This window comes from Crassostrea angulata, chromosome 9, assembly GCF_025612915.1.
Source record: "Crassostrea angulata isolate pt1a10 chromosome 9, ASM2561291v2, whole genome shotgun sequence".
Lineage (NCBI taxonomy): Eukaryota > Metazoa > Mollusca > Bivalvia > Ostreida > Ostreidae > Magallana > Magallana angulata.
In genome coordinates this window covers 30,666,221-30,770,613 of record NC_069119.1, presented here as the reverse complement: position 1 = coordinate 30,770,613, position 104,393 = coordinate 30,666,221, and the positions used below count along the sequence as shown (strand labels likewise).

At 32.8% G+C, this 104,393-nt stretch overlaps 7 protein-coding genes and 2 pseudogenes across 11 annotated transcripts; all 9 read right to left on the bottom strand.

Moving 5' to 3' along the window:
- Positions 1-4,569: 4,569 nt before the first annotated feature.
- On the bottom strand, positions 4,570-8,241 carry LOC128162779 (E3 ubiquitin-protein ligase TRIM71-like). Its single transcript, XM_052826156.1, has 2 exons — positions 8,085-8,241; positions 4,570-6,437 (listed from the first exon to the last, which is right to left on the bottom strand). The coding sequence occupies exon 2, from the start codon at positions 6,435-6,437 to the stop codon at positions 4,719-4,721; it is 1,719 nt and encodes a 572-aa protein (XP_052682116.1). The 5' UTR covers positions 8,085-8,241; the 3' UTR covers positions 4,570-4,718.
- Positions 8,242-15,454: 7,213 nt separating this feature from the next.
- Positions 15,455-47,483, bottom strand: LOC128162778 (E3 ubiquitin-protein ligase TRIM71-like). 2 transcript variants are annotated; one of them, XM_052826155.1, is made up of 2 exons: positions 47,400-47,483; positions 15,455-19,658 (listed from the first exon to the last, which is right to left on the bottom strand). In XM_052826155.1, exon 2 carries the CDS (start codon positions 19,656-19,658, stop codon positions 17,937-17,939), a length of 1,722 nt encoding a protein of 573 aa, XP_052682115.1. In that variant the 5' UTR covers positions 47,400-47,483; the 3' UTR covers positions 15,455-17,936. The 2 variants fall into 2 exon arrangements, with proteins under 2 accessions (XP_052682115.1, XP_052682114.1); XM_052826154.1 differs by lacking the exon at positions 47,400-47,483 and adding an exon at positions 21,377-21,531.
- On the bottom strand, positions 30,488-34,122 carry LOC128162776 (E3 ubiquitin-protein ligase TRIM71-like; annotated as a pseudogene).
- Positions 43,278-45,873, bottom strand: LOC128162775 (uncharacterized). The gene is made up of 2 exons (XM_052826152.1): positions 45,847-45,873; positions 43,278-45,712 (listed from the first exon to the last, which is right to left on the bottom strand). The coding sequence occupies exons 1-2, from the start codon at positions 45,871-45,873 to the stop codon at positions 43,991-43,993; spliced, it is 1,749 nt and encodes a 582-aa protein (XP_052682112.1). The 3' UTR covers positions 43,278-43,990.
- A 6,885-nt stretch (positions 47,484-54,368) lies between the features above and the next one.
- On the bottom strand, positions 54,369-59,240 carry LOC128162777 (E3 ubiquitin-protein ligase TRIM71-like; annotated as a pseudogene).
- A 4,767-nt stretch (positions 59,241-64,007) lies between these two features.
- Positions 64,008-70,259, bottom strand: LOC128162770 (uncharacterized). Its single transcript, XM_052826148.1, has 2 exons — positions 70,136-70,259; positions 64,008-66,924 (listed from the first exon to the last, which is right to left on the bottom strand). The coding sequence occupies exon 2, from the start codon at positions 66,922-66,924 to the stop codon at positions 65,188-65,190; it is 1,737 nt and encodes a 578-aa protein (XP_052682108.1). The 5' UTR covers positions 70,136-70,259; the 3' UTR covers positions 64,008-65,187.
- A 6,620-nt stretch (positions 70,260-76,879) lies between these two features.
- Positions 76,880-79,566, bottom strand: LOC128162769 (tripartite motif-containing protein 2-like). The gene is made up of 2 exons (XM_052826147.1): positions 79,494-79,566; positions 76,880-79,121 (listed from the first exon to the last, which is right to left on the bottom strand). The coding sequence occupies exon 2, from the start codon at positions 79,119-79,121 to the stop codon at positions 77,385-77,387; it is 1,737 nt and encodes a 578-aa protein (XP_052682107.1). The 5' UTR covers positions 79,494-79,566; the 3' UTR covers positions 76,880-77,384.
- A 3,708-nt stretch (positions 79,567-83,274) lies between these two features.
- On the bottom strand, positions 83,275-86,658 carry LOC128162773 (uncharacterized). The gene is made up of 2 exons (XM_052826150.1): positions 86,596-86,658; positions 83,275-85,109 (listed from the first exon to the last, which is right to left on the bottom strand). The coding sequence occupies exon 2, from the start codon at positions 85,107-85,109 to the stop codon at positions 83,376-83,378; it is 1,734 nt and encodes a 577-aa protein (XP_052682110.1). The 5' UTR covers positions 86,596-86,658; the 3' UTR covers positions 83,275-83,375.
- A 1,113-nt stretch (positions 86,659-87,771) lies between these two features.
- LOC128162765 (rac GTPase-activating protein 1-like) lies at positions 87,772-102,545 on the bottom strand. Of its 4 annotated transcripts, XM_052826139.1 has the most exons (21): positions 102,390-102,545; positions 102,058-102,139; positions 101,619-101,821; positions 101,212-101,348; positions 100,736-100,768; positions 99,196-99,364; positions 98,853-99,009; positions 98,369-98,468; positions 97,955-98,054; positions 97,507-97,552; positions 97,071-97,168; positions 95,816-95,869; positions 95,332-95,396; positions 95,040-95,103; positions 94,678-94,789; positions 94,117-94,222; positions 93,335-93,467; positions 92,879-92,993; positions 92,529-92,616; positions 89,782-89,865; positions 87,772-88,942 (listed from the first exon to the last, which is right to left on the bottom strand). In XM_052826139.1, exons 1-20 carry the CDS (start codon positions 102,396-102,398, stop codon positions 89,793-89,795), a joined length of 1,944 nt encoding a protein of 647 aa, XP_052682099.1. In that variant the 5' UTR covers positions 102,399-102,545; the 3' UTR covers positions 87,772-88,942; positions 89,782-89,792. The 4 variants fall into 4 exon arrangements, with proteins under 4 accessions (XP_052682099.1, XP_052682100.1, XP_052682101.1 ...); XM_052826140.1 differs by lacking the exon at positions 89,782-89,865; XM_052826141.1 differs by lacking the exon at positions 100,736-100,768.
- Between the last annotated feature and the right edge of the window lie 1,848 nt (positions 102,546-104,393).

Sequence of the window (104,393 nt, the reverse complement as noted above, 5' to 3'; positions counted from 1 at the left end):
TATATGTAGAACAATAGTTTAATCTCAGATACAATGTTGTTAAATAATAAAGATTTTAATATATAAATATTCATTGCACTGCATCTCCTCTTTTAAAGTGATTGTGATTATGATTGATTGATTGATTTCCCCCTTTTTTTTGCAGTAGACATTTTTTCTTAAACTTACATATAAAACTTGACTCATCATAGAGCTCCCCCCATGCTAAAATTTTTTTCATTTTTGTCAATTTATACATAGAAAATCGACTTACCATGGATTTGCCCCTCCACTTAAAAAAAAATAATTAATGTTTAATTTCATTTTTAATTTACGCTTAAAATATTTGCTTATCATGTTAAAAGAACATGGTGTTGTCCCCCCCCCCCCGCATGTAATAAATGGAAGTGAAAATAAAGAAACCATTGAACTGCTAAAGAGCTGAAGGATTACAATTTTCATGATTTATTTTTCTTTTTGCTTGCAAAGATTTTTTGGATGAGGCTGCCATCCACCCACCCACCCCCTTTAAAAAAGGGCGCTGCTACGTATAACGTTACGTTTCAGGAAATTACCATAATTATAGTGAATAAAAAATTTGTGAGCATTCATCCAAATTAGTGCAATTTACAACTGTTTCCTGTATCTGAAGAAATGTCCTTATTCGTCAGCTGTTCTTTATCTTAGCCTTTGCAAGATTTTATTGGTCATTTCAGCAGATTTACAATAACTTCAATTAGAGTAATTTCCCCTTATCAGTGCTTATTGTGACGTCAAAGCTGACGTTGGTTAAGTGTCGTCTTACTCTTTAAAACTCCCCTGAGAAATAAAAGTATGCGAAGTATACTGTTTTATTCACTTAAAAAGCATGATGTTCTTAAAATTACACATCTTATAAGCTTTTCAAAGGTTTTACTTTGATTCTCGGGAGAACGTGATGTTGGAACGTGATGTTGGAAACCATTCGTACTATGAATTGTGGGTCAAAATTTACTGACTCCGAAAAAATATATCGGATCAATGTGTAAACGTTTGTGACGTCACACGATTATTTTTGATTGAAAGTGTACTGAGGTGAACTTTAGAGGTAACATTGACTGTATGTCGCTTACATCGTTATTGTTTTTACTGTCTAAATTTGTCTTGCTGATTCTCGTGAGAGTGTGAAGTGATAAAAATTGCCATGATTACAGGGAACTACTGGGACGATTAAAACGATGCATTACTGGTCCGATTTACTGACGCCAAAAAAATCCGTTGAATGAATGTGCAACTATAGTCCGAATTTTCTATTCACACACGCCTTGCCGGTAGAGCTCGCTTCGCGCCGGCGCTGCGCGCCGGCGAGCTGCGCTCGCTATAAAGTGCACGAATATTGATCAACTGTTTGTTTTGAGAATCTCTGAGTTTAATGTATGTGTATAAACAGCTTAACTCGGGTAATATTCATTTGAATCATCACCAAGAACCGAAAAATATATGCATGATTTATCCCCCCAAAACATTCAAAAAAATATCTTGAATTAATATCAAATTCACATGCGCAGACGCGATTCAGATATATCATTTGCCGTTTTACATCAAATTATGAATTCATCATAGATATGGTGATATTCCTGTTAAATTTATGAAGACAGTTACTAGTTTTGAAAGCAAAGTAAATTTTTTTTATCAAAGTTCTGTTTGAAGGGGAGATAATTTTAAATTATTAAAGAACTTGTTTGCTCTTAAAAGTCGATTGATTGTCCAAGAACGCTAAAATTGTGTGAACTATACTCAATTCATGATCCCCAGGGATAATGTGGGCCATAAATGAGGAAAGAAATATACATGTAGAGAGAAAATCTTTTAAATCTTCTCAAAAACCATTTGGTCAAAATGGCTAAATTTTGTGTGGAAACATCCTCAGGTAGTGTACGGAGTAGGATCGGACCACGGTGGGAGATCAACATCTACATCGAAATAAGTGAGTTATTTTAATAACTGTCTGATGTATACGAATAAAACATCTTTATATCTTTTGTTATGTTTTGACCTAAAATTTGACACTTATAGTGAAAGGACATATGCTCAGTTATAGTTATGTGAAGTTTGGTAGAAATCTGTGATCTGTATGTTTTCAAAGCATGGTATGGACCATTACCTTAAATTTCATTTTAAGTGTCTCATCAAAACACTGTAAAAGTTCTTAAATATAATATCCTATATCCCTTTATTACTTTTAATATGGATTAATTTCTGTCTAAGAGTACTGTTGTTTGTTTATCTTCTTTGGGATTGCTAACCCCTTACAAGGCCAAACATGCTATGTTTTTTTATAGAAGTAATGTAATTTTTTAATTTCAAACGTTTTCGGGCGGTTTTGTATGATTTTGTTGTTTGTAGTGCTTTACATGTATTTATGATATTGCATTTATATTTTCGTATATTGTAAGACCAAAGAATCGCCCAGGTGCGAAAGTCTAAACAATTTTCAAGAATAAGCATTATGCCAAAATGCCTGAATATTGATAAAACCATATGTGATAACATTTCAGTTTTTGTAAATAATTAAAATGTTTTCCTTTGGATCCACAATGTGGCACCACCCGACTCCTCAAGTTTTTTATTTTAACGAACTTTAATCTACACTATCTTTAAATAAAAGTTGCTTTCACTAAAGTTACATCTTTTCTAAGCAAATGGCTTTTTAGAAGATTTTTAAAGATCTCTCTACATATTCCTATTTTAAAATTTGCGCCCCCACCCCTCTTGCAACCCCATCCTACCCCCAGGGGTCATGATTTGGACTCATTTGAATTTCTCCTACTATGCTTCCGCACAGGTCTCAGCTTTTTGGTCCAACTGGTTTTTGAGAAAAATTCTGAATACTTTAATCTATATATTCCTATGTAAAAATTCGACCCCCATTGTGGCCAAACCCTACCACAGGGGGTCATAATTTTCACAACTTTGAATCTAAACTTCCTGAGGATGCTTCCATATAAGTTTCAGCTTTCCTAGCTGATTGGTTTCTGAGAAAAAGAGTTTAAATGATTTACTCTTTATATTCCTACGTAAAAATTTGATCCTCTATTGTGGCCACACCCTACCCCCGGGGGTCATGATTTTCACACTACCTGAGGATGCTTCCACATAAGTTTCAGTTATCATGGCTGATTGGTTTCTGAGAAGAAGATTTTTAAAGATTTACTATATATATTCATATGTAAATATTTGACTCCCCATTGTGGCCCACGCAACACCCGGGGGTCATGATTTTCTCAACTCTTAATCTACGTACACACTACCAGTGGATGTTTCTGAATATTCAGATTTTCTGAAAAGATTTTTTATGATTTACTCTATATATTCCTATGTAAAAATTTGACCACCATCGTGGCCCCACTCTAACCTAGGGGGTCACGATTTTCACAACCCTGAATCTATACTACCTGAGGATGCTTCCGAATAAGTTTCAGCTATCCTTTCTTATTGGTTTCTGAAAAGAAAATATTTAAAGAATAACACTATATATTCCTATGTAAAGATTTGACCCCCATTGTGGCCCCATCCTACCCACGGGGGTCGTGATTTTCACAACTTTAAATTCAAACATTCTGAGGATGCTTCCCCATAAGTTTCAGATTTCCTGGCCAAATGGTTCTTTAGAAAAAGATTTTTGAAAAATTGAGGAAAATTTTCAATTATTTTAATCATCTCCCCATGTAAAAGGGCGTGATCCTAATTTTTCATAACTTAAAATTCCCTTTGCCTAAGGTTGCTTTGTGCCAAGTTTTGTTCTGGAGAAGATGTTGAAAATGTGAAAAGTATACAGACAGGCAGACAGACAGACGGACGGATGGACGGACGACAGACAAAATGTGATCAGAAAAGCTCACTTGGGCTTTCAGCTCAGGTGAGCTAAAAAGGCCACAACATTAGTTATATTTACGACATATTTATCATTTTTATAATATAAACAAACATTAAATTCTTCTTACGCAGCCCGAATTAGTATACGGCATCATTTTCTAGATATATCGACTTTGTACCCTGCAATTAGTTTTTCTCCAAACTATTAAATCCAGAAAACTGGATTATTGCTTTAAAAAATGCTATAAAATCATTATCGTGAATGCAAAATTTAACATTATTAAGTCGGGTTGTTATGTGTCGGATGACCAATTAACTTTAATTTGTGAGTCTGAATACCTCTAAAACCGAGTTACAATGATTATTGTCCTGGTTCTATTTTTTGATATGTTTATATATATATATATATATATATATATATATATATATATATATATATATATATATATATATATATATATATATATATATATATATATATATATATATATATATATAATATTATTTTCTAATTTCCTCTAAACTTTCAATTAATGTTCGTTCATGCATGGAAAATAATCTTAAAATTGGAATAACCGATCAATATGGCAGTAAAGTATGGTTCTTGCCATTTTTGACATAGCACTACGGGATCTATACTCTATTGGAAAGCATTATTGGATGCTGCCAAAAACATATTCTTAATAAATCTATAGGTTTAGTTGGTTCCAAAATTGAAATGTAAGATATATGGATCATTCTATTTTAATGAATAATTGTTTACAACCAAACAAATCATATATTAAAATTATATGTAGATCTGATGGTAAATATCTTCACAGTAAAACCTCCTACAGTAGTTCATGTAAACAGTATCATCATGTTGTTAGTGTAACATTGCATTATCACTGTAGATACTTGTACACTGTCACGGTGTTGGTTTTCCATTGTCCAACATAAAGATTTTGCTCATCGTCCACACATACACTGCAGGGAGACAACACTCCTTGTTGTTTTGTGAGAAGTACACACAAGAACTGACCGTCATGTTCCAAAAGATCAACTGTGTTACTGTGAATATCACACACCAGTATGTGTCCAAGGCGATCAGTACACACTCCTCGGGGATAAGACACTGACCCCTGGCCTGTGTAGGAGAACCTGTGTTGTCCTGATTTATTCACCACCACTACAGCCTGTTTGATTGAATCGGATGTACAGATATCACCATTAATATTTTCTGTGATGTAGTGTGGATAACTATACAATTCCTGTCCTTTGTTGTCCCTCTCTATGTTCTGTATTTCTTTCCCTGTCTTGTACCTGGTGACTTTACCCTTTCCTTCCTTTATCATCCCCACCAGAATGTCCCCATTGATATGGGAGGAGTGTATGCTGAGTGGCGTCCAGTCTCCCGTTTTAATGAATTCAGTGATGGTTTTATCCGGTGTTATCCTATTGATGACTTTGTTGACTTTGTCTGCATAAATAACATCCCCTTCCTGTGTGACTGTTAGGTTCCCTACATATCTTCCACCACTGGTTTTTATCTTTTGTAGCTGATTGCCCTGTAGATCTGTTTGGACAATGTTACTACAATAATCACTGACCCAGAGTGAGCTTGATTTGCCTTGTGATATATGGTGTACTCTGTCAACACCTGGTACTGTGTACTCCCTAACCTTGGTGACAGAGGAAGACAGTCTCTGTTTCACGCCATATTTCTCTCTTCCCTGTAGCCTTGTAGGTTTCAAGTGTTTAGAAGCAGTCTCCATGGCTTTTACTTTTCTGGTTTCTGGTTTAGTCTTAGAAACTGTTACTTTGCCCAGTAGTTTGGCAACCATCTCCTTGCTGTATCGTCCAGCTGTAAATACTGGAGGGACTGGTTTGATGGTCTCTGGTATGGGTCGGATTTTAAAGTATTCAGAAAGTGGGAAAATGATGGCATTATTTTGAAACTGAGTAGAAGACAGGTATCCATAGAACTGATTAACAAGGTCTTTAAGGTAAGATATGTAATCTTCGTATGTTTTGTCTTGACTCTGAAGCATCTCCTTTAGTGACTCTTCCATTTTGTTGACTTGTTCTATATTATCTGATGTCACTTCGTCCACCAGTGTCTTGAGAGACTTGGCTTCATCCATCATTGATGATCTTATGCCATCCATGATTGTCTTTATTTTTGTGGCATCTATTTTTATTTCATTTTGCAAATCTTTTGCCATGGGGATGAAGTAAGCTCGAATATTTTGGATTTCTTGACGACATGCTGCAGAATTTTCTGTATATATGGTCTCCAAGTCGGTAAAGGAATGTCCATTGTGGACAGGCATTGTAGAACACTTGGAGCATAAAGGCACACTGCATTGGTCACAGAGAATGTCTAGATCCTTAGTGGGATGATCTCTGCATTTCTCTACTGGAAGATGATCTTTGCGGTGCCGGTAAGGGACCAATTCATGGTTCTTGGTTTCTGGACTCTTCTGATGTTCGTCCCTGCATTGTTCACACATAGGTTGGTGACAAGGATTGCAGTAAAACAGACAGTTCTTTTCACAGTCTTTGATGCCACAAACCAAATAGTGCTGAGCTGTGTCAGGTACTTGTGATTTCGAATATGCCATCTAAAAGTATCGATTTTTAATATGTTAAGTTCTAATGAATTATTTTACTCCTTTTGAAAATAAATCAGCTCATTTGACCTTAACTTCAATAAACAAGAGACCAACGGTCATTTGAATACCATAGCCTATAACAGACTTGTCGAGGATTCTCGTATATTTTCATGTATTAAGTTTTATTTTGAAGTATAAAAAAAATTAATATAATAGAGTGCATGACTAAATATTGAAAAGGTTAAGACTCTGATAGGAAATAATTTTTCCATACTTGTTAACTTTCAAGAAAGGTTTAACGTGTATATTTTTATAGACAAACTTAAGATGGCTAGTATTTATGTTCTATCACTTTCATTATAATATGTAACAATATGTTTTTATTTTATACATATTTTACACTCCACCCGACCCTATTATAAACATTCACACTATTTGAACATTTTGACCCCACCCTAAAGCCAAAATGTAGTAGGTTCCCTGGTCTACATAATAATGAATTCAGTTTTACTTATAGATGTTTGGGAGTACAAAATTTTTAAATATAGTGTGCAGTATGCTACATGACCATTTCAAACCCCTCCTTTAAACCAAAATCCATATCTGGGGGACATGAAATTTACAATTTTTGTAGAAAGATTCCTAGTGTACATGAGTTTAGTTTTTCTCACAATTTATGTTCTCCTTACCCAAAAGATGTATCATACTTAATTTTGAAAAGAATTGCTCATTTAATTTTTAAAAGATAAAAAGTGTTCAATTGTTAACACCTGACGCAAGACGATGGACAACAACTTACAAAAACTAATTGCAATAAGTCACCTGAGTGACTCACGGGGTCCTAAATATCTAATCAAATGTTCCAATTACGGAAATCATCCAAATCTTAATTTGTTTTAAGTATAATTTGGGACTAAATCCTAAATCATACTAAATATACTGAAAGCCTGGTTCTCAAGTGTGCTTCTGATTTAGGTATGCAAATAAGTGAAGAAATAAAATGGAATCAAACAGCAGTTATAAAGTGGTGTGCTTTCTCTACGTTACTGTACATGTTTATCCTCATTCGTATACGTAAAACTCTGTTCCAAGATTCGCCAGTCAGCACGACTTCAAGTTGTATGGTTATGCCGTAGCGTGTATGTAACCCATTGTTTCGAGAATTTGCAAATGGGTGAAAGTAAAATTATTCGCTAGATAACGCCGCAGCATCACATCTCCCAAGGATTTATGGGAACAGAGTGGACCAAAAAAAAACACTTTGATAGCAAAGTTAGTGATACCATTACGAATAAAATCTGTAACGTTTCACCAATGATACGTGTTTGTTGATTTTTCTCACCCGTGAGCAACACACGTGTGAGACGTGTGTCAAAATAACCTACTGTTGGGGCGCAAACTGGGTTTGCATAATTTTATAAAAAATGAAAATGACGTAAAAATGTCAATGATTCAATTGTGTATATAAATAAAAATGATAAGGGATATTATTGACCTATCAGTATGGTCGAAGCGTTTTAATATCTACCATAAAACGTATCAAGCTATACTAAATTAGCCCAGGTCCCGTTTGAATATAATGCTCAACTCATAATACTAAAAAAATGAATCCCTTTTCAATGCAAATTATCAAATTCATTTGTTGATTCTACTTACTGTTTAACCTGAATGAACCAATGCACAAGTTGAAATATCTCGCGAAGAGCAAATGGAAAGTCAAATTGGCTAATGGTATTCGGCACATTGTTTGTAAATACGATTTTTTTTAAATAGGGCACGGTGTTTCGCTCTGTCTGTATGAACCAAACTTCCCGTCGAGGCCTCATGTAGAAAGATTGGCTTCTGAGCAAATGAACTCTGGTGGAATATTGACGGTAGTTGATGCACATAGTGATAAAAATCCTAATTTTATTATCCTATTATCATTACGTTTGATTGTGATTTTTAGGCGGCACTTGTTGGCTAGATAAGAACCCATTTTCAATCTTAAAAAACAGCTATCAGAATCCTTAAGTATATGAGAAAAGAGGTAATCAATTAATGAGAGGTAGGCAAAGCTGATGTAGCATGAACTCTGGTGAGAGAATGGTGATATTTGTATCGAAAGAACCCATGTTGGAGTACAAGCAGGGTTTGCATAATAATACAAAATTAAAATATAAAATATCAATAATTCAATATTCAATCGTATAATTGTTAAAAATTATGTAAGTGATAAGGATTATTATTCGGTGGTTATTACGGTCGGGGCGCGGACAAATCAAATATCATAACGCTCATTTCTTAGCTTAATTCAATAAAATGGATGAAATGTTGTCCTTTGTTAGAAACGCTATAATTATTGGATTTTTTATATTATCTTAAGTTTCCAATTTTGAAAATAAAGCATTTCTTATCATACCATGAAGAACTAAATTAACTTTAATCATGCCGGGATGTTATCAATTGATTATCATTATATAATTCCGTTAACAACCTTTGGGTGTACAAACATTGATTTTAATCTTTACTGGGTGTTCGTTGATATTTTTTTTTAAAATCTGAACCAAAATCGTGAGGGTGTAAACTAACTATGGAGAAAAAAAAATTCTATGTAGTAACTCTTCCCCTGGGGACAAGGCTACTCTATTGCATTTTTTATGAGGGGAAAACTGCTCTACAATACCGGTATTAGCAATGAGCTGTATTCATTATTTAAACGTTTCCTATGAAATAATAACTATGAAATGTATTCTGTTTGTTCTGAACTGAAATACTTTGAATTCTGTTTGAAACAAGAATGCCTGTTGCTATTTCCTGTTCATAGATGTAGCAGTTGAGGGGATTTGCTGTAATCTTGTAGATTTCAGAATAAAAATGTAACATTTCTTGAACTGGCTTGTTTTTGCCCAGAACTGACTTAAAACAACCAATTTGCACGGAATATTTTTGTCTGTCTATGGATGTACATTAAAGTTTTAATTTCAGTAAAAATATATGTTTATCTTTTGATTAGACAAATTAAATTAAATTTATTTTACACTTATAGAACTTAAAAAAAACCATTAGAACTAACATAGAGATGTCTGTCACAATCATTTTCGCTAGCCAAGGGTTTTCGGTCCAAAGAGGTGATCAATTAATGAGAGGTATAGGCAAAGCTAATGGTTATACTGGTGTCAAACGGACGCAATATTCCTATAGGATATTTGAAATTTCCTATCGGAATAAAAAACTTCCTATAGGAATTTCAATTCCGATAGGATTTGATAAATTCCGATAGGAAATCTTAATTTCCTATCGGAAAACTACCTGACTAAAGCAAATTCCAACAGGAAATATTATTCTCCTATAGGAAATATAATTCCTATAGGATTTATAGAAAATCCTATAGGATTGTAGGATTGTAAATATTTCCTGTAGGAGAATTATCTCTCCTAATGGAATTATCTTTTTCCCATGGGATATTAATTTTTAAAGGTAAATATCTCACCTGTCAGGTAAAACACATACTCTTTAGATAATGGATATGGACTATCTTTTTGTACATGTATATATGGATTTTTCCGAAACTGCATCTTAAGCGGTTGGAAAAATGCCACCGTGAGCCACCGTGACACTAACATAATTATCCGGCACTGTTCATGTCTTAGCTTAAGGAAGTTGGCGCCTGAAATACTAGTAATGTCAATCAATCGTAAACATCTTGAACATCTTAGTTTTTTGTGACCTATGTCACATGCAATACTCTCAGAATGCTTGTTTATTTTGTAAGTCCAGTGCTAGTTTTCCTAAAATTGGTTACTTTTTTTTTAGGAAAAACGGACGTCTGGCATATTTCATCATTTTCAATAATTTTAGGAAGGGGCACACCCGTGTGAGAAGTGGAAACAAACAAAAACAAGCATGTAAACATATATAATTTCTTTTGTATATGTTTTGCTAGAACGTATATCTATCATTTAAAGCTAAGCTTTTAATGATTGAGCCCATTTAATGCCGCGTATAGGACTATCCTAAAAATATTTTTGTAATAGACTTTTTAAGTAAGCATATTTAATTGGCAGTAAATCTAAAATACTAAAGAACTTAAAACGATCTTCATTAATCATCAAAAGAAAAATTTAATTCCACTTGAATATAAAAAAGATTATGGGGCCGTAGATTTAAACATTTTTAAAATCAGTAAAAAAATATATATGTAGAGAGATCAGTGCTTCAGTTATAATTGATCATCAAAGATAGTTATTCTTTTAATGAGAATTAAGTCACAAATTATAATCCTTGAATAAATTATAAAGAGTGTTAGTGCGGTAGCTAATGTTAAAAAAACCGACATCCTAGTGGAATCCACGTGGGACAGCTACTGGGGTAGCGGTCTCAACCTCACCGGAACATCTCATACCGTGATGCAACACTGGCCGGGACAGAATAGGCTCGGACGCTTACTCGCTGGCATTGCATCCCACATGCAGCGCACGGAACCCACGTCTGACCCTAAGTCAGGACCAAGCAGCAGCTCAAGGACATCGACGAGGAAAAACAAGAAGAACTAAGCTATAGTAAGCTTTAGCAGTATGCTTCTTTTAACGTAATGGACAAGCTTAACTGTTTATCTGTTAACTGCAGAGGGTTAAATACTGCAGAAAAGCGTCTAAAATTTTATACCTGGATAAATGATAGTAATTTTGATATCATTTTTATGATATGATTCAAAGTAAAAAGATTATACAACATGCAGATGACTGTACTCTCCCTTTAAATGCGCAGCTTCATTGAAAAATTCCCTAGAGATAATACAAAGTTTTAGTAAAGTATCAGGTATAAAATTAAATATGTCTAAAACAGAATGTCTCTTAACAGGCCCCTGGAAAAATGCTTTACAAGAAATAGAAAATGTAAGAGTAAACAAGACATGTATAAAAACTCTTAGAATCTTTATAGGTCAACACAAAGAAATGTGTTACAATAAAAATTGGACAAAAATTGTTGACGATTTAGAAAAACTATTTGAGTCATGGAAAACAAGAAAATTAACAATATTTGGTAAAGTTTGTGTAATAAATAGTCTGGCAATAACAAAATTCTTATACACTGGGTCTATTTTAAACCTCCCAGATACAGAGTCTTTTATAGCGAGCGCAGCTCGCCGGCGCGCAGTGCCAGCGCGAAGCGAGCTCCACCGGCAAAGCGTGTGTGAATAGAAAATTCGGACTAGTTGCACATTCATTCAACGGATTTTTTTGGCGTCAGTAAATCGGACGAGTAATGCCTTGTTTTAATCGTCCAAGTAATTCCCTGTAAATATGGTTTCCCATTTCACACTCTCACGAGAACAAGATCAAAGACTATGTACATCATGCATTGTAAATAAAATAATTCCATTACGTAAGACTAACAGAGTTGTCGTTCCTTCGAGTGACGTCACAATGGATTTCTTGCACATTGATCCCACAGAATTTTTCGGCGTCAGTAAATTTCGACCCACAATGCAATTTATCAATGTCGGACGATCTCACTAGACTTGATTCCTTCTCGCGAGAATCAAAGTAAAACTTTTGAGAAACAAATAAATTGTGTAATTTCAAGAATATCATGCTTTTTAAGTAAACAAAACAGTATATTTCACTTAGGTTTTTTTCAGAGTTTTCTCAAAGAGACAGACGACACTTGACCGACGTGAACTTTGACGTCACAATAAGAGGAAATTACTCTAAGTAGTTATTGTAAATCTGCTGAAATATAAATACCAAAATCTTGCAAAGCTAACGAATGGGGACATCTTTTTTTTTTAAATAGGAAACAGTTGTAACTTGCTCTCAGTTGGATGAATGGTCACATTTATTTTATTCACTATATATTTACAGTAATTAATTTCCAGGAACGTTTTTTAAAAGGGGCGCGGCAGCATCATTTAAAAAATATTTACAAGCAAAATGTAAAAGAAATTCTCAAAATCAGGGAAATTCTAATCCGGGTGAGGAATGGTGAGTGCATAGTATGCATTTAGCTCTTTAACTGCTCAATGGTATCTTTATTTTCACATTTATTACATCCTCCCGGGGGGGGGGGGGGCAAAACCGTATTTCTTATATGATCAGCAAATTATTTTTATACGTAAATTATATTTTTTTTTAAACGGGGGGGGGGGGGGGGGCTCTATAAGTCAATTTTTTTATGTAAGTTTAAGAAAAATGTCTGCTGCAAGAAAAGAGGAAATAAACTGCAATAAACATTATGTTAAAATCTTTATTATTCAATAACATTATATCTGAGATAAATTCTATTTAAATAAATAAACAATCTTATAAATTATGAATAATGAAAATTTACAAGAAAAAATAGGCATGTTTATATTTCATTTTGCATTGAAATTCATTTACGTAATTACGTAACGTTGATACTTTTATTTTTATTGATTTATCCTAATTCATTATTTGATCACATGCTGCACTCGCCCCAACGGTCGCACCGTAATACATATTATAATTTTATTTGGAATAAAAAAGACAGGATCAAAAGAAATACCCAGATAGGTAAAATTCAAGATGGAGGCATAGGTTTTGTTGATATACTGATGAAACTTAAATCAATAAAAGTGTCCTGGATAAATCACATTTCCAGAAAAAAATTTCCTTATCAATTTTTGTAAACAGTCTGTGTAAAGAGATGTTTTTTGATTTTGATTATCTCTGTAAAACCAATGTAACATGTTTACATGATTATCAAATGATAGAACATTTTCCCCTGTTTTACAAAGAAATATTTGTCTTTTTTAACGAATGTAAAAAAATTAAATCAGACATGAGTCTAAACGCACTATCAAAAGAACCGCTATGGTGTAATAAAATTTTTGTGTTCAAAAACAAAGAGTGGTTAAAGAGTGGTATTAAGTACTTAAACGATATTGTAAACGAAAATGGTTTGAAACCTGCAGAGTGGTTTAGTGACCAACTTGTCTGTAAAAGAAATTGGTTATGTGAATATATAATTATAAAAACGATCTTTTCAAAATGTTTTCAAAAATATGATTTTTCAGATATTCAATATGAAAACATTGTATTCGGAAAAATGTCTTTTGAACTGTGTTTTAAAAACCATGTATACATCTGTGATATTGATTCAAGGCTAATTTATGACATTTTTCGTCAAAAACAATTTGTAGCACCATTACATCAATTTTACTATAAACATGTTTTTGAAATTTCCAAGGAATCATGGAAATCTATTTATAAACAAAAAATCTTAGCCATTAAAGACAAAAAAATATGTGACTTTAATTACAGACTACTAAACAATTTATTATGTAATAGAGAAATGATGAAAAGATGGAAAATTGTTGAAAATGATATGTTGTCTTTTGTAAAGATGAAAAGGAAAACAACGAGCATCTCATTCTGAGATGTAAGAATGTAAGTCAAAAATGGGACACTGTTCAAAAATGTTTAAATTTTGATGTATCATGGAAAACAGTAGTAATAGGTTTTTATTTTGAAAAGAATGAGAAAACACTTTTTCTTAACAGTTTGATTTCTTTGATTGCCTGTTAGATAATATAAGTATAATATGTATTGTAGAATTGAAAACAAAGAGGAAAAACCTCAAGAAATATGTAATCATATAAAATATGTACTAACTTTTTTCTCTGAGGTCTACAAATCGTTGTCACAAAAGAGTTTTGCAATCCTTTTAAAACGTATTAGAAGCAGTTTATAATTCATATAATAGGTAAATTGATATATAATTTATTTTTATTTTATATATATTTATATATCTTTTCTACATCTGTTTTGTTATACAAATAGGTGCCAACAGGTCCACATACCAGGTGTGGTCGCTGTTTTGGGGCATTAGAGTCTTGTAGTTAGTAGATTGTGGCCCTTCATGTTAGCATAGGCTGTACTAAAAGTGAAATATACATGTATGTTTGAACAATTCTGAAACCATTTTTCATTACTTTTTTGTCAATCATATTTTATGGGGTTTTTTCAAATACCTTTTTTTTTACTTATAAGACTTATGTCGAATACTCTGTATGAAAATGTGCATGTCTACTTATATTTAAAGATGCTATACATCTATGTTGAAAAATTATGTAGTAAGTACTTTTGCTATTGTTTTGAGAACAAATGTCAATTAAAAAAAAATAATAATAATCTAAATAAACACTAAAAATGATATCAAAATTTAAGATGTTTGGGTTTTTAGTACGAAGATTAAGGTTGAATACTGATTTTGTGGACCCCAAAACATTTACAAACATATTAACTCACATGTAATGGTATTTCTGGCAATGCCAAAAGCACATTCGTCCATTTCATAAAACTTATATACATGTAGCATTTAGGTTCCTGTGACTTTCTGGTAACGAAAATGATAAGTCGTTATACACGATCACTTTCTATGTGTTGAGGAAAAAATATCCTTTCTTTGGCGATAATGATTCCTTATTTTGCTGAGCTTATATCTTTTGAAAATCCAGACTCTGACATATTTTTCACACATGATGCCCATTGGTCAATTTAAAAACTACTTTAACATTTCACCCTTTTTTCTCCAATCCATAATTGCCTAGGATACAAAAATTGGGGTTCTAAGCGTAGAATAATTCATGTTTAGGTACAGGGTTCTCAGACTATAAATATCAATTAGCAAGATTTATTGACTTCAGGTTTTCGATTCCAGCAAGTCAGAAATTCCAGTGTTTGAAAGATACAGCGAATGTGAAATGTTAGTCGACTCTGACGTTTGCACTGTAGGTTTCCGATCTCAGAGGCTTCAGATATGCATATTGAGGTCACGCGTCTTATCAGCTCAATGTTGAAGCAATAGCTGTGAAACTGATGGGAGATGCTGAGAAAACTCTGCAGCGTTATTTCACAATCCATTTTTTGTTCAATTCTTTTGTGATTGTGTCAACTGTCCTTTAAAGCTGAAGTTTATAAAAATAAGTGGTCATTATCAGAAACAATTGGGTTGACAATTGTGAAAACATGTACAGGCTTTATGTGTCTCAGAAAAAGAGAAAATTTACAGTTTTTGGTCATTTTATTATTCCTTAAATCAATTACAACGTGTTACATAATAATTCTGCTGTCAAAAAAGAAAGATAGATACAGGTAGCTAGTGCTAATTGTGTTCCCGATATTGGAAATTTTTTCAACATGTTGTATTGACGTGAAAACATGTTCGAAGCATATGGAATATATTATCTATATTTACTAAAGGGAAAATTCAATAGATATAAAATTGGTCTATTTTGATTGTAACAAAAACATGCTTCTTCAATAACCTCATCTCTTGTGTTGCTTTAAAAATCTACAAAATACGAAATCTTTAGCAGATTTAAAAATTGTGATCAAACAGTTCACTTTAGGAAACCATGTCAAAAATGTCCCGAAGAAATGTTTTAAATTACTGTATACATGTTTATGATTTTAAAATTTATGCGATGAAAAATTCTATGAACTCGGATATTTAATAAATAAGAAAAAAAGTAATGATAGGATATCCGCACGTCAAAATGGCAAAATTTCAACACCGTTTTGCTGCTATTGCGCCTGGTAAGTAAAATAAATTGCTTATGGAGGATGTGCGGCTATGTACATTTGAGGATAAGAATGTAAACATTTCTTGAACTGGCTTGTTTCTGCCCGAAACTGGCCAAAAAAGTTGCCAAAAGAGATGAAAGCAATCGATATGAAGTACTCCATGTCATTTTGTTTGAAAAGTTTGCATACATGAAAAGGACAATGCCTTTTAAATCACTCAGAACGGCTGTCGACTTATTTTGAAGATTTAAAAATCTGAAAAAACTAGAAGGGGGTTCATCGGTGTCCTATCTACGTACAACCAATTGTTGAGAAAGTTTGAGTTTGGCTAATTTAGGTTGTAACTTGAAAAGTTGTAACTTGAGTAGAAGCATTTTTAGGTAGACAGTGTAGATTCAAACTTTTCAAATCAAGTTATATTCTCTTTTGCTTGACTTTTCCAATAATAAGTTACAAAATTGTGTATTAAAATAATAATCAAGACAAAAACCAAAGACATTTAAAACGGCAACAAGTTAGCGACATTTACGATACATTAATTTCTTACTCTTAGGCAGCCCAGATTTGAACATCATTTTCTAGGTATGTCTACTTTGGACTTAATTTTTCTCCGAAATAGAAGATCAAGAAAACAAAATTATATTCTTATATGTTACATAATCACCTTCTTAAATAGAAAAAATAAAATTATAATAAGTTGCTTATGTGTCTAATGACAAACTAACTTAAATTTAATTTAAGTCTCTAGAAGTTCACGGAAAACAGAAGCTAACGGTTAATTTACCTTTAGATTTTAACAGGAAACAGTTCATTTAAACAATAGACCTGCTCGAAAGATACAGGATTGATATAATTTAATTATTGAATTATTCACAGAAATTGGGTACAAACACAATACTTCATATGTGTAAAATTAAAAGTCCCACTATGTCCAATACGTGCTTTAGAACCAGAGAAAGTTACCCATATCTTTTTCTATTGTCAATGTATTTCTCAAATATGGTCATTAAAGGGACTTGGACACGATTTCAGATGAAAATTTTATTTTTGATGTTTATGTATAAAATAGGTTGCTTTTGTATTTTGAATGATTCACCAAAATTTGAATGTTAGAAGTCATGTTGTAAGCGAGATACAAAGGAAAGAAGTTGTTGTTATGTAAACAAAGCTCGAGTCTTATAAACTCGTTTACAAATGCTGTAAACTAAAGAAATTGCCATTTCTTTGTCAAAACAACTTGTGGAAACAAGATAGACTGATTCAATTGGTTCATGAATAGTTTCATTACAACAATCAACAACATTGGATTGAAACTTATACTAATACAACATATATGTGAACATCTACAGGACTCGAGCTTTGTTTACGAAACAGAGAATTCTAACTTCTGTAACTCGCTTGTAACTCGATATTTGACTTTCTAATTTTGTCAAAGCATTGAAAACATCTACAATAGCATTTCTAGACATAAAAATTGAAAAATAAATCTTGAAAATTTTGAGCTCAAATCGTGTCCAAGTCCCTTTAATGTCTGCTTTGATTTTTAGAAAGTCTGGTGAAAAAATACACTGCTATAAATTGATAATCATGTTAGTTAAGAGGCGTATTTTTGGCTAATCCAGAAAAAAGAGTTTAACATATTTCATCTGATGCTATTGTGAAATATTTACAAAATTATTATTCCTTACAAAAATTAATATTGGAGAATAGATTTTATAGTAGATAATGGTCAAAATAGGCATGCCTTTTTTATGCATAATTTCTAATAAATCTTAATCACATAATTTAGTGAATACTTTTTCAACTTGAATATGAGTTGTGTGGTGTGATTGAATGGTATGCATGTATATGCATTGAAAACAAAATATAAGAAATAGTTGATTTCTAAAGAAACCATGCCTTAAAATCTAAGCTAAATTGGATAGTAAAATATAGTTTGTAAACCAGTTTGATTTGTTGTGATTGTAACAATACATCGTCACTGTAGATACTTGTATACTGTCACGGTGTTGGTTTTCCAGTGTCCCACAAAAAGATTATTCTCGCCATCCACACACACATTACAGGGAGACCACGCTCCTTCTTGTTGTTTGAGAAGGAGACACAAAAACTGCCCGACCTGGTCCAAAAGATGAACTGTGTTACTGCAAATATCACACACCAGTATGTGACCCAGGCGATCAGTACACACTCCCCGGGGGTAAAACTCTGACCCCTGACCTGTGTAGGAGAACCTGTGTTGTCCTGATTTATTCACCACCACTACAGCCTGTTTGATTAAATCGGATGTACAGATATCACCATTAATGTTTTCTGTGATGTAGTGTGGATAACTATACAATTCCTGTCCTTTGTTGTCACTCTCTATGTTTTGTATTTCTTTCCCTGTCTTGTTGTATCTGGTGACTTTACCTTTTGCTTCCTTTATCATCCCCACCAGAATGTCCCCATTGATGTGGGAGGAGTGTATGCTGAGTGGCGTCCAGTCTCCCGTTTTAATGAATTCAGTGATGGTTTTATCCGGTGTTATCCTATTGATGACTTTGTTTTGTTTGTCTGCATAGATAAGATCGCCCTCCTGTGTGACTGTTAGGTTCCCTACATATCTTCCACCACTGGTTTTTATATTTTGTAGCTGATTGCCCTGTAGATCTGTGTGGACAATGTGACTACAATTATCACTGACCCAGAGTGAGCTTGATTTGCCTTGTGATATATGGTGTACACTGTCAACACCTGGTACTGTGTACTCCCTAACCTTGGTGACAGAGGAAGACAGTCTTTGTTTCACGCCATATTTCTCTCTTCCCTGTAGCCTTGTATGTTTCAAGTGTTTAGAAGCAGTCTCCATGGCTTTTACTTTTCTGTTTTCTGGTTTAGTCTTAGAAACTGTTATTTTGCCCAGTAGTTTGGCAACCATCTCCTTGCTGTATCGACCAGCTGTAAATACTGGAGGGACTGGTTTGGTGGTCTCTGGTATGGGTCGGATTTTAAAGTATTCAGAAAGTGGGAAAATGATGGCATTATTTTGAAACTGAGTAGAGGACAGGTATCCATAGAACTGATTAACAAGGTCTTTAAGGTAAGATATGTAATCTTCGTATGTTATGTCTTGACTCTGAAGCATCTCCTTTAGTGACTCTTCCATTTTGTTGACTTGTTCTATATTATCTGATGTAACTTCGTCCACCAGTGTTTTGAGAGACTTGGCTTCATCCATCATTGATGATCTTATGCCATCCATGATTGTCTTTATATTTGTGGCATCTAGTTTTATTTCATTTTGCAAATCTTTTGCCATGGGGATGAAGTAAGCTTGAATATTTTGGATTTCTTGACGACACGCTGCAGAATTTTCTGTATAAATGGTCTCCAAGTCGGTAAAGGAATGTCCCTTGTGGACAGTCATTGTAGAACACTTGGAGCATAAAGGCACACTGCATTGGTCACAGAGAATGTCTAGATCCTTAGTGGGATGATCTCTGCATTTCTCTACTGGAAGATGATCTTTGCGGTGCCGGTAAGGGACCAATTCATGGTTCTTGGTTTCTGGACTCTTCTGATGTTCGTCCCTGCATTGTTCACACATAGGTTGGTGACAAGGATTGCAGTAAAACAGACAGTTCTTTTCACAGTCTTTGATGCCACAAACCAAATAGTGCTGAGCTGTGTCAGGTACTTGTGATTTCGAATATGCCATCTAAAAGTATCGATTTTTAATATGTTAAGGTCTAATGAATTATTTTACTCCTTTTGAAAATAAATCAGCTCATTTGACCGTAACTTCAATAAACAAGAGGCCAACGGTCATTTGAATACCATAGCCTATAACAGACTTGTCGAGGATTCTCGTATATTTTCATGTATTAAATTAAGTTTAATTTTGAAGTATAAAAAAAACTTAAGATAATAGAGTGCATGACTAAATATTGAAAAGGTTAAGACTCTGATAGGAAATAATTTTTCCATACCTGTTAACTTTCAAGAAAGGTTTAACGTGTATATTTTTATAGACAAACTTAAGATGGCTAGTTTTTATGTTCTATCACTTTCATTATAATATGTAACAATATGTTTTTATTTTATACATATTTTACACTCCACCCGACCCTATTATAAACATTCACACTATTTGAACATTTTGACCCCACCCTAAAGCCAAAATGTCAACCCCGGGGGCATGAAATTAAAATTTTAGTAGAGGGTTCCCTGGTCTACATAATAATGAATTCAGTTTTACTTATAGATGTTTGGGAGTACAAAATTTTTAAATATAGTATGCAATATGCTATATGACCATTTTAAACCCCTCCTTTAAACCAAAATCCATATCTGGGGGACATGAAATTTACAATTTTTGTAGAAAGATTCCTATTGTACATGAATTTAGTTTTTCTTACAATTTATGTTCTCCTTACCCAAAAGATGTATCATACTTAATTTTGAAAAGAATTGCTCATTTAATCTTTAAAAGATAAAAAGTGTTCAATTGTTAACACATGACGCAAGACGACGGACAACAACTTACAAAAACCAATTGCAATAAGTCACCTGAGTGACTCACGGGGTCCTAAATATCTAATCAAATGTTCCAATTCCGGAAATCATCCAAATCTTAATTTTCTTTAAGTATAATTTGGGACTAAATCATACTAAATATACTGAAAGCCTGGTTCTCAAGATTGCTTCTGATTTAGGTATGCAAATATTCACTTTGAAAACAGTGAAGAAATAAAATGGAATCAAACAGCAGTTATAAAGTGGTTTGCTTTGTCTACGTTACTGTACATGTTTATCCTCATTCGTATATGATTGAAACGTAAAACTCTGTTCCAAGATTCTCCAGTCAGCACGACTTCAAGTTGTATGGTTATGCCGTGGCGTGTATGTAACCCATTGTTTCGTGAATTTGCAAATGGGTGAAAGTCAAATTATTCGCTAGATAGCGCCGCAGCATCACATCTGCCAAGGATTTATGGGAACAAAGTCGACCAAAAAACACTTTGATAGCAAAGTTAGTGATATCATTACGAATAAAATCTGTAACGTTTCACCAATGATACGTGTTTGGTGATTTTAGTCACCCGTGAGCAACACACGTGTGAGACGTGTGTCAAAATAACCTACTGTTGGGGCGCAAACTGGGTTTGCATAATTATATAAAAAATGAAAATGACGTAAAAATGTCAATGATTCAATAATGTATATAAATAAAAGTGATAAAGGATATTATTGACTTATCAGTATGGTCGAAGCGTTTTAAAATCTACCATAAAACGTATCAAGATATACTAAATTAGCCCAGGTCCCGTTTGAATATAATGCTCAACTCATAATACTAAAAAAAATGAATCCCTTTTCAATGCAAATTATCAATTTCAATGCAAATTATCAAATTGATTTGTTGATTCTACTTACTGTTTAACCTGAATGAACCAATGCACAAGTTGAAATATCTCGGGAAGAGCAAATGGAAAGTCAAATTGGCTAATGGTATTCGGCACATTGTTTGTAAATACGATTTTTTTTAAATAGGGCACGGTGTTTCGCTCTGTCTGTATGAACCAAACTTACCGTCGAGGCCTCATGTAGAAAGATTGGCATCTGAGCAAATGAACTCTGGTGGAATATTGACGGTAGTTGATGCACATAGTGATAAAAATCCTAATCTATTATCCTATTATCATTACGTTTGATTGTGATTTTTAGGCGGCACTTGTTGGCTAGAGAAGAACCCATTTTCAATCTTTAAAAAACATCTATCAGAATCCTTAAGTATATGAGAAAAGAGGTAATCAATTAATGAGAGGTAGGCAAAGCTGATGTAGCATGAACTCTGGTGAGAGAATGGTGATATTTGTATCGAAAGAACCCATGTTGGAGTACAAGCAGGGTTTGCATAATAATACGAAATTAAAATGATATAAAATATCAATAATTCAATATTCAATCGTATAATTGTTAAAAATTATGTAAGTGATAAGGATTATTATTCGGTGGTTATTACGGTCGGGGTGCGGACAAATCAAATATCATAACGCTCATTTCTTAGCTTAATTCAATAAAATGGATGAAATGTTGTCCTTTGTTAGAAACGCTATAATTATTGGATTTTTTATATTATCTTAAGTTTCCAATTTTGAATATAAAGCTTTTCTTATCATACCATGAAGAACTAAATTAACTTTAATCATGCCGGGATGTTATCAATTGATTATCATTATATAATTCCGTTAACAACCTTTGGGTGTACAAACATTGATTTTAATCTTTACTGGGTGTTCATTAATATTTTTTTTTAAATCTGAACTAAAATCGTGAGGGTGTAAACTAACTATGGAGAGAAAAAAACTTCTATATAGTAACTCTTCCCCTGGGGACAAGGCTACTCTATTGCATTTTTTATGAGGGGAAAACTGCTCTACAATACCGGTATTAGCAATGAGCTGTATTCATTATTTAAACGTTTCCTATGAAATAATAACTATGAAATGTATTCTGTTTGTTCTGAACTGAAATACTTTGAATTCTGTTTGAAACAAGAATGCCTGTTGCTATTTCCTGTTCATATATGTAGCAGTAGAGGGGATTTGCTGTAATCTTGTAGATTTGAGAATAAAAATGTAACATTTCTTGAACTGGCTTGTTTTTGCCCAGAACTGACTTAAAACAACCAATTTGCACGGAATATTTTTGTCTGTCTATGGATGTACATTAAAGTTTTAATTTCAGTAAAAATATATGTTTATCTTTTGATTAGACAAATTAAATTAAATTTATTTTACACTTATAGAACTTAAAAAAAAACCATTAGAACTAACATAGATATGTCTGTCACAATCATCTTCGCTAGCCAAGGGTTTTCGGTCCAAAGAGGTGATCAATTAATGAGAGGTATAGGCAAAGCTAATGGTTATGCTGGTGTCAAACGGACGCAATATTCCTATAGGATATTTGAAATTTCCTATCGGAATAAAAAACTTCCTATAGGAATTTCAATTCCGATAGGCTTTGATAAATTCCGATAGGAAATCTTAATTTCCTATCGGAAAACTACCTGACTAAAGCAAATTCCAACAGGAAATATCATTCTCCTATAGGAAATATAATTCCTATAGGATTTATAGAAAATCCTATAGGATTGTAGGATTGTCAATATTTCCTGTAGGAGAATTATTTCTCCTAATGGAATTATCTTTTTCCCATGGGATATTAATTTTTAAAGGTAAATATCTCACCTGTCAGGTAAAACACATACTCTTTAGATAATGCATATGGACTATCTTTTTGTACATGTATATATCGATTTTTCCGAAACTGCATCTTAAGCGGTTGGAAAAATGCCACCGTGAGCCACCGTGACACTAACATAATTATCCGGCACTGTTCGTGTCTTAGCTTAAGGAAGTTGGCGCCTGAAATACTAGTAATGTCAATCAATCGTAAACATCTTGAACATCTTAGTTTTTTGTGACCTATGTCACATGCAATACTCTCAGAATGCTTGTTTATTTTGTAAGTCCAGTGCTAGTTTTCCTAAAATTGGTTACTGTTTTTTTTTAGGAAAAACGGACGTCTGGCAAATTTCATCATTTTCAATAATTTTAGGAAGGGGCACACCCGTGTGAGAAGTGGAAACAAACAAAAACAAGCATGTAAACATATATAATTTCTTTTGTATATGTTTTGCTAGAACGTATATCTATCATTTAAAGCTAAGCTTTTAATGATTGAGCCCATTTAATGCCGCGTATAGGACTATCCTAAAAATATTTTTGTAATAGACTTTTTAAGTAAGCATATTTAATTGGCAGTAAATCTAAAATACTAAAGAACTTAAAACGATCTTCATTAATCATCAAAAGAAAAATTTAATTCCACTTGAATATAAAAAAGATTATGGGGCCGTAGATTTAAACATTTTTAAAATCAGTAAAAAAATATATATGTAGAGAGATCAGTGCTTCAGTTATAATTGATCATCAAAGATAGTTATTCTTTTAATGAGAATTAAGTCACAAATTATAATCCTTGAATAAATTATAAAGAGTGTTAGTGCGTTAGCTAATGTTAAAAAAAACCGACATCCTAGTGGAATCCACGTGGGACAGCTGTCTCAACCTCACCGGAACATCTCATACCGTGATGCAACACTGGCCGGGACAGAATAGGCTCGGACGATTACTCGCTGGCATTGCATCCCACATGCAGCGCACGGAACCCACGTCTGACCCTAACTCAGGACCAAGCAGCAGCTCAAGGACATCGACGAGGAAAAACAAGAAGAACTAAGCTATAGTAAGCTTTAGCAGTATGCTTCTTTTAACGTAATGGACAAGCTTAACTGTTTATCTGTTAACTGCAGAGGGTTAAATACTGCAGAAAAGCGTCTAAAATTTTATACCTGGATAAATGATAGTAATTTTGATATCATATTTATGATATGATTCAAAGTATAAAGATTATACAACATGCAGATGACTGTACTCTCCCTTTAAAAGACGAAGCTTCATTGAAAAATTCCCTAGAGATAATACAAAGTTTTAGTAAAGTATCAGGTATGAAATTAAATATGTCTAAAACAGAATGTCTCTTAACAGGCCCCTGGAAAAATGCTTTACAAGAAATAGAAAATGTAAGAGTAAACAAGACATGTATAAAAACTCTTGGAATCTTTATAGGTCAACACAAAGAAATGTGTTACAATAAAAATTGGACAAAAATTGTTGACGATTTAGAAAAACTATTTGAGTCATGGAAAACAAGAAAATTAACAATATTTGGTAAAGTTTGTGTAATAAATAGTCTGGCAATACCAAAATTCTTATACACTGGGTCTATTTTAAACCTCCCAGATACAGAGTCTTTTATAGCGAGCGCAGCTCGCCGGCGCGCAGTGCCAGCGCGGAGCGAGCTCTACCGGCAAAGCGTGTGTGAATGGAAAATTCGGACTAGTTGCACATTCATTCAACGGATTTTTTTGGCGTCAGTAAAACGGACGAGTAATGCCTTGTTTTAATCGTCCCAGTAATTCCCTGTAAATATGGTTTCCCATTTCACACTCTCACGAGAACAAGATAAAAGACTATGTACATCATGCATTGTAAATAAAATAATTCCATTACGTAAGACTAACAGAGTTGTCGTTCCTTCGAGTGACGTCACAATGGATTTCTTGCACATTGATCCCACAGAATTTTTCGGCGTCAGTAAATTTCGACCCACAATGCAATTTATCAATGTCGGACGATCTCACTAGACTTGATTCCTTCTCGCGAGAATCAAAGTAAAACTTTTGAGAAACAGATAAATTGTGTAATTTCAAGAATATCATGCTTTTTAAGTAAACAAAACAGTATATTTCACTTAGGTTTTTTTTTCAGAGTTTTCTCAAAGAGACAGACGACACTTGACCGACGTGAACTTTGACGTCACAATAAGAGGAAATTACTCTAAGTAGTTATTGTAAATCTGCTGAAATATAAATACCAAAATCTTGCAAAGCTAACGAATGGGGACATCTTTTTTTTTTAAATAGGAAACAGTTGTAACTTGCTCTCATTTGGATGAATGGTCACATTTATTTTATTCACTATATATTTACAGTAATTAATTTCCAGGAACGTTTTTTAAAAGGGGGCGCGGCAGCATCATTTAAAAAATATTTACAAGCAAAATGTAAAAAAAATTCTCAAAATCAGGGAAATTCTAATCCGGGTGAGGAACGGTGAGTGCGTAGTATGCATTTAGCTCTTTAACTGCTCAATGGTATCTTTATTTTCACATTTATTACATCCTCCCGGGGGGGGGGGTCCAAAACCGTATTTCTTATATGATCAGCAAATTTTTTTTTATACGTAAATTATATTTTTTTTTTAAACGGGGGGGGGGGGGGGCTCTATAAGTCAATTTTTTATATGTAAGTTTAAGAAAAATGTCTGCTGCAAGAAAAGAGGAAATAAACTGCAATAAACATTATGTTAAAATCTTTATTATTCAATAACATTGTATCTGAGATAAATTCTATTTAAATAAATAAACAATCTTATAAATTATGAATAATGAAAATTTACAAGAAAAAATAGGCATGTTTATATTTCATTAATTACGTTACGTTGATACTTTTATTTTTATTGATTTATCCTAATTCATTATTTGATCACATGCTGCGCTCGCCCCAACGGTCGCACCGTAAAACATATTATAATTTTATTTGGAATAAAAAAGACAGGATCAAAAGAAATACCCAGATAAGTAAAATGCAAGATGGAGGCATAGGCTTTGTTGATATACTGATGAAACTTAAATCAATAAAAGTCTCCTGGATAAATCACATTTCCAGAAAAAAAATTCCTTATCAATTTTTGTAGACAGTCTGTGTAAAGAGATGTTTTTTGATTTTGATTATCTCTGTTAAACCAATGTAACATGTTTACATGATTATCAAATGATAGAACATTTTCCCCTGTTTTACAAAGAAATATTTGTCTTTTTAACGAATGTAAAAAAATTAAATCAGACATGAGTCTAAACGCACTATTAAAAGAACCGCTATGGTGTAATAAAATTTGTGTGTTCAAAAACAAAGAGTGGTTAAAAAGTGGTATTAAGTACTTAAACGATATTGTAAACGAAAATGGTTTGAAACCTGCAGAATGGTTTAGTGACCAACTTGTCTGTAAAAGAAATTGGTTATGTGAATATATAATTATAAAAACGATCTTTTCAAAATGTTTTCAAAAATATGATTTTTCAGATATTCAATATGAAAACATTGTATTCGGAAAAATGTCTTTTGAACTGTGTTTTAAAAACCATGTATACATCTGTGATATTGATTCAAGGCTAATTTATGACATTTTTCGTCAAAAACAATTTGTAGCACCATTACATCAATTTTACTATAAAAATGTTTTTGAAATTTCCAAGGAATCATGGAAATCTATTTATGAACAAAAAATCTTAGCCATTAAAGACAAAAAAATATGTGACTTTAATTACAGACTACTAAACAATTTATTATGTAATAGAGAAATGATGAAAAGATGGAAAATTGTTGAAAATGATATGTTGTCTTTTGTAAAGATATAAAAGAAAACAACGAGCATCTCATTCTGAGATGTAAGAATGTAAGTCAAATATGGGACACTGTTCAAAAATGTTTAAATTTTGATGTATCAACAGTAGTAATAGGTTTTTTTTTTTGAAAAGAATGAGAAAACACTCTTTCTTAACAGTTTGATTTCTTTGATTGCCTGTAAGATAATATAAGTATAAAATGTATTGTAGAATTGAAAACAAAGAGGAAAAACCTCAAGAAATATGTAATCATATAAAATATGTACTAACTTTCTTCTCTGAGGTCTACAAATCGTTGTCACAAAAGAGTTTTGCAATCCTTTTAAAACATATTAGAAGCAGTTTATAATTCATATAATAGGTAAATTGATACATAATTTATTTTTATTTTATATATATTTATATATCTTTTCTACATCTGTTTTGTTATACAAATAGGTGCCAACAGGTCCACATACCAGGTGTGGTCGCTGTTTTGGGGCATTAGAGTCTTGAAGTTAGTAGATTGTGACCCTTCATGTTAGCATAGGCTGTACTAAACGTGAAATATACATGTATGTTTGAACAATTCTGAAACCATTTTTCATTACTTTTTTGTCAATCATATTTTATGGGTTTTTTTTTCAAATACTTTTTTTTTACTTATAAGACCTGTCGAATACTCTGTATGAAAATGTGCATGTCTACTTATATTTAAAGATCCTATACATCTATGTTGAAAAATTATGTAGTAAGTATTTTTGCTATTGTTTTGAGAACAAATGTCAATTAAAAAAATAATAATAATAATCTAAATAAACACTAAAAATGATATCAAAATTTAAGATGTTTGGGTTTTTAGTACGAAGATTAAGGTTGAATACTGATTTTGTGGACCCCAATACATTTACAAACATATTAAATCACATGTAATGGTATTTCTGGCAATGCCAAAAGCACATTCGTCCATTTCATAAAACTTATAGAGCATTTAGGATCCTGTGACTTTCTGGTAAAGAAAATGATAAGTCGTTATAAACGATCACTTTCTATGTGTTGAGGAAAAAAAATCCTTTCTTTGGCGACAATGATTCCTTATTTTGATGAGCTTATATCTTTTGAAAATCCAGACTCTGACATATTTTTCACACATGATGCCCATTGGTCAATTTAAAAACTACTTTAACATTTCACCCTTTTTTCTTCAATCCATAATTGCCTAGGATACAAAAATTGGGTTTCCAAGCTTAGAATAATTTTTGTTTAAGTACAGGGTTCTCAGACTTTAAATATCAATTAGCAAGATTTATTGACTTCAGGTTTTAGATTCCAGCAAGTCAGAAATTCCAGTGGTTGAAAGATACAGCGAATGTGAAATGTTAGTCGACTCTGACGTTTGCACCGAAAGTTTACGATCTCAGAGGCTTCAGATATGCATACTGAGGTCACGCGTCTTATCAGCTCAATGTTGCAGCAATAGCTGTGAAACTGAGAGGAGTTGCAGAGGAAATTTTACATTCACAATCCATTTTGTTGTTCAATTCTTTTGTGATTGTGTCAACTGTCCTTTAAAGCTGAAGTATATAAAAATGAGTGTTCATTATCAGAAACAATTGGGTTGACAATTGTGAAAACATGTACAGACTTTATGTGTCTTAGAAAAAGAGAAAATTAACAGTTTTTTGGTCATTTATTATTCCTTAAATCAATTACAACGTGTTACATAATAATTCTGCTGTCAGAAAGAAAGATAGATACATGTAGCTAGTGCTAATTGTGTTCCCGATATTGGAAATTTTTTCAACATTTTGTATTGACGTGTAAACATGTTCGAAGCATATGGAATATATTATCTATATTTAATAAAGGGAAAATTCAATAGATATAAAATTGGTCTATTTTGATGGTAACAAAAACATACTTCTTCAATAACCTCATCTCTTGTGTTACTTTAAAAATCTACAAAATACGAAATCTTTAGCAGAATTAAAAGTTTTAATGAAACAGTACAATTTTAGAAATGTCAAAAAATTTCCGAAGAAATGTTTTAAATTACTATATACATGTTTATGATTTTAAAAAACGTTATGCGATGAAAAATTCAATGAACTCGAATATTTAATAAAAAAGATAATAAGCAATAATAGAATAGGCGCGCACGTCAAAATGGCAAAATTTCAACACTATTTTGCTGCTATTGCGCCTGGTAAGTAAAATGAATTGCTTAAGGAGGATGTGTGGCCATGTACAGTTAAGGATAAGAATGTAAACATTTCTTGAACATTTCTTGAACTGGCTTGTTTCTGCCCGAAACTGGCCAAACATGTTGCCAAAAGATATAAAAGCAATCAATGTGAAGTCCTCCATATCATTTTGTTTGAAAAGTGTGCATACATGAAACAGACAATGCCTTTAAATCACTTATTTTGAGGATTTAAAAATCTGAAAAAATAAGAAGGGTGTTCATTGGGGTCCTATCTACGTACAACCAATTGTTGAGAAAGTTTGAATTTGGCTAATTTAAGTTGAAACTTGAAAAGTTAAAACTTAAGTAAAAGTATTTTTTAGATAGACAGTGTAGAATCAAACTTTTCAAATCAAGTTATGTTCTCTTTTGCTTGACTTTTCCAATAATAAGTTACAAAATTGTGTATTAAAATAATAATCAAGACAAAAACCAAAGACATTTAAAATGGCAACAAGTTAGCGACATTTACGATACATTAATTTCTTAGTCTTAGGCAGCCCAAATTTGAACATCATATTCTAGGTATATCTACTCTGGACTTAATTTTTCTCCAAAATAGAAGATCAAGAAAACAAGATTATTTTCTTAGATATGTTATATAATCACCTTCTTAAATAAAAAAAATAAAATTATAATAAGTTACTTATGTGTCTAATGACAAATTAACTTAAGTTTAATTTAAGTCTCTAGAAGTTCACGGAAAATAGACGCTAACGGTTAATTTACCTTTTAATTTTAACAGGAAACAGTTCATTTAAACAATATATCTGCTACAAAAGATACAGGATTGATATAATTTAATTATAGAATTATTTACAGAAATTGGGTACAAACACAATACTTCACATGTGTAAAATTAAAAGCCCCACTATGTTCAATACGTTCTTTAGAACCAGAGAAAGTTTCCCATATCTTTTTCTATTATCAATCTATTTCTCAAATATGGTCATTAATGTCTGCTTTGATTTTTAGAAAGTCTGGTGAAAAAATGCACTGCTATGAATTGATAATCATGTTAGTTAAGAGACATATTTTTGGCTAATCCAGAAAAAAGAGATTAACATATTTCATCTGATGCTATTGTGAAATATTTACAAATTTATTATTCCTTAGAAAAATTTATATTGGAGAATAGATTTTATAGTAGATAATGGTCAAAATAGGCATGCCTCTTTGATGCATAATTTCTAATAAAACTAAATCACATATGATTTAGGGAACACTTTTTCAACTTGTATATGAGTTGTGTGGTGTGATTGAATGGTATACATGCATATGCATTGAAAACAAAATTTAAGAAATAGTTGATACCTGAACAATCCATGCCTTAAAATCTAAGCTAAATTTAATAGTAAAATATAGTTTGTAAACCAGTTTGATTTGTTGTTATTGTAACAATACAACATCACTGTAGATACTTGTATACTGTCACGGTGTTGGTTTTCCAATGTCCCACAATAAGATTATTCTCGCTATCCACACACACACTACATGGAGACCATGCTATTTGTTGTTGCTTGAGAAGGAGACACAAAAACTGCCCGTCCTGGTCCAAAAGATGAACTGTGTTACTGCAAATATCACACACCAGTATGTGACCCAGGCGATCAGTACACACTCCCCGGGGGTAAAACTCTGACCCCTGACCTGTGTAGGAGAACCTGTGTTGTCCGGATTTATTCACCACCACTACAGCCTGTTTGATTAAATCTGATGTACAGATATCACCATTAATGTTTTCTGTGATGTAGTGTGGATAACTATACAGTTCCTGTCCTTTGTTGTCCCTCTCTATGTTTTGTATTTCTTTCCCTGTCTTGTTGTATCTGGTGACTTTACCTTTTCCTTCCTTAATCATCCCCAATAGGATGTCCCCGTTAGTGCGGGAGGAGTGAATGCTGAGTGGCGTCCAGTCTCCCGTTTTAATGAATTCGGTGATTGTAGTATTCAGTGTTATCCTGTTGATGACTTTGTTGTGTTTGTCTGTATAGATAAGATCACCGTCCTGTGTGACTGTTAGGTTCCCTACATATCTACCATCCTTAGTGTGTATCCTCTGTAGCTGATTACCTTTTTGATCTGTTTGGACAATGTTACTACTACAATAATCACTGACCCAGAGTGAACTTGATTTACCTAGTGATATATGGTCTACTCTGTCAACACCTAACACTCCATACTCCCTGACCTTGGTGACAGAGGACGACAGTCTTAGTTTTACGGCATATTTCTCACTCTCATGTTTCCCTGTAGATTTTACGTGTTTAGAAGTAGTCTCCATGGCTTTAAATTTTCTTTTTTCTGGTTTAGTTTTAGAAACTGTAATTCTGCCCATTAGTTTGACAACATCTTCTTTGTTGTGTTGACCAGCAATAAATACTGGAGGAACTGGTTTGATGGTCTCTGGTATGGGTCGGATTTTAAACTGTTCAGAAAGTGGGAAAATGATGGGATTATTTTTAAGTTGAGAAGAAGACAGGTAGCCATGGAACTGCTTTATTACGTCCTCAAGATAAGAAATGTAATCTTGGTATATTTTGTGTTGACTCTGAAGCATCTCCTTTAGTGACTCTTCCATTTTGTTGACTTGTTCTATATTATCTGACGTCACTTCGTCTACCAGTGTTTTGAAAGACGGCTTCATCTCTCATGAATAATCTGATGTCATCCATGATTGTCTTTATTTTTGTGGCCTCTAGTTTTATTTCATTTTGCAAATCTTTTGCTGTTGGGATGAAGTACATTTGAATATTTTGGATTCCCTGACGACATGCTTCAGATTGTTCTGTATAAATAATCTCCAAGTCGGTAAAGGCATGGCCCCTGTGGACAAGCATTGTAGAACATTTGGAGCATAGGGGGACATTGCATTCATCACAGAGAATGTCTAGATCCTTAGTGGGATGATCCCTGCACTTCTCTACAGGAAGTTGATCTTTGCTGTGTCGGTAGGGGACCACTTCATGATTCTTATTGTCTGGACTCTTCTGATGTTTGTCATTGCATGGTTTACACATTGGTTGGTGACAAGGATTGCAGTAAAACTGGGAGTTCCTCCCACAGTCTTTGATGCCACACACCAAATAGTGCTGAGCTTTTTCAGGTACTTGTAATTCCGAATATGCCATCTACAAGTAATGATTATAAATTGTGCATTTTGAATGAATTATTTTAGTCCCTTTTAAAACTAAATCAGCTTGATTGAGTTTAACTTCAATAAACAAGCGTCCAAAAGTCACAATTTGGCCCGCCCTTGAGTCAAAACCTTACCCCGGGGGACATGAAATTTACAACTTTGTTGGAAGAATTTCTTGTATAAAAAATTTTGAGTTTAGTTTTTCTTACAGATCTGTGCAAATAAGGATTTTTGATTTGGTAAAGGTTGGACAATCTTTGCTCTACCTTTAAGCCACTATGAATCAAGAGTCGTAAAATTTATAATTTATGTTCCCCTTAGCCTAAAGATGCATCATACCTAATTAAAAAAGAATTGGTCATGTAGTGTTAAAGAAGAAATAAAAAATTGTTCATTTGTTAACCCCTGGCACACGACGACAACGACGTACGAAAACCAATTGCAATAGGTCACCTGAGTGACTCAGTTTAACTAAAAATCTAATTAAATGTATTGATTACAGAAATCATCCATATCATTATTTTGTTTAAGTGAATGCTTGAGTCTAAATCATAATAAATGTACGGAAAGACTGGCTTTCTAGCTTGCTTCTGGATACACGAGTAATCTAATGTAAGGATTGATTTTTTAATGCAAATATTAACTATGGCAACCGATTAGAAATAAAATGGAATCAAACAGCAGTTATAAAATGTTTTGCTTTCTCTAGGTTACTGTACATGTTTATCTTATTCTGTTCTGAGATTCGCCAGTCAGCATGTTTTGAAGTTGTATGGTTATGCCGTTGCATGAATGTAACCCATTGTTTCGAAAATTTGCAAGGGGTGAAACTTAAATTATTCGCTGGATAGCGCCGCCGCATCACATCTGCCAAGGATTTATGGGGGAGCGGAGGGAACCAAAAAACTCTTTGGTGATACCACAACGAATCAAAATTGTAACGTATAGTTTGATAATTCAACCAATGACGCGTGTTTGTTAATTTTAGTCACGCATAAGAAACTTACGTGTGAGACGTGTGTAAAAATAACCTATTCTTGGGGCGCAAGCACAGTTTGCATAAATATACAAAAAATGACGTAAAATGTCAATGATTTAATATCTAATCGTATAAATGTTGAAAAGTAGGTAAATAAAAGTGATAAAGAATATTATGGGCTGATCATTATGGTCGGGGAGTTTTAAAATCTACCATAAAACATTTCAAGCTAAATTGAATATTGACAACGTCCCGTTTGAACATAATGCACACCCCATAATACTAAAAAGAATGAATCCCTTTTCAATGCAAATTATCAAAATTCATTTGTTGATTCTACTTACTGTTTAACCTGAATGAACCAATGCACAAGTTGATATATCTAGGGAAGAGCAAATGGAAAGTCAAATTGGCTAATGGTATTTGGCACATCGGCACTCTCACGCAACAGATTTTGTTTGTAAACACGATTTTATTAATATAGGGCACATTGTTCCATTCTGTCTGAATGAGTCGAACCAAACTTCCCGTCGAGGCCTCATGTAGAAAGATTAGTTTCTGAGCAAATGAACGCTGGCGAACATCGATGGTAGTTGATGCTCAAAGTGATAAAAACCGTAATACATTGTATTATTATTATCCTATAATCATTAAGTTTAATGGGGATTTCAATGCGGCACTTGATGGCAAGAACTCATTTTCACTTTTAAGGACAGACTAGACGTTCCTTAATTTCATGTAATTTTCCTCGATATTTTATTCTTTATTTATTAACATTTAAACCTGTTAATTATCATATATTTAGGGTACATTACTAGGCTCGTTTCGGAGTTAGAATATTTCAAATGTTCCGTAAAATAGCATGCAAAATGTATTTGAATGCTTATAAGTAAAGTCATTCTATATATTTTCAATTAAACACTTTATATTTAAATAAAATAAAAAAGAATCATATTGCATGAAAATATACTTATGAAATAACGCAGTGGAAAGCTTTACATTGTGGAGATAGGAAAATATAAAAAAAAAATGGATGATATGTTGCCATGGACCTTAATTTAAAAAAACACTATCAGAAACCTTTAATATATGAGAAAAGAGGTAATCAATAAATAAGAGGTATAGGCTAATGGTGATATTTGTATCAAATAGACGCAATTACATGTATATATATATATATATATATATATATATATATATATATATATATATATATATATATATATATATATATATATATATATATATATATATATATATATATATATATATATATATATATGATAAGCACAAACATTGCAATAACTCTCAAATTGACATATACCTGCCCATAGTGAATGATATTGATATACATAAAGCACAAGGAAATTCACTTTTTATTGGAGTTCCAACGCCGCCCCGACCGAGGCTTGAACATACGACATCTGAAACCCATTCTCTTAGCAGTGAGCGGCCACCGCGCTTTTTTTTTATCTTTTATTGATCAACTTTCAATTATCACAATCATCACATTAAATATCACAATCACAGTCTACACTTCATAATAATTCATAAGAAAATATTTTTAAAAATAAACAATAGTACATCTTCTGTTTCTTTTAAAAGTGGATTTTTCTCCAAAACCTTTTTTGAAAACATTTTTCTGCTGTCTTGTACCGACAACTATCATTACATGTAATGATAGTTGTAATAAATATAATGTCTGAGTAAATTTATGCAAAACCTTTTCAAATCCATTTTTTGATTATTTGCAACAAAATTTGTCTTCTTGTATAAATAGTAAATCTACATATTGATATGAAAAAATTCACATTTTTCATGACATTAGGAAAAGCCGTTATCAAAATTTCATCAATATCTAAAACATTGTATACACTATTCTCACAGTCCTTCAATAGCGATTCCAAATGATATATTATAAAATCTTTCTTAAATTCTTGCACTTCGTCACATTTTATAAACATATGAAATAAATCTTCGCATTCTGTTTTACATAGTGGACATTTGTTTGAATCTGTTTTACTGATCTTTAACAGTTTTTCATAAGTAAAAATACCATTATGAAAAATCTTAAAATCATGTTCTACAACATCTGAAGGTTTACCAACTCCTCTTAATATAATCCACCTGTTATCAAGTATAGACGCATTATCTATTTGCAATTTTCCTTTCCAGTATTCGTTTGATATTGGAGGGTTAAACAGCTTTTGTATTAACATTTTTTTAAAAATCTTTACTGTACATGAAGAAAACACATATTTGTTATTTTCTACACAAAACGAAAAATTTGGAAGCAAATTGAATGCTTCTATCACATGAACAACATTTTGAACAATATTTTTCCACTCTTCTGGTATAACTGATAATAATGTTGCATAATCATCTTTGATGTGTTTTACCTTAATTTCTGAATCATATTCATGTATCAGTTCTACTATACAAGACACGGGCAAAAATCCTGGTATTACTTCATATGAAATGTCTCTGATATGTGTAATACCTGCTTTTATAAAATATACCCACACTAATGTTTTGTTCTGATTAACAATTTTAGGACTGAAAAACAAGCAGTAATTAAATACATCGTTTCTATTTTCATTGTAATCAACATTATCTTTCACAGCATACCATGCACTTAACATTTCAACATAAAAAGAAGGAAGACATTGCAAATCCTTTTTGTTCAACTGTAGAAGAAATACTTTAATACTACCTTTCAAATCACAAATTTTTGATAAGAAATAGCTAAAAGTGTGTTTAAATACTAGTTCTTTTGTAGAACACAAATACCTGGCTAAAAACTTAAGTTGATACGACAGCAATTTCAAAGAAATATCATCAATTTTTAAACCACCATTTTTATGGCCGCCAACAATTGTTTTATATGACACTAAATGTGTACCATAATTCCATAAAAAAATCAATATATTCTTTTTGAATTGTACCTCCAGCCCAAAAATGGGATAGAAATCACAGACAAGGAATACCATAATTTGGACATCAACAATGTATTTATAACACTAGCTCTTCCATGTATTGTCAACTGTCTTTGTCTCCACAGATTAAGAATTTGTTTTATATTTTGTACTTTGTTTCTCCAATTTAAATTTTCACACTCTTCTTTGTTTCTACCATAAAAAACTCCAAGGATTTTCAGAACATTTGTTTCAGTGACATCAATTAATTTTCTTTCATCTTCCAATAATCTTTCTAAACCTATACACATAATTTCAGACTTCTGAACATTTATTTTTGCACCAGAGGCTCTTCCATACAATTCAAAAATCTTAAATATCTCAAAAATTGACCTTTTATCACAAACCGATAATGTTGTATCATCTGCATGATGAAAAACCAATGCAGTTTTATCAGACAAAGGAATATCTATACCTTTATATTTTATATCTTTATAACCATTACATTTAATTGCACAACTTAAAGGTTCTGAGCATAATACATACAATAAAGCAGATATTGGGCAACCTTGTCTTACCGGGTTTTTGATTGGAAAATATTTTGTAAGATGATCATTACTTTTAACACTGCTATAAATACCTGTATAAAATATTTTTACCCATTTTCTGAAATAATCTCCTAAACCAAATACTTTCAACACCTCTAACATATACTCATGACTGATTCTATCAAAAGCTTTTTCTTGATCAATTTTTACAATATAACCTTCCATTTCATCTACTTCAGTCATCTCTATAATATCTCTTATACTTACTAACGTGCTGCAATATCTTTTCCAAAATGCAACATGTCTGACTATCAGAAATTATGTTTGGTAAAACATGCTTCAGTCTATTTTACATAATTCCTGCAATGATTTTGTAATCAACGTTCAAGAGACTAATACGCTAACCACTCGGCCATCTAGGCAAGACAAAAATCGAAAGGAACCTAGCGCGCTGGCAGCGCACTACACAGTCGTTTGAGATTCCGGTGGAATACAGTTAAACGACAATTTGAGAGGATCAGAACGATACACATTGCAAAGATAAATACATATATAATAAGCACAAACATTGCAATAAATCTCAAACTGACATATACCTGCCCATAGTGAATGATATAGATATATATAAAGCACAAGGAAATTCACTTTTTATTGGAGCTCCACCGCCGCCCCGACCGAGGTTTGAACTCACGACCTCTGGAACCGATTCTCTTAGCAGTGAGCGGCCACCGCGCTAACCACTCGGCCATCTAGGCAAGACAAAAATCTAGCTTTCGACGACGAACGGCCAGCGCGCTAGGTTCCGTTCGTCATCGAAAGATTTTTGCCATCTTTTTAGTTATGATTTCAATACTGTATGAGGTTGAACACATATAGTGACTATAAAAGTAATATCCAAGTCAAAGTTTAAAAAACCTTGTTTTACTCATGGCTTCAAATAATAGTACATAATAAATACAACAGCCAACGTAAAGATTGTTACTGAATTTTGGAGTAATCAAATAAAAAAAAAATAATAGTAATGCCATCTTACCAAAAAATTTTAATGTCTCATTTAAAGGTAAAAAAAAAAGTACTGGTCACATCTCAAAAACTTGAGATATGACTTGAAATAAACTAAATTTAGGCAAACATTTGAATTAATTTTTTCTTGATTTCTATGAAATATATAGCTCTACATCGCGTTTCTAAACAATGGCATTAATAAGCAATTTCTATGAAACATAGAAATGATTAATGTTGAGAAACTCGATTTTGTTAAAAAAAATGAAAAAAGAAATTTTTGATTAACCGGTACCTCATGTAAGCTTAGATCTTCTTTGTTTTGATGCATCTCCCCACTAAGAATATATCTTTTACTTTTACGAACACTGGTTTGAATATAGAGACGACAGAAGCTGTGTCGAATTTAATTGGTCATCAATTAATAAATGTTTACATAATTAAATAATATCTAACATTGTTGACAGATCGAAGCAGAAAGCTGTAGCAAAATGTGATTTTTACGGATTTTTTTTCATCAGGGTTCACTTAATTAAGAGCTTATAGCATAAAAAGTAATCCATCAGCATGTCATTTATTTTACCAAATATTTTTTCTAAGATGTCATTGTATAGAATAAACACAAGGAATTAGGTTTGAGTCCATAAAAAGTTTTAAAATGACCAAATACGAACATGCATTGAATTTTTGTGTTCTATTTTTATACATCAGGCCCATAAGTTGTACTTACCTACGACAATTTTTGAAAAATATTGATAAGATATGGTTTTAATAAATGTTTTTTTACTCTATTTTGTAAGTCCAGTTATAATTTCCCTAATATTGGTAATTATTTTTAATGAAACACTGACATATCATGTAAGCATAAAATTTCTTTTGTATATGTATTGCTAGAACGTATATTTAACATTTAAATCTAAGCTTTTAATGATTTAGCCCATTTTTGTGCCGAGTATATGACCATTTTAAAAATATTTTTTGATAGTTTTTAATAATAAATGACAATAACAGTCCCCAGCCATCTCAAAAATCCATAACACGAAATACAAATTCAGCGCAGAGCAACGCGGACTTCCGAAAATATAGAGGTAGGACCAGGTTCCTAGGAGAAGTGAGCATCCTTTGCTGATCGGTGGCACGCGCCTTGTGCTCCTTGTCACAATTGGGCGCGTCATAATCGAGGTACGTGTCAAAATCGGGAAAATATCATAATAGGGAAAAACGAAACGATGATTTGGTTTGTTTGTATATATTAAGCATATTTAAATGGCAGTAAATCTGAAATACTAATGAACTAAAGATGATCTTCATGAATCATCAAAAGAAAAATTAAATTCCATTTGAATATAAAAAAAATTATGGAGTCATACATTTTTTAAAAGCAGTATAAAAACAAATTTTGAGACACCACTGATTCAGTCATAATTAATGGTCAAAGTTAGTTATTCTTTTAATAAGAATTTATCCACAAATTATAATCCTTGTATAAATTAAAAAGAGTGTTATTATATTCAGACAGATGATCAATGCAAAGAATGTTTCCCAGAACTCTTGATTGTTGCGTATAGTAAACTGAAAAAAAAACAAATATAATATAATTTAACACTCAAATATGACTTTAAAATTGAAGATTTAATGTTTAGGTTTTTAGTATTAGGATTAAAGTAGAATCCTGATTTTGTGGACCCTAATACATTTACAAACGTATTTACTCACATGTACTGGTAAAAATCTGACACTGCCAAAAGCACATTCGTCCATTTCAATAAACTTAATTCGCATTTAGAATCCTGTGACATTTCTGGTAAAGAAAATGCTAAGTCGTTATACATAATCACTTTCTTTGTGTTGACGAAAATCCTTTCTTTGGCAATAATGATTCAAAATATTGATAAGCAAATATCTTTTAGAAATCCAAACTCTGACACATAATTTTCCCACATGATGCCCATTGATCAATATAAAACTACTTAACAGTTCACCATTTTTAAACCAGTTCATAATTGCTTGGGGTACCAAAAAATGGGTTTCTAAGCTTAGAATGATTCATGTTCAGGTACAGGGTTCTCAGACTTTAAATATCAATTAGCAAGATTTATTAACTTTAGGTTTTAGATTCGACAAGTTAGAAACCCATGTGCTCTAAGGAAACAGCAAATGTGGAGTGTTAGTCGACCTTGACATTTGCACAAAAGGTTTCCGATCTCAGAAGCTTCAGAGATGCCTATTAAGGTCACATGCCTTATCAGCTTAATATTGCAGCAAAAGCCGTCAAACTGATAGGAGTAGCAAGAAAAATCAGCAGCAATTTTTCTTTTTACATTTACAATCCATCTTGTTGTTCAATCATTTTGTGATTGTGTCAACTGTCCTTTAAAGCAGCAGTATATAAAAATAAGTGTTTATTATTAAAAACAATTGGGTGACAATTGTGAAAACGTGTAGAAGCTTTATATGTCTTGGAAAAAGAGACAATTTGCAGCGTTTAGTAATATATTATTCCTTAATTCAATTACAATGTGTTACATAATGATTTTGCTGTCAGAAAAGATTTATTTTATGTGTATGTGTTCTGACATGGGAAATCTTCAATATTTTGTATCGAAGCATAAGGAACATGTTATCTATTGTTACTAAAGCAGAAATTCAATAAAAATAAATGTGTTGGTTGGGGTTCTAGGTTCTATTTTGATTGTAATCAACAGACATGCTTCTTTAATAACCTCATCTCTTTTGTTGCTTTAAAATTCTACATATACGAAGTTTTAAGCAGATTTGAAAGTTTTGATGAAAGATAACACAATTTTAAAAAATCATGTCTAAAAGTTTTCTGCTTCTATTTTTGAAAACATTTTTTAAATAACAGTATATATTATTTAAAACTTGATGTGACGAAAATGAAACAAATCGGTATAACATTGTGTCGGAGAGATGTCTAACATATTGTGTGATTTGTATATTTATTACCTTATTTAAAAGTGCACATGTTTGAAATTGAATAAACTCATACATGTATATTGAAAAATAGACCATTTGCAATTAAAGGTTTCACGAACGTCACCTAATGAAGAAAAATGTAAATACTTTTAACAGCTATGACAGTGCAAATTTAGAATAGAAATCTTTACAAAAAAATGTTAAAACAGTAATGATGAAATGTCATCAGCCCCGCAGTCACCAACATTTTGAGATTTTTCCACTTAGCTGTCAATTTGAATTTTCTTAAGTACAATGTATGAATTTAAGGTTGAACATCAGATTAGATTTGAGATTTGGAAATCAGATGATGAAAGTTGATTAAAGCTGAGCCTGATCTCCTTACTTTAGTAAGTGCACGAAAGCAGTATGTATTGATTTAGAATTATTTCCTTTACAAAGGAATCACCCATGTCAAACAGCCTGTTACATGTGTACATGTGCAATGTGTAAGGAGTCCTACATGTCATTTTGTTTGAAAAGTATGCATACAAGAACAGGACGATGCCTTTAAAATCACTTAAAACAGCTGTCGAACTGCGCAGCTACTTATGAAGATCTAAAAATCTGAAAAAAATATAAAGGGGTTTATTGGTGTCCTTTCTTCAACCATTTGATGAGAAATGGTTTGAATTTTGCTAATTTAAAACGTAACTTGAAAAGTTGAAACTTGAGTAGAAACATTTTAGGTAGACAATGTAGATTTAAACTTTTCAAATCAAATTCTGTTCTCTTTTGCTTCACTCTGCCAATCATAAGTATCAAATTTTGTATTAAAGTTATCCACATTTACGACACATTAATTTCTTTGTCTTAGGCAGCCCAGTTTTGAAATCATATTCTTGGTATATCTACTTTGCACATAATTTTTCTCCAAAATAGAAGATAAAGAAAAGCAAGATTATTTTTTTGAAATATGTTATATAATCAATATCTTAAATAAATAGAAAAATAATATTATAATAAGTCTAGTTGCTTATGTGTCAAATGACAAATTAACCTAAATTATAAATCTTAATATCTGTAGAAGCGAATTATCCAGGGATGGGGTAATTGAAAAAAGTATTTGTAATTGAGTGTAATTAATTACATTTTTCAAAGTAATTGAAAGTAATTGGTAATTGAGTCTGTCTTCAATTACAAGTAATTGAATGTATTTAAATACATTCCAAAAATATTGTGTATTTTCAATTACTTTTCAATTACATCTCAATTACTATTCTCCAAGTTTAAGATATAATAAAGGTGTCTTATAACGATAAATAGATTTTATACATGTTTGGCATGGACTTTTGTTTATACAATAATTAAATGTCCCATAATGTTTCATATGTTTATACAGTATGACACACTGCCCAGAGCAATAGATAAAGATCTAATTTTGTGGAGGTGTGAACTCCTCCAATACCCAAGAACCCCAATTGATTTTAGACTGAACTGATTTTAGACTCAAGGGAATCAAAATATCTCATTCTTGTAAATTATAGCAATTATTATTTATATACTGATATGCTGTACTGCCAAAAGTTGTACTTTCTCAATAAACATAGTTTTAATATGTGAATAAAAATAAATTCACTATAGAGAAAATATTATTCAGAACCAAAAATGAACTCAATGTTACTAAATGAATTTAATGTTAAAGAAAATTTTCAAGAAATCTGATCTGAACTGAACTATACAACCTTTAAAAAAATAACCGTACATAAAGCCCTGTATATCTTAACGTTGTTAATATATGTATATGTTCTCAAGATTGAAAAAAAATTAAACTTAAGTAATTAAAATGTAATTAATTACATTTATCAAAGTAATTGAGAGTAATTAATTACATTTTAAAAAATCAATGTAATTGTAATTGCAAGTAATTGATAAAATTGTCAATGTATTTGAAAGTAATTAATTACTTTTCAAAGTAATTGACCCCAACTCTGGAATTATCATGATCAAAAAAATATATCCTAACAATGTTTCAAATCTCCCTATAAGCAAAATTGTTAGATATCTTTTTGAAGAATCCACAGAGATGATGCAGAGACTGAACAGCACAGTAAAAACATGTTTTGCCCAACAAGCAAGGGGAGCAAAATGATAATACGAAAAAAAAATTTTTCACGAATCCTTAAAATAAATGCACATCCTCGCTCGAGGTTGGGTTCAGAAAACATTTGGTGCGGGTCAGTGTGTTTTTACCCAAAAAAAAGTGTTTACACATCTTCCTCTGAAAAACTCCATTGCTATCGTTTGCGTTATAAAAATGCAAGACTTGCAATAAGTTGTAAATTTTTTATCGTTCAAACTGAAAATCCCCAACCGAAAGCATATCAGACTTCTCATAAGAGGCTCCATATTTAACATAAAAATCTGAGCAAACGAACTTGAATTCATACTTATAAAAGATGACCAGATATTTTTGTAATATACTTTATTGCACTGTTTTGTCTAACTGCCATTTAACAATGTGTCCCCAGGGCTTTTTGTTTCTTTTTAAATAAAAAGGTAAACATCGCCAATGTTTATTGTAATGTAAGTGTTTTAATACAAAAACTGATAGTAGAGTCATAAAGCGTAAGAGAGCTCGATGGCCGTGGTCATATTTAGACTGTTTTGAGATATCTATATAATAGAAAAGCTCTTTAAAGATATAGGAAAATACCCAAATTTTAAATGTAAAATTTATGGATTTTTTCTTCACTTAAAAATAGTTGATATTTAAAACCTGAATTAATAATCAAGCCATACCAATCTGAATCTGTTAAAATACTTTGCATGTGTAAAAAAGGAGGGCGGATCATTAAAGATCCCTTATGGCAAAATCACAGCACAGACCTATTTGTAGATTCAGATTGGTCAAAACATATGGGCTAACGGTTTTGATTTACATTTATATTTTAAATGGAAACAGTTCATTTTAACCATAGATCTGCTACAAAAGATTCAAGATTGATGTAGTTTAACTAGAGAATTAAAATTCCCCCACTATGTTCAGTAGGTTCTTTTGAACCAGAGACAGTTACACATATCTTTTTTTTATTGTCAATCTATTTCTCAAATGTGGTCAATAATGTCTGCTTTAATTTTTAGAAGGTTTGGTGGAAAAAAGTAATGCGTTGCTTATAGTTTGATAATCATGTTAGTTAAGAGACATTTTTTATTGTAACATTGCATCATCACTGTAGATACTTGTACACTGGCAGTGTGTTAGTTTCCCGTTGTCCCACAATAAGATTATTCTCGCCATCCACACATACACTACATGGAGACCATGCTCCTTGTTGTTGTTTGAGAAGGAGACACAAGAACTGACCGTCCTGGTCCAAAAGATGAACTGTGTTACTGTTAATATCACACACCAGTATCTGACCCCGGCGATCAGTACACACTCCCCGGGGAAAAAACACTGACCCCTGACCTGTGTAGGAGAACCTGTGTTGTCCTGATTTATTCACCACCACTACAGCCTGTTTGATTGAATCGGATGTACAGATATCACCATTAATGTTTTCTGTGATGTAGTGTGGATAACTATACAGTTCCTGTCCTTTGTTGTCCCTCTCTATGTTTTGTATTTCTTTCCCTGTCTTGTTGTATCTGGTGACTTTACCTTTTCCTTCCTTTATCATCCCCACCAGAATGTCCCCATTGATGTGGGAGGAGTGTATGCTGAGTGGCGTCCAGTCTCCCGTTTTAATGAATTCAGTGATGGTTTTATCCGGTGTTATCCTATTGATGACTTTGTTTTGTATGTCTGCATAGATAAGATCGCCGTCCTGTGTGACTGTTAGGTTCCCTACATATCTTACACCACTGGTTTTTATCTTTTGTAGCTGATTGCCCTGTAGATCTGTGTGGACAATGTGACTACCATTATCACTGACCCAGAGTGAGCTTGATTTGCCTTGTGATATATGGTGTACACTGTCAGCACCTGGTACTGTGTACTCCCTAACCTTGGTGACAGAGGAAGACAGTCTTTGTTTCACGCCATATTTCTCTCTTCCCTGTAGCCTTGTATGTTTCAAGTGTTTAGAAGCAGTCTCCATGGCTTTTACTTTTCTGTTTTCTGGTTCAGTCTTAGAAACTGTTATTTTGCCCAGTAGTTTGGTAACCATCTCCTTGCTGTATCGACCAGCTGTAAATACTGGAGGGACTGGTTTGGTGGTCTCTGGTATGGGTCGGATTTTAAAGTATTCAGAAAGTGGGAAAATGATGGCATTATTTTGAAACTGAGTAGAGGACAGGTATCCATAGAACTGATTAACAAGGTCTTTAAGGTAAGATATGTAATCTTCGTATATTATGTCTTGACTCTCAAGCATCTCCTTTAGTGAATCTTCCATTTTGTTGACTTGTTCTATATTATCTGATGTAACTTCGTCCACCAGTGTTTTGAGAGACTTGGCTTCATCCATCATTGATGATCTTATGCCACCCATGATTGTCTTTATATTTGTGGCATCTAGTTTTATTTCATTTTGCAAATCGTTTGCCATGGGGATGAAGTAAGCTTTAATATTTTGGATTTCTTGACGACATGCTGCAGAATTTTCTGTATATATGGTCTCCAAGTCGGTAAAGAAATGTCCCTTGTGGACAGGCATTGTAGAACACTTGGAGCATAAAGGCACACTGCATTGGTCACAGAGAATGTCTAGATCCTTAGTGGGATGATCTCTGCACTTCTCTACAGGAAGTTGATCTTTGCGGTGCCGGTAAGGGACCAATTCATGGTTCTTGGTTTCTGGACTCCTCTGATGTTCGTCCCTGCATTTTTCACACATAGGTTGGTGACAAGGATTGCAGTAAAACAGACAGTTCTTCCCACAGTCTTCGATGCCACACATCAAAAAGTGCTGGGCTGTGTCGAGTATTTGTGATTCCGAAAGTGCCATCTAAAAGTATCGATTTTTAATATGTTAAGTTCGAATGAATTATTTTACTCCTTTTGAAAATAAAGCAGCTCATTTGACCGTAACTTCAATAAACAAGAGGCCAACGGTCATTTGAATACCATAGCCCAGAAGACTTGTCGAGGATTCTCGTATATTATCATGTATTAAATTAAGTTTTATTTTGAAGTATAAAAAAACTTAAGATAATAGAGTACATGACTAAATATTGAAAACGTCAAGACTCTGATAGGAAATAATTTTTCCATACTTGTTAACTTTCAAGAAAGGTTTAACGTGTATATTTTTATAGACAAACTTAAGATGGCTAGTATTTATGGTCTATCACTGTCATTATAATATGTAACAATATGTTTTTATTTTAAACATATTTTACACTCCAACCGACCCTATTATAAACATTCACACTATTTGAACGTTTGACCCCACCCTAAAGCCAAAATGTCAACCCCGGGGGCATGAAATTAAAATTTTAGTAGAGGGTCCCCTGGTCTACATAATAATGCATTCAGTTTTACTTATAGATGTTTGGCAGTACAAAATTTTTAAACATAGTTGGCAGTATGCTATATGACCATTTTAAACCCCTCCTTTAAACCAAAATCCATATCTGGGGAACATGAAATTTACAATTTTTGTAGTAAGCTTCCTAGTGTACATGAATTAAGTTTTTCTTACAATTTATGTTCTCCTTACCCAAAAGATGTATCATACTTAATTTTGAAAAGAATTGCTCATTTAGATTTTAAAATATTAAAAGTGTTCAATTGTTAACACATGACGCAAGACGACGGAAAACAACTTACAAAAACCAATTGCAATAAGTCACCTGAGTGACTCACGGGGTCCTAAATATCTAATCAAATGTTCCAATTCCGGAAATCATCCAAATCTTAATTTTCTTTAAGTATAATTTGGGACTAAATCATACGAAATATACTGAAAGCCTGGTTCTCAAGTTTGCTTATGATTTAGGTATGCAAATATTCACTTTGAAAACAGTGAAGAAATAAAATGGAATCAAACAGCAGTTATAAAGTGGTGTGCTTTCTCTACGTTACTGTACATGTTTATCCTCATTCGTATACGTAAAACTCTGTTCCAAGATTTGCCAGTCAGCACGACTTCAAGTTGTATGGTTATGCCGTAGCGTGTATGAAACCCATTGTTTCGTGAATTTGCAAATGGGTGAAAGTAAAATTATTCGCTAGATAGCGCCGCAGCATCACATCTGCCAAGGATTTATGGGAACGGAGTGGACCAAAAAAAACACTTTGATAGCAAAGTTAGTGATATCATCACGAAAAAAATCTGTAACGTTTCACCAATGATGCGTGTTTGTTGATTTTAGTCACCCGTGAGCAACACACGTGTGAGACGTGTGTCAAAATAACCTACTGTTGGGGCGCAAACTGGGTTTGCATAATTATATAAAAAATGAAAATGACGTAAAAATGTCAATGATTCAATAATGTATATAAATAAAAGTGATAAAGGATATTATTGACTTATCAGTATGGTTGAAGCGTTTTAAAATCTACCATAAAACGTATCAAGATATACTAAATTAGCCCAGGTCCCGTTTGAATATAATGCTCAACTCATAATACTAAAAAAATGAATCCCTTTTCAATGCAAATTATCAAATTGATTTGTTGATTCTACTTACTGTTTAACCTGAATAAACCAATGCACAAGTTGAAATATCACGGGAAGAGCAAATGGAAAGTCAAATTGGCTAATGGTATTCGGCACATTGTTTGTAAATACGATTTTTTTAAATAGGGCACGGTGATTCGCTCTGTCTGTATGAACCAAACTTCCCGTCGAGGCCTCATGTAGAAAGATTGGCTTCTGAGCAAATGAACTCTGGTGGAATATTGACGGTAGTTGATGCACATAGTGATAAAAATCCTAATTTATTATCCTATTATCATTACGTTTGATTGTGATTTTTAGGCGGCACTTGTTGGCTAGAGAAGAACCCATTTTCAATCTTAAAAAACATCTATCAGAATCCTTAAGTATATGAGAAAAGAGGTAATCAATTAATGAGAGGTAGGCAAAGCTGATGTAGCATGAACTCTGGTGAGAGAATGGTGATATTTGTATCGAAAGAACCCATGTTGGGGTACAAGCAGGGTTTGCATAATAATACGAAATTAAAATGATATAAAATATCAATAATTCAATATTCAATCGTATAATTGTTAAAAATTATGTAAGTGATAAGGATTATTATTCGGTGGTTATTACGGTCGGGGCGCTGACAAATCAAATATCATAACGCTCATTTCTTAGCTTAATTCAATAAAATGGATGAAATGTTGTCCTTTGTTAGAAACGCTATAATTATTGGATTTTTTATATTAACTTAAGTTTCCAATTTTGAATATAAAGCATTTCTTATCATACCATGAAGAACTAAATTAACTTTAATCATGCCGGGATGTTATCAATTGATTATCATTATATAATTCCGTTAACAACCTTTGGGTGTACAAACATTGATTTTAATCTTTACTGGGTGTTCATTAATATTTTTTTTTAAAATCTGAACTAAAATCGTGAGGGTGTAAACTAACTATGGAGAGAAAAAAATTTCTATATAGTAACTCTTCCCCTGGGGACAAGGCTACTCTATTGCATATTTTATGAGGGGAAAACTGCTCTACAATACCGGTATTAGCAATGAGCTGTATTCATTATTTAAACGTTTCCTATGAAATAATAACTATGAAATGTATTCTGTTTGTTCTGAACTGAAATACTTTGAATTCTGTTTGAAACAAGAATGCCTGTTGCTATTTCCTGTTCATATATGTAGCAGTTGAGGGGATTTGCTGTAATCTTGTAGATTTGAGAATAAAAATGTAACATTTCTTGAACTGGCTTGTTTTTGCCCAGAACTGACTTAAAACAACCAATTTGCACGGAATATTTTTGTCTGTCTATGGATGTACATTAAAGTTTTAATTTCAGTAAAAATATATGTTTATCTTTTGATTAGACAAATTAAATTAAATTTATTTTACACTTATAGAACTTAAAAAAAACCATTAGAACTAACATAGAGATGTCTGTCACAATCATCTTCGCTAGCCAAGGGTTTTCGGTCCAAAGAGGTGATCAATTAATGAAAGGTATAGGCAAAGCTAATGGTTATACTGGTGTCAAACGGACGCAATATTCCTATAGGATATTTGAAATTTCCTATGGGAATAAAAAAACTTCCTATTTGAATTTCAATTCCGATAGGCTTGGATAAATTCCGATAGGAAATCTTAATTTCCTATCGGAAAACTACCTGACTAAAGCAAATTCCAACAGGAAATATCATTCTCCTATAGGAAATATAATTCCTATAGGATTTATAGAAAATCCTATAGGATTGTAGGATTGTCAATATTTCCTGTAGGAGAATTATTTCTCCTAATGGAATTATCTTTTTCCCATGGGATATTAATTTTTAAAGGTAAATATCTCACCTGTCAGGTAAAACACATACTCTTTAGATAATGCATATGGACTATCTTTTTGTACATGTATATATCGATTTTTCCGAAACTGCATCTTAAGCGGTTGGAAAAATGCCACCGTGAGCCACCGTGACACTAACATAATTATCCGGCACTGTTCATGTCTTAGCTTAAGGAAGTTGGCGCCTGAAATACTAGTAATGTCAATCAATCGTAAACATCTTGAACATCTTAGTTTTTTGTGACCTATGTCACATGCAATACTCTCAGAATGCTTGTTTATTTTGTAAGTCCAGTGCTAGTTTTCCTAAAATTGGTTACTTTTTTTTTTAGGAAAAACGGACGTCTGGCAAATTTCATCATTTTCAATAATTTTAAGAAGGGGCACACCCGTGTGAGAAGTGGAAACAAATAAAAACAAGCATGTAAACATATATAATTTCTTTTGTATATGTTTTGCTAGAACGTATATCTATCATTTAAAGCTAATCTTTTAATGATTGAGCCCATTTAATGCCGCGTATAGGACTATCCTAAAAATATTTTTGTAATAGACTTTTTAAGTAAGCATATTTAATTGGCAGTAAATCTAAAATACTAAAGAACTTAAAACGATCTTCATTAATCATCAAAAGAAAAATTTAATTCCACTTGAATATAAAAAAGATTATGGGGCCGTAGATTTAAACATTTTTAAAATCAGTAAAAAAATATATATGTAGAGAGATCAGTGCTTCAGTTATAATTGATCATCAAAGATAGTTATTCTTTTAATGAGAATTAAGTCACAAATTATAATCCTTGAATAAATTATAAAGAGTGTTAGTGCGTTAGCTAATGTTAAAAAAAACCGACATCCTAGTGGAATCCACGTGGGACAGCTACTGGGGTAGCGGTCTCAACCTCACCGGAACATCTCATACCGTGATGCAACACTGGCCGGGACAGAATAGGCTCGGACGCTTACTCGCTGGCATTGCATCCAACATGCAGCGCACGGAACCCACGTCTGACCCTAAGTCAGGATAAAGCAGCAGCTCAAGGACATCGACGAGGAAAAACAAGAAGAACTAAGCTATAGTAAGCTTTAGCAGTATGCTTCTTTTAACGTAATGGACAAGCTTAACTGTTTATCTGTTAACTGCAGAGGGTTAAATACTGCAGAAAAGCGTCTAAAATTTTATACCTGGATAAATGATAGTAATTTTGATATCATATTTATGATATGATTCAAAGTATAAAGATTATACAACATGCAGATGACTGTACTCTCCCTTTAAAAGACGAAGCTTCATTGAAAAATTCCCTAGAGATAATACAAAGTTTTAGTAAAGTATCAGGTATGAAATTAAATATGTCTAAAACAGAATGTCTCTTAACAGGCCCCTGGAAAAATGCTTTACAAGAAATAGAAAATGTAAGAGTAAACAAGACACGTATAAAAACTCTTGGAATCTTTATAGGTCAACACAAAGAAATGTGTTACAATAAAAATTGGACAAAAATTGTTGACGATTTAGAAAAACTATTTGAGTCATGGAAAACAAGAAAATTAACAATATTTGGTAAAGTTTGTGTAATAAATAGTCTGGCAAAACCAAAATTCTTATACACTGGGTCTATTTTAAACCTCCCAGATACAGAGTCTTTTATAGCGAGCGCAGCTCGCCGGCGAGCAGTGCCAGCGCGAAGCGAGCTCTACCGGCAAAGCGTGTGTGAATGGAAAATTCGGACTAGTTGCACATTCATTCAACGGATTTTTTTGGCGTCAGTAAAACGGACGAGTAATGCCTTGTTTTAATCGTCCCAGTAATTCCCTGTAAATATGGTTTCCCATTTCACACTCTCACGAGAACAAGATAAAAGACTATGTACATCATGCATTGTAAATAAAATAATTCCATTACGTAAGACTAACAGAGTTGTCGTTCCTTCGAGTGACGTCACAATGGATTTCTTGCACATTGATCCCACAGAATTTTTCGGCGTCAGTAAATTTCGACCCACGATGCAATTTATCAATGTCGGACGATCTCACTAGACTTGATTCCTTCTCGCGAGAATCAAAGTAAAACTTTTGAGAAACAGATAAATTGTGTAATTTCAAGAATATCATGCTTTTAAAGTAAACAAAACAGTATATTTCACTTAGGGGTTTTTTTCAGAGTTTTCTCAAAGAGACAGACGACACTTGACCGACGTGAACTTTGACGTCACAATAAGAGGAAATTACTCTAAGTAGTTATTGTAAATCTGCTGAAATATAAAATACCAAAATCTTGCAAAGCTAACGAATGGGGACATCTTTTTTTTTTTAAATAGGAAACAGTTGTAACTTGCTCTCATTTGGATGAATGGTCACATTTATTTTATTCACTATATATTTACAGTAATTAATTTCCAGGAACGTTTTTTAAAAGGGGGCGCGGCAGCATCATTTAAAAAATATTTACAAGCAAAATGTAAAAAAAATTCTCAAAATCAGGGAAATTCTAATCCGGGTGAGGAATGGTGAGTGCGTAGTATGCATTTAGCTCTTTAACTGCTCAATGGTATCTTTATTTTCACATTTATTACATCCTCCCGGGGGGGGGGGGGCCCAAAACCGTATTTCTTATATGACCAGCAAATTTTTTTTATACATAAATTATATTTTTTTTTAAACGGGGGGGGGGGGGGGCTCTATAAGTCAATTTTTTATATGTAAGTTTAAGAAAAATGTCTGCTGCAAGAAAAGAGGAAATAAACTGCAATAAGCATTATGTTAAAATCTTTATTATTCAATAACATTGTATCTGAGATAAATTCTATTTAAATAAATAAACAATCTTATAAATTATGAATAATGAAAATTTACAAGAAAAAATAGGCATGTTTATATTTCATTTTGCATTCAAATTCATTTACGTAATTACGTTACGTTGATACTTTTATTTTTATTGATTTATCCTAATTCATTATTTGATCACATGCTGCGCTCGCCCCAACGGTCGCACCGTAAAACATATTATAATTTTATTTGGAATAAAAAAGACAGGATCAAAAGAAATACCCAGATAAGTAAAATTCAAGATGGAGGCATAGGTTTTGTTGATATACTGATGAAACTTAAATCAATAAAAGTGTCCTGGATAAATCACATTTCCAGAAAAAAAATTTCCTTATCAATTTTTGTAGACAGTCTGTGTAAAGAGATGTTTTTTGATTTTGATTATCTCTGTAAAACCAATGTAGCATGTTTACATGATTATCAAATGATAGAACATTTTCCCCTGTTTTACAAAGTAATATTTGTCTTTTTAACGAATGTAAAAAAATTAAATCAGACATGAGTCTAAACGCACTATTAAAAGAACCGCTATGGTGTAATAAAATTTTTGTGTTCAAAAACAAAGAGTGGTTAAAAAGTGGTATTAAGTACTTAAACGATATTGTAAACGAAAATGGTTTGAAACCTGCAGAATGGTTTAGTGACCAACTTGTCTGTAAAAGAAATTGGTTATGTGAACACTAAAAATGATATCAAAATTTAAGATGTTTGGGTTTTTAGTACGAAGATTAAGGTTGAATACTGATTTTGTGGACCCCAATACATTTACAAACATATTAAATCACATGTAATGGTATTTCTAACAATGCCAAAAGCACATTCGTCCATTTCATAAAACTTATAGAGCATTTAGGATCCTGTGACTTTCTGGTAAAGAAAATGATAAGTCGTTATAAACGATCACTTTCTATGTGTTGAGGAAAAAAAATCCTTTCTTTGGCGACAATGATTCCTTATTTTGATGAGCTTATATCTTTTGAAAATCCAGACTCTGACATATTTTTCACACATGATGCCCATTGGTCAATTTAAAAACTACTTTAACATTTCACCCTTTTTTCTTCAATCCATAATTGCCTAGGATACAAAAATTGGGTTTCCAAGCTTAGAATAATTTTTGTTTAAGTACAGGGTTCTCAGACTTTAAATATCAATTAGCAAGATTTATTGACTTCAGGTTTTAGATTCCAGCAAGTCAGAAATTCCAGTGGTTGAAAGATACAGCGAATGTGAAATGTTAGTCGACTCTGACGTTTGCACCGAAAGTTTACGATCTCAGAGGCTTTAGATATGCATACTGAGGTCACGCGTCTTATCAGCTCAATGCTGCAGCAATAGCTGTGAAACTGAGAGGAGTTGCAGAGGAAATTTTACATTCACAATCCATTTTGTTGTTCAATTCTTTTGTGATTGTGTCAACTGTCCTTTAAAGCTGAAGTATATAAAAATGAGTGTTCATTATCAGAAACAATTGGGTTGACAATTGTGAAAACATGTACAGACTTTATGTGTCTTAGAAAAAGAGAAAATTAACAGTTTTTTGGTCATTTATTATTCCTTAAATCAATTACAACGTGTTACATAATAATTCTGCTGTCAAAAAGAAAGATAGATACATGTAGCTAGTGCTAATTGTGTTCCCGATATTGGAAATTTTTTCAACATTTTGTATTGACGTGTAAACATGTTGGAAGCATATGGAATATATTATCTATATTTAATAAAGATATAAAATTGGTCTATTTTGATGGTAACAAAAACATACTTCTTCAATAACCTCATCTCTTGTGTTACTTTAAAAATCTACAAAATACGAAATCTTTAGCAGAATTAAAAGTTTTAATGAAACAGTACAATTTTAGAAATGTCAAAAAAATTCCGAAGAAATGTTTTAAATTACTATATACATGTTTATGATTTTAAAAAACGTTATGCGATGAAAAATTCAATGAACTCGAATATTTAATAAAAAAGATAAAAAGCAATAATAGAATAGGCGCGCACGTCAAAATGGCAAAATTTCAACACTATTTTGCTGCTATTGCGCCTGGTAAGTAAAATGAATTGCTTAAGGAGGATGTGTGGCCATGTACAGTAAAGGATAAGAATGTGAACATTTCTTGAACTGGCTTGTTTCTGCCCGAAACTGGCCAAACATGTTGCCAAAAGATATATAAGCAATCAATGTGAAGTCTCCATATCATTTTGTTTGAAAAGTGTGCATACATGAAACAGACAATGCCTTTAAATCACTCAGAACGGCTGTCGAACTGCGCAGCTACAGACTTATTTTGAGGATTTAAAAATCTGAAAAAATAAGAAGGGTGTTCATTGGGGTCCTATCTACGTACAACCAATTGTTGAGAAAGTTTGAATTTGGTTAATTTAATTTGAAACTTGAGTAGAAGAATTTTTACGTAGACAGTGTAGAATCACACTTTTTAAATCAAGTTATGTTCTCTTTTGCTTGACTTTTCCAATAATAAGTTACAAAATTGTGTATTAAAATAATTATCGAGCAAAAACCAAAGACATTTAAAACGGCAACAAGTTAGCGACATTTACGATACATCAATTTCTTAGTCTTAGGCAGCCCAGATTTGAACATCATATTCTAGGTATATATACTCTGGACTTAATTTTTCTCCGAAATAAAAGATCAAGAAAACAAGATTATTTTTCTTAGATTTGTTATATAATCACCTTCTTAAATAAAAAAAATAAAATTATAATAAGTTTCTTATGTGTCTAATGACAAATTAACTTAAGTTTAATTTAAGTCTCTAGAAGTTCACGGAAAACAGAAGCTAAAGGTTAATTTACCTTTAGATTTTAATAGGAAACAGTTCATTTAAACAATAGATCTGCCACAAAAGATACAGGATTGATATAATTTAATTATTTACAGAAATTGGGTACAAACACAATACTTCACATGTGTAAAATTAAAAGCCCCACTATGTTCAATACGTTCTTTAGAACCAGAGAAAGTTTCCCATATCTTTTTCTATTATCAATCTATTTCTAAAATATGGTCATTAATGTCTGCTTTGATTTTTAGAAAGTCTGGTGAAAAAATGCACTGCTATGAATTGATAATCATGTTAGTTAAGAGACATATTTTTGGCTAATCCAGAAAAAAGAGATTAACATATTTCATCTGATGCTATTGTGAAATATTTACAAATTTATTATTCCTTAGAAAAATTAATATTGGAGAATAGATTTTATAGTAGATAATGGTCAAAATAGGCATGCCTCTTTGATGCATAATTTCTAATAAAACTTAATCACATATGATTTAGTGAACACTTTTTCAACTTGTATATGAGTTGTGTGGTGTGATTGAATGGTATACATGCATATGCATTGAAAACAAAATTTAAGAAATAGTTGATACCTGAACAATCCATGCCTTAAAATATAAGCTAAATTTAATAGTAAAATATAGTTTGTAAACCAGTTTGATTTGTTGTTATTGTAACAATACAACATCACTGTAGATACTTGTATACTGTCACGGTGTTGGTTTTCCAATGTCCCACAATAAGATTATTCTCGCTATCCACACACACACTACATGGAGACCATGCTATTTGTTGTTGTTTGAGAAGGAGACACAAAAACTGCCCGTCCTGGTCCAAAAGATGAACTGTGTTACTGCAAATATCACACACCAGTATGTGACCCAGGCGATCAGTACACACTCCCCGGAGGTAAAACTCTGACCCCTGACCTGTGTAGGAGAACCTGTGTTGTCCGGATTTATTCACCACCACTACAGCCTGTTTGATTAAATCTGATGTACAGATATCACCATTAATGTTTTCTGTGATGTAGTGTGGATAACTATACAGTTCCTGTCCTTTGTTGTCCCTCTCTATGTTTTGTATTTCTTTCCCCGTCTTGTTGTATCTGGTGACTTTACCTTTTCCTTCCTTAATCATCCCCAATAGGATGTCCCCGTTAGTGTGGGAGGAGTGAATGCTGAGTGGCGTCCAGTCTCCCGTTTTAATGAATTCGGTGATTGTATTATTCAGTGTTATCCTGTTGATGACTTTGTTGTGTTTGTCTGTATAGATAAGATCACCGTCCTGTGTGACTGTTAGGTTCCCTACATATCTACCATCCTTAGTGTGTATCCTCTGTAACTGATTATCTTTTTGATCTGTTTGGACAATGTTACTACTACAATAATCACTGACCCAGAGTGAACTTGATTTACCTAGTGATATATGATCTACTCTGTCAACACCTAACACTCCATACTCCCTGACCTTGGTGACAGAGGAAGACAGTCTTAGTTTTACGGCATATTTCTCACTCTCATGTTTCCCTGTAGGTTTTACGTGTTTAGAAGTAGTCTCCATGGTTTTATATTTTCTTTTTTCTGGTTTAGTTTTAGAAACTGTAATTCTGCCCATTAGTTTGACAACATCTTCTTTGTTGTGTTGACCAGCAATAAATACTGGAGGAACTGGTTTGATGGTCTCTGGTATGGGTCGGATTTTAAAGTGTTCAGAAAGTGGGAAAATGATGGGATTATTTTTAAGTTGAGAAGAAGACAGGTAGCCATGGAACTGCTTTATTACGTCCTTAAGATAAGAAATATAATCTTGGTATATTTTGTGTTGACTCTGAAGCATCTCCATTAGTGACTCTTCCATTTTGTTGACTTGTTCTATATTATCTGACGTCACTTCGTCTACCAGTGTTTTGAAAGACTTGGCTTCATCTCTCATGAATAATCTGATGTCATCCATGATTGTCTCAGGCACGTAGCATCAGGGGGGCCAGGGGGGGCCTGGCCCCCCCCCACTTTTTATCGCAGCAGCAATTGTTTTTAAATTTACATATTAAAAAATGAATTAAAATGGAGTTGGCCCCCCCACTTTTTTTGAAGTTACTAAAAAATTGATATGAAAATTAGGAAATGAGTAGTCAAATTGAAGGTCTCCCCCCCCCCCCCCCCCCACGGATTAGGAATTTCATGATTTGGAAGGAGAATTTTTTTGGTAGGGAAGAATTTTTTTTTTGGAATTATAGTTGAGTCCACCCCCCCCCCCCCCCCCCCCCCCCCCCCCCCACGGATTAGGATGTTGAAGATTTTTGGAAACTTTAAATTTTTTTTTTTTTTTTTTTTTTTTTTTTTTTTTGCTTGTCAAGATTTTTTGGATGGGTCTGGCCCCCCCACTTTCAAAAACGATGCTACGTGCCTGTGTCTTTATTTTTGTGGCCTCTAGTTTTATTTCATTTTGCAAATCTTTTGCTGTTGGGATGAAGTACATTTGAATATTTTGGATTCCCTGACGACATGCTTCAGATTGTTCTGTATAAATAATCTCCAAGTCGGTAAAGGCATGGCCCCTGTGGACAAGCATTGTAGAACATTTGGAGCATAGGGGGACATTGCATTCATCACAGAGAATGTCTAGATCCTTAGTGGGATGATCCCTGCACTTCTCTACAGGACGTTGATCTTTGCTGTGTCGGTAGGGGACCACTTCATGATTCTTAGTGTCTGGACTCTTCTGGTGTTTGTCATTGCATGGTTTACACATTGGTTGGTGACAAGGATTGCACTAAATCTGGGAGTTCCTCCCACAGTCTTTGATGCCACACACCAAATAGTGCTGAGCTTTTTCAGGTACTTGTAATTCCGAATATGCCATCTACAAGTAATGATTATAATTTGTGCATTTTGAATGAATTATTTTAGTCCCTTTTAAAACTAAATCAGCTTGATTGAGTTTAACTTCAATAAACAAGCGTCCAAAAGTCACAATTTGGCCCGCCCTTCAGTCAAAACCTTACCCTGGGGGACATGAAATTTACAACTTTGTTGGAAGAATTTCTTGTATAAAAAATTATGAGTTTAGTTTTTCTTACAGATCTGTGCAAATAAGGATTTTTGATTTGGTAAAGGTTGGACCATCTTTGCTCTGCCTTTAAGCCACTATGAATCAAGAGTCGTAAAATTTATAATTTATGTTCCCCTTAGCCTAAAGATGCATCATACCTAATTAAAAAAGAATTGGTCATGTAGTGTTAAAGAAGAAATAAAAAATTGTTCATTTGTTAACCCCTGGCACACGAAGACAACGACGTACGAAAACCAATTGCAATAGGTCACCTGAGTGACTCAGTTTAACTAAAAATCTAATTAAATGTATTGATCACAGAAATCATCCATATCATTATTTTGTTTAAGTGAATTCTTGAGTCTAAATCATAATAAATGTACGGAAAGTCTGGCTTTCTAGCTCGCTTCTGGACACACGAGTAATCTAATGTAAGGATTGATTTTTTAATGCAAATATTAACTATGGCAACAGATTAGAAATAAAATGGAATCAAACAGCTGTTATAAAATGTTTTGCTTTCTCTAGGTTACTGTACATGTTTATCTTATTCTGTTCTGAGATTCGCCAGTCAGCATGTTTTGAAGTTGTATGGTTATGCCGTTGCATGAATGTAACCCATTGTTTCGTAAATTTGCAAGGGGTGAAACTTAAATTATTCGCTGGATAGCGCCGCCGCATCACATCTGCCAAGGATTTATGGGGGGTTGGGGGGGGGGGGGGCGGAGGGAACCAAAAAACTCTTTGGTGATACCACAACGAATCAAGTTTGTAACGTATAGTTTGATAATTCAACCAATGACGCGTGTTTGTTAATTTTAGTCACGCATAAGAAACATACGTGTGAGACGTGTGTAAAAATAACCTATTGTTGGGGCGCAAGCACAGTTTGCATAAATATACAAAAAATGACGTAAAATGTCAATGATTTAATATCTAATCGTATAAATGTTGAAAATTATGTAAATAAAAGTGATAAAGAATATTATGGGCTGATCATTATGGTCGGGGGGTTTTAAAATCTACCATAAAACATTTCAAGCTAAATTGAATATTGACAACGCCCCGTTTGAACATAATGCACACCCGTTTATACTAAAAAGAATGAATCCCTTTTCAATGCAAATTATCAAAATTCATTTGTTGATTCTACTTACTGTTTAACCTGAATGAACCAATGCACAAGTTGATATATCTAGGGAAGAGCAAATGGAAAGTCAAATTGGCTAATGGTATTTGGCACATCCGCACTCTCACGCAACAGATTTTGTTTGTAAACACGATTTTATTAATATAGGGCCCATTGTTCCATTCTGTCTGAATGAGTCGAACCAAACTTCCCGTCGAGGCCTCATGTAGAAAGATTAGTTTCTGAGCAAATGAACTCTGGCAAACATCGATGGTAGTTGATGCTCAAAGTGATAAAAACCGTAATACATTGTATTATTATTATCCTATAATCATAAAGTTTAATGGGGATTTCAATGCGGCACTTGATGGCAAGAACTCATTTTCAATTTTAAGGACAGACTAGACGTTCCTTAATTTCATGTAATTTTCCTCGATATTTTATTCTTTATTTATTAACATTTAAACCTGTTAATTCTCATATATTTAGGGTACATTACTAGCATCAAAAACTTGAGATATGACTTGAAATAAACTAAATTTAGGCAAAAATTTGAATTAATTTTTTCTTGATTTCTTTGAAATATATAGCTCTACATCGCGTTTCTAAACAATGGCATTAATAAGCAATTTCTATGAAACATAGAAATGATAAATGTTGAGAAACTCGATTTTGTTAAATAAAATGAAAAAAGAATTTTTTTATTAACCGGTACCTCATGTAAGCTTAGATCTTCTTTGTTTTGATGCATCTCCCCACTAATAATATTTCTTTTACTTTTACGAACACTGGTTTGAAAATAGAGACGACAGAAGCTGTTTCGAATTTAATTGGTCATCAATTAATAAATGTTTACATAATAAATAATATCTAACATTGTTGACAGATCGAAGCAGAAAGCTGTAGCAAAATGTGATTTTTACGGATTTTTTTTTTCATCAGGGTTCACTTAATTAAGAGCTTATAGCGTAAAAAGTAATCCGTCAGCATATCATTTATTTTACCAAATATTTTTTTCTAATATGTCATTGTATAGAATAAACACAAGGAATTAGGTTTGAGTCCATAAAAAGTTTTTAAAAATGACCAAGTACGACACATGCATTGCATTTTTGTGTTCTATTTTGATACATCAGGCCCATAAGTTGTACTTACTTACGACAATTTTCGAAAAATATTGATAAGATATGGTTTTAATCAATGTTTTTTTTTTTGCTCTATTCTTTAAGTCCAGTTCTAATTTCCCTGATATTGGTTATTATTTTTAGGAAAAACTGACATAGCATGTAAGCATATAATTTCTTGTGTATATGTATTGCTAGAACGTATATTTAACATTTAAAGCTAAGCTTTTAATGATTGAGCCCATTTTGTGCCTAGTATATGACTATTTTAAAAATAATTTATAATAGTTTTTAATGAAAAATGACAATAACAATCCTCAGCCATCTCAAAAATCCATAACATGAAATACAAATTCAGCGCAGAGCAACGCGGACCTCCGAAAGTATAGAAGTAGGACCAGGTGCCTAGGAGAAGTGAGTATCCTTTGCTGACCAGTTGCACCCGCCTTGTGCTCCTTGTCACAATTGGGCGTGTCATAATCGAGGTACGTGTCAAAATCGGGAAAATATCATAATAGGGAAAAACGAAACGATGATTTGGTTTGTTTGTATATATTAAGCATATTTGAATGGCAGTAAATCTGAAATACTGATGAACTAAAAATGATCTTCATGAATCATCAAAAGAAAAATTGAATTCCATTTGAATATGAAAAAATTATGGAGTCTTATATTCATACATTTTTTAAAAGGAGTATAAAACACCACTGCTTCAGTCATAATTGATGATCAAAGTTAGTTATTCTTTTAATAAGAATTTATCCACAAATTATAACCCTTGTATAAATTTAAAAGTGTTGTTATATTCAGACAGATGATCAATGCAAAGAATGTTTCCCAGAACTCTTGATTGTTGCGTATAGTAAACTAAAAAAAACAAATAAAATATAATTAGACACTTAAACATGACATTAAAATTGAAGATTTAAGATTTAATGTTTAGGTTTGTAGTATTAGGATTAAAGTAGAATCCTGATTTTATGGACATTTACAAACGTATTTACTCACATGTACTGGTAAAAATCTGACAATGCCAAAAGCACATTCGTCCACTTCAATAAACTTAATTCGCGTTTAGAATCCTGTGATATTTCTGGTAAAGAAAATGCTAAGTCGTTATACATTATCACTTTCTTTGTGTTGACGAAAATCCTTTTTTTAGCAATAATGATTTCAAATATTGATAAGCAAATATCTTTTAGAAATCCAAACTCTGACACATATTTTTCCCACATGATGCCCATTGATCAATTTAAAACAACTTTAACAGTTCACCATTTTTAACCCAGTTCATATTTGCCTCGGGTACAAAAAATTGCGTTTCTAAGCTTAGAATGATTCATGTTTAGGTATAGAGTTCTCAGACGTTAAATATCAATTAGCAAGATTTATTGACTTTAGGTTTTAGATTCGAGCAAGTTAGAAATCCATGTGCTTTAAGGATACAGCAAATGTGGAGTGTTAGTCGACCTTGACATTTGCAACAAAGGTTTCCGATCTCAGAGGCTTCAGAGATGCCTATTAAGGTCACGTGCCTTATCAGCTTAATGTTGCAGCTAAAGCCGTAAAACTGATAGGAGTCGCAAGAAAAATCAGCAGCAATTTTTTCTTTACATTTACAATCCATCTTGTTGTTCAATCATTTGGTGATTGTGTCAACTGTCCTTTAAAGCTGCAGTATATAAAAATAAGTGTTTATTATTAGAAACAATTGGGTTGGCAATTGTGAAATCGTGTAGAAGCTTTATATGTATTGGAAAAAGAGAAAATTTGCAGTGTTTAGTAGTATTATTATTCCTAAATTCAATTACAATGTGTTACATAATGATTTTGCTGTCAGAAAAGATATATTTTATGTGTATGTGTTCTGACATGGGAAATCTTCAACATTTTGTATCGAAGCATAAGGAACATGTTATCTATTGTTACTAAAACGGAAATTCAATAAAAATAAATTTGTTGGTTGGGGTTCTATTTTGATTGTAATCAACAGACATGCTTCTTCAATAACCTCATCTCTTTTGTTGCTTTTAAATTCTACAAATACGAAGTTTTAAGCACATTTGAAAGTTTTGATGAAAGATAACACAATTTTAAAAAATCATGTCAAAAAGTTTTCTGCTTCTATTTTTGAAAACATTTTTTAAATAACAGTATATATAATTTAAAACTTGATGTGACGAAAATGAAAGAAATTGGTAAAACATTGTGTTGGAGAGATGTCTAACACATTGTGTGATTTGTATATTTATTAACTAATTTAAAAGTACACATGTTTGAAATTGAATAAACTCATACATGTATATTGAAAAAGTAGACCATTTGCAATGAAAGGATTCACGCACGTCACCTAATGAAGAAAAATGTAAATACTTCTAACAGCTATGACAGTGCAAATTTAGAATAGAAATCTTTACAAAAAAATGTTTAAACAGTAATGATGAAATGTCATCAGTCCCGAGGTCACCAACATTTTGAGATTTTTCCACTGTCAATTTGAATTTTCTAAAGTACAATGTATAGATTTAAGCTTGAACACCAGATTAGATTTGAGATTTGGAATTCAGATGATGAAAGTTGATTAAAGCTGAGCCTGTTCTCCTTACTTTAGGAAGTGCACGAAAGCAGTATGTATTGATTTAGAGTTATTTCCTTTACAAAGGAATCACCCATGTCAAACAGCCTGTTACATGTGTACATGTGCAATGTGTAAGGAGGATGTGCGGCTATCTTGTACATTTGAGGATAAGAATGTAAACATTTCTTAAACTGGCTTATTTCTGCCCAAAACTGGCCAAACATGTTGCCAAAAGATATAAAAGCGATGAATATGAGTTCCCACATGTCTTTTTGTTTGAAAAGTATGTATACAAGAACAGGACGATGCCTTTAAAATTACTTAAAACAGCTGTCGAACTGCGCAGCTACAGACTTATTTTGAAGATCTAAAAATCTGAAAAAAATATGAAGGGGGTTCATTGGTGTCCTTTCTTCAACCATTTGATGAGAAATGGTTTGAATTTTGCTAATTTTAAATGTAACTTGAAAAGTTAAAACTTGAGTAGAAACATTTTAGGTAGACATTGTAGATTCAAACTTTTCAAATCAAGTTCTGTTCTCTTTTGCTTCACTCTGCCAAACATAAGTATAAAATTTTGTATTATAGTTAGCCAAATTTACTACACATTAATTTCTTTGTCTTAGGCAGCCCAGATTAGAAATCATATTCTTGGTATATCTACTTTGCACATATTTTTTCTCAAAAATAGAAGATCAAGAAAAACAAGATTTTTTTTTTAAATATGTTATATAATCAATATCTTAAATAGATAGAAAAATTAATATTATAATAAGTCTAGTGGCTTATGTGTCTAATGACAAATTAACTTAAAAGTCTAAATACCTGTAGAAGCGAATTATCATGATTAAAAAAATATATCCTAACTATGAATCCCCCTATAAGCAAAATTGTTAGATATCTTATTTAAGAGTCCACAGAGATAATGCACAGACTGAACAGCACAGTAAAACATGTTTTGCCCAGCAAGCAAGGAGAGCAAAATTATAACAGGAAAATACCTTTTCTTACTTATCCTTAAAATAAATGCACATCCTCGCTCGAGGTTAGGTTTAGAAAACATTTGACACAGGTCAGTATGTTTCAACCCACAAATAAGTGTTTACACATCTTCCTCTGAAAAACTTCATTGCTATCATTTGCGAAATAAAAATGCAAGACTTGCGATAAGGTGTTAATATTTTATCGTTGGAACTGAACATCTCTAACCTAGAACATATCAGACTCCTCATAAGGGGATCCATATTTAACATAAAAATCTGAGCAAACGAACTTCAATTCATACTTATAAAAGATGTCCAGATATTTTTGTAATAGACTTTATTGCACTGTTTTGTCTAACTGCCATTTAACAATGTGTCCCCTGGACTTTTTGTTTCTTTTTAAGTAAAAAGTAAACATTTTAAATTGCAAATGTTTATTGTAATGTAAGTTTTTTAATACAAAAAATGTTGATAGAACTGAGGGTAGAATCATAGAGCGTAAGAGAGCTCGATGGCAGTGGTCATATTTAGACTGTTTTGAGATATTTATATAATAGAAAAGCTCTATAAAGATATAGGAAACTAACCAAATTTTAGATGTAAAATTTATGAATTTTTTTCTTCACTTAAAAATAGTTGATATTTATATCCTTAATTAATAATCAAGCCATACCAATCTGAATCTGTTAAAATACTTTGCATGTGTAAAAAAGGAGGGCGGATCATTAAAGATCCCTTATGGCAAAATCACAGCATAGACCTATTTGTAGATTCAGATAAGTCAAAACATATGGGCTAACGGTTTTAATTCACCTTTATATCTTAACTGGAAACAGTTCATTTTAACCATAGATCTGCTACAAAATATTCAAGATTGATATATTTTATCTCGAGAATTATTCACAGAAATTAAGTACTAACACCAATTAAAAATCCCTCACTATGTTCAGTAGGTTCTTTAGAACCAGAGACAGTTAAATATATCTTTTTTTATTGTCAATCTATTTCTCAAATATGGTCATTAATGTCTGTTTTGATATTTAGAAAGTTTGGTGGATAAAAATGCTTTCTATAAGTTTGATATTCATGTTACTTAAGAAACATATTTTTGGCTATTCCAGAAAAAGTGCTTAATATATCGCATTTGATGCTATTATGAAATATTTACAAAATTATTATTCCTTAGAAAAATTAATATTGAAGAATAGATTTTATAGTAGATAATGGTCAAATTGGGCATGCCTCTTTCATGCATAATTTCTAATAGAATTTAATCACATGTAATTTAGTGAACACTTTTTCAACTTGTATTTGAGTGGTATGGTTTGAATAAATGGTATGCATGTATATGTATTAAAAACAAAATTTAAATAATAATTGATAGCTGAACAAATCATGCCTTAAAATCTAAAAGCTAAATTTGATAGTAAATTGGTTTATAAAACAGTTTGGTTTTGTTGTAACATTACATCATCACTGTAAATACTTGTATACTGTCAGGGTGTTGGTTTTCCATTGTCCCACAATAAGATTGTTCTCATCATCCACACATACACTACAGGGAGACCATGCCCCTTGTTGTTGTTTGAGAAGGAGACACAAAAACTGACCGTCCTGGTCCAAGAGATGAACTGTGTTACTGTAAATATCACACATCAGGATGTGACCCAGGCGATCAGTACACACTCCCCGGGGGTAAAACTCTGACCCCTGACCTGTGTAGGAGAACCTGTGTTGTCCTGATTTTTTCACTACCACTACAGCCTGTTTGATTAAATCGGATGTACAGATATCACCATTAATGTTTTCTGTGATGTAGTGTGGATAACTATATAGTTCCTGTCCTTTGTTGTCCCTCTCTATGCTTTGTATTTCTTTCCCTGTCTTGTTGTATCTGGTGACTTTACCTTTTCCTTCTTTAATCATCCCCAAAAGGTTGTCCCCGTTAGTGCGGGAGGAGTGAATGCTGAGTGGCGTCCAGTCTCCCGTTTTAATGAATTCGGTGATTGTATTATTCAGTGTTATCCTGTTGATGACTTTGTTGTGTTTGTCTGTATAGATAAGATCCCCGTCCTGTGTGATTGTTAGGTTCCCTACATATCTAACATCCTTAGTGTGTATCCTCTGTAGCTGATTACCCTTTTGATCTGTTTGGACAATGTTACTACAATAATCACTGACCCAGAGTGAGCTTGATTTACCTAGTGTTATATGCTGTATTCTGTCAACACCTGGTTCGCCATACTCCCTGACCTTGGTGACAGAGGAAGACAAAGACAGTGTCTGTTTCACGTCAGAGTTTTCTCTACCCTCTCTCATCTGTTTCCCTGTAGGTTTTATGTGTGTAGAAGCAATTTCCATAGCTTTCAAATTTGTTTTCTCTGGTTTAGTCTGAGGAACAGTTATTCTACCCAGTAGTTTGACGACATCCTCCTTGCTGTATCGACCAGCAGTAAATACTGGAGGGATTGGTGTGGCAGTATCTGGTATGGACTGGATTGTTAAGTGTTCAGTAAGTGGAAAAATAATGGGGTTATTTTGTAATTGAGTAGAGGACAGGTATCCATGGAATTTTTTGACAAGGTCTTCAAGATAACAGATGTAATCATGATATGTTTTGTGTTGACTATGAAGCATCTTCCATATTGACCCTTCCATTTTGTTGACTTGTTCTATGTTATCCGATGTCACTTCTTCCACCAACGTTTTTAGAGACTTGGCTTCATCTCTCATGAATGTTCTTATGCTATCCATGATTTTCGTTATTTCTGTGGCATATAGTTTTATTTCACTTTGCAAACGCTTTGCTGTTGGAATAAAGTATGCTTGAATTTTGTGGATTTTCTGACGACATGCCACAGATTTTTCTGTATAAATTGTCTCCAAGTCGGTAAAGGAATGCCCCTTGTGGACAAGCAACGTAGAACACTTGGAGCATAAAGGCACATTGCATTCGTCACAGAGAATGTCTATATCCTTAGTTGGGTGATCCCTGCATTTCTCAACTGGAAATTGATTTTTGCGGTGCCGGTAAGAAACCACTTCATGGTTCCTGGTGTCTGGACTCTTCTCATGTTTGTCCCTGCATTGCTCGCATAGAGGTTGGTGACAAGGATTGCAGTAAAACAGGCAGTTATTCTCACAGTCTTCAAAGCCACAAACCAAATAGTGCTGAGCTGTGTCAGGTACTTGTAATTCCGAATATGCCATCTACAAGTACATGTAATTATTTTTTATGTGTTACGTTTGAATGAATTATTTCACCCATTTTGAAATCAATCAGCTTAAGTGAGAATAACTTCAATAAACAAGAGAACCAACGATTACTTGAGTACCATAGCCCATACACAGACCTGTCGAGGATTCTTGTATATTATCATGAAATAAGTTTCATTCTGAAGTAAAAAAAAAACACTAATATTAAAAAGGTCAAGATTCTGGTAGGAAATAGTTTTCCCATACTTGATAACTTTAAAAATAGGTTTTACGTGTATTTTTATAGATAAACTTAAGATTGCTAGTATAAATGTTCTATAACCTTCTAATAATATGTAACAATGTGTTTATGTAAACTAATTATACATTCCGTCCGATCCTATTATATGAATTCACACTATTTGAAATTTCGGACCCGCCCTAGAGCCAAAATGTCATGTCCTGGGGCATGAAGTTGAAATTTTTAGCAGAGGGTTCCCTGGTCTACATCGTTATGACTTCAATTTTTCTTACAGATGTGTGAGAGTAGAAGATTTTTAAACATTGAATGCAGTAACACTATAAGACCATTTTGATTCCGTTCAAAAGCCAAAACCCCTTCCCGGGGGACATGAAGTTTACAATTTTTGTAGAAGGCTTCATGGTGTACATATCTTTGAATTCAGTTTTTCATACAATTTATGTTACCCTTACCTTAAAGATGTATTATATCTAATTTAAAAAGAATTAGTCATGTAGTTTTTAAGAAGAAATAAAAAATGTTCAATTGATAAAACTTGTCGCACGACGACGGACGACGACGTACGAAAACAATTGCAATAGGTCACCTGAGTGACTCACATGTCCTAAAAATCTTATTAAATGTAGATTTTTAATTACAGAAAACATCCAAATCTTAAGTTTCTTTTAGTATAGTTTGAGACTTAATTATAATTAATGTACTGAAAATCCGACTCTCAAGTTTTAATAACTGTGGAATCATTTTTTTTCGTGAGGGTCAATGTTCGTGGATAGTCAAGACTTTTCTGATTCGTGGAGACGTTATTTCGTTGGTAGTGTAATCAGGATAATTTTAATAAATATCAAACATTTGATTGTGTATAGGTTGGTGGGGATGTAATTTCGTGGAAAAGCTAACCCATTATAGCCGCAAACATTGGTACCCCACGAACAATTAGGATTCCACAGTATCTAATTCAGGGATTTATTTCTTTTTGATGAAAATTTTCACTTTGGCAACAGTGTAGAAATAAAATGGAATCAAACAGCCGTTATAAAACACTTTGCTCTCTGTAGGTAACTGTACATGTTTATTATCATTCTTATATAAACTTATGAATTAAGACCTTTTGCTAATAAACTAAAAAAACATACCTGCACCAGAGTTACTGCTTACACCTTTGGTATTTCAACACGTGTTATATGAAGTCTGTAAGATGTAGTTGAATTTTACCTGATATTTAATTAATGTACAATAAATTAAAAACCTACTTTTATTTTCGATAAACAAGCTCGAGTAAGGTAGTGAACACGCTTTGGCGGATCCAAGTCAGTGGGAGTTACATATATCATCAAAATATATACTTGCAATGAAATAATATTAAATGATTACGTAAACATTGAATAGAGTTAAAAGGGACTTGCATGGACAACCCATGGAAGTTAAGATTTGAAAAATCATTGAATTGAATAAATAAAATAAGCCAATTCGTTTCTTGAATTCGCGATTCTAGGTATGATAAATAGAAGCTAGCGAAGCGCGACTTCTCGCAAGAGAATTGAGTAGAACTTTCCAGAGCGGGCTACCAAGAACGCGGTTTGACTAATTATCGTCATTGCGAAAAGTGTAGGACGGCTTTATTATGTATCGCGGGCAGATAGTCATATCTTGGATTGGACTCTTCTTTAGTAAATATTAAAAAGTAAATAAATAAAATAAAACAATTTGTTGCGATTTTAATTTTAATGGAAAGAATTTTTTCCAGAACCGGGTGCTCAGGAACACGGTCTGAATAATTCATATCATGACGGAGAGTGTGGGGCATGTACTTTGGTTCTGACTACTTTGGATTAAAATATGCAAATAAATAAACGGTCATCCTTCGAAATTCTCATTTGGGACAGTTATGATAAAAATATTGTAAAATTTATCGTTAAAGAACAAAATTTAGAGACGTCCTAAGCATCCATTCACAATGAATTCATTGTTATCATTTTCCACTCGGCTGCAACAAAAAGACTGCATCTAAATATCCAGTCATTCAGTTGCTTTTTTACAATTCAATTTTAAAGAATATAGTAAGAAAGCAGTTTAAAAAATCGGACAGTGTATACGAAAATGAAAAAAAAATATGGTTCACCAGTTAAGCATTGTGCCAATAATGTGTAAAGTGTTAATTCCCGCGCTTGCGCGGGAATTTAATCTAGTAAATTCTGTTCCGAGATTCGCCAGTCGGCATGTTTTTAAGTTGTATGGTTATGCCGCAGCGTGTACATAACCCATTGTTTCCTGAATTTGCAAGGGGTGAAACTCAAATTATTCGCTAGATAGCGCCGCCGCATCACATCTGTCAAGAATTTATGGGGAGTGGAGTGGACCGAAAAACCTTTGCTATATAGCGACTATGGTGATACCAATACAAACGTATAGCAAATAATGTCTTCTATAATGCGTGTGTGATGATTTTAGTCAATCGTGAACAACACACGTGTATGATGTTTGTCAAAATAACGTACTGTTGGGGCGCAAGCAGGGTTTACATAGTTATAGAGATGAAAATGACGTAAAAATGTCAATGATTAAATATTTAATCGTTTCATCGTTTAAATTTATGTAAATAAATTGATGAGGGATATTATGGGCTCATCATTATGGTCGGGGAGTTCTTAAATCTACCATAAACACTTACAAGCTAAATTGAATTTGACAACGCCTCGTCTGATGATAATGTTCACTTCATAATACTCAAAAAATGAATGTTTATTCCTAAACTAACTTCAAAAACATGGGTTTGTTATCCCTTAAATGCAATTTATCAATAGTTCCCGATCTTAAATTTGAAGCAAGTCTTTTATCTATGAAGCACAACAATTAAATAATCTAGTGAATATGCAATTTAATAATGGTGGTTGTTATGAATCTATCTTTAGATAAGACGACTTTTTCGATGCAAATATTCAAAACTTATTGGTTGATTCTACTTACTGCATAACTTGAATGAAACAATGCACAAGTTGATATATCTAGGGATGACCAAATGGAAAGTCCAATTTGCTAATGGTATTCGGCACATCGGCGCGCTCACGCAACAGATTTGGTTTGTAAAATATAGGGCACGTTGTTTTACTCTGTCTGAATGAGTCGAACCAAACTTCCCGTCGAGGCCTCATGTAAAATGATTGGTTTCTAGGCAAATGAACACTGGCGGAACATTGATGGCAGTTGATGCATATAGTGATAAAAATCCTAATATTACTAACCTATTATCACTAAGTTTAATGCTGATGTAAATGCAGTACTTGATGGTTGGATCAGAATTCTTTTTTAATAGAAAATTAAACCAGGATAGAGGTGATTATTGCAAAATTAGAAAAAGGCAAAGCTGGTGTAGCATGATCTTTGGTGATAAAATGTAAGGGAAACATGTGTTGCACGAAAGAATGTTGATATTTGGGTCAAAAGGACGGAATATTGGTTTACTGGCAGGGTTTGCATAATCATACACAATTAGAATATTGATGATTTAATACTTAATCGTGCAGTGTTAAAAATTATGTAAAAAAAAGTGATATGGAATATTACGAGGTTCATTACGGTCGGAGTATGGACATATCTAGTATTTTTTTTTAATTCAGTTTAATGAAATGTTATCCTGTTAGAAGTGCTATTGAGGATTTTTTTTTTAATTATAAACTTTCAATTTTGAATATAAAGCATGTCTTAACATATCATGGAACATGAAGTTAACTTTAATCATGGTGGATCGTTATTAATTCACTATCATTATCTAACTCTGTCAATCCGGTAATTTTAACGGTGATCTTTTTTCGTTTTATTCTTGATCACTTCTACATTGCAAAATATTTAATACGCAGATATTTTATCTAGTATTCTTTGATTCAAGAAAAGTTTTGAATCGCAAAAAATGACTTTAAAAAGTAACATATTTCACATTTTTGCGAATTTGTGACACAAGACAAAAACATGAAAATAAGTAGATATACATAAGAATATTTGGATTATACTTTTTTATGCAGCTTATCACTAAGTCTACGGGTGTTTTTATGTTTTACACAAACTTATATGAACATTGATTCAACTTACTGAATTTCTTCAGAGAAACTATACACAATTTAAGGGGCATGGTCACGATTTTGGTAAAAAATTATTTTTCCGATTTTAATATTCACAATGCTATACAAAGGCATTTTAAATAGGAAACCCAAAATATTGAGTATCATTTGTTGATCATAAGCGAGTAACAGAGCTTGACATTCTTCGCTATGTAAACAAAACGTTTGTTTACATTTTTAACGTTGAAGTAAAAATTTCAATTTTAAAACTAAAACGAATGTGTTAAACGTTAAGCAATGTGTATCTATGCTTAAAATAAAACAAAAGATAGACAGATAGGCTGTAAAAGATGTTTTACTTGTATATTGAACCTATGTAAACAAACACAGGGCACGAGCCTTGTTTACATGACAAAGAATTGTGAGCCCTGTATCTTGCTTATAACTCTACGAATGACTCTCAAATTTTATGTGATCATTAGAAATGCATATCTAAAGCATTGTAGATAATAAAAACATAAATATTGAATTTGACTAAAATCGTGACCATGCCACTTTTAAGGATTTTTTCAAATTGCTCAAATGGTTTTTGTCGTTGGCCTAATGTTAAATGCACACGGTGATCCAACATAAGGAACATTGTGGGCCCAACAAAGGTCGAATGACGTCCTGCTATGTGGGCGTTCTGTTTTGTATGCGTAATTTGCATACAAAACAACATGCAGAAACTTTTTGATCTTTTGACAACAGTTTTGTTCAGTTTTGGGCAGAAACAATCCAGTTCAAGTAATGTTTGCATTAATATACAAGATGGCCAGACATCCCCTTAATACTAGTGATATTGAGGTCACTTTAACGAAAATTGCACGTTTGATACTCGACGACTTAAAAGTTTCAAAAAAGGAAATGGATATTGATAATGATTGTGAGACTCTGTCTGCTATTTGAAAACAACCGAAAAAGATTTAAGGGCATGTGTAAAACAGCTTGGTGCTGGTAAAAGAACAGGATAACTTTTTTAGGAAATTCACTATTTTGTGAATATTGGGTTTAAAAAGTCGAAATATCTCTTTATATAATGTTGAGGGGGGGATATTTTGGCAAATTCGTAAGATAATGGAACATTCATTTTAACCCCTTAAATAAACTGCAAAATATATGACATATCGAAGTGTATTCAAAACTATTTTTTTATATTTTTCAATATTTTTTGAATAACCATAGTTTATTGGCAGTTAATTTGAAATACTAATGAACTTTACATGATCTTCATAAATTATCAAAAGAAAAATTAATATTCATTTGATTATAAAAAAAGTCTAAGATTTATTTATTTTTAAAATCAGCAAAAATATTATGTACAGGGACCAGTGTTTCAGTCCTAATTGATGATGAAAATTAGTGATTCTTTTAATAAGATTTCTGTCACTTATTATATTCCTTGCATTAATTAAAATGTAACTCTTTTTGTTGCATAAAGTTCACTGAAAAACAAGCATGATTTAATAACAATCTCAAAAAGGAAATAAAGATTTAAGACGTTTGAGCTGTTAGTATTCAGATTAAGACTTCTGATTTTTTGGACTCAAATACATTTACAAACATATTTACTCACATGTACTGGTATTTCTGGCAATGCCAAAAGAACAGTTAAACTAAATAAGGGTTTAGGATCCTGTGACATTTCTGGTAAAGAAAATCGTAAGTCGTTATAAATTATCACTATGTGTTGAAGGGAAAACCCTTTCTTTGGCAATTTTGATTCCATATTTTGATCAGCTTATATCTTTTGGAATTCCAAAATCTAAGACATATAATTTATAATTACCTAGATTACAGAAATGGGTTTCTAAGCTAAGAATAATTCATGTTTGTGTTCTCAGGGTTCTCGGTCTTTTTATATTACTTAGTAAAATTTATTTACTTCTGATTTAGAAATCCTTGTGGTAGAAGGATACAGCGAATATGAAGTTTGAGTCAACTAAGACTTTGCATCGCCGGTTTCCGATCTCAGAGGCTTCAGATAAGCAAATTGAGGCCACGCGACTTATCAGCTCAGTTAAAAGCAATAGCTGTGAAACAGATGTGAGTAGCAAGGTGCAGCAATTTTATCACACCCACAATCCAACTTGCTGTTCTGCTCTTTGTGATTGTGTCAACTGTCCTTTAAAGCTGGAGTATATAATGTTTATTATAAGAAAAAGTATTACTTTTTTAACATAATAATTCTGCTGTCAAAAACGATACAAAAAACAAGTACTTTATGTGTTCTAAAATCGAAAATATTTAACATTTTCTACTGGCGTTTGAAATTGTATGATTCATATGGATCATTTTATTTTATTTACTGTTTCTTCTTTTTCTTTCTCTTTTGTTGCTTTTAAATCAATAAAAACAAAATATTTTAAAATGTGTTGGATACATGTTTTACATTGTGTTATTTGTATATTTATTTATTAATATAATAGAACATTGTAAAAAATTGAATAATATACTTGTCATTTGCGATGATAGGATACCCGCAAGAAATACATAAATGCTGTAAATAGCTGGCAATATTTCAATGAAATAATTTAAACTTCTGTAAAGATTTATTTAGTTCATTACAAATTTGAAGCTAAGTGGAAGCATAGGCTTCAAATCATCTAGTATCTGTTTATAATGACAACAACTGACAGTAGTTAATGAATCATTTTATTTTTAGTCAAGTAAGTTGAACTAAATTAGACTTAATAATTGACTTCAGTTTTTTATATCGCAGTATTTTGTAGTGTACAACGTAAGGAAACAGGGCACAGACATTTTATTTATTTCCACAAAAACAAAATCCCTAACATATGGTTTTAAGTATCAGCAGAGTATACATATATTTCTTGAAATCGGTGGACTTGGAAAATTTTCAAAAAAGATGTTTTCGTTTACAATATAGTTGTCCAAAATTTTGACTTTTACTGCATTTTATTATATTTTTAGATAGGTCATTTAAAATTTAATAGAGACTAATCTCTAACATTATTTACATTTATCAATATGACAGTTTGAAATCATGAACTATACCCCTTTGTACATGTAGTTATAAAACGGATTTAGCAAAATTATTTGAAATGTTTTTTACAGAATAGATTTAAGTATTAAAAAAAACAAAATGATATGTAAGTTTGGTACTTAAAATGAAAGCAGCAAACCTTACCTGAAGAAATTGCAAAAAAAATCAGATGTTTCTATTTGAGAGTAAACACACAAAAAATTTGCACATAAAGGAAAAAAAGCATCATTTGTTTTCTCTCTCTTTCTTCCTCAGAGTGGCAGATTGAATACCAGTAAAACGTAAGTATTCCAATGTACATGTATTCCAAATGTCATGTAATAGAAATTTAAGCAACATCTGCACACTTTTTCACAAAGTGAATTAAATTCAGCCGCACATGTTTAAAAGAATGATTTTCTAAATTAAACTACGAATAATGAATTCATACAACATCTGCAAACTTTGCAGAAACTGCCATTTTATTACAGAAAGCACCACTTTATCTTTACATAAATAATAGATATTATTCAAACTCAGTGGTAATGTACATTAAATGAAAATTGCAATTACATTGGCTATCAAGTATTGAAAAAAGAGATATGAACTATTAGTCTACATTCTACAGGTATAATTAACATAGATCCAACCGACCCAGTCTACCTACTTCCCGGACACACCCAAGCCCAAAGAGTCTGACACAGTACAAGCAGGTCTGTAAATTAGTTTTGTAAAATCGATTGAAAATCATACCAATTAATCAACAGAATCAGTTGACTCTATCCAAATGATTATAGACCGATAGTCGGCAACAATTTGAATTAAATTCTTTAAAATTGGACACTAAATGTTATCATAATGCCATACATTGTTTAATTAATTCAAGGGGGCTATATTCTGCAATCAAGAGTCTTTAACGTTTTTAAAGGACTGCAAACGATAGCATTGTCTAGCCCCCTAACTAAAAGTCATTTTTTGAAAGTCGTCTAATTAAAGTTATTTTTTATAATGATGTAAACTTTTATGTATATATTCATTAAATATAAATGATTTGGTCAAACAAAGAGAGATAACTCTGTATTTTGGGTTAAAATAGCGCATTTCATAATAGAAAATAACAAAAAATGGTAATGTTTTTAAAACATCTTAAAGATATTTAATATCTGAAAGAAATTCTGAAATATTTGGATGTAAAATGTTGGCGGGAAACGGGCGTTAACGTTCGCTGTTCTTTGTACAGTCACGCAGTTTACCCAAAATTCAAAACAGACTTATGGGTCTACATGCTTTTTCAACTGAAAGTGCTTTTTTATATATTTTTATAATGAACCATAGCACCAAATACAAATTTATTCTATTAGAATAAATACAATTAAATTAAATATAGAGAAAAAAAACTTGCAATTCCATCACCTATTTGATATTTTGAAACTTTTGCACTAATTAAAGCTGATTTCAGATATTAAAGATTCAACATGCAATGGGTTTATTTAAAAGTCTGAACCTTTTACTCAAATTATAACAGATTTGTCCAAAAAATCTTATAAATTCAGAAATTCAAATCAAAAGGATTGGGTCAATGATATAAGTTTTAAGATATTGCATGAAATAAGTTAATTTATGTTTTAAAAAAAGGAAGTTAATTTTTTCTTGACTTTCTTGATAAGAAATATTTCTAGATAAAAAATTGTTAAAATCTGTTTTTGGTACAAAATGAAGATATACAAATGCTTAAAATATCTGGAAGTTCGGTCTTAGCTAAAAATAAGGAACCTAGATTTACCGTACTCTAAATATTGTCGAAACTCTCTAGACTCGTTATAATATAACATTTCTATTAAATGCCTTATTGAATATAGTTAATTTTGCATTGTTTAAGATAAAAATAAGACGAGAATTAATATATCATGCTGAATTTTCCAGACTAGAAGTGATCCAATATGTATATTCAAAAGCAGAGGAACGAACCTCTTTAAAATATAAAGGTGCAATCTGCATGTGCACTTATTTATTAAAGATTAAGTGGTATGCTTTAGTGTTATCAATTAAAGAGGTATACATATATTTCAAGATTAAAAAAAAACACAGTTTGCAACAGTTTTCATTTCATTTGATACAAAAGAAAACGTTATGTATAGTACATGTATGAATTTATTAAACAGATAACAATCGATTAAAATGTGAAATATTATAACCTTACCACACCTAGGCCTCTTGGGCCCCGAGTATTATGCAATACAAAAGTCACATTTTAGGAAAAAACTAAATGTTTGGTATCATATCCATGAAGCACTCTACCAAATTGTGAAAATCATTGTCCCTGGGTCAGTGATCATGCCCAAGTGAAATTTATTAAATTTTAGAAAATCCATATATATATAATCCAAAATGACTGAAAGGTGATATCACACAGTATAAATAATCAAAAAAGAAAAAGAAAATGAACAGTTCCAAAGTTTCTATTCACTAGCGCTTTCTGGATTTAGAAACTTTGGAACTGTTCATTTTCTTTTTCTTTTTTGATTATATATATATATATATTTATTTATATATATATATATATATATATATATATATATATATATATATATATATATATATATATATATATATATGGTAAGATAATCTATTTCTGCTATTTATTTGTTGTCCATTAACAAATTGAAATTTTTAACTTCATTTTCCCTGTTGCAATACAATGTATGCCTGTTGTGTGCATTATTCATGAAACTGAATATCAAAACAGATTTACTATCTAAGGCCAGCAGGTCTCTTTTTACAAAACATTTAGTTAATGACAATCTCTGCCCCCCCCCCCCCCCCCCAAGGCCAGTGTGGGCCCATTTTTACACACCCTTAAAAAAGATCTTCCTCTGAATGACTTCAATACTATAATTTATGTCATATACATTGTGATAAAGTGTCAATTTTTAATCGTTCAAAACATATCCCACCCAGGGTATTTTTGGGGGCTTAGAAGGGGCTCAATGTTAATAAAATGAAGATATTAGTAATGTTTATATACTAGATTGTGCAGATATTTTTGCATAAAATATGCCTTATAATTCCATTTCATGACTTAATAGTTTAATTATTTATGTAAACAATATCATCATGTTGTAAATGTAACATTTCCTCATCGCTGTAGATACTTGTACACTGTCACCGTGTTGGTGCCATATTGTCCCACAATAAGATTGTTCTCGTCATCCACACACAGACTACTGGGACGCCTTTCAACTTGGTGTGCGAGTAGTAGACACAAGAACTGACCGTCCTGATCCAGGAGATGAACTGTGTGACTGTAATAATCACACACCAGGATGTGACGAAGGGGATCAGTACACACTCCCTTGGGATAAAACTTTGACCCCTGACCGGTATAGGAGAACCTGTGTTGTCCTGATTTATTCACCACCACTACAGAATCTCTGTATATATCTGATGTACAGATATCACCATTAATGTTTTCTGTAATGTAAAGTGGACCTTCAAACAGTTCCTGTCCTTTGTTGTCTCTCTGTATGTTCTGTATTTCTTTCCCTGTCTTGTTGTACCTGGTGACTTTAGCCTCTTTATCTGTATCCATCCCCACCAGTATGTCCTCGTTGATGTGAGAAGAGTGTATACTGATCGGTGTCCAGTCTCCCGTTTTAATGATTTCAGTGATTGTATTATCCAGTGTTATCCTGTTGATGATATTGTTGTGTTTGTCTGTATAGATCAGATCCCCGTCTTTTGTGACTGTATGGTAGCCTTCATTTCTGTAACCTTTGGTTTGTATATTCAAGATGTGATTCCCCTGTAGATCTGTTTGGACAAGGTTGCCATCATCATCACTAACCCAGAGTCTGCCTGATCTACCCAGTGATACATGAAATACACGATCAACACCTGGTACTGTGTACTCCCTGACCTTGGTGACAGATGAAGACAGAGACAGTGTTTGTTTCACGTCAGATTTCTCTCTTTCCTGTTTCCAATGTTTCCCCGTAGGTTGCAACTGTGTAGAGGAAGTTTCCGTGGGTTTAATTTTTCTGTTTTCTGCTTTAGTATCAAGAATTGTTATTCTACCCATTAGTTTGGCAACATCCCCCTTAGTATAACGGCCAGCAGTAAATTCTGGAGGGACTGGTTTGGTGGTCTCTGGTATGGGTCGGATTTTAAAGTGTTCAGAAAGTGGGGAAATGATGGGATTATTTTGAAGTTGAGTAGAGGACAGGTAGTCATGGAACTTTTTGACAAGGTCCTCAAGATAAGAAATGTATTCTTGGTATGTTTTTTCTTGATTCTGAAGTATATCCCTTAGTGACTCTTCCATTTTGTTGAGTTGTTCTATGTTATCTGAAGTCACTTCATCTACCAGTGTTTTTAGAGACTTGGCTTCATCCCTCATGGAAGATCGTATGCCATCCATGATTGTCTTTATTTCTGTGGCATCAAGTTTTATTTTACTTTGCAAATCTTTTGCCGTTGGCATGAAGTATGCTTGAATATTTTGGACTTCCTGACGACATGCTATAGATTTTTCTGTATAAATTGTCTCCAAGTCGGTAAAAGAATGGCCCTTGTGTGCAGGCATTGTAGAACACTTGGAGCATAAAGGGACGTTGCATTCGTCACAGAGAATGTCTATATTTCTAGTGGGGTGATCCCTGCATTTCTCCATTGGAAGTTTATGTTTGCGGTCCCGGTAAGGAACAACTTCATGGTTCTTGGTTTCTGGACTCTTCTGATGTTTGTCCTTGCATTGTTCACACATGGGTTGGTGACAAGGATTGCAGTAAAACAGACAGTTCCTCTCACAGTCACCGATGCCACACACCAAATAATGCTGGGCTGTGTCTGGTATTTCTGATTCCAAAAGTGCCATCTAAAAGTAATAATTGTTAATGTATTAATACTTACTTTTGCAAGAGTGTAGAGATTCAAATATTAATTAAAACAGTAGTTATAATACCAGTAAATTTGTAATGTTAATATGAAGTAGTATATTCCGAACAGAACACAGATATTCATGTACAATAAAAGAATTTTATGTACGATAAAAAATTTCTATATTATTTTTAGTTTCCAAATTTGACCATGAAGGAGGTGCTTATATACCATGTAGCAGAAAAATTTAATCATGGCTGATTGATATCATGTCTAGTAATATCTTTGGATACGATTTTATATGCAGATCATCAACTGCTATAGGTGCTGTTCTATTTAACACTATTTAAAAATATTTGATTCCACTTACTGTGTAACTAAGATAAGACAATCCACAATTCAGTTGATATGTCTAGGATAGGCAAATGGAATGTCGATTCAAGTGAGATTTAAAACGAGATTTTAACGAGAGCTTCTTTTAACTTCCTGGTTGTGGATAAAAATAGATTTAAATCTCACCTTGTTGTACCTGTCCTAACAGGTGTAAACAGCTACCTGTCAATTTTAATGCAAAGTACCAGTACTAGCATTGAGCTGTAAACATATTGTGCACAATTAATTTTTCTATAAAAGATATCTATCGTGAAATGTTTCTTGTTAACTGAAACATAGAAATATTAAACAATATCTTATTAGATTAATTCCTTTACATAGACGCAGTTGTTATACTTGACTAGTGATATGAACTCAATATTATCCAAAATGGGTATTTTCAACGAGCTTTTTAGCTTCGTATATGATAAGTCCATCAATATTGAGAAAACAAATGGTATGGAGACTCTCCCTACTACGATTTTAATGCGTGTGTGAAAAAGCTGTGGGCAGATCAAGATAACTATTGTATTCTGAAACATTATATGGAATCTCACAAATTGACCCCCCCCCCCCCAACCCAATTTTGTGGATATTACACTGATTGACATTCTTTGGAAACTTACCAATTGCTCCCCTCCCTTGTGTTGAAATTGCACGAAATAACTTAAAAAAATGCCTGGTATAAAATAGGGCAAACTATTGTGGCAATGAACGGAACTTTTATTTAAAACCCAAGAACTGGAAAATATAAAATTTATCAATTTATTTGTTAATTATATGCCATTAATCAGCTGCGCTGATGCGATTTATAGATCGTTTGCCGAAATACTTTGATAGAAAGAAGCCTTAAAGACCATAAAATAATATCGTAAACATGTATGATCTAAATAAACACCGATAAAACAGAATGTATATTGACAGGTCATCTTTAAAATTATAAGTATGATATTTTTGGAATAAAGATAACCACGTCATCCCTCATCGTCTGAAAGTTATAATCCGGAGTCCGCATAGCTCTCCCTTACAGATAGGAGAGGATCGTACATATTGGCGGTGGTTTGTGACAATGGTCATCCATTAAATACTAAGGTATATATTGGACGTGATAAAGATGAGTGTTAATTACCAGAACAATTGGATTGACAATTGTAAAAACATGAAAAAGCTTATAAATCTTGAGAAAAAAGAAAAAGCAAACTTATCGGTGATGTTGTCACAAAAAGGAGTTTGATATCGCTGTTAAATGAAATAAAGATTTAGAAACAAGACGCAAATATTTTTTTCGTTGATTAAAAACTACCGTTTCTGGGTTATATTTAAGCTTCAGGATTACTTCATACAACATTGTTGTGTAAACCAAATTTTGCTTAGCGCATCCATGGAGGAAAGGGATTCAAAGATCCAAGCCATCTTTCAAGGGGAGAAAAAAAGAATTAGAATACCGGTATTTCAAAATTCTTCTCCAAAATCATTTGATCGGAAATTCTTGTATGGAAGCATCCTCGGATAGTTTAAAAATCCTGATTCCTGGGGGCATGGTGATAATTGTGAGACTTGTGGTTAGGTTACTTCTAATCATTGTTTTAGTATAATGCTCGCAGATCAACTAAATCTAGACCGCTAGGATGTGTACTGGTATTTCCTCCTAAAAGTCTCGTACTATACTACTGGACTGCATTTTACAAAAGAACTTACGTTGTAGATCTCTTCAGTCTAATTGAATGTTACAAAACATACAAATTGTATATAAAACAACTTGTTTCAAATATTTCCATTTATATCAAGTACGTCTACATAGTATCAAGTTGAAACAATCGGTAGCTTATTAAAATTAGCTATTTCAAATTTGGTCACGAGTTCTTTTCTAAAACGCAGTCCTGAATGATCTTTTTTTCTTAACACAAATAAAACATTTCTGTAGGAGGAAATTTTATTCAGCTCATATCTTGAGCTAAAAGCTAAAAAAAATAAAATAATGGTAATAGAAAAAAAATGAAATAATGTTTAAAAAATATAAATTTTTTTTACTGTCTGACAGTACACAAAAAACACAGAAATTAAAATGAAAATTGATTTAAAAACTGAAAATTTTATTTAGCCATGTTTTTTTCCTAAACATTTTAGGCTTCAAAAATGGTTTAAAATCACTGATTGCAGTTTTCCTTTTCTTTATTATTTATATAAATATGTACATATACAAAGGAAGTTTCATGAAAAAATGGGAAAGAAGAAAAAAAGGACGTCCATCAAAATTTTTCAGTCTCGACGAGTCTTGGTCAAGATGGAGATTATATATTTAGACTATGATTATTTTGCTTACTTGTTCAACATTAAACTAAATTGTTTATTAATTGTTTTTATTATCTATTATTTTCTTTATTCAACAAAGAAAAATTTCTGCTTTTTCCTCTTGATTTTGAAATCAAAATTTCCCAATTCTTGTGTGTGTTCGGCCCCAACTCTAAATATCTTGGCCTTATTGTGCATTGCTTCTGTTGCCTATGCATTTTGTGTGTTAATCAGATCTTTGTTGCATTAATACTTATAAATCAATCGTTAAAATAAAGATAAACACAAAAAGAAGATCGGTGGATAAGGCGTGTAAAATGTCCATACATGGTCTGACAAGCTACTGAAAAATTAAAGTATCAATAAATCTGATATTTTTTTTAATCATTTAAAACAATATATATCTAACAAATCATTGATTTTTAACCTATAGATATGTTCAATGCTTGGAATATGTTGACTCAGACAGGCGTATACTTATCAAACACTGCAAATACTGTCATTTTTTAGAACTTCAAGGCATTTTCTTTTATAGAAAGGGTCTGTGCACCATATTTTTCTCATGGTCTAAATAAGGTCTTTTGGAAAACAAGCCAATTTCAATTTAAAAAAACGTGGAGAGATGGTCCACTTTACATCAAAATATCATTTTTGTTCGTTAATTCGTGGCCAAAGTCACACATGATATTTAAACAGTCCACTTTGTTGTGTCTGAAATGGCTCAGTGGTTACAGTACCTGACATAAACTAACCTTATTTACCTAGGGTTTTTATGTTAGGGGTTCGATACCACCAAAATTTTAGACAATATTTTTTTCTTATATTTTGTAAAAATATTAAAAACTGACTATAGTTAGAAATTGCGCTTTTGCAAACTTGTATTAAGATATATTTGAAAAGATTTAATTGGGAAAAAATAAATTCAAAATCGTTTTTCACTACTAAACCGAATGGGCATTTGCGCCATCTTATTCCCCCATCTTCTTTGGTGAGTAGGGCTCTAAATTAATTAAGGAAGATGTACATACATCTTGTACATTTGAGGATAAAAATGTAAACATTACTTGAACTGACTTGTGTCTGCCAAAAAGTGACCAAAACTGAAGTCAAAAGATAAAAAAGCAACAAATATGAGGTTTTGCATGTTGTATGCAAATTACACATAAAAGAACAGAACAATGCCTTTTGTAATTACTTAGTTTTGAAATACTTACAACTTCCAGCTGCAAACTTAAATTGAATATTAAAAAATCTTAAATTTAAAAAAGTGAAAGAAGATCATTGGTGTGTACTCTACAACGATATGATGAGAAAAAGATTTAAGCCTGTCCATTTAAGTTGTAGCGTTGTCTTAAACTAGTTAAGGAGGTCAGTTTTTGGCACAAACAAGTCAGTTTAAGAAATGTTCACATTTTGGTCTACGTGTGTACATGATGGCTGTACGCCCCTTGAATGGTCTTGTAATTTTTTTGTGGGGGGGGGGGATTAATAACTTTATATATATAAAGTTTGTAAGGAGTCATAAAGCTTCATAGTATAATGATGCAAGTAAACAGTATCATCATGTTGTTAGTGTAACATTGTATCATCACTGTAGATACTTGTACACTGTCGCTGTGTTGTTGTGTTTTTGTCCCACGATAAGATGGTTCTCATTATCTAAACATACACTATAGGGCTCCTCTATCCCTTGTTGTTGTGTGAGTAGTAGACACAAGAACTGACCGTTCTGATTCAAAAGATCAACTGTGCCACTGGAATAATCACACACCAAGATGTGACCCAGGAGATCAGTACATAATCCTCGGGGATTAAACATTCGCCCCTGACCTGTGTAGGAAAATCTGTGTTTTCCTGATTTATTTACCACCACTACAACATGTGTGATATAATCTGATGTACAGACATCACCATTGATGTTTTCTGTGATGTAGCTTGGATAAGTATACAGTTCCTGTCCTTTGGTGTCCCTCTGTATGTTCTGTATTTCTTTCCCTGTCTTGTTGTATCTGGTGACTTTACCCTTTCCTTCCTGTATCATCCCCACCAGTATGTCCCCGTTGATGTGAGAGGAGTATATGCTGATTGGTTCCCAGTCTCTTGTTTTAATGAATTCAGTGATTGTATTATCCAGTGTTATCCTGTTGATTACTTTGTTGTATTGGTTTGTATAGATCAGATCCCCGTCCTGTGTGAACGTGTGGTAGCCATATACACCACCACTGTTTCGTATCTTCTGTAACTGATTTCCCTGTGGATCTGTTTGGACAAGGTCACCACTACCATCACTGATCCAGAGCCTACCTGATTTATTAAGTGATACATGACGCAATTCATGAACACCTGGCACTTTGTACTCCCTGACCTTGGTGACAAAGGAAGACAGAGACAGTGTTTGTTTCACTTCAGATTTCTCTTCTACCTGTTTCCCTTGTTTCTGTATAAGTTTTAACTGTGTAGAGGCAGCCTCCATGGATTTTATTTTTCTCTTTTCTGGTTTAGTGACAGGAACTGTTATTCTACCCAATAGCTTGGCAACATCCTCCTTGCTGTATAGACCAGCAGTAAACTCTGGAAAGACTGGTTTAGTGGTCTCTGGTATGGGTTGGATTTTTAATAGTTCAGTAAGTGGGAATATGATGGGATTGTTTTTAAGTTGAGTAGATGACAGGTATCCATGGAACTTTTTAAGAAGGTCCTCAAGATAAAAAAGGTAATCTTGGTATGTTTTGTCTTGACCCTGAAGCATCTCCGTTAGTGAACCCTCCAATTTGTAGACTTGTTCTATATTATCTGATGTCACTTCGTCCACCATTGTTTTGAGAAACTTGGCTTCATCCCCAATGAATGATCTTATGCCATTCATGATTGTTTTTAATACTGTGGCATCAATTTTTATTTCACTTTGCAAATCTTTTGATGTTGGAATAAAGTATGCTTGAATATTTTGGATTTCCTCTCGACACGCTGCAGATTTCTCTGTATAAATTGTTTCCAGGTCGGTAAAGGAATGTCCCTTGTGGACAGGCATCGTAGAACACTTGGAGCATAAAGGCACGTTACATTCATCACAGAGAATGTCAATATTCCTAGTTGGGTGATCCCTACATTTCTCCACTGGAAGTTGACAATTGCGTTCACGGTAAGGGACCACTTCATGGTTCTTGGTTTCTGGACTCTTCTGATGTTCGTCCCTGCATTGTTCACACATGGGTTGGTGACAAGGATTGCAGTAAAACAGACAGTTCTTCTCACAGTCGTCGATACCACATTCCAAATAGTGTTGAGCTGTGTCGGGTATTTGTGATTCCGAAAGTGCCATCTAAAAGTAATAGTAACAATTTTGTATACTTTCATTATACAGTTTGCATATTTCTTTTTTACAGTTTAAACGGTTTATTGTCATTCTTAAGGTTCAAATACTTACTGTTGATCATTTAATCCTTTCTACTAAGTTAAAGGTTATCCTATTTATAGTTACAACTCTACAGGGAATGGTATCCATGTTGTCACTTTTGCTTAAGTTATAAATTAAGTTACCTGTCATTGGTTAAAGTTAGTGAATAGAATCCAGGCATATATAGGAGAGTGTTCGGTCAGTTTTCTTTACTTGGGTTGGAAAGTGATTACATAGTGGTAAGTCTCCTTTCTGTTCTTAGCACTTAAACCTCTAGGTTTTAAAGTTATGAATAGATCAGAGTTAGGTTTAGCATAATAAAGAATGATTTATGTAGAATTAGGAATTTAGGATTTAGTTCATTTTTGTAGGGTTTAAAGCATTTTTTATGATACAGATTTTCCTTGAGGTTTTGAGTGTAAGTTTAGATATGTTTTCCCTTTCCCAGTCCTGGTTCAAGGAGTTGTAGATAACATATTATTTTTTTTATAAGGAGGATTATATTAGTCATTAAAGGAACAAATTTGATATCTATAGAGTTGTAACTTGTTCCTCTTATATTATTATTGAATCAATTTTTAAATTCTATGGTGGCCCAGTAGGGATATATTTTGATATTGGCAATTATTTGGCATTTTTGCATTATCTAATTTTTTTATTAATTGTAGAGTTGAATTAAATCATTAAGTATCCATTGTAATATCAGTTCATTATAAATTCAGATTATCCCTATTTTCATATTAATTTTCACTTTGAGTACTTTTGTTTGTTAATTTTCAATTTTTCTATTATTATAAAATTCTTATTGCTATCTTTGACTTAAATCAACTCTATAAACATTAATAAATAGTGTTAAATCTTACTGGTGTTTTCATTTCAAGTGTTGACCATAGTTCAGGAATCCACTTATCTGGGTTGATTTTTAACTGAGCCAGTATTTGACATTAGAGTTACTTTGATCACAAGAGTTATTGCCCTTGTCGTACTGGTTCCGGTTTCAATACTCACTTTTGCAAGAGTGTAGAGATTAAAATGTAAATTAAATGATAATATAACAGAAGTTATAATACCAGTAAATTTGTAATGTTTTAACATTTAAAATATGAGTTAATGATTTTTAATTTGATGTTAATGTTAATTTATAAGTAGTATATTCCGAACCGACCACCAATATTCATGTACAGTTAAAGTATTTTAAGTACAATAAAAGTTTTCTATATTATCTTTAGTTTCCAAATTTGACTATGAAGCAGGTCCTTATATACCAATGGAGCAGAAAAATTTAATCATGGCGGATTGTTATCTATTTATTACTATTATCTAGTTTTATCTTTGGATTAGAGTTGGATGCAGATCATCAATTGCGACAGGTGGTGTTCTTTTACATAATAAAAAATTTGATTCCACTTACTGTGTAACTTAGATAACACAATCCACAATTAAGCTGATATGTCGAGGATTGGCAAATGGAATGTCAATTTTAGCGAGATTTAAAACGAGATTTTAACGAGAGCTTCTTTTAACTTCCTGGCTGTGGATAAAAATAGATTTTAATCTCACCTTGTTGTACCTGTCCTAACAGGTGTAAACAGCTACCTGTCAATTTTAATGCAAAGTACCGGTACTAGCATTGAGCTGTAAACATATTGTGCACAATTAATTTTTCTATAAAAGATATCTATCATGAAATGTTTCTTGTGAACTGAAACAAAGAAATATTCAACAATATCTTATTAGATTAATTCCTTTACAATAGACGCAGTAGTTATACTTGACTAGTGATATGAAATCAATATTATCCAAAATGTGTATTTTCAACGAGCTTTATAGCCTCGTATATTATAATTTCATCAATATTGAGAAAAACAAATGGTTTTGAGACTCTCCCTGCTACGATTTTAATGCGTGTGATACAGCTCAAGAAACAGGTCAGGAAAACTATTGTATTGTGAAATATTGTATGGAATCTCAGCAAATGACCCCCACCCAATTTTGTGGAAATTACACTGATTGACATTCTTTAGAAACTTACGAATTGCACACCTCCCTGTGTTGAAATTGCACATAAGTAAAAAAAAATTTGCCTTGTATAGAAAATAGGTCAAAATAATATGGCAATTAAATGAACATTAACTTAAAACCAAAAACTGCAAATCATAAAAATTATCAATTTTTATTGTAATTTTATGTCATTAATCAGCGCTGCAGTATTTCCTCCTTAAATTCTCGTACAATATTACTGGACTGTATTTTACAAAAGAACTTAACATTTTATATCTCTTCAGTCCAACTGAATGTTACTTAACATACAAATTGTATATAAAACAACTTGTTTCAAATATTTCCATTTATACCAAGCATGTTTACAAAGTATCAAGTTAAAACAATCGGTAGCTTATTAAAATTAGCTTATTACAATTACAAGTTCTTTTCTAAAACACAGCCCTGAATAGTCCTTCATTTCCTAAACACAGATAAAACATTTCTGTTGGAGGAAATTTTATTCAGTTCACATCTTGACACAACAAAAAATCTAAAAAGCTAAAAAAAAAATTAAAACAATAATGGTAATAGAAAAAAAAAGAAATGTCTTAAAAATATTTTATTTTTTCTGTCTGACAGTACACAAAAACTTCACACAGAAATTAAAATTTGTTTGAAATCTGAAAATTTCTTATAACCATGGTTTTTCATCTCAAGCTTTTAGACTTCAAAAATATTTTTAAAATCATTGATTGCAGTTTTTCTTTTTCTTTTTTTTTTAATTTATTTATAGGGGTACAAGTACATATATGGACAGTTTCAAGAGAAGATAGGAAAGAAGAAAGACAAGACTAAGAATCATGTGACAGCATAAATTTAGTTGTTGTGATTAAGTTTACATTTGACATAAAAAAAAAAGTATGTACAATGTACAAGTATACTAGTATCTTTTAATACATATATGTACTATAAATGGGGTAGGGTGGGGGTTTCAAACTTCCTCTAGCTTAAACTATATATACATATGAATTTACTCTTGCAAATATTTAAAAACTTACTGTGTATTAAAAAAATGGGGAAAGTTGAAATTCATGTAAGAATTTCCTATGACATGATTCTAAAACTACTGCTACTAAAATATGTACACCCAATGAGGGGATAGCCCTCCAGACCCTAGCAGTTCTACATAAAACAAAGGGCATACACTGGAAACTATACAGAAATATATACATGAAATATACATTTATATATCTATATATACATCGTCTGTACCCTAGATAGACTTTAAGTAGGTAAAAAGCCTTGAACACACATGGTGGATACGCAGGAGTAAATATCATATGATATACCGATGATATGATACGTTGTATCATGATGCTTTTCAGTATGGGGTAGATACGTTGAAGAGTAACAATATGTACAACTGTTTTGTTATGGTAGAATGGTAGGGATGACTTAACATAAAACAAATAGAGCTTGTCAAAAAATTATTAGAAGTCGTTAAGCCTTAGTTCTGTAATTTAAAACTTCTTCAAATTTCCATTGAAAGTCAAAATTTTTTGTAGAATTTGTAACTTGGAATACGCCTGGACGTAAGCAACACCAGATGAGTTTTCATTAAACAAGAGAAATGACTTGAAGACATCTAAATGTATCCCGCTGTGCTTGGTGAAGAGAGAATTGACCGATGAATTCGTGGGTGTCTTCAGTTGAGTTTTGGTGAAGAAAAGAAATGGCTGGGCTTCTTGCTGACATGGTTGCTCTTGCTGGAGAACCTAAAACAATAAATTAGCTAAATTTAATGCCAGATATAAAATCTATATCATACATACATGTATTAATGATTGCTATTTAAGATAAACACAGCAAATTTTTTTTTTCATTTAACAGAGTAGAATGTTACTGTTAATTCTAAATCAGAAATAAAATATTGAACAAGAGATGCAAAATAACTTTAAGATCATTATCTTTGATGTCAAATATTTAAACCAATCCAAGATTACTTCACAAACGATCATTAATGTGTTGACCTATCTATAGGTTTTATTAGTGTATAGGATCCGGCCCCAGGGTCATAAAACTTTGAAGAGTTCTTTTTTGATCTAAGTCTTACTTTTGCAAAAGAAATATGTAGTGGAAAAGTGAAACTTAGATCAAAAGTGAGCTCGTCTAAGTTTTATGGCCAAGGGGCCGTTAATACATGTACCTGAAATGAGTTTACACTATGGACTTAGACCTAAAAACTATCAGATGTTTATTTATACCTGTACAAGGTTTTTAATTTGGACACATTGAGATTTAATATATAAAATTTATTTCATTTTTTATTTTATTTATTTTATATAATGTATCAGTTAACTCACTGGATGAGTTCTAGTATTTGTAAAATTTTAATACCAAGTTTAGATCTTGGACTCACTGGTTGCATCCTATGATTACCAAATGTCAATGCCTCAATGAGTTTATATCATCAACTCAGTCACTCACGGAGTTCTAAAATTTGTTGGATTTTTATGCCTGAACTGAATTTGTGCCTTGGACTTGCTCACCAAGTCCTGGAATTTATCACATCAATTATACCTGGTGTCCTGTACAATTTAACAGATGTCAATACCTGTACTGAGTCTAGATCTTGGACTCGCTGACCGAGCGTGGCATGGGAACTAGAGGTGGGAGTAGACGACCTTTCTTGCCCTTACTACAAAAACACCAGAAGTCAGTGACCAAAACTCGGCCAAGGACAACACAACCATTTACCAACAGACACACAGATACAAGTGTTAGCCTACACACAGTCAGTCTCACAGCTGTTGATATAACAGAGTTAGCCTACAGACATATAATCTCGGTTCTGGTTAATAATGGCACTTCCAAACCACAAGCCTTGAATTGTGGATACATAAGGGATAAAGAGAAGGAAAGTAAAAGCTATGCATGAAGGTTTTTATAACTGATTAATAATAGTATGTGCATTACTACCAAACCACAAGCATTGAATGGTGAATACATAGGGATAGCTAGTATCAGTAGTATGAGAGCTTAGTATGATTTGTATATTAACATATTTTCTCAGTTTTCATGCAAAAAATGCAATAAATATATAGCAGCATATTGATCTCCATTTGCATCTTTGCTGAATAATAACATCATGCAGCGCACTGAATTCAAATTAGTTTAGATAGTGTATATTTAAATTTTTATGAATTAAAAAAGTTTTCAGGAGAATTATTGTAAGAGATAAAGATATGGGGAGAGAAAAAGATACATGGGGATGATAGAGAATGACAAATGACATTTTAAATTGATCGCTAAAACCAGCACTATATGCCTTGATAACACTTGATACAGCTGTTTGCTCGATTCTGATGATCATCAACACTGAGAATTGAATTAGTAGGAAGGACACAGAATATAGACACATATCATACGGAGTCAATCTCTCAGTCCCACAGAGCACTGCAGATATCTCAACAACTCTACAGAACAAACCAATACCAACAAGACTTTTCAATTCAGGACCATGCAGCAGAGATTAAGATTGATGCAAGCCAGTTCACCAAGGTGATAAAATCTTGTACAAGTGAAGGGTCTTATTCTGGGCCTGTAAGACTTGTAGTGATCTCTGAATTCTTAATTTTTCATTATGAATATAATGAAATATAGGACAAGATTTCCCAGTCAATAGTCAATATGAGAAGAGAGATATGGGATCTATTACAAGATAGGATATTGCTGTTTCAGCATCAACAACTAGAAAACAAAGCAAAGACAATGCAAAATGGTCAGAAATGCCGTACCTAAATTGTTGGAGATCAAAGAAAAATCAACTTGGAACCAGTATCAACACCTTGAGTTTCAGTGACAACCCAACGAAACAAGATGATTTTGATGTCAGGAAAATATAACCTGTCCTTGATGCCCATGACAACCCTCCTTAACTTCAGCAGCAAACACAGTCACCATCACTTCATTAGAAACTTGATGAAATGTACTTTAAAATGATGATTTGTTATAATAATGAATTTAAAATAGCATTAGTTAATACAATTTTCTAGTAATTTAACACTGATTGATGTAAAATGTCCCAATTTTTTATTTTATCAAGATGTAATTGATATCATTACTTGGATTTTAATATCTATCTGGAAAAATACATGTATTCCTTGTTCACGTACAGAAATGATAAAGGAAATACTTTACTTTTCTACGTTTGGTATTACATGAAAAACATTTTCAATTTTTTTTTTACACTTTTACAATTAGTATAACTGTGGTAATAACAAATATCCTCAAATCAGTGCAAGCATCCGAGTACAGACATATGATATATAATGTGTATATATACATCTATTAATTCTGGCTATCAATATTTATATACATGTACCCGTCCACATATTAATTAGCTGATGCTTAATATAATATAGGTCAAGATGGAGATTATACATAATTAAAGATAGGATTTTTTCCTAACTTCATCAACATCAAACTAAACTTTTTATACTCAATCAACAGAAAAAAATCTCTGCTTTTTTCAAGATTTTTTTAAAGATGTTTTTATCTTCATTTTTCAAATCAAAATTTTAAAATTGTTGTGCGTGTTCAGACCCATCTCTAAACATCTTGGCCTTGTTGTGCATTGCTTCAGTTTATAAGTCCTCTACATAAGGATGCTCAATCAATAATGCATATACAAGTATGTAAATGTACAAGATGAAGACATTTTATTTAACAACGTAAAACAAAGTCTTGGCTCTAGGATCATGAAGCAGTTTTAAACCAAGACAGATTGAATTGCTGCTTCATAAAATTTACATACATTACATATTACAACTGGCCTAAAGGTCAAAATGTTTCTGATAACTGTGTCAAATCATAACATATCAAGATTTTTTTGCAAGTTAAAGTCTAAGACCTTTCAAAATCCTAGAACCTAGTACAAGTCTTGATACACAATCCTGCTTTTCTCATTGATTAACTTTATATTTACAGACAAATATTTTTTTTTAAAAAGCCTTTTTAATAGATATGATGTTACATGTCTGTCAACGAAAACATTTTTATTGGCTAGACCTTACACTTCCAGGCCGTAACACTTAGACAGGCTCGCTTTTTTATTTTTAATTCATTCTCACTTTACCAAAGAATATGTACAGCAGAAAAGTAAGACTGAGTTGAAACTGAGCTCATCAACAAATAATGGCCGAGCAAAATAAAAGTTAGACGAGCTCAATTTTGATTTCATTCTCGTTTTTACCCAAGAAATACACAAAGCCAAAAGTGAGACTGAGTTTAAATTGAGCTCATCTAAGTTTAATAGCCACGGCCCAGAGTCAGGTCCCTGTGTTGAGTGTGTGTACTTACTTGGGGGTGAAGGAACTCTTGCCCCAGGTCTTGCTGCGGAAGTCCTGGGACCCTGGGGTGTGGAGGGGGCCAAGTCTACTGTGGGGCACTGCAATAAATAGATTAGAATTAGATACTGCAACTTTTCATGTAAAAACTAGATACTTTTTCTTTTTACATGACATATTTTTTTCATAACATGTCTTTTTTGTCTTTGAGACATACATGTACTTCTTTGAGGTAATTCTATTTTTAACATTTTGTTGTTGACCAATTTTCAAAGCTAACTAAATTCCATAGCAGCCATTTCATTACATCTCAGCTGTCAGGGGTTTGTGGAGTGTGGCACTATATATATATGAGATACTTACTAGCACCGTCCGGGGTCTGCGGGGTGTTGTACTGGTTGGGGTATATGTTCTCCTCGTCCACATTCAGATAGGACTCCCAGTAATCCACTGGGATCTCGAACATCTTCTCCATCACCTGACAACACAGAAAGCATCCAGTGTGTGAGAATTCATCACAGTAATAGCACAGAGGCCATGGTAAAACATTTAATCACAGAAAAACTCAGAGAGAGGATGAGCTGAGCATCTTCCACGATACTTAAACTTTTGTAAGTCAAGATAACTTGCCTGACAATTTCGTTGTTTTATTTTTTAAATAATTCTTGATTTTTCTCCATCTTAGTATACAAAATTGAACTTGATAAAAGATCAATGATGTAGGAAATAAAAATTCAGTTTTCAATTTTATCTTAAATTCACTAATCAATAAAAATCTCACTGCAATAAAAATAAGTTGAATATGCTATCACAACATACCATGGCCTGGTACTTGGTTTCGTTGATCATCTGTAGAGGTTCGGGGTCAGCGACAGAGTACCCGATGATGGTCGGGCCAAACACTTTGGCCAGGTTGGTCAGGGGCATCTTACAGTCTGGGATATCTCCAACTCTGTACAAAAATAGATCAGTAATGAATTTATATCAGAAACCCCAAACTCTGTACAAAACAGTAAAACTTGGGTGGGATTTGTTACCTGACTAAATGGAGTATGAGGAAGGCCAAGGTGTCAAAGGAGGGAGTGGGGCGTATTGTGGGAGGGGTTGTTACCCAAGTAGATGCAGAGTGAGGAAGGCCACAGTGGTGTGTGCGGTTGGGTAGAGGTAGGGGCTGGTTGGGGTGGCAGTAAAGGGGTGTAGGGTTAGAGGGTGTGGGAGTTGTTTGTTTCCTGAGTTGATACAGGTTGGGGAAGGTCAGGGTGATGAGTGGGGTGGAGGTAGGGTAGGGGGTGATGAGTGGGGTGGAGGTAGGGTAGGGGGTGATGAGTGGGGTGGAGGTAGGGTAGGGGGTGATGAGTGGGGTGGGGGTAGGGTAGGGGGTGTGGAAGGGGTGGGTTAGGGGTTTTTGGGTTAGAGGTATGGTTAGGGTGTGGGTAGAGGGGGGTGGGAGGGGTTTGTTACCCGAGTAGATGGAGGATGAGGAAGGCCAGGGTGTTGAGTGGGGTGGGGGTAGGGTAGGGGGTGTGGAAGGGGTGGGTTAGGGGTTATTGGGTTAGAATTTTGGTTAGGGTGTGGGTAGAGGGTGTGGGAGGGTTTGTTACCTGAGGAGATGGAGGATGAGGAAGGCCAGGGTGTCCTTGTTGGCCTGGGGGAGCTGACTGATGGCCTGGTACATCTCTGACAGACCCAGTGCACGGTCCCTGTTCTCTGTAACACACAGAAATACACCACTCAAACAAAAGTCATGTAACATAGCCTGGAGGTCTGGAACATGTCTGACAGATCCAGGCCAGAATTCACGTTCTCTGATGAAACAAAGAAACATTCAGTGAGAAAACACACAGAAACATTGAGACAAACACAAGTCCTGTAACACACAGACCCAAAGAATGACCCTGGTCTCTGTAACACACAGAATCAGAAATTGCGTGACCCACGTCTAAAAACTTCACAAGTCATACACATTATGATAAAGAATCAAACATAAGTCATGTTACACAAAGAATCAATACAAGTCATCCTCATCTCAAAATACACTCTAAATATGGTTGCTTTAAACAGAGTATCCAAGTGTTGCTTTTTGATTGAAATGATCAAAGAGCCTTTAGTTTACATGTATCATTATTGCTCAGAAAAAGACCCAGAAGTTGTGTTATTTTTACCTGCGGCTCCTACAAAGTCCCTCCACAGTCCGAAGGTGACCAGTGGCTCCTTCAGCCCCCGCAGGAAGTCCTTCAGACAGCCGCACACCACGTGAATGTCGTCTATGTGGGACTACAATGTTAAAATGTCACATGCATTGATTTTTCTTTCTGATAAAAATTCTATCTTTCATATAACACGTTGAACATGATGTAAAGAAATATTATGAAATATATGGTATAACTTATTAAAGCATGTTATAATCCAGTTCTGATCTTGCCTAATGAGTAAATGATATCTCTTTGAAATAGCTTCTTGCTTTAGTATTCCATAATTAAAAAGACTGCATTACAAAGCAAATTCTGAAGCTAAAGTCACTTACCAAATTTGGCACTCCTTTCCCTTTCATAAATTCCTTCTTTAATTCTTTGACTTGTGAATCAGCACTAGAAAAAGAAAAGAAAATAAGGTGAAGGTTAATGAATCTTTTCTTTTGAGAAAAGATAGTTACAGGAAACTCATGGAATCACTTCTATTTTGTACTTAGTCCAAAAAAAACCAAACATATCAGCCCAAAGCAAGTTCTTGGACATGTAAATTCATGAATTAGTACTATCTTAAGAATTCCACAGATGATTCATTCTAGATTTTGATTTTCGACGTATGATACATACCCTGGAACTCTGTAAATGCCCACTTCATTCAATCCCCTGGCCTCCACTTCATTAACACAGTGCACCTGTCAATTAAAACTCATATTTCAAATATTCTTTCAAATTAAGAGGGCTCAATGGCGGTGGCTATTTATAGACTGTATTGATCTCCTATAGAAAAGAGCTCTTTTGTGAAAATTTAGGGAAATACCAAAATTTTTAGAGTTAAATATATGGATTTTTTCTTTACTAAATAATACTTTGTAGCTAAACAAATCGTGCCCTAGAATTTTAGGAAAATCTGATGGTTTATTTGTTGATCAATCCAGCATCCTTATAGTAACTTTAAACAAATTTCAAACACAATTTTCACAGAAGTCATCTTTTCATATGAACACAACGACAGATTTTAGCTTCTTAAACACAAGTTTCATTTGTTTTATATGAATGCAATGTGCAAATTGCATTTTTTTTTTTAAATAAAAATTTTTTTTCTTGAACTTACCACAATGGCAGGTATCATGGGCCTTTCTAGGGGAGCAAAATCACTCATGACCCCCTGAAAAAAGGATATATTTACTTTTATTAAACATGTATATCCTAACTTAATGACAGATTCATTTTGTTTTTAAAACTCATTGTTTCTTTCTTTCTTTTTTTTGGTTTCCATTGATAGAATCCTTTAAATACCGTATTTCACGGAATTTAGGTCGATACGGTTTATTGGGCGAAGGAGGCCGTTTTTAGCCATAAAATAAAAAAAAGTATAAATAGGTCGACTTCGAAGAATTGGTCGAAAAATTACCGCTAGTTCTAATGAATAAATGGTTTAAACCAATAACGTTATCATATAGTAGCCTTTAATCTTAATTCACAGTTTTAAACAAAAGGGAAATAAAATGTATTTCTTGAAAACATCGTAAGAAAATGTCTGAAATTGCGTCAAAATTTTCAAACCAAATAATTCAGTACGGCCGGTTTTAATTTAAGATCGTTTTTTATTACTTGCCTGCCATGTGTACAAACTGGTGTTAACCGGGGGATAGTTACCTAGCCTGGAGGCATGACTACGGTAGCACATGCCACCCTGTGTCTCTATGTGACTTTTTACTGTGTATATACACACGAGTCAACCTCTGATCTTATTGAAGCCTGCAGGCATGAGTAGCACGTGCCGAGAGTTCAACTGTGTATAAATAAAGTCAGCGCTACCCAGACTGATTTCAGAGACACCTGGCTAAAATTTCATCGAAAGTTTTATGTTGAATATACAGAAAAAGACTTGTTCATGTATTCTATTATGAAAACAATTTTTTTTTTTTTTTATTTCTACCCGACGATATTTCCCCCCGTAATTACCCTTTGTACGGTTCTCATTTTACTTTTACCGCGCGAAATCGATTTCCTGTTTATCGTAAGCACACGATCAAAATGCATGACAGCATTTAATGATTCAGTCAGTGATCTAAGTAAGAAATGTAAGAAGAAATAAATCTATTTACATTTAATTTTGTTTAAATGATAAATTACTACAGTATATTGATTAAAATCCATACGATTTTTACACAGAAATTCAAGCAGTATTACAGTAAACACTCATGATTTTATTGGAGAGTTGCATAAATTTTTGCAAAATTCCAACCAAAAAAAAAAACATAAATTGGGCGAAGCGATGAATAGGGCGAATTCCACATGTCAGGGGAAAAAAGTATCGACCTAAATTCCGTGAAATACGGTATATATTTCTGTGATATACTGACCCCCACAAGCTTGTTTCCTCCAGGTGTGCCTGGGGCCAAAGGTATACAAGGCAAGGGGAGGTTATCCTTGCAGTCAGGGTGACAGGTGGACCGACAGTCTACAGAAAAATAAACAGCTCTCAAACGCATTCTTATTGCACATTGACTGTTTACCTGTACACGTAGCACAAAGCCATCTTATATGTTCCTATTAGGAAATAGTCAGTGTTACTTTATTGCTTTGAAATTTTGAACACTTCCACATAGATATGCATTTTCAACTTCGAGCCTACTTCAATTAAGGCAATGCTTTAATACAGATCTACACACACTTGGTAATTTTTTGTTAAGTTAATTATAAACAAATGATCATGTGTACGAGTGTATTAATTTTGTAAATTATTCATAAACAAATTTGAACCTTCTTATCATCCTCTTAACCTATTGAATTTCTTACCTTTGCATTTCATGGCCAGCTTACCAAACCGGATTCTCTTTCCACACTGTAAAACAAACCAACAAAGGATTAAGTTATCTATGTATACCCGATAGATTCAAGTCATCAATTCCTACAGTACATAATACAGTTTGTAGAAAAAAGCTAATGATTTTTGCAGAACTAGATCATGTAATTTCACACACTACAACAAGTTGTTTGTATCACAAGTGTTTTGGGAGATAGAAAGCATAAAAATCAACAGGTACACAATAACTTACAAATATAAAAACTACCCACAGATTGAACAAGTACACAAAGTACTTACAGGTACTCAAAGTACTTAAAGGGATACAAAGTACTTACAGGCTAATACAGGATAAAATGTACCCATAGACTTAACAGGTTCATAATGTCCTTGAAGGTATAAAACGTACCTATAGACATAGTACAATTACAAAGTACTCACTGGTACACAGTTCTCTGGTTTGATGACTGTTTTTGACATGAAAACATGGACCCTGTTCAACCCTTTGCTGGCTGAGTGGGCCTTGCGTAAAACTGGTGTTCTGTACAATGAAAACAAGATTTAACATGGTTAATTTTTTTTACTCTTGACTGATTTAAGATTTTAAAAGTATTTTAAAAAGACAATCATCAATTAGATGGAAAATTACAGCATTAAGTAGCTGCAATAAAGTAGCCCTCTTCAATTGTTTTTTATTTAAATTTTGGGGGAGAAAAATTGGGATATGGAAATTTTATTGCAGCTGGGAATTAGGTAACTTTGAAACAAAAACCTTTCTGTCAATCGAGAATGAGTTAGATATGAGAAAACTTCTTTAAGACATGAATATATGTACATGCATTAGTGAACACATACTCTGAGGGAGTGGTTTTAAGGATCCCGCGGGATTTTCTTCGCTTGTTGTTATTGTTACGGGGAGTCCCATAATATGAATCCTCCGACTCAGGTTCACTGTCTGAAAAAAAAAACACAGTCAGATAAAAAACATATTGAAAACTTCACCCATTCAATTTCTATACCTTGAGAGTAAACTGGGTTGTACTGAACAATTCTGACCTGTTTTTCATAAAGAACTTACGACAAAGTTGGGGTTTATATTAAATTTCATGGGCAAAATTTTTAAACATATCTACTTCAATGGATTTCATTCCCAATCAGTATATTAAATGATACAAAGTGAAACATTTGCTAACTCATGAATATTTGGAGTTTCTACAAATGTTTGCAAGTGCCTCTGTAAAACCCAACCCTGAATGAAAATCTGAAAGTTTATTTTTAACATGAACAGACTTCTAACTTGTAACTTAAATTATTGGAAGAATTTGTTTTTTTTGCATACCTGCATCTCTGCATGGTGCTGGCATGTGTTTGTCCAGGGCTGGCTCACTGAAGCTCTTATTTAGAGTCTTGACGGTCTTGACTTCTGTTTCCGCGGCAACAGGTGCCCCGTCTGCTCCAATAGTCACCGTTGTCGTGGTGATGATGGAGTTATCTCTCTAGCAAACAAGGAAATCTTCCACATCAACACAATATATACATGCACAAGTATTTCACAACTAAATTTCTCTACAAAAAAACTAAAATCTTGAACATCTTACTCTAAATATGACCAAATTCTTATTAGTTTGATTCATTCTTAGTTCAATGTATAGAAGTAAAGTAGATCTTAAGAATTTACTTACTTCATCTCCGCTTTTCCTTTTCTTAGGAAGCTCTTCTTCCATAGGAGGGGCAGAAGGTCTCTTGATTTTCCTGCCGTTTCTGAGGTATGTTGTATGGAGGTCGTCTTCCGTTTTGTCGTATTCATCGTCTGACAACATGGAATGGGCCGACTCGTTGATTGTCCGTAATCTGTAACAACCAATCAAGTCTAGTGAATCATCAGAACTATCATCATAAATAGACAAAATTAACTCTTAAACTCATTCACACATTTTTGAAATATTCAAAGAATGAATAAACAGTAGACTTGATAATGGCCCTTTTTGGCCTTTAGTGATCTAATTGAACCATGAAATCCACATTTCCACAATTTTGAACCATTTAATTCGAAGTATACATTCAGTTCATAAAAATCCCTATTCAACCATTTGTCGCTTTTATTTTAATTTATGCTCATGAAATATCAATTGTCACTGCTAGATCTACACTCATGTTCTAGTAATCCTGTTTATTAGAAACTACAAACAAATGTACTTGATCACCAAATTATAAACATGCATTTACAAAGGCACTAAAAAGCACACATTTTGAAATAAAATTATGTTTCAGGCTTTTTGCTCATACAACATGTACAAAGTCAATATTTCAAAAGTGACAGACAAGACACTGAAGACAGATCATACTTTAAATAAACTCGATAGAAATGAATCATTACTGTTGCATGAACAGCTAATATGATTTATACATGCTAAGCCTCACAGTGTCTAAACATCTTCACAGCAATCAGAAATCATGAAATCTTCTCATCTCTCTAGCTGTTCATATCAAAACATTCCACAGAAAAATGCAATTGAAAGACTGTGTATTCACTCATAAACTTTGAAATGTTTATTACTACCGGTACATGTGCATGCTCTTAATGGAAAGTTTTTTTACAGGCATTATCAATTGATATGAAGTTCAAAATATTCATACATTTTTAAAACTGGTAGTGAACTAAATAATTATCACATCCATTTAGTGATATATCACTGATAAATGATAATAGCACTCTTATATACAAAATATAATCGTTATGTAGAGCATAATACTGTAAATTCCTTATTAAATGCGACAAATAAATATCAAGAAGCATTTCACGCTGATTTAAAAATCTCGATTTTATTTTTCAGACAAATTTGAGCTATATGAGATTATAGCAAAAAATAGGTGCTTGCGATTTTATATTCTATTGATTTTATGCCAAACAGCAGAATTGCGAAATTAAGTACTATCATAAATATAAGGAATTCACAATATATCTCAAATCTAAAGAAACCATCATTTACATTCTACATTATCATCTTATACCAAGTGCTAAAATAAATCATTCAAAAGCTGTTGTTTGTAAAATGACATCATCACAATATTGCTTATAATATCAAAGGTATGGCATTAGAATTGTAAATTTCAAAGCAATCAGGGTGAAGCAGAATCACAATGCAAAGAATTGCTATCAATTTATATGCAATTATCATGTTTTTTTTGTTTTTGAACACATGCCTATAATACACCTTCTACCTTTTCCTCTCCTGGTGAGATACTTCTGACTTCCTAGATGAAGTACACATCTCAATATCATTCATAATATTTGACATGTTCTTTTGCTTATTTCTGTTTATAAGCTTTAGCCATTAGTTTTTAAATCATTTACTGTTCAGGTCAGAATGTAGAATTTATTTCAGCATTACTAAGTTCAAATAATTTCACTTTTAAATCATCATATTTTGTTGTAAAACACTCATTTTCTAGAACAGATGAAATCATACAATTGATCAGACCTAGCCTTAACCACGATTATAAAAAAATTACAAATTACAATTCAGTTATCAACTAAATACTCTTATTTAAAGATGAGTGCACAAGTTTTAGGAATGCTGGTGTGATGGGGTCTGGTAAATTTAACTAAGTTGACTTTTTGTATAAAAAAACAAAAAAACAAAAAAAACAAAAAAAAACTCTAAGACTGGCGAGTCTATGATTGATCTGATTTTTACCTTTTGGATGGAGATCCTTCTAGGTGTGATCTGTGAGTCGTGCTCAGCATGAACAGCCTCTCTCTCTCCTGCTCGTTGAGTGTGTTTCTACCGTTGCGGTCATTTAAAAGCTCCCTGATGAGCCCTATCTGTCGCTCCTAAAATCCAACAAGAATAAATGACAAAATCAGACTTTCTAAGAACAACAACTGATTTTTGAGAGATTGAATATTCATTATTACTTATTTATTACATTCAAGTATCTCACTTCTGAGCAGTTTAATTTGAATTAGCTTTCAAGCATGAGTCAACAAAAATAGGTAATGGGAGCTTATTTTTTAATAACACTGACTTCTAATTTGAGCTTTACATTTATAGTAAGGGGTGTATTCCACAAAAACATATTAATCACTTTCTGGTGTTGGTACCTGTTCGTCTCTTTCATGCTCAAGGAATTGCCGTTTTTCAAGTTCTTCTTCTATCTGACCTCGAGCATGTTTAAGTTTTAAATTAAGTCCACTGTTTTCGGCTTCCAAGCGACGAATCCTCTCTTGTAAGGCATCTACCTCTACCTCCAAACTGTGCCATTTTATTCGACATTGTTCCTGGTTCTGAACAAATCTTCGGAATTCTACCCAATAAATGACAATTGCTATGAGAATTTTTCCACTAGATAATGTCAATGCTTTGAGATTTAAAAGCTTTAATGCCTTTATCCTGCTTGGATATCAGATAATAAATAATAATTTATGAGTAATGAGTGTTCTTTTATTCACAAATTAAGAAAAAGATGATGTTTTGTCCATATATACGAATATAAATTAGTAATCATAGGCCTTTGTAACTGAGAAATTTAGATCTTTAAACCTGCTTCATCTCCTGCTTTTAGAACCCTTGATTTTCTCATAATGTCATCATAACTCGCCAAGAGTGACAATTTTCCTTCCATCTGCAAGTGATAACAATAAAAAATATAACCCGTATAACTTACTATTACACAGTCACGTGTCCTAATAAGATCAAAGCTTATAAAATTATTGAAAAATGATCATAACTAATTTACTCAATGAAATAAAGGAACAGGTTGCAAATAATGAAATTTCAGCCTGTTTAAAAATTCGCATTAATCTGCAAGGAAAAAAAGGAATAAAAGCATAACGCATTAACATACAAAATCTTAACAAAAATAAGTGAACTACCTTCGGCATGTTTGTGTAGTCCTTGTTGAAATGTTACAATATCGTCGATAAACTACTTTGGCATTCTCTATTTTGTTTTCACTCTACACGACACCCCCGCTAGTTTTTGAATGGCACCCAATCAAATTCCGACTTCACTCGGTACACCTCGGACGATTCCGTATTGTTCATAAGATGGTATACGAATCGGCCGAGATGTGCCGAGTGATTCCGACTTTCAGTGTCGCCATCTATCGGTTAGAAATATTAGTTATCTTGTACTTCGTTTTAGTAAGGCATAATGTTTTCTGGTCCTATTTAACTTAATAGGCCGTTGAATTGAATTTAAAACTGTGAACACATTTTCAAAATAACATATGAGCTTTTGGAATAACATGCATAAACAATATATGTCTCATATAATATTAGAGAATTACATCACTGTTGATTACAACTTGAAACTCGCGATATGTATTTGAACAATTCAAACATTGAAAATTTTGAAAGATCCTTTCAATTTTTAAGACTTTTATTTTTTTTATATAATCAATTTGTAGGGATCATCAAAATATATAAAATTGAATTTGAAAAGAAATTAAAATGGGGTGATGTGTACGACAGCTACAAAATTTTCCATTCCACTTCATTCAACTTTAAATTCTTTTAACATTTATTTTTATATTAACTTTTAATGTGAATATTTTGCTTATAATATTTTAAAAGCGGAGAACCAATTAGTTCAAATTCAACGTGATCTTGAATTTAAAAATGGAGGACACCCCATGATCTCCCGCCGCGCATGAAAACAGAATCAGATCTGGTCAGGTGATGAATTGTGTAACGATGTGTCTTGATTAACACAGAGAATCTAATAATCAAGAGGATACTCTAATTAAAATAAACGAGCTCCCAGTCGTCGGAAATCCACGCGGTTGATTTCACGCTTCGTTCGTTAATATCTCCATTACATCGTAATTAATCAGCTTTGAGTTTCCAAAGATGTGAGTTCCCCAACTGTTTATTTATGATATACATGTATCACATCAAGGGTTTTACGTCACACGCAGGCACCGTCCAAGCACCATTTTTTTCCCGCAGTAATCATTATTCTTCAACATACATTTAAGACGGAGTTGCATGCCCCCTCCACTTTTTGGAAGCAAAAAAAAAAATGAAGTGAAATTAAATATTAACATGAAATTGAAGATTAAGCACTGAGCACTGCATGGCGAATTTACCTTTTATTTTTATTTCACTTTATTTTGCTTGTCAAAATTTTTCGATTGAGCCCCTCCTTTCAAAAACTATGCTACGAACCTGACACTAGCGCTGTGTGTCAGTTATAGCACCAGGTCCTGTGAACTTTTATGGTTAACAGTAACTTGTTTTCTCTCGATATCGACAGAATAAATTTAAAAAGTCCTTTCCTTTTCTAGATAGTTTGTTTTCTTTTATATACGAGCACGATCGAGTGCTTATTTGCTCTAAACTTCTCTTATGTAAATGTTTCCTTGTTAATGGCGATTTACTTTTCGGAAACTAAAGAAAGGTACAATTAATCAAATAATCTATTTTCAAATAATCAGAGTAGGACAAAAGTCATTTTTGAAATTGCATGCCAGTGAACTTGGATAGATGATGGTTGTTATTTCATCAGAGAGAGAGAGAGAGAGAGAGAGAGAGAGAGAGAGAGAGAGAGAGAGAGAGAGAGAGAGAGAGAGAGAGATTTCACTACCTCCAGAGAGAGATTATATATAGTTAATAAATATTTTAACATTGGAAGAAATTAAAAGTTTTCAATGATGATGATGATTTAACTAGTGAAGATCAAGATTCAAAAAATATTTCAAAAGCATAAGCTTCAAGGTGATTACATATATAATTATATTAGACATTGGATCGAAGGAGGAGAAAAAGTACCGTCACAATATATAGATACTTTTGTTGGTGGGTTTTTTTTATCTAGAAACTTTTTAAGATACAATATTGATATATAAAAAAAGGGGGGGGGGGGGATAAATGGAT

Bases quoted from the DNA above. Each gene is read 5' to 3' on its own strand.
- LOC128162779 (XM_052826156.1), bottom strand. From the start codon at position 6,437: ATGGCATATTCGAAATCACAAGTACCTGACACAGCTCAGCACTATTTG.
- LOC128162778 (XM_052826155.1), bottom strand. From the start codon at position 19,658: ATGGCATATTCGAAATCACAAGTACCTGACACAGCTCAGCACTATTTG.
- LOC128162775 (XM_052826152.1), bottom strand. From the start codon at position 45,873: ATGATAATATACGAGAATCCTCGACAA. The intron at 45,713-45,846 runs GTCTTCTGGGCT...CGATACTTTTAG, and splicing joins TATACGAGAATCCTCGACAA to ATGGCACTTTCGGAATCACA.
- LOC128162770 (XM_052826148.1), bottom strand. From the start codon at position 66,924: ATGGCATATTCGGAATTACAAGTACCTGACACAGCTCAGCACTATTTG.
- LOC128162769 (XM_052826147.1), bottom strand. From the start codon at position 79,121: ATGGCACTTTTGGAATCAGAAATACCAGACACAGCCCAGCATTATTTG.
- LOC128162773 (XM_052826150.1), bottom strand. From the start codon at position 85,109: ATGGCACTTTCGGAATCACAAATACCCGACACAGCTCAACACTATTTG.
- LOC128162765 (XM_052826139.1), bottom strand. The intron at 101,349-101,618 runs GTACCAACACCA...GTTGGATTTTAG, and splicing joins AGCATGAAAGAGACGAACAG to GAGCGACAGATAGGGCTCAT. The intron at 89,866-92,528 runs GTAAGTACACAC...GTGTTTTTGTAG, and splicing joins AAGAGTTCCTTCACCCCCAA to TAAGGGCAAGAAAGGTCGTC.